The following is a 115,594-nucleotide window of genomic DNA, read 5'->3' on the forward strand; positions in this document are numbered from 1 at the left end:
CCCTGAGCAGTGGGCAGGGGGTCCTTGTCCCCTCCCGGGATTTGGGCCAGAGCGGCCTGTGTGGAGCTATGGGCATGTGCCCCCCCGGCTGTCCTAGCACAGGTCCCTGTGCAGCTGGGGCTGCCCGGAATCACATCCCCTCTCGCTGTCCCTGCTGGTGCCACTGCAGGTGTCCCCACCATGAGTGACACGTCCTTCCCGTCACGGCAGGGTCGCGGAGCTTGGCTCACCCAGCCCAGCACAACCTGAGCTGGGAGGATTGGGTTGCGGCTATAAATACCCCGGTTCGGTCGCGGCATGGAGCCGACAGTGGTGCCTGAGGCGAAGGACAGCGCTGCCACAGGATGGTGAAATCCAACTGGCAGCGAACATAGATGGCAAGAAAGGAGAAGCTGGGAAGGTCTGGAAGAACTTCCCCCATGGGGTGGGTGGTTGGGCGTGATGACAGTCCCACCAGGGACCACAGCCTCTGCAAAATCACCCCTGCTGCTGTTCTTGGGGCACAGATGGTGCCTGATCCTGCATCCCCCAGATGCCTCCATGCCAGGCAGTCTGACCGCAGGGCTTGTGTCCTGAACCAGGGTGGCATCTCCGAGCCTTGGTCTGGGCTCACTTGGTGGCACAGCCTGGGGTGCACCGGGAGACAAAGGGGCTGGCAGCACTCTGGGTGGGAAAGCCTTCTCTGACCTGTGTCCTCTCCCTGCCGGCAGGGAGCGGGCAGCGAGCCGCTTGTCTGGGAGGTGGCGATGCTCTCGCAGGACCTGCCGCGGGCAAGAAGCAGACAACCACCCTGGCAAATTAAAAAAGAAAAAAAAAAAAAAAAAAAAGAGATGAGGAGGAAAAAAACAGAGGTGGGTGAAAGGAGGGTGGGAGTAGGCTGGGGTGACTCTTCGCGGGTGGGGGGGTGGTGCATGGGGTGCCCGGGGGGCTTGCAGGACACCCCGTGTTTGCATCTGCGTGCCAGCAGAGGGGGCCCGGTCACCATGGCCCGTACGCTGTACACCGTGCACCGTACACCCCTACAACCGGGGAGGCTGGCTGCAACCTTCCGGCTGTACCCGCTGCTGTTCGGACACCCAGACAGGCAGAGGGCACACGGGGCGTCTGCCCCGGCTCTGTGTGACCGGGGGATGGGGCCATATGGAGCTTGGTGTGCTTGCTCCCAGCCTGCTCCCTGGGGTGCCCGGGGCTGGGGCTCACCATGCTTTGGGGTTTCTGTAACTCCATGTCGCTTTCGCCGACCCCTGGTCTCACACAGAGTTTTAGTCGTTCTGCACTTGGCATCTCAGGTCTCGGAGCCGACAAGTTTTCTTTCTACGGGGCTGTGCCTAGCACCCGGGCCCACGGTGGTCCATGGTGGCCTGTGGTAGTCCATGGTGGTCCTCGCACTGCACAAGAGCATGGTAGGCACCAAGGGCACAGTTGTGCCCGCCTGCCCTGGGGAGCTTATGCCCATGAGGTTCCCAGCTTCTTTTCCAGGTTCTCATCAGGTGAAACCAACCCCCAGGTCCCCAAAGCTGATGATTGCTTAATTGCTAAAAAATGTTTTTCCACCTCCTGGCGTGCAGCAATGCGAGCTAGCGGGCTGCAGGGTCCTGCCAAGTGCCTTCATCTCTGCACCGAGTGGGGCCAGAAACCTGTCAACCTCGGGAGGCGGCCGTAAAGAGCGCGGCAGGCACCACAAAAGGGTGCTTGCAGCAGGGTCAGCCCCACCGGGGTCTGGTGGAGGAGCCGTGTGGGCACAGCGGGCACAGGGTATGTCACTGGGGCACTCCTGGTGCTGCAGGGGCCCAGCACCTCCAAAGGCCACCCCATCCCAAATGGGAGAGGAACATCTCCAGGTCAGGGAGGCTTTGGCCAGGTGGACACAAGACACATGGGGACAGGCACAGTCAGCAGGGTGACCTTTGCACGTGTGGTCCTCCTGTGCTCCTGCTGTTCGGGAAATCTGAAGGGCTCTGCGTCTGGGTTTGGGGTTTGCGTGCCAACAGCGGAAAAAATGGAGCAGAAGCAAGTGTTTTAAAGGGAAAAATGTGGGTGATGCAGCACCTATGTTGTCCTTCCCAGTTTAGGGCAGGGGCTGTACTAGTGTGTCCACGGGTTCAGCCCTAAGTGCTTGCACCCCTCTGTGCTTCAGACCCATGGCAGAGCCCTGTGAGTGTCCTTGCAGGGCACCAGGACAGGACGTGTCACCCATGTTCCCCCTCAGGCGGATGCTGCTTATGCTGAGCTGGGGCCATCAGCTGCGTTTCTTTCCCCTCCACGTGCTATGGGACGTCCAGGTCAGGTACCAGGTCCTGGTCCCATGTCCAGGTGGTCTCTTCCACCATGAAGCCACCAGCCATCCATGGCTTTTCCTGTAGAGTGTCCCTAAAGCATGGCAGCACCCCAGAGTGCTCCCGTGGTTCCCAGCCAACAGCCCATGATGCGCCAGGGCGATGAGGGGTGCAGCAGGGTCTTATGGCTGGAGCAGGGGATGTGTCTTTCTGATCCCAGGGAGAGGCTGGAGAAGATCTATGGGATCCATCCAGGCCACAGAAAGCCCCAGTGTCTCCTGGGGCTCTCCCTGTCCCTGCATCCCACAGAAGCACGGTGCCCAGGACAGGTCTGGGAGTCCCCAGGGGCTCCCCAGCACTCCCCAAAGCAGTTACATGCCAGGGCTAGCGCCAGTGGCATGGCACTGCTGTGGCAAAGTCCCCTCTGTTGGGGACCTACCCTGGGTGGCTTCTCTATTGTGGGGTGCCCGGACCCCTGACCTCCCCTGTGGCACAGGCCCAACGGGCGTGTGGCACTTTTTTGGCCATCGCGGCTCCCGCGTGGCCCAGGAATGATCTCCCAGCGTTATTTCTGACTCACAGGACAGGAAACATTTTGGGGTTTAAGCCGAGCTGAATAATGTGCTCATTTCCTTGTGCCGTCTACAAAGCACCTGCTCCAGGGGATTTATGGAGTGCTGGCCTCTCGCACTCGCTGCGCGGCTGCCCGCCCGGATGTTTTTATTTTCCCGGGATGGTCAGAAAGTGCCAAGGCCTGTTTTCCTAAACACCCCGCGCCCTCCCGGCACGTTTCCCTCAAGGGGAGCCGGGGCAGAGCCACGGGCAGCAGCGCACCTAAGGTGCCGGGGTGCCAGGGTGGGTGCCAGCACCCTGCCAGGGCTGACGACAGCAGGGATGCGTGGCTAACCCACCAGTGACAAAACCTGGCCTGGCACAGAGCAGCCCCAGCAGGGATAAATGGCCCAGGAGAGTGCCAAAGGGTGATGGAGAGGGATGGAGCACGGGGGCAAGCAAGGGAGGATGAGACCGTGCAAGAGAGGGCAAGAGGGCAAGGGAGCCTGAGGGAACCACAGCATGGGGCTGTCCAGACTGCGGAGCCCTGCTTGCCACCAGCTGTGGGGAGAAGGCAGCCAGCCTGGGGTGGGCAGAGCCCATTCAGCAGCTGGGGACCCACAGACACCATCCCATTAGAGCCCCCGTGCCATGGCTGGGGGCACACAGACACCATCCCACAGCAGACCTCATCCCATGTCTGGGGGCACACAGACACCATCCCACAGCAGACCTTGTCCCACAGCTGGGGACACACAGACACCATCCCATTAGACATCCTGTGCCATGGCTGGGGATGCACAGACACCATGCCACAGCAGACCCTGTCCCACAGCTGGGGAACCGTGGACACCATCCCTCATGAGACCCCATCCCATGGCTGTGGATACACAGACAACATCCTGTCAGAAACCCCATCCCACGGCTGGGGACCTACAGACACCATCCCACAGCAGACCCTATCCCATGGCTGTGGACCCGTGGACACCATCCCACGGCAGACCCTCTCCCACAGCTGGGCAACCATGGACAACAAACCACAGCAGACCCCATCCCACAGCTGGGGACACACAGACACCATCCCATTAGAGACCCCATCCCATGGCTGGGGGCTCACAGACACCATCCCACCTAAGCTTGCAGAGCCCCTGCAAAACACTGCACCCAGCCCATGGGCTGGAAATGGCTGTCCCCTGTGAGAAGGGTTGGGGTGTGGGGGATGAGGCCAGGGACACCCATGGGACATGCAGGGCACGTCAGCATGTCTCCTATCCCACGCTCCTCCAGTGGTACCGAGCTCCTTCCAGCCTGCAGAGTAAGGTGACATCAAGGTTTTCATCATGTCCCTTCTGCTTTGTCCTTTTTCTGGAGCAACAGCCTCATTGCTTTAGTCCTGGTGGGACCAACTCTGATCCCACCCATAGTTCCAGCCTCCGGGATCTGTCCTGTTTGTCTTACCAGCAGCAAAGCTGGAGGAAGGATGGAGTGAGCTGGCTGCCATTCCCTGGGTAGCCCTGTGGCTCTCATGACCTCCCTCCTGGCTCCTGCTTGCCCAACTCTCTCTGACCCTCCTGCTCAGATTTTCCTGGGGTCTGGCTGCCCTGGTGAGCATTGAGCATTCAGGTGAGTGGACAAGGCTCAGAGCTGGCGTCTGCCTTCATGCTGCCTGCACCCTGCCCTCACCCCGACCCGGTGCCCCGGGGGCTCTGTGGCTTGAAGCATCTTCCAGGCACGGGGTGAGAAGAGGTGCCCACATCCCGCAGCCGCCCCAGGGACCAAGGCAGCACTGGGATCCAGCTGGGGAAGCTCAGCCCAGCGATAAGTTGGGGTTGGTTGGGTTTTGGTTTGTTTTCTTGGGTTGGTTTTTTTTTTGCTGTTTAGAGAGAAAATAAAGTGCTTGTGGGGAGCAAGAGCCAAGCTCCCCAGTGCCTAAAACAGCAATCGCAGCACTTCCTCGGATTTATGGTGTTTGCTTTCACAATGCCAGCCGGGATCCTGTTTGCTTCCTGCTCTGCAGCTGCAGTCCCAGCTGAAGACTCAGGAGATTCAGGTTTTATAACACTCCTGGATCCTGATGATGGCAACTCATCCAGCATCGTTTATTATCCCCCTGCCTCCTGTGGGGCTGGGGTGGGCTGTTGTCACCCCATCCCAGCACACACCATCCACAGGGTCCCCTCCTCCGGGACGGTGGGGCTCGAGCAGCAGCTCTGCAGAGGGAGCACCCGACCCTTGCTGGGAGGGGAGGCCAGCAGCGCTGTGCCCTCGGTGGGGCGCAGCGCCCAGCTCTGCACGGGCACAGGCACCATCCCAGAGCCAGGCCAGGCAGGAGCAGCTGTGTCCCACCAGGGGGATGCGGAGACATGGATGTGGCCTTCTACGAGGTCCCGGGATGCTCAAGGGTGGTGACTGCTCCTCACTGGTGTGCCTGGACATGCAGTCAGCCCCTGCTGCTGGCCTCTGCCTGGTCAATCAAAGTGACTGAACTCAGAGCAAGGCGCTTCTCCCAGCCCCTACATCCCATCCTCAGGTCTCAGTTGTCCCCCCGAGATGTAAGCACCAAAACCAGCTGCGCCTTTTCACCCTCCGGGGCAAAACCTCCTCTGGGATGCGCTAGCTAGCACAGCTGGAGAGCGTGCTGACTCCTCCAGCCACAGAATCCCTTGGGTACCCGAGCTGAAGCACTCAAGCACTGAGTCCAAGTCCCACTGCTGCTTTCCAAGCTACAAGCCCCCTCCTGTATGAACCGTACCAAAATGCTCTGGACCCGCCATGGGGGTGCGTGCTGGGGCCAGGTGGGTCCCCAGGGATGGAAAACTGGGGGAAGGAGAGCAGCCAGGAGGGGTAAGACTGGGACTGACGGGCTGTGGGGGACCACCATCCCCATCCCCCAATGCACAGCCACAGCATGGAGGGAGCTTCGCTGCACAGGTCCCTCTGCAACATGCCAAGGGGTGTCCTGACCCCTTTTGCTTCTCTGCATGTACCCAGTGAACAGCTTTGATGAAATACCCAAAAGCCATGAGTGGGCCGGTAACCTTAACTCCCTCTTTGGGAAACCGGAATGGCTACGGAAATCCCAGGAATGCCTCCCTGTGTCCCCAACGGAGCAGGGGCAGTGCCCCTCCTCACAGCCGAGAGATGCTCTCCCCCCAGATTTTCAGCTCCCTTCTGGAAGCCCGGCCAAATCATGCGGGCCTCCCAATGAAACCCGCCGCTTTTGTTTAACATTTGCTGTACTCAGTGATGAAACGATGATGGATTATTTCATTGTGGTTACTAGCATGCCAGACTTCTTTTTCCAAACACACAATAGGAATATTCATTTGCTGCTCCTACGACGAACGCTTTTATCCTCCTTATATAGTAACAACTCTGCACCAAAGGGCGAGTTTCATTTGTCACTGATACACTTCATCCCAGCTCACGGCCCCACGGCTGGCAGGTTATCCATGGGTGACCCAAGCTCCTCTGACTTATTATCAGCCTTTTCCAATGGATCCCACCGTCACTGCCAGCTGGTCATCGCACCCAGAGGGGCACAGCATCTCCCAGGGCGCTGCAGGGTGGGCTGGGGGTAACTCTCCGAGGGAGAGTGGGAATGCAAAGCTGGGGCTGCTCCCTCGGAGGTGAGAGCAGGAGATGCAGGATGGGGATGCGATGGGACAACGAGGGGGCCCGAAGCAGCAGCGTGAAGGGACTGTGCCTTCAAACCCAAAGGTGGTGAATCCAAAGCGGATAAAAGGAAGCCTTTTTTAGTTTTTTTTTTTTTTTCACTCCACGCTTAATTAGGCTGCCACAGGAAAACGCTCAGGCCAAAATTTAGCGGGATTCAAGAAGGGATTGGACATTTATAGGGATAACAAAAATATCCAGCTATAATAGCGGATGCCAACACAAATTCTGGAAGGGATATTAAGCCTCACGCGTCAGGGTGTAAACCTATCCCAAACTCTCAGAAAGTAGGGAGATTAACGCGAGGGCAGATGACCCACATCTGCTACCGCTGCCGCTGCCGCCTCGCTGCCAGAGCCACCGGCTGGACCCTCCCCGCAGCCCCGTTTCCTGCTGCCGGCAGCGCCTCTGAAGAGGGCTGCGAATTTCTCTTGGCACTTCTTCCCTTTGTTTGCAGCTCCCGGGGGCCGTGGGGCTCTGACCTCCTCCACCTCGCCCATCCCCTTGCTTTGCCTGTTGATAACAGCCTTATCGCTTCGTCCCAGAGGCAGCCCCTCTGGGTAAGGGTCTGTGGGGACCACAGCCGTGTCCCACGGGTGGCGTGGCATCTTCCCACGGCTTCTCGCTTCCAGCCAAGCCCTTGGTTTCCTCTCAGGTCACTTGTTGCCCAAACGCACATTCGCCTTACGACTTCACCCCTTCTGTTCCCTGTTTCTGCCGGGGCTGGTCTCCAGCCTCTGAAAGGGGCTGCTCAGCTACGGTGTTTGGTGGGTGCTGCTCGTACACAGGCACGGTCCCGCTGTCACAGACACTGTTCGGATGAGCCCTGGGTCATACCTGATGCAGAGCCTTCCTCACCCACTTTGTGTCAGTGGCAATGGCCGTACTGCTCGTTCTTGGCCCAAAAAACCCCCGCTGTCACCCACAGCCTGTGCGTGGCCACAAGCCTGGCACAGCTGCAGCCCAGGCTGGGGTGAAACTGCCCTGCTGTGGTACCCAGGAGCTGGGTGCGAGCATCTCCATCCCCACCGCGGAGAGTGACACAGCATCCCACAGTGGTTGTTAACAGGACGCCTGTACCGCTGCTGTCCCTGCGAGATAGGATGCTCCCAAAACCTTGGCCACTGTGAAGGATCAGAGATGGCTTAGCATGACCACAGGGAAGCCTGGAGCTCTCCTGGTCGGGGGCCAGGGTATCCCACGCTCACCACTTGCGTGCTCACCATCCTGCCGAGGGCAACCCCACTGGGGTCCTTTGGATCTCCCCTCACTGCGGAGCCTTGTACCCACAGGGGCTTCCAACTGGAGACATTTCTGGAGGGCATGAATCAGCTTTTCACAGCTTGTTAAAAATCTTGATCCTACCTCTTGTTTTCATGCCTTTCAAATCAGGAAATGAGTTTTACAACTTTTCCAGTGGGGCACAGCTGGTGGCCAGGGTCGTAAAGCTGAACTTTATAAATATCTCTTGTCGGGATCAGGGGAAGAGCATTAAAAAGGCAGAGAGAGAGAGAGAGAGAGAAAGAGAAGGGAAAGGAGCAAAGGCAATAGAGAAGCAAGGCAACCTCGGTGAAGAAGCCCAGCTCAACGTCGGCCATGGCCATGCGAGCACAGAAGATGGGGTGTGCTTGGGGTGGGCTTTGCCTCCTGCTCTCCCTCCTCCTCCAGCTGCCGGGCTCCCAGGCCAAATGCTACTTCCAGGCTAAAGGTAAGTGGGGAATGAGCCGGGAAGACGTTGATGGGAAGAGGAGGCCTCGGGTTGCCCCGGGGCGGCGGGGCTCTGCCCTGTATGCCTGCGAAGCGCGGAAGGGACTGTGCTGAGCTCAGGAGTGCGATCGTGGGCCAGTGATGAGTGGAAGGAGCAGTCTATAAACCACAGAACAGCTCCCCAGGGCTCTGGCTGAGAAACAGCTCGCTGGGCCATGAAGAGCTCCTGGCAGAAGCCCGGCTGGGGCCGAGCAGGCAGGACTAGCAAGCAAAGGGAGGAGGGCTGGCCCATCTTTCCTCTGCTGCCTCCTTCCAGGGCTGCAGACATGCTCAAACACCAAGGGGTGCTGAATATGCACTCTCCAGGGAAGCAAGAGCCACTTGGCCTGGGCGACCAGCGGGGCACAGCCAGGAGAGGATGGGTGGGAGCATCACCTGGGTACCCCATACCTGTAGGGTGATGGAGAGGCCACCCAAGTATCTTCTGTACCATGGGGCGGGTGGGAGGTCATTAGGTCCCTCCTGTCTCCTCTTTGGGGACAGAGGGGTGCCAAGGAGGCTCCCACATGCCCTGGCCTGTGGTGGCACGCGCCCTGGCGATGACACCTGAGGCCCGGGTATCCTCATGGCCACCATTTCCTCTGCAGCTCCCTGTGAGTATGATGGGAAGAAGTTCTCCCTCGGGGAGTCGTGGCTGAGCACCAACTGCCTGCTCTGCACCTGCCTGCACCCCATCGGCGTGGGCTGCTGCGAGACGTGAGTGAGGGGCTGAGGGGCGCTGGGGGTGGTGGTGCTGCCCTGCCATGGCACTTCCACGCCCGTAGCGGGGAGGTGGTCACCTGGGTCTGGTGGTTGCAAACGCTGTGGAGAAAATGTCAGAATCCCAGGGGGTTGCGGGGTGACAGGCCTGGGGGGGGACAAGGGGCAGAGGTGGGTGGGAGCCCACCGGGGTGCTGAGGGTGGTGGGGCGAGTTGGGATGACAAAAGCAAGATGCCAGGAGCTGGTGACCCAGCCTGCCCGAGCTGTCCTGGGAGACACCTTGGCAGAGAAGGAAGCCACCCAGCACTGCCAGCAGCCCCCTGGCATGGAACAGGGTGAGCTGACAGCACCGTGTCCTCTCCCGCAGCACCCAGCACCCCATCGACTTCCCCGACTGGTGCGAAGCCCACTACGACTCGCAGACCTGCCAGATCTCGGTGGTGCAGAAGGCCAACCCCAGCCTGCCTTGCGTGAAGAGCATGGAGCACGAGTGGGGCTCGGCCGGCACCCCCGAGCCGCTGAGCAACAAGGTGCTGGGCACGGGGCTGAGCAGATAGAGGCTCCGCAGCACCCTGTGTGTCCCCCCCCTGCATCATCCTCCCTCCTCCAGAGCACACCTCCCGCATGCTCCAGACCTGCCCCATCCCGTAGAGATGTCACTGCTGCCACCTTCAAGGGAAACCACTATCCACACACTATGGTACCGAGCTAACATTCACACCCTAGCGCTGCCATGGCACGGCTTTGCTTCCTCCTTCAGCTTCCTGAACCAAAACGGGGCCTCCTCCCCGTGAGATGCCCTGTGCACCATGGGAAGGCAGATCCTACAGGATCTCTTCCCAGGTGAGCAGGAAACACCCAGCTACTAAAGGGGTACAGGACCAAATTAGCCTGCAGTCTTGTACTCCCGCTTTCAGCTCCAAGCTAAGCAGCTCCCTCCTCCCACCAAGACCCCCATCCCCCTGCACGGCAGCCGTGGAGAGCTCGCTGGGAAGCACCATGGCCCTTCGTGCAGGACCCGTGCATCCTGGCCAGCCCCTTCTCTGCCCTGGAGCATGAAGGGCAACAACCCATCTCTGGAACCACTAACGTCCCTGCTCCTGCAGTTCCCAGGGCCGGAGGGGATTCCTGGCACTGCAGACTGGCCCTGGGCACCACTGCAATGGAGCCAGCCCAGGGTGGGCGGCAGAGCTGGGGGAGCCACTGGAAGATGTCCCCATTGGAGGATCCCATCCCACCTTCAGGGGAGCAGGGAGGGGAGCTGGATGCCCTGCTAGGCTTCAGGGAGCTGAAGCAATCCGCGTGTGCCAGGGTGGAGCCGGTCACCCTGGCAGCCTGCCCCAGCCGGTGCCATGCCTGTGTTGTGCAGAGCCTTGTGTAGATGTTTCTGTTCTTGCAATAAAGATATTAAACAAAGAGGTCTCCAGCCTGTGACTGTCATGCAGGGTGGGCTGCATCCACCATGGGGAAGGGTGTAGGAAAAAGGCTCCTGGGAAAGCCGAGTTCCGCACAATTCAAATGTTTATTAGATTTCCATGCAAAGAGGAAAACTCTTTGAAAGGTTTGGTAGAAATTGGGAGCTGGCTGTTGAGCAGGGAAACCTCCACCCCAGCTCCTGAATGCACAGCACGCATTCACTCCACCTCCTGAAGGATCCCGAGACCAGCAGGATGCCTTCACGTCCAGGAGCGCAGGCAAAGAACAGCCCAGGCGCTCATTTCCTCCCAGTTTTGGATCGTCACTATCATGCTGCCACAGCATGCGTCTGCATCCACGACACCAGCACATCCCGGCAGCGCAGGGCTGGCCTGCCAGGACCTGCCTCCTCCTGGTGAGGGTAGTGGGGGCACTGGGCTTCACACATGGGACACCCCCCAGAGGAGGCAGGACATCTGCCAGGGCAGGAGAGCAGGCTCCAACCCAGACCAGGTGTGCAGCATGCTTCACCTAGAGGCCAGGCCCCCTCTGCTCGTGGGTGTCTCTGTAGGGGCACAGCCTTCACCCAAGGGTGGTACAGGTCTTCTCTGATGGGTTCCCCTCCCCTTTCCCTGGGCTGGGCCTTTCCTTCTTGGAAGTCCCTCATGGGGTAAAGGCACATTAAGCCATTCCCTGGGAGGCAGGTTTATTTTCACTGAGTGCTGGGACTCGCACCCTCACACAGGCAGGAAGGGTCCGGCTCCCAGCCGAGGGCTGCAGCACAAGACACGGCAGCAAGCACGGTGCTCCTCCACCCACAGGTGGAGACTTGCCCAGGGCCCACCTGGGCATCACAGAGGAACCCAAGGGGACACTGGGGTGTGGGCCAGTGGGGTCACGCCAGTGACAGTCCTGGCCACCATTACCACCGGTGGCATACGCCTGCAGCACCACAGGTCCCTACCAGCTCTCTCCACTTCAGATGGTGATGGAGTTGGTGCTGGAGAACTGAGATACGTAGGAAGCCAGGATGGGGTTGGTGGGAAGGACTTTGATGGGCAAGTCCCAGCTGAAGGTGTCCACTTCGATCTGCTCCATCCCAGTCCAGGTGACGGCCTCCGACTGGTTCCCACGAACCAAGCAAGTCCCTGCTGACTCCCCAGAGGTCACAAACTCAAAGTGCAGCCTCCACTTCAGGGACACTGTGGGCAAGAGAGAGGTCAGCAGCCAACACCACAAAGGATGGGGACAGCAGCTGTCTCAGCTCTGTCTGTCCTCGCAAGGAGACATGCAAATAAGCCCACTCATGCAGGCCAGCTCCCTCCCACATGACACAGCCCTGCAGGGTAGTAAAGGCAGGGCTGAGGACATCGAAGGAGGACTGCAGAGACAAGTAGGGGCAGGTCCCTTCCCTGGTGGCCACTAACCGATGTTGGTGGTGAATCCCGGGGTAGAGCTGAGTGGGATGGGTAGGCTGAAGCTGCTCTGGGCTGTGTGCAGGCAGGCCTCCTGATGGCGGGCGTGCGTGCTGAAGGAGCCGGGCTGCCCTCGCCGGCGCTGGAACTCCTCCTGGATGCTCTCCTCTGTCTGCAGGCTCACTGAGAACTGCAGGGCAATCGGCAGGGTGCTCGCCCTCACACAGCCCTGCCCCAAAGACCCGGGGCCTCGCTTTCCCAAATGAGCTCAGAAATGTAGCCCTTCCCCACCTCACACCCTAAGGGGACCTCAGCTAGGTCCCACTAGAAACCGTCCCTAGAAACCCCACAGAAGCCAAATCCCTTCCTGTTTATCCCCCACCTGAACCCCCTGCCTCTTCCACAGTGACCCCAAAGCCGGCACTGACCTGCAGACATGGGATGTCTCCTTCTGAGAAGTTAAAGGTCCCAATGACATCCTCTCCTATCTTATACACAGTTTTAAAGATGCAGAATGTCCCCACCTTCCCACGAGTGTTGCTGATGTTATACAGGTCTGTGGAGCAAGAAGAGTTGCGGAAAGGGTTGCAGCGGGATGAGGCTTTTTTCCATACAGCGCTCTGGGTTAATAACACAGTCCTGCAGACACGCCTGCTGCTTGAGTGTGAAGGACAGGCCCTGAAGGCAGCATTCCCTTTGGGAAACGCCTGCAGTGAGCAAGAGCAAACCACACACTGGCTGCGATATGTCTGGGAGAGGGTCTCTCTGGCTGAGTTAGGAAAAGCCCAAGATTGGCAGGGAGGAGTCCATGGGAAATGCTGACCCAAGCAGGCCCTGACAGTGCTGCTCCACAGCCCCAGTCAGAGCTTTGGCTGGCCAGCGAGAGATTTTTGCAGCAAGCCCTGAGCTGTGCTTCACACCCAGATCAGGACAGCAGGCTCAAGCAGGGAATATGACCTACGCAAGCTGCGTCGGGACGTGGCCACCATGAGCAGTTCTGTTGCCAGGTCTGCCAGCCGTGAGTCTTTCTTCAAGCCCTCCTCCTCCTCCAGGAAGGGGTTTGAGGGCGCAACGGCCTCATCCTGTGGGAACTGGTAGTCCTTGAGCCCTGGGGAGAGAGTGAGAGCGTCAGCAGGGCAGGGTTTAGCCACGCCTGTGTCTGCAGAGAGGGCAGCATGTGGCCTTACCATGCAGCACAAGGACACGGAAGGGTACGCGCAGGAGCTTGATGGGGGAGTTGACACGCTGGCAGCCAATGGTCAGCTTGTACACATATTTTACCGACTGTCCCCGGAAAGAGGGAGGGCCATCTATGGGCAGTGTCTCACAGTACGAATCTGCAAGAAGTACAGAAAAGATTGCTATTCAAGGCCAAATGGAAGCTCCTGGAGCTGTTGCTCATGGGCTCCCTGCACTGAGAGTTAGGACCAGCAGTAGGGCTGAGCTAGGGACAGTGCCTGGTGCTTTCTGCCATCTCATCTTTCCCACAGGAGGCCAAGCACGTCCCCAGCTTCCCTGTACCAGCGCAACTGCTCCTCACATCACATGTGCCGTCATCCAGGCATTGCTTCCAGCACATACAACCACACACACAAATTCTGCCTCAAAAGAATGTGAAAGATGTAAAACCCAGGAACACAAACACATGAGAGCTAAACTTACTCATCACGAGTTCAACCTGAATTTGCCTCTGCGCACTTCCTTCGGACACTGCTTTCATGGTGCAGTCACACACTGTGGTTTCCTCAGGGCTCTGCCCCATGCGGCAGAGAGGTGCCGATCAAGACCTCAGGCCTCTTTTGATATTCGCTTTACACAAACCCCAAACTCAGCAACAAAAATTAGCTTCTTCCTGTGTTTTTCTCTGAAGCACTGTGTCTAAATGACCAAGAAACAATTAAGAGACCTTCCCAACAACCTGTGGCTTATCCCCCTTGACTGCCTGATGACTTAGACCACAAAGCCTCTGACTCTGAGACCTCTGACATGTGAGGGCCTGGCTTTACACCACATTCAGCCCCCTCAAAGCCCCTTGGCCACCACACAAACCCCAACGCTTCTCAACGCAGTGTGAACACTTCTGCAGCTTTCCCAAACCGCACATTGTATAATAAGAAAGGCGCAAACAGCGAACTGTGGAAAGTCTCCACCTCTCTGGCTTGCCCACCGTGACGCAGATACACCCTGCCAAAGGAAGGGCAGCATCCTGCTGTGAAACCACAGATGCTTCCCCATGTCTGGCACATCCTAAACATTGAGGCTTAGATTAAAAGCTAGGGTTACATTTTAAATGTAACTTCTAGATTTAAAATAACAGAACTGGAAGAAAGAAAAAAGCCTGTGCTAGTGCATAGTGTCCACTGGCTGTCACACCTTAAAACACAAGGCTGTCCCACTGGACTGGGCTGCAGACAAAGCTGAGAACTGTCCTAACAGGGAGGAAAATCAGATATTTCCAAGGAAGGAAGCAATCTGCTGTAAACTCCTGTACCAGGCTTAACATGAGTGCTCACAGAGACCTTCTGTGAGCAGTGAGGATAATGAGCAACAGAGACCACCACCACCTGAGGAGGATGCGCCGTTTGCTACCTGGCACAGGAATGCCGAGACTCGGGAAGTCCCAGCTTCCGTGCGTATCCCAGAAGGAAGCACATTCCTAGTGCTACGGATGCCTTCCTTACCCACCTGCTGTACCCTCTGGCTGGGCTCCTGGCCTGTGTCCAGGCTGCTTCCATTTTTGCCCCTCTCTGTGATCTACCAAATATTTAAAGGTATTACAAAACTGGAAAGGAGGCAAAGACAGCCAGAGAAATGACTTGAGGGCTTGAAAAAATGTTTTATGGTGACAAATTTAAAGAGCTCAGTCTGGGCAGTGTGTCAAAGGGATGGGAGGTGAGTCAACTTATAGGCACCACAACAAGGGGAAGATACTGGGGAATAAGCTGGTCGGTAACTGAAAACAAGGCCTTTTATCAAGAGAGAGCCTCACACAACCTCAGCTGTATGTGCCAGCTCTGGCTACGGTTTAATAACATAGTACTTTGCTGAAGGAGAATTAACATTTCTTGGGTTTTTTTTTTTTTGCTTTTCCAAACTGTACAGCAAAACTCAAAACTTCTGAAAAACAGGAAATGAAGAATTAAGATACACACCCACACAGCCTTAACTCTGCCTCCACAGAGCTGGCAGGAGCCCCCAGGAATGATCTGCAAGCGTGCCAGCTGTAGTCTCGCGTAAGAGGAGCAGCACCACAGGCCAACGGGATCGGTGTGAGCAGCCTGGCAGAGCTGGGGCTGTGATACGGGGGTTTCACTGCTAAAAATCCCGTGCCACACACAGCAGCATTGCATGTGACACGCGCAATGGACATGTGCATCACAAAACCAAGGGGAAAGGCTGCAATATTCAAAGTGTAGAAGAGTTCATCTCCTTCATATGTAGCTGCATTCACGCGCAAGGCAGGTGCAGGCTGCTTGCGTGAGTGTCACCCAGTGGCAGAGTGGACAGACACACACACTGCAACATCACTGGAAAGGACAGACTCTCCCTGGCTTAGCTGGGGGCTGATCAACTTCTGCCTCCAAAGCCAGTGGACAAGTCACTGATCTGCTCTCCCAGAGCCTGCCGAGTCTGCTTCAGATGCTCCAAGAAAAAGGGCTTCCCCCTGCTCCCAGGGAACAGATGCTCCAGCCCCACATCTGCCAGCAGTGAGGTGCACAGTAGAATCCAGGTGGGCCTCAGGCCAGCTGAGATTTCTGCCTCCTCCCTGGCACGGCCACTTTCGGAAAGCACAAGGGACTTTTGCTCTGATGTGGCAGTGCCAGTTCCATTCCCCCTCATGCTGCTGTAGTATAGTAAGTAAATAACTAAACATGGTGACACAACAGTCTTTCCAGTTTAGGAGACACAGCCCCATACAGCACTGCCTTACACTGCTAACCACCCAGCCAAGCCAGGCTGGTTTTACCCTGTCTGCTTTTCCCTCCAGTCAGGCCACTCAAAGCCTAAGAAAGGCAGGAGATCCCAGCTTCAAAACCAGCATGCCACAGCCCACTGCTCCTTGGTCTCACTCGCAGCTCTGCTCTCACCTCCCCAGAGCCTGGTGCTCCAGCAGAGTCCTCTCCACCAAAGGCACTGCCTCTCTTCTCCCTTTGCTCTGTGACTTGAGAGATATCCGTCAATCGTTCCCAGCAGATCCCTGGGACAACCCGAGGAAGCTGTCCACACGCAGCCTGCCATGCCTAATGCTACACTGCCGCTGGACCATGGGCCACTGAATGCAAAGAAGGCGCGACACAAACTGAAAGACTGGGTCACACAGCCACCAATCAAGAGACAACAGCACATACTCATATTTTCACAGCTGTCTACTCAGGTAGAAGGAACTGCCTGGAACAACAAAAATGAGTTGCTGCAATTTCCTTGTGAAAAGGACGGTAATTTCTCAAAATAGCAAAAGGGAAAGTAGCAATGAAGGAGAGCTTACAGGGGACCCACTGGAACAACACTGTTTGAGGGCTCTGGAGACACAGAGAGCTTTGAGCAGAGAAGTTGAGAAGTGCTTGCTTTTAGAGCAGGGAAACTAGAACAGGCAGAAGACTCTATGATCTCCAGGACTGCCACAACCTGAAGAGGAAGCATGGACCTTCAGAGGACGCCAGCCTAAATCCCAAGAATACTCCAGTGTGGCTGAAGAAATAAAGGCAAGGAAATGCAGGTGTGTGTAACCATTACTTCAGCTGCAGACAGGTATTTAAAAACGTTTTATGCCTCGCAGCTATGCAACGGACCTGCAGCAAAGGACACGGGCCAGAGGCAGGACTGAGGGACACGTTGCAGTATGTAGTCCTCATACAGTGGAGAACAGACACTGGACAATGCAGTAGTTCCTTAGTACTCATGCTCCCACCAAAGCACCTTGCCTTCCACAAGCACCGGGGTCTCCTGCTTGCAGCACTCAGGTCCACAAACCCAGCTTGGAGAGCGGGGCTCCCCAGAGGCGAGCTCTCTGAGCAGGGGAAAAGACAGGACTCACAGGACTTTGACTCTCCGGGATCCAGTCGCAAGTCACAGAAGAGAATCTTTGGTGGAGTGGACAGGATACACTGACCCCGCTCTCCTGGAAGAGAAGAAGAACCACATGAATGCTGCCTGGCCTCAGGGCCCAGGCCAGACAGGTCTTATCCTTCCAGGTAGGAATGGAGAGGAAAAGGAGTTGAGTAGGAAATAGCTCATGCCCCAGTCAGATCATGAGACATTCACAGAACAGCTGGACAGACAACCCTCAAGTTTCGCTCCAAGGTAGCACCACTTTGACCTCAGTATTAACAATGTCCTGCAGCTGCCGCCACCGGGGAATCACACAACGAAAGCAACATGGACTTCCCGCTCACTGCGACATGTGCTGCTCTCAAGACACACGTTATAGTCTGCTTGACTCCCGCTCGCTGTGCTCTCACCATCCCTACCCAGGGTTACACTCACCTCTGTTGGGGACGAAGACTGTTTCATTCTCTGCCTGCACGTCGTGCTTGCTGCCATCAGAAGGAGGTAGCGCTACCCGGTTCTCGCTGGTGTGAAACTGGCAGTGGATCTGGGCACTGGCCCACGCCAGCATCTCACTGAGAGCAAGGAAGAGCAAACACTCGTGACTGTGCTTTTAGCCTGGATTACAGCAAGCATGAAGTGACATGCAGAGCAGCACTCTGAGGCACCTGCAGTGATAATGCGACCATCAGGGAAGGGGGCAGCAACATATACCTGCAGCCTGGGTTCATCTGCCCTTGTCCATAGCACCCAGCTGCCCCAAGCTCAACACTCCTTGGGGCAGGCAGGTCACAGATGTGCTCCCTCCCCACAGCACCGTCCCCCTCAAGAATATCCACTTCTCGTTGTCTCAGACCAGAGAAGGACACTTCTGTGTCCTTCATAAGGACCTATTTTCTCCTCATGATGCAAGGGTTTAGCTGACGGCTACAGAGGAGGCAAAAGTGTCATTTTGTCCTCACCCTGTAGAGTCACAAGAACTGGTTGCATCCAGCATGAAAAATAGTCTCATGGTTTGGGCTCTGCTACGACCTCAGCTATTCCACAGGGCATTTCCCATGGCATTACTGACACCTTTCAGTTTCCGAAACACTCATCTATTTTATTTCAATAGCGGTCTCGTTAATTTAGCCAGTGTATGGTTGCTCTGGTGTTTTCCAACATCATGATCCAATTAGTAAGCGCTGACACCAGAGTTTTAGGTGGCACAGGGATCTTTTGTGGCACATGAGGATCTCTCAATGTGACACATCAGAGCAGTTAAACTTCTAGACGAACCAGAGAAAAAGGCGTGCTGCATTCATTTCAGCTGACTAATAATGGGCTATTTGATCTTTGCATGTGCTGGCTGCCTTTACCCAAACACGCGTTGCTTACTCTACCCAGTTACCTCTATCCCCACAATTGTAATTCTGTATCTTCCAAAGTACCATCATGGCTTTTTCATAAGGGCCCTAACGTTTTCTGCTGTAAGGCATCTACTACATGGAAACAGAGAAATTGTCTCTTGCTTGGGACACAATGTTTACTAATTTTATATAAGCTTAGCATAAATATAGTACCTTCAAACACCGTATTTTTAACCTTTTTTTTTTTCCAGTATCACCCAATAATATGCCACCGGATTCTTTTCTTTTTTTCAACTGGACACCCAAACAAAATTTGCATGTGCCTTCCTACCAGCAGACCTGGCTTGCCCAGCTGGCAGGGTGCGGAAAGATCCTGCGCTGGTTCTGAGGCCGCTTCCCTTCTCTCTCACCTCTCCCTACAACTCCTGTAGTCCCCATGCGCCGCACCCCACGCAGCCTTTGGGCAGAAGAGCTTTGTTTCTTGTATGCCTGATACACCACAATCAAATTCACTTTCTGCCTTTTACTTACTGCCTGTCAGTTCTGTTCCTGTGCTTGAACTGCATGCCTCTCAGTTCCTCCACCCGCGCCACAGCTTTTGCCAGCCCTGAAAGCTTCTAGTCCCCGACAGGTCTATCTGCCTGTTACAGTGACTGTGCTTTGATCTGGCTCCTGCCTTTACGCAACCCACAGCTTCAATTTCCAAACCACCAATCTACTTGGTGTTGCCACTTGTATGACTATGCCAGGTCTTATCAGTTTGGTCACCTGCCTTTTTATTTTAAAAACTTTTTGTTTTCCAAGAGGCAGTTTTCTACAGACCATGACACACCTGAAGTTCCCAAATGAAGCTCCCGTAACTGTACCGCGAACTTCCAAAACTGCTCTATCTGCTACCTTTGCAGTCTCATGTGTTTCGGAACAGGTAAAACAGCACTGTCACCACATAAGACAAAACTTTGGGAAACTAGATGCTTATGCCACAGCTGAATTTGAAAGCTGAATTCAGCAGGCAAAAGGAACCAGGAAGCTTTCCAGGATGGAAAGCTAAGGAAGGCAATAAACAAAGAAGCTCTACAGTGGTAATACAAGAGCCTGCTTTGCAGCTGCTGAGACTGTAAGCACTGGAAGTGCGTCCACCAAAACAATCACGTGTCAAACGTGTACTGGTGATGAAAAGATGCTGAACCTGACAGGACTGGAAAGGGACGCTTCCCAAGCAGGGCTCAAGTCAAGAAAACACTCTCCACCCCCCCAGACACTCAGACAAGGCCATACACTCAGCGGACATGGAAGCTTTGGGTGACTCCTTATGATGCAGAGTCACCCCCTGTGAGCCAATATAGGAAGCTCCCATCTTCCTATGTTTCCTCAACAACTGTTTTGGGCCCAGTAATGATAAGGGGAGATGCAGCGCTCAATGGCTGGGCCACAGAACATGCTGCCACAGAAGGTCGCCTCTTTCTGACTCTTGGCCCGCCAGCTCCAGAGGCAGGGATCACACTGATATGTCAGTGCGCTGCCGGACAGAGAGAGCCCTTTCCATAAACATAGGAAATAATGACGTTGCCTGGATGTTGCCCTGTGAGACTGTCACCCTGGTGTAACTAGATATCCTGCTTTAACAGCAAGTTTGGCTTCATTTTCTACCAGTAACCCTGTTGCTAAGGGCTCACCTGAGGGGCAGTTAAGTACATCTCTAACTGCATACCTTTTTTCTCGCCTCTTTCTTGGGGGCAGAAAACCAGAATAATTATCTCCGTTTCAGCCCTGAAATAGCAATTGCGCAAAGCACCCTTAAGGGAATACCTTGGGTCGGGAAGTCACCAGGGGCTGAGCTGGCACCATTGCCCCACAACCCAGTCATGACTACATCGGGCTGCTCAGGAGGGAGGAAGGGACTTTCCCTCTGGAGGAACCCTGACAGCTCTACCACATGCACAGAAGGGCCCACCAACACAAGCTGTCGTACCTGCTGGCAGAGGTAGATGAGGCTGATAGGGGGTTGGTGAAGGTGATCACACACTCCAGCACTTCCCCTGCCAGAAAGACAGGCCCACGGCCCAGCTTGGCCAACACCTCGATCATGGCTTAGACAGCCCCGCTTCACACCTGCCAACAACAACAAAAAAAAACAACCAAGAGTGGGCATGGAGATGGGGAAATGGAAAAGCAGCCAGGCTGGGCTCGTGCACAGGGGGGAGGTCAGGGAGAGCCCCAGCTCTAGAGACAGCACATGGATATATACAGGGGCCAGGGACAGCCCTGGCCTTGCACACACAAACGCACAGAGGCCAAGGACTACCCTGGCCTTGCACACACACAAACACGCACACAGGGGCCAGGGACAGCCCTAGCCTTGCACACACAAACATACATACACGCACACAGGGGCCAGGGACAGTCCTGGCCTTGCACACACAAACACAAGACAGACACAGAGATGTGCAGAGGAAACACGCCCAGCCCTGGCCAGCACAGGCACATAACCCCCCCACACACCTCCCGCAGCCCCACACAGACACAACACAGACTGCAGGGGGTGAGGGACGGCCCTGCCGCCCGCAATCCGAGAGGGGAGCTCCAGGGCGGCCCCGACCGCAGACACACAACCGTAAACACCCACCGGAGGGGAGAGGGGAACACAGGACCGCGCACACACCCCCCACGGCCCCACTCGCCACCCCGCACAGGCCCCGCTCGCTGCCCCGCGACACACCGAGCCCAGCTTCCCCTCAGCGGCTCTCCCGGCCTGCTCAGCGCGGCCCGAGCGCGCTCGGCAGCCCTCGGAAACTCTTCGGCAACGCTCGGGAGTCGCTCGGCAACTTTCGGCCAGCGCTCGGTAGCGCTCGGGCGCCGCTCGGCAAAGCTCGGGCATCGCTCAGGAGCTCCGGGCATCGCTCGGGAACTCTCGGAGGGCGTTCGGCAACGCTCGGGCAGCCCTAGGTAGCGCTCGGCAGCGCTCGAGCGACGCTCGGCCGCGCTCGCCCGGGCGCCCTCGGGCTGTCCGGTGGCGGTGGCGGCGGCGGGGCGGGGCGGGGCCCGGACGCCTCTCGGCGGGGGTGCCGTGCCCCGGGGGAGCGGGGCGGGGCGGGGCGGGGCGGGGCGGCGGCGGCGCGCGGTGAAGAGGGCGCGCGCGGGGTGGGGGGCGGTGATGGCGGCGGCGGCGGCGGCGGCGGGTCCGCTGGTGCGGCAGTACGAGGGGGCGGCGAGGGGCCGCGGCGTGGCGGCGGCCGGCTGGCGCGTCTGCCTGGCGCACCGCTTCGAGGAGCCGCGGCAGCCCTACGGCGCCGGCGACGTGCCGCTCCGCGACGTCCTGCGGCACATCGGCCTCGTCTTGCGGTACGGGGACCGGGAGCACACTGCGGGGACGGGGGCGAGGGAGGTGTCCCGGGGTGGGGGGAGCCCCTCAGGAGGCACCGGCCGTGCGCCGGTGCGCGGAGGGCAGAGTACGGCGGGTCACGGAAGGCCCCGCTCTCCGCCCCCGCCTGGCTGGCGCCGGCACCGGGAGCACTGGGGCAGACTGGGTGTAGGGGCAGCACCGGGCGCTCGGGCTCCTCAAAACCGAGGAGGGCTCCGGGGTATCGTTTCGGGGGCGGGGAGGGGGTAGGACCCCCCCCCCCCCCCCGGGGGTCGCTGCTAGTGGCCACCCCAGCTGCATCTTCCCTAGCCAGCGCCGGGTCCTCAGCCCCTGGCCTCAAGGCACCTATGTGCAGATGGAGATTAAGCTCGAGGTTAATGGGGAGGATTTTCGTTTTTTAGCAATGCTGTGGGCTGTAGCAGGTTTGGGAGCTGGGACTTCTCCCGGCTTTGCGTGAGGGTGAGCTGGAAGCAACCAGGAAAATCGCGTGTGGGAAACAGTAGTGTTGTTTTAACCTTTAGCACGGCTGCTTGGGTGCTGGCGGTGTTTGTGTACCCATCGGGCTGAACACTGGAACCCATGACGGTGTCATTTGTTTCCTTGCCTTTTTTTTTTTTATCTCCTGCCTCCATTTTCTTGAGTTTCTTGTTGGTTTTTTTGGTTTTTGTTTTTGTTTTTTTTTTTTTTTTTTTTAAGCCCTGCTCGATGCCCTTGGAGGTTGCAGCTTGCAAAGCTGGTTCCTGCAAAGCCTGATGGAGGGGCAGATAGTGGGCTGCTTCGGGATGCACAGCGTGCCCGTCTGACCTGAGACATCCCGGTGCGAGCCGGGGCATCAGGGAAGGCAGAGAGCGTGGGTTGTGCACGGGAGGTGAAGGCTGCTGGAAAAGCTGCCGTGGCGGGTTGGGGATGAGCTGAGCCTGTGGGAAAGTGTGAAGCTCTGGTGGGGTAAGCAGGGAAGAGAGGTGATCGCCTCTGTGCCGGCTTGGGGGGGACAGTCCTGGCCTGTTCTCAATGGGGCCTTGGCATGGAAGTGGCTTGTCCTAGGGAAAGCAATAAGCTAAAAGTCAAAGTACTGCCTCTCTTCCCTTGCACGAATTTAGGAGGTAATTTGATTGTCATCTCAAAAATACTCATGCAGGGCGAAGCTTCCTTGTAAGGAGGCTCCAGCCTAGAGAGCGGAGGAGAGGAAGGGCCAGGGCGGCGAGAAATACCTGTGTGCATTTGAATTAAAACCTGAGGGCAGCGGTGTTGGCTGACAAAGGGCACCTAATGCAGGGATGCAAGGGAGACTGTCTGCTCCTGGCCTTGGTGGGCACCCATGTGTCGGCCCAGTGGAGGCAGACAGCTGGATGAAACCAGGGTGCTGGTGCTGCAAGAGGAGCCTGGAACTCGCTCCTGGAGCATGGCGTGTGTACCTGGAACTCTGGAGCCCTGCATATTGCCATCCCTTCTCCCAAATGACCTGTGATGAGCAGCAGCCCCTCCCTCAGGGACACCTGTGCCAGGGCTGCTCTCAAAATCTGGCATGGTTTGGTGCACCAAGTACAAAGTCACCTGGTGCAGGTGCTTGCACCTCCCAGGATGGCTGGGAGCGCCTTGGGCTTGCTGCACGTCTTTGGCTGAGAAGGTCTAGGGCCCACAGAAGAGCGAGCACGTCCTGGGTTGACATGGCATCATGTTGAGTTAAACCCCTGGCTGATGGGTGTCCTCTCCTGCAGCCCCAGCGCCTGCTGCAGTTGGTATAGGCTGGGGATGTTGAAAACCCTGGGGTGGGATTTTTGTTCATCGGGGCTGGTCAGGGTAACCCCTTTGTGGGGACACCCTCATTGGTGGGTGCTGGTGGGGCAGGAGAAGAGGGGCAGGGAGGTTCCTGCAGAGGTGGCTGGTGTCCCCTGGGAGTGGGTCACAGCACGGATCCAGAACAGCTGGGTGATGTCCAGACAGGTTTTAATTCTGCTCTAATCTGCGTGATTCTTAGAGGAGCTGGCAGGGGAAGAGTTTGTTGTTGGGGCGGCAAAACAGCTTGGGCAGTGGCTGGCTGTAAATCCCAAACGTCTCCCACTGCGTGCTCCTGGAAAAAGCTGCTTTTTGAAATCACTTGGTCACCTCCTTTTCAACGAGCCGGGATGCCCCACCGGGCTGTGCTGCAGTCGCTCTGCCTGGCCACCTTATTTCCCATCGCCAGAAATCTGCTGGGGAAGCAGCTGGGTTGGTTCCCTGACACTGGCTTTAAAAAAAAAAAAAAAAAAAAATTAAAAAAAAAATCATTTCCTTGAGAGAGAAAGCATGCTGCCAAAACCTCGCCTCTGCAGCGTAAAGCTGGGGCTGTCTCGCCTGGGAGAAGAGCAGTTGCAGCAGATGTAGCTCGGAGATAGCGGCAGGGCCTGATTCAGGGCGGTCGTGCAGGACAGGCTGGTTCTCGTGGTGCCCTGGACCTCTGCGGGCAAAATGTCCTTAAGCAGCCCAATGTGAAGGTGAGTACATAGGAATGGAGAGCAGGCTGTGGTCAGGTCCCGTGAGACTGCAACCTGGAGAATGTCACCCTGAGAGAGATCTGGGGACTTCAGGTATTGGTGAACAAAGGTGAATGTCCAGTGACCACGCAGCCAAAAAGACAAGTGTGGGTTGTTTTTGTTGGGGAGGAGTGTGTAGGACCAGGGGGTGTTGTGGAAGAGCCTCTCCCCCTTGCTGCCCCTGTGAAGCTGGGGGTACATGTCCTGGGGAATTAGTACCCCCGGGTACTAATTGCTCACTCATTGCCCACCACCTGGGCTTCATCCCATGTGCTGCCAGAGCAGGACAAGCTCTGAGCTCCCAGCTAGGGTGGCTTTCTCCTCTCAGCAATACAGCATTGGTGCCTGCAGGTAGCTCAGGGATGATGCCCACCGTGGGGGCTCCCATGCCCCCACCACCTTCCTAGCACCCAGGGCTGTGGAGCCACCAGTTGGGTCTTGCCTGTCTGTTTGCTGGGGGAAGTTCAACAGCTTCTTCTGGTCTGGTAGCTGATTTCCGTATGCTAATTGTCTCCATGTGGAAGATTTAACTTGAGGCGGTTCATTAGCAAAAGCCAGTCTTTTACGAGTGCCGACTGGGAGCCCAGCCCTGCTCCTCTTGCCTGGAGTGGTGCTGGCACACCCAGCTGCAGGTGTGCCCGTTTGGGTGTCTCGATTCCCAGGCCTGTGGGTGAGAAATTATCTGATGGGCCATGCCTGGCTGCACAGCTGGTGTGTGAGTGGAGGTGAATCCTTGGGATCCTGCCAGCTGTAGACAGCTAGTGTCACCTCTTCCAGGGCAAGGCTGCCCCGTGCTGTCTGCCCCTGGGGACGTGGCAGTAGGATGTGGCAGGGCTGAGTGTGACAATGGGGATGTGGAGGTTGGAAGACCAAGGCGCATATCCCCGGAGCAGCATATGGCTTCCCTGCCTCTGCTCCCAGACCTTCCTTAGCAGGATGTGCTCTACCAGGCATGGATGTGGTGGTGGCGGTGATGGTCCTTGTGTGCATTCCTACTTCTCCATGAGCATCTGGGAAAGCCTTCTGCCCTTGCACAACCTGGGAGCGGTGCTCTCGGGTGTTGGGAGTGCTCTGTTTTTCATGCCGTGCCCTTGCAGGCAGCTGCCTGAGCTCTGCCTGCTTGTGTCTGCTGACCGATACATGCTGCAGATGGATGCCAGGGGCTGCCACCCCATGGGCCCTGGTACACGGGTTCCTGTTGTACATCTCTACAAGAGGGGTGGCTACAATGTGTGCTGGTCACGTTGTGTGCGGTGACACTGAAGGGACAGTGACGCCTGCTCCTGTCTTCTTTCATACCTCTCTTTCCTTTGCAGATACTTCAGGTGGTGGTACAAGAAGACCCGCATAGAGAAGAAATCTGCCTTCATTGACCTCTTGTGTGCCGTTCCTCTGCAGCAGATCTATGGTCAGCCTCCAGTTTGAGTGCTGGGGTGGTGCAATCCCCAGTGTGCTGGGTGGGCAGGGATTCGCATGGGGCTGCCAAGGTGCTACAGGGTGGGGAGTGGGTCAAGGAGCTTTTGAGGTGTGGGCAGTGCTGAGGGGACCCTAGACCTGCATGGGGGGAATCCTTGAGCCAGATCCCACCATGGGGAGAAACAGGAGTGCTAATTTCTTGTGTCCTTGCCAGGGTGCCCGCTGGGCGGGATTGGGGGAGGCACCATCACCCGCGGCTGGCGGGGTGAATTTTGCCGCTGGCAGCTGAACCCTGGTCTTTATCACTACGAAACGGTCATCGCCGACCAGGTAGGTGCAGCAGGGTCTGTGAGGGGTGCGAGCGGCACTGCAGCAGCCTGGGCAGTTGGGGCATCTGCTCTTGGGCTCATCTCATCCCCTCCATGTGCTTCTCTCCTCCCCAGTTCACAGTGTGCCTGCGTTGCAAAGGGCAGACGGTTTACCAGCAGGTCTTGTCTGTGGAGAGACCCAGCACTCTGCAGGGCTGGAACTGGGGCTACTGTGGCCACTACGCCTTCTACCATGCCCTGTACCCCCGTGCCTGGACGGTCTATGAGCTCCCAGGGCAAAATGTAGTGCTCACTTGCCGCCAGGTTTCTCCTGTCATCCCCCATGACTATAAGGTAAGGAGGTGATGGCTCCATGCTGGTTGCAGCCTGTCCCATGGGAGCACCGGGCCACACTGCACTGCGGCAGCACAGCTCATATGGAGCAGGTTGTCAGGGATGTGGCAGAGCTGCCTGCATGGGAGGGGGAAGGGATTGGCACAGCAGAGATGGGGCTCTGCTGTGTGATGCTTGGTGTGTCCTGTGTTGGTAGCAGAAGCTTGGAGCTGGTGAGTTTTTGACCCCTGGGCATTGCCTGTGTGTCCAGGGATAATGCACTAGAGGAGCTCCTTGTCCCTCCTGCCCTGCTCAGCATTGCCTGAAGACAACCAGGCTTGCCACTTTGCTAATGTTCTTTTCCCAGCCTGGTCTGTTCTGTCCTAAGACCCTGTCCCTAGTGCCAGGTGTGTAGCAGTGGGACCCTGGAAGGCTTTGCCCCTCCTGGGGCAGTTGGTGCTGGAAGGATTATCCCTTCTTCCTTGTGCTTAGCTCGGGCAGCTGCTTCTTTCCCTTCTGACCTGTACTTTGTGTCTTTGTACTGCTTGTTCCTTGCCTTTGGTTTTGTCCTGTGACCATCCCGGATGCTGTCCACCTGGAATGGCAGGTCCAGAGCTGTGGCCTTACTAGCCGATGGATCCAGTGGTAGCACTTTGGGAAACCCTCAGCTTGTACTTGAGGGTTGGTTTGTCAGCTGGGTGTTCCTGAGAGTGTTTTAGCTGGCTTTTGCCTGCCATCCCCAAGGGATGAGCTGCTTATTAGCTGGTCTTTCCCAGCTGGGCTTTCCCAACATTTCCCTGTGTCTCCACTCAGCAATGCTCACAGGCAGGAGGAACCCCCACAGCAATGCGGAAGCTCGGGATGGCAGCAGAGGATGCCTCGCCGCTCCCGCACGCCGCTCCTGCTCGCTCCCAGCCTGGGGCAAGGGTGGCAGGCTGCGCTGCCGACATGCCTGACCTTCCTCTTACCCCAGCGAGACACGTGAGCCTGTATCAGCCTGTTGAGCAGACAGGCGCTGAGGCACCTGTCTGAGCCTTAAACACTGCTTTCCATCTGCGTATTGCCCGGTGTGGCATTTGCTAGCCCAGGGCTTGTGATCTGAATTTTGTTTTGCCAGCCCCCCAGAATCCCTATGCTGCTGCTCCCCAGCTTGGCAACAGACTCCAAAACTGAGTTGTTCCTGGTGCTCTTCCTCCCGCTGCATCCCACATCATCTCCCCAGCAGCGGGAGAAGCAATGCTCTGATGGCTGACTGTGGAGCTACCGGCACTATACGCAGAATTGTCTGTCTCTGCCAGGACTCCAGTCTGCCAGTGGGAGTGTTCATCTGGGAGGTGGAGAATGGGAGGGACGAGGACGTGGATGTCTCCATCATGTTCAGCCTGCAGAACGGCACAGGAACGAAGGAGGACAGGAGTGGAGGGCACTGGAATGAGCCCTTCGCCTTTGAGAAGGAGGGCGAGCGGGTTGCTGGAGTCCTGCTGCACCACTGCACACGCGTGAACCCCTTCACCTTTGCCATCTCTGCCCGAGAGAAGGTAAAGGGTTGTCACCCGCAGCATGGCTCCTGCAGGGACTGGGGTGTTGTACAGCCCTGCTGAATGTGGGGATGCTGCTTCCAGGCAGGTAAAGGATGGGTGATGGTGGGCTGAGGTCGGCACTGGTCCTCAGCGCTTGCCCCACTGCCGGAGCAGAAGTGGGGCTGTGATTTCCCTGAGGGCACCCTCTTTGGGGGTGGGTGCCAGGAGAGAAGCTATGGGTGAAGCTTGCAGGACAGCAGGTGTGGAGTGAGCATTGCTGGGCAGCAAGCGGGGAGTGAGCGTGGGGTCCCACCATTGTTGGGGGGTGGGAGGGTAGGTGGGCATCCACCCCTCAAAAGTACCACCCCCGATGATGCTCTTCCCTTCCCCAGGCTGGCACAGGAGTCACCCACCTCACGGCATTCAATCCCGCGGGATCAGGTAGAGAGGTGTGGCAGGACCTCCTGCAGGACGGCAGGCTGGATTCCCCTGCCGGTGAGTCCCTCTGTCCTACGTGGGACGGGTGGATGGGGGAGCAGGTGTAACTGGTGGCCACGCTGGTCATGGGCCACAGAGCACCCAAGCAAGGGTGGATTTCCCTTCCTCCGGCCACCTCAGTGCCGTTGCAAAAAAGCTCTCAGTGATGCTCTGGCTCATTCCCAGCTTTAGGCTGTATCTAAATTTTCCACTGCTTGTCACACTATCCTCACTGTGCTTCTCCAAAAGCTGTTCACACCACTTGGGGCTGTTCTCGGTTATATTAGTTGAACAAGCCAGTACCTTGTTAGTCTGTGTAGTGTTGTGCGCTAAGTTGAGACTTCTGCTGAGTGGGCAGGGTGATGCCCAGCCACTGTCCCTGGGTTCCCATTGCCAGACCTGCAAGCTGGGCCCTGTCAGATTTATTCTGGTGGGCCTTTAGCAGTCTTTGGGGCTTGGTGCTGCCATCACTTGCTGTCCTCTTGTTACTACATCCCTTCCCTGGAGGTCTCTGGTATTCCAGTGATCCTTCTGCATCATCCTCTGTTGTCTGCTTGTTCCCTTGGCAGAAGCCTTGAAGCAGGGTGGCATCTCCCAGCCCTTGGTGCCAACCTTTTATTGTGATAAAAGGCGACCATTTGCCTAATGTCTCTGCCAGCCTTTCAACAAGGATGATGCTGACAAACTAATGATGCTGGTACTGGGCCATTGCTACATTTCTTGAAGCTTAAATTATGTAAATCGTTTACATAAATATTTCCGGAAAACTAAGTTTCCTGCCTAGATGCACTCAGAGCTCTCCAGGCTATTGGGATGTGGTTTTCCTTTGTGCATGCCAGGCATTATCATAGTCAAGATCTGTGCTGCTGTTTAAAATTGTTGCTCTAATGAGTTTACCTGGTACACATGTCAGAACCAGCGTATAATTATCCAGCCGCCTCAGGGCTTTTCTTAAATATGGGTGCAGTCCAAGCATCCTGCAAAAAGCTGGAAATGATGACTGTCACTAGAAAGTCACAGTGTCTCTGAGTGCGGTGCAGTTACAAAGTCATGGGGTGCTCCTTTCCACTTGTGCCAGGTGGCTTTTCCTGCCTGATTTGTTCTTCTGCTTTGATGACTGACTTTTTTTTTTTTAACCCCTCCGCCCACAGCAGGTATTTTTTCCTGCTTGCAAAAAGCAGTTACTCACGTGCGATAATGTCATCCCTTACAACCTGGAGGGTACATCCTCAAGGGTTGTAAGGGGGCTGGGTCATGCCTGAATAGTCTTGTCGCACTTGGGGTGTGTGGGAGCATCAGTCACACCCCTCCATAGGACTTCCTTGGTCACTTGTGAATATTATTTTTATCTTTTTTTTTGTCCCGGCAGGTAAAAGCAGCCCGACAGAGAAGGGGGAGGTGACGGCGGCGGCAGTGTGTGCCAGCTGCAGGGTGCCTGCCCACGGGCACAGGACACTGGAGCTAGCCCTGGCTTGGGACATGCCCCGCATTCACTTTGGGTCCAAGGAGAAGCTGCACCTCAGGTGGGTGGGTTGTCTCTAGTGGGGCTTCCCTCATGTCCCCAAAGCCCCCTTCTCCCTACCTCCAGGCTTGAATGTTGCCTGGGGAGCCTTGTCCCACCCGTTCCCTGCGGCCACAGCCCTGCCAACACATGAAGAGAGACCCTCTCCCCAGCCCCCCTGCTCCTCGACACCCTTGCACTAGGTCCAGCCGCTCTCCCATGGCCGGGTGGGCTTTGCAGCCAGAGCCCGCAGCGTACTCACCAAACCCGCCCCCCTCGGCAGGCGGTACACCCGGTTTTTTGGTAGCGGAGGCGATGCAGCTCCTGCCTTGTCCCATCACGCCCTGACACACTATGAGGAGTGGGAAAAGAAGATCGAAGAGTGGCAGAAGCCCATCCTGGAGAACAGGTAGGGTCGTTGGGAACACCTTCCCGGTGGCCTCCTGGGGCTGGTCGGAGCAGGAGCATCACCACCTCGGCTGCTGTGGTTGAGGTTCCCCTCTTGCCTGCAGCCAGCTGCCTTCCTGGTACAAGTCGGCCCTCTTCAATGAGCTGTACTTCATGACGGATGGGGGGACCATCTGGGTAGAGCTGCCCCCGGACTGCTGTGCTGAGGACCTGCAGGGGCCGGCGGGGGCTGGCCTCTCCCACCTCCTCCCTGTCCTGCGGGAGTACGGAAGGTTTGCTTATTTGGAAGGTAACTTGCAGGGACGTCGTGGATAGTCCCAACTCAGCCCCTTCCCTTTGCTGTCACCAGGTGTTTTTAACCTGTGGTGGGGATGGTTTTCATGCCCTGATGGGTAGGGAGCAAAACCCCTTGCAGGACCAAGCCCTGTAGGATATGGCATGAGGTCTTCTCCAGACCCTTGGATAACATATGTAGAAAAAAATAAAACCCCACTTCTAACGGGAGCCCCTGCCTCTACTGGGAAAGAGCCCACCCTCTTCGGCCATGTGGGAGGGAGGACCTGCCTGTCCTTTGCCCTCCCTGTGGCAGGTCTCCCATCCCTCACCATCTCCCTGGTCCTTCCAGGCCAGGAATACCGGATGTACAACACCTACGATGTCCATTTCTACGCCTCCTTTGCCCTCGTCATGCTGTGGCCAAAGCTGCAGATCAGCCTGCAGTATGACATTGGTGAGTAACCCAGCAGACCCTGGCTTGATGCCTGCTGATGTCTTCACCTAGGGAAGGGATGGAGGATTTGGGACAGCATCTGCTACATAAATCTGTGCCATGGAGCCAGCATCCCTCTCTGACTCCTCTGCTGGGACCAGGACTTGCAAATCCCCAAAGCTGCTGCCTCTCAGCATCTCTCTGCCCAGCACTGGGATGCCTTCTTGCCGCACTGGGGGTGCACAGCTGGCTCTGCCTGCCCTGGGGTAGTCCCTTGCTCCTACCAGCTCTCTCCATGCCCCTTGCAGAGGAGAAGCATTGGAGCTCCTTGCAGACCATGTTACTTTAGGTGGGCTTGGAGGCTGCTCGGTGGTAGCCTGATCGGTGACGGAGCACAGTGCTTTGCTGGGCTGCAGCAGGGCTGAGCCCACTGGGCTTCCCTCCCAGCCCTGGGTGCTGCCACCACCTTGCTTAAGCAGGTGGTGACAGTTGCATCTGCCTTGCTGAGGGGAGCCTGCGAACAGCCTGGTGTCCCCTCAGGCCCTTTGCAGAGGGCTGTGATCAGGACCGGTGGCCCTGCCTGTGCCTGTTCTTGGAGCTTGCTGCTGCAGTGCCTGCTGCCTTTCTAATGTCTCTTGTTCTGTGTCCTCTCCAGCTGTCACTGTGCTGAATGAGGATGTCCAGCCCCGGCAGTACTTGATGTGTGGTCAGACAGCCCAGGTGAAGCTGAAGAACGTGGTGCCTCATGATATTGGGGACCCAGGTGAGGGGTCTAGAGGGCAGAGGGGGTGCAGGGCTGCTCACACGGCTTTCTCAGGGTAGTTAACTCCCAAGCTGTGGCAGAACATCCCATCTGGGAATGAAAAGCTTGGATGGTTTGGGGTGGATGAAGACCATGATGCATGGAGCTTGTACAGGGGAGGCAGGTGGAAGCAGAGCAGTAGCTCTGCTTGTACTCTGCCCTGGTGAGGCCCCACCTCAAGTGCTGTGTCCAGTTTTGGGCCGCTTGCTACAAGAAGGACATCAAGGCACTGGAGCGTGTCCAGAGAAGGGCAACGAAGCTGGTGAGGGCTCTGGAGCACAAGTCTTATGAGGAGCAGCTGAGGGAGCTGGGGTTGTTCAGCCTGGAGAAAAGGAGGCTGAGGGGAGACCTTATCGCTCTCTGCAACTGCCTGAAAGGAGGGTGTAGCGAGGTGGGGGTCGGTCTCTTCTCCCAAGTAACAAGTGATAGGACAAGAGGAAATGGCCTCAAGTTGTGCCAGGGGAGGTTTACATTGAATATTAGGAAAAGTTTTTACCCTGAAAGGGTTATCAAGCATTGGAACAGGCTGCCCAGGGAAGTAGCGGAATCGTCATTCCTGGAGGTATTTAACAGACCAGGAGATGTAGCGCTTAGAGACATGGTTTAGTGATGGTTTTTGTCAGTGTTAGGTTGATGGTGGGACTCGATGATCTGAAAGGTCCCTTCCAACCTAGGCAATTCTGTGAAGCATAGTGGGAAGGCTGCTCTCACTAGAGGTGGCACAGGGTGCAACAAATGGATTTAGTGCTGTTTGATCATGGCACCCTCGGGACCTTCCCCCTGGGCGGGAGAGGGGACGTTTGTTGCTGTCTGCCTTGCTGCATCCACTCTGTCCTTGCTCAGATGACGAGCCGTGGCAGCGTGTCAATGCCTACCTGATGCATGACACAGCCGACTGGAAGGACCTCAACCTGAAGTTTGTGCTGCAGGTGTACCGCGACTACTGCCTGACCCACGACTCCCTGTACTTGCGGGACATGTGGCCAGTCTGCCAGGTACTGGGAGGACACCAGACAGTGGGCCGTTCCTCCCTTCACGCTTCCCTTGGGAGCTGTGCGACATCCCAAGAGGATGGATGCTCCCAAGCAGAGCATGAGGGGCAGCCAGGATGGAGAGGCTGTGTGACCGTCTTCTGCCTCTCCCACAGGCTGTGATGGAGTCGGAGCTGAAGTTTGATATGGATAACGATGGGCTCATCGAAAATGGGGGCTTTGCTGACCAGACATACGATGCGTGGGTGGTAAATGGAGCCAGGTGAGCAAGAGAGGCAGGTGGGGGTTGGAGATGGGAATTGTGGTTGGTGGATGGGCACAGGGCTCCATGCAACCCGTGGGGTGTCACGCATTGCTGACACTGCTCTCCTTTTGCTCCGTCAGCGCATACTGTGGCGGGCTGTGGCTGGCAGCTGTCTGCACCATGTGCAAGATGGCAGAGGTGCTCGGGGATGCTGAGATCCAGCAGAAATACACAGACATCCTCAGCAAGGGCAAGGAGGCGTTTGAGAGGATGCTCTGGAACGGTGGGTGCTCCCTGGTGGGGAGCCACACTTGGCTGGCCATGTGTCTCTTTGGGAGGGGGACAGCTTCTCTTTGGGTCATGGAGCCTTGCAGGGGATGGGGAAGGAGGGGAGATGCCGTCCCTCCAAGCGGAGGGGAAGGCGCGAGTGCCAGGGAGGGAACAGAAATGATATGGTGGTTTGGGAAAGGAAAGAGAGGAGAACCTTCTGGAAAAAGCTGCCATGCTCCTGCTTAATGGAGTGGAGAGTGGCGACAGCACATGTGAGCTAGGGTTCTAAACTACGGATTTTAAACTGTGTCCTGCCTTTTTTTTTTTTCTCTAGGAAAATACTACAACTATGACAGCAGTGGGAGCGACACCTCCGTCAGCATCATGTCAGACCAGTGTGCCGGGCAGTGGTTTCTTGGGGCTTGTGGTCTGGACCAAGGGGAGTTTGAGGTAAGAGAAGGGCCAGCCTGGTGTAGGGTGGGGTGAGACAGGACCTGCACCTGGAGGAGAGCAGCAGGGCTGGCATGTGGTATGGCTTAAGCGTTAGGGGCTGGTGCGGGGTGCAACCTGCCTCAAACCAAAATCCGCTCATGGAGAGGCTATGCGGCAAGGGTGTGTAACCATGGTCAGCTCTGGTACACTTGGAGGAAGGTCTCACTGGGTTTTGCTCTTGGCAAGGTGCTATTTATTTAAAAAAGGGAGCAAAAAAGCGTATGAAACTTTCCATGTGTTATTTGCTGCCTAGTTGAAAGTCCTAAATGAATATCCGGGGGAACTGAAGGCTTATTTGGGGGCCTAGAGACTGTTGCTCTTCAGTTGCAAGAGAAGAGTTGGCTGAAGACTCACTCCTTTTGTCTGATGGGATGGTGAGAGCAGCTGCTGGTGGTGCAATACCTGGAACAGAGCTGGGAAGTGGAGAGACATCGTATGGATTATTTATGACCCATAGGCAGTTGTCAGAGCAAAGCTCTCTGTGGTGGCGATGGACAGGCAAATGCTTTGTGTGACTGAAGGAAGGAATGGCTCTTTGCTGCGTGAGGGTGATGGACCATCTTGCTGCCACTTGATACCAGAGGGGACCTTCAGGTGACCTTTCCCAGGAGCAGCTTGTACTAAACACCTCAGACTTTTTTTGCTGAAAGTGGCAGTCTGCTGGCTGGTGAGCTTTGAGCTCACTGGAGGTAGGACTGGTGAACTCCTTTTCTCTTCTGTTACTATGACCCTGGAGGGTTTGTGGTTTGGTTTTTTTGTTTGTTTTTTTTTTTCCCCTGTATTTTGATCCCTTGCCTGGCTGGCAGCACTCCTGTTTGTAACCTCATTAACGCACTCCTGCTGCGCACACAGCTCAGTAATGAAATGCAAAATAGAAAAAGCTTGTGACCCCAGTCCTGAAGAAACTCTGCCCTGAAACCTTCTGCCAGAGACGGCTACCTCACACCACCCCTCTGCTGACTCCTCTTGCCTAACAGCGCTGGGGCTTATCTGCAGAGCCACACTGGGAAAAATGACTGTGTCAGATGCTCGGCTTTAGTGTAGATAAGAGATCTGCTGCCTTTTCTTTGAGTCTACAGAAGCTGTCTGGTTGGACTGCCCAGCCTACCTTGGCAAGCTCCTGTCTGGTGTCATCACACCTCCCACTTCCCCTGGCTCTGGTGGCCCCAGGCTGGCAAGAAAGGTCTGGCACGTCATCCCTGGGCTGTGCTGATGAGCTGGCAGCTGCCTGGCTTTTCCCTTTCTTGCAAGTAGATGTCATCATTGCTCCATGAAATTGTTCCTGATCTTGGTCACCCTGCAAAAGTTCTTGTTATGGCTTTCTTACCATTAGGTGGGTGTGGGACGGAGACCAGCCAGCCCTCCCCTTGCAACATCACTGGGTCTTGAGCTTTTGCTTTTCCTACCACAGCAGTGACTTCTGCTGCACTGACACTTCCTAGATTCATTGCCAATAATGAAAGCACAGCAAAAGCTTTATTTACGTTCAGCTGTATACAGAGGCTTCTCTACTTAATGCAGCCCTCGCTGCGTTGCTGCTTTACTGCATTTTGTTTGGCTGGCAGGTGTTTTCATGCTCAGATGGGTTTGGTTGGGCTTGGAGTTTTTTGTTTGTGGGATTTCTTTTTTCTTTTTCTGTTTTTTCTTTTTTTGGCAAGAGCTTACTCCAGCATGATAATTCAGTCTGTTCTCAAAACTGTTTTGAGCTCTTGACCTTGGTTTGTTGAAGAACACTTTTGGTTTTTCTTTTTTTCCCCCCTCCTTTTATTGCATGGGAAAGGTTTTTACTTCCTCCTGGTGTTTTTCTGAAATGGCTGTTTATCTGGTGTTGGTTTGACCTCAGATGGCAACAAAGAACCAGGTGGCTGCTGTCTCCAATTCCCCCCTCTGCTAGGAAGAATTGGAAGGAAAAGGCAAAACTCATGGGTTGAGATAGAGGCAGTTTAACAGAACAGCAAACAGAACAAGAAAACAATAACACAGATAGAGGAATGCACAAACACCATTGCGGTACCACAGCCCACTCCCAAGCACTTCACACCCCCTCCCCTGGCAGCTCCCAGATGGGACAGAGACTGGATGGAGACTGGGCATGCGGAGCCTGGGGAGAATTAACTCTATCCCTGCCAGAACCAGGATATTATCCACCCTTCATTCCATACCATCTATGTCATGCCCAGATCTTACAAGCTGCAATGAACTGCCACCACTTTCCCCTGTCTTATAGATATGTATGTACATATCTATAAGACACATATATATATATGTATGTACATATATATTCATACAGATATAATGCCCTTAGTCTGTGGGCTATCCCTCCAAAATGTTCATTGAGTTCATTTAATCCATGGCTTTGGGCTCCATCTGTCAGAACAGTCTCTCAGGGCAGGTGAGATGCTGTGTGGTGCTGGACTGTTGCATGCTGTATTTTCGGAGCTTGCAGCGGGTGTACCTGGTGCGGCCCATGCCCACGGTCCATGGGCTGAAGGTGTAGATCTCAAGGAAGTTGCTCGGCGCCAGCTGCTGAGGTCAGTTCTGATCCCATCACTGCTGTGTTTTACTTGGTTTTTCATCAAAGTCCATCTGCCCTTAACTTGGGTGATTCTTGCTGTAGTACAACTGATAGCAATTATAGTTACGAGGACATACAGTGTCAGGGTTATTTAGCAATTATCATCACATGATTTGATCCGTTGGCTATTCTCATCCAAAATCAGATCCCCATGAGGTACACATCGGACCTCCCCATCCTTCCGCATCACCCACCAAGTGCACCCAGGTTCCTTGGGCAAAAGCAATCCCACGGATGGGTTTGCCTTTGCCTGGGGCAGGACTAACCCAGACTGTCTTCCCTAGCATATTCTTCATGTGCACTACGGGGACTTTATCCCCTTCTACAGTACGTGGAAGTTTTGATTTGGGCAGGGCCAGCTCGATTGGTAGATCCCTTGGTGTTAACTAGCCAGGTAGCTTTTGCTGAATGTGTGTCACAGTGTTTTAAAGTCCCACCACCCATTGCTCTCAGTGTACTTTTTAACAGTCCATTGTATCGTTCTATCTTCCCAGAGGCTGGTGCGTGATAGGGGATGTGATGTACCCACTTGATACCATGCTCTTTGGCCCAGGTGTCTATGAGGCTGTTTCAGAAATGAGTCCCGTTGTCCGACTCAGTTCTCTCTGGGGTGCCATGTCGCCACAGGACTTGTTTTTCAAGGCCCAGGATAGTGTTCCGGGCAGTGGCATGGGGCACAGGGTATGTTTCCAGCCATCCGGTGGTTGCTTCCACCATTGTGAGCATGTGGCGCTTGCCTTGACGGGTTTGTGGGGGTGTGATATAATCAATCTGCCAGGCCTCCCCATATTTATATTTCAGCCATCGTCCTCCATACCAAAGAGGCTTTAACAGCTTGGCTTGCTTGATTGCACTGCATATCTCACCTTCATGGATGACCTGTGCAATAGCGTCCACAGTCAAGTCCACCCCTCGGTCACGAGCCCATCTATATGTCTCATCTCTCCCTTGATGGCCTGAGGAGTCATGGGCCCACTGAGCTATGAATAGTTCACCCTTATGTTGCCAGTCCAGATCCACCTGAGCCACTGCAATCCTAGCAGCCCGATCCACCTGCTGGTTGTTCTGATGTTCCTCAGTGGCCCGATTCTTGGGTACGTGGGCATTTACGTGACCAGATTCTCTATCTAGGCAGCAATATCTTGCCACAGTTCGGCAGCTCAGATGGGTTTGCCACTGCGCTGCCAGTTGCCCTGCTTCCATTGCTGTAGCCACCCCCACAGAGCATTTGCCACCATCCATGAACCAGTATATTGATAAAGCGCTGGCTGTTTTTCTCACTTGGCAATGTCCAAAGCCAGCTTGAATGGCTTTCACCTCTGCAAACTGGCTTGATTCACCTTGTCCTTCACTGGCTTCTGCAACATATCATGTAGGACTCCACACAGCAGCCTTCCACTTTCGATGCTTTCCCACAATCTGGCAGGACCCATCAGTGAGCAGGGCAGATTTCTTCTCATTTTCTGGCAGTTTATTATATTGTGGGGCCTCTTCCATATGTGTCACTTCCTCCTCTGGTGACATTCCAAGTTCCTGGGCGACTGGGGTTTCCCATTCGAGTTCACTGTGTGATCAGTGTAATCCACTTGCTCCATGTAGCATCAGTTGCATGATGTGTGGTGGGATCCAGCCCAGCACCGGCAGTCGAGGTGCTAAGAGGAGCTGTGCTTCTGTACCAACCACTTCCGAAGCAGCTCGAACCCCTTCATATGCTGCCAATATCTCCTTTTCTGTTGGACTATAGTGGGCTTCGGATCCTTTGTATCCCCGACTCCAAAACCCTAGGGGTCGACCTCGAGTCTCCCCTGGTGCTTTCTGCCAGAGGCTCCAGGTGGGACCATTCTCCCTGGCTGTGGTGTAGAGCACATTTTTAACATCTTGTCCTGCCCAGACTGGCCCCAGGGCCACTGCATGGACTATTTCCTGCTTGATTTGTTCAAAAGCTGCTTGTTGCTCAGGACCCCATTTAAAATCGTTCTTCTTCCAGGTTACTTGATACAGAGCGTTTACAGTTAGACTGTAATCTGGGATATGCATTCTCCAAAAACCCACAGTGCTTGTGTATCCTTTTTACTAGTTGGTGGAGACATAGCTGCTATTTTGTTGATCATATCCATTGGGATCTGATGGCGTCCATCTTACCATTTTATTCCTAAAAACTGTATCTCCTGTGCAGGTCCCTTGACCTTGCTTCTTTTTATGGCAAAACCAGCTTTCAGAAAGGATTTGAACTGTTTTATTCCCTTTCTCAAAAACTTCTTCTGCGGTGTTTCCCCGTACAATGATATCATCAATGCATTGCAGACGTTCCGGAGCTTCACCGTGTTCCAGTGCAGTCTGGATCAGTCCATGGCCAATGGTGGGGCTGTGTTTCCACCCGTGGGGCAGTCAATTCCAGGTGTACTGGATGCCCCTCCAAGTGAAAGCAAACTGTAGCTTGCACTTTGCTGCCAAAGGGATTGAGAAGAATGCATTCGCTATATCAATCGTGGCATACCACTTGGCTGCCTTGGACTCCAGTTCATACTGCAGTTCTAGCATGTCCGGCACAGCAGCACTCAGTGGTGGTGTGACTTCATTCAGGCCACGATAGCCTACAGTTAGCCTCCACTCTCCATTAGATTTTTTGCACCGGCCATATGGGACTGTTAAAGGGTGAGCGAGTCTTGCTGATCACTCCTGGAACCTCTAGTTGATGAACGAGCTTGTGGATAGGAATCAGAATCTCGGTAAGGGCAATATTGCTGCTGATGCACCGTTGTGGTAGCAATCGGGCATCTGTTGTTCTTCAACCTTCAACAACCCCACAACAGAAGGGTCCTCTGAGAGACCAGGCAAGGTAGACAACTGTTTAACTTCCTCCATCTCCAAGGCAGCTATGCCAAAGGCCCACCAGTACCCTTTTGGGTCCTTAAAATACCCTCTCCTGAGGTAATCTATACCAAGGATGCATGGAGCCTCTGGGCCAGTCACAATGGGATGCTTTTGCCACTCATTCCCAGTTAGGCTCACTTCTGCCTCCGGTACAGTCAACTCTTGGGATCCCCCTGTCACCCCAGAAATACAAATGGGTTCTGCCCCTCTATAGCTTGATGGTATTAGAGTGCACTGTGCACCCGTGTCCACTAGAGCCTTATACTCCTGTGGGTCTGATGTGCCAGGCCATCGAATCCACACCGTCCAATAAACCCGGTTGTCCCTTTCCTCCACCTGGCCGGAGGCAGGGCCCCCCTAATACTGGTCATAGTATCCGTTACTCACTTCTTGCAGAAATGACTTGGAAGTTCCTTCAAGAGGATCAGAAGCAAGATCAGGCCTTCTGCTCTGGAAACTGGGGCGGCACTTTTCCTGGAGGGATCCCCTTTTGTTGTTGTCCTTCCTTGCAACTCCTGTACCTGTGTCCGCAGGGTTGAAGTAGGTTGTCCATCCCACTTCCTCATGTCCTCCCTGTGGTCACGCAGGTAGAACCACAGGGTGCCTCGTGGTGTGTACCCTCTGTACTCGCTCTCTTGAGTGGGGAAATGCCTGCTTCTAATAGCTGAGATGCTGGCCCGCACAGGTGGGGAGTAGGACATATTCTTTTCAAGTTGGTGGACTTTCTGGGACAGTTTCTCTACAGTTGAGATGAGTGGCGAAGAGAGACTTGCTTCATATCGCCAGAGCCGGCCAGCCGCCTCATCCACCATTGGTCCCTCTTCACCTTTCCATTACTGCCAGTGAGTTGGCATATGATGATGGTGTGCTCCATACAAACTTCTGCCACATAGGCCCTTGTGTATTGGACCTCATCGGGGTCTGTGGGTAACTGTGTGTTGCCCAGGTCATAGTAAATCATCTCCTGCACAGCTAATTCTCTCAGGTACAGGATACCTCTTTCCATGGTAGCCCACTTGCTTGGGTGACATACAACATCTTCACTGAAGGAGTACCTCTCCCTCACGCCTGACAGGAGTCGTTTCCAGAGGCTGAGGGCTTGGGTCTTCTTTCCAATTGCCTTGTCAATACCGCCTTCCCTAGACAGGGATCCCAGCTGCCTGGCCTCCCTACCCTCTAATTCCAGGCTACTGGCCCCGTTATCCCAGCACCGGAGCAGCCAGGTGACAATGTGCTCGCCTGAAAGTCGGCTGAAATCTTTTCTTGTATCCTGCAGCTCACTTGAGGGGTGTGGGTGACTATCTCTGGCTCTGCCTTGGCCTCTTGTGCTCGTGATGGCCCTGGTTCATCGTCATCCCTTACTAAGCCAACTGATTTCTTCATGTGCTGCTTCTTCTCTATGGGGGCAACTGGCACGGGTTGGTTCCCTGGTTCAGACACGGTGTCTGTCGCAGGGATTGGAGTAGCTGCAGTGACTGCCGCAGGGGTTGCAGTACCCGCAGTGCCTGTCGGTCTGGTTTACATGTCTTTCCGCTGAGGGTGCTGCGTAACACTGAGCAGTGCCTGGGAGATACTGGCCAGGGCCCAGCACAGTGCGGTGAGTTGTGCCTCTCTAGCATAGCCACAGCATTTTCCCTTCGGATATTCTACTACTCTATCAGGGTCCTGTAATTGTTCAGGGGTGAAGTCCCAGACCATGGGAGGTGAGAAGTTCTCTAGGTACCTGCCCATGCTCTCCCACATGCCGTGCCACCCCTGACTATCCAGCCTCGGGGCAGAGCTCTGGGCGGTAGTCTTAAATGGTTGTTTAACCCAAAGCAAGGTCTGGAACACATTCAGGAGACATAACACTAGGAACGTGCTGGTTTGAGCATCCCAAAGATATTCAGAATCCTCAAAAGCTGTCGTACCTGGCCTGAATGAGAAAAGGGAGGCAAAAGAGCTGGGGAAAGTGTGTCGTCCCCCCCCGCCTTTTCCCCCACAGACTGGGTGTAATTATTAATAAGTTCTGAGAGACAGTGCCCAATGTACGGGCAGGACAGCAACACCACATAAACACCCCAAAATAACCGTCTGAACAGTGATGTTATCATATCATAAGGTGATATCACACAGGACAGCAAAATGATAACCCTGATCCTTCTCCCAGAGGTGATAAAGAGCAGCGTGGGGAGTACATAAGCCGTATAGGAATTTACATAATACAGCCATGAGAACAAACTGAGCAAGGTGGTGACCAGCGACTATTTACCTAAGATAATAAATGCACACAACAAACTCGTTTTTACAAGCTCTACTTGCATTTTGTCGTTATCTCAACCCTTCAAGCCCCACATGGGGCACCAAAAAGGACTGTTGTGGTTTGGCCTCAGACAGCAACAAAGAACCACGTGCTGCTCTCTCAAACTCCCTCCAGCCTGGGGAAGAATCGGAAGAAAAAGGCAGAACTCGTGGGTTGAGACAGGGGCAGTTTAACAGAACAGCAAAGGGAACAAGAAAACAAAAACACCGATAGAGGGATGTACAAACACGATGACGGTACCATTATTGACTTCCTGGGAATCTTTAACTTTCACTTGGGATAAAAGTTTCAAATTTCTCCTACCAGATGCAGAACACCTTCAGACATCTTGTGCATCTCAGTCTGACCTCTTCATCCCCAGGTGCCCCTTCTCTCATCTCAAATTACCTTTGGTACAGGCCACAAACTATTGCATCACCACCTGATTACAAAATTGGAAGGATTAAAGTCCTTTGGAAATCACTCAAAACTAAGTGTTGTTTTTGGGTTTCCCCTGAGCTGAGGCTGATTTTTTTTTCTTTTTCTTTCCCCAAGATTCCCAGCATTTACCCAAACAAACTTACTAGTATCCACAACATTCACCTTGCATCACCACCTGGTTACAAAATTGCAAGTTTTAAAGTCCTTTGGAAATCACTCAAAACTGAGCCTTGTTTCATTTTTGCCCTGAGCTGAAGCTGATTTTTTTTTTTTTCTTTTCACAAGATTCCCAGCATTTACGGAAACAAACCTACCGGTATCCACAACACTCACTTTGCAGCTGCAGGATGTATTCCGATGTCATCAGACTGACTTTGACGTAATCTTTCCCTTTGGCAGGAAGATACCTCCAGCCTGATCCCAGACCACCCTTTGGCCACTTCTGGCCAGCGTCCCGTCTCTTGTAGGCCTTGCAATGCCTCTGGTAGCTGGTGCAAATGGGCCGAGAGAACAGCACGGCGCTTTTACCAGAAGAAAGTCTGGGCCTCAGATACCTGTTAGCCTGAGAAACGAGCAGTGGTGAACATAAACCAAGACGAGGATGGTGGCGTTGGCCAGGTCTCCAAAGCAAACTGCCAAGAGATGTGGGGGGTTGGGCCAGTGACTGAAGGTGAAGCACACTAGCTGGGTGAGCTGTCAGCCTCCCTAGGAGGAAGGTGCAATGAGTTTCCCCTGTTTTCTGTTGAGCAACTGCTTTAGCTGTGTTATTTTGTTTTGTTTTGGTTTTGTTTTTGTCCCTTCGGGGAAAGAGGCTTTTTAACTTCCTCTTGTTATTTTCCTGCAGTGGCTATTTGCCTAGCGAGCACTGTTGACCTCTTCCAAATGGAAGATTTAACCCTGCTCCCTGCAGACCCAGCCTGAGGGGTCTGTGTGACGTGAGGGCTCTCTCTCTCTCTCTCTACGCAGGTTTTCCCCAAGAGTCATGTTGTCAGTGCGCTCAAGACCATCTTTGAGAAGAATGTCATGAGCTTTGCTGGTGGCACCATGGGAGCGGTGAATGGCATGACACCCGACGGGGTGCCGGACACCTCCAGCGTGCAGTCCAACGAGGTGTGGATCGGTGTGGTCTACGCCTTGGCTGCCACCATGATCCAGGAGGTGAGTGGTGCTGCTGCACCCCTTGGCACGTGCCGTCTCCTTGCCACTCTGTGGATGGGCTGATGGTTGTCTTCCCTCTGCCGCAGGGCCTGGTGGAGGAAGGCTTCCATACAGCGGAAGGCTGCTACCGGACAGTTTGGGAACGGCTGGGAATGGCTTTCCAGACACCAGAGGCCTACAGGGAGAAGAAAGTCTACCGCTCGCTGGCTTACATGCGGCCCCTTAGCATCTGGAGCATGCAGCTGGCCTTGGAGCGCAGAGCCGGCCGGTCACCAGTACCCCCGCAGCCCCCCCAGGTCCCCATCCAACCTTGAGCCTGGTGGCAGTGAGCAGGGCAGCGGGTGCACCATGGGGATGGGGAGAGCGGGGGCCTCAGCTGGTGGGCAGGGACCCTTCCCTCCCCCTCTTTGATAATACTCACATTGCTGTTTTCCTTCCCTACCTCCACTACACGCCCTTCACCTCAGGGGGCTTCCAGCCACCGATACTAATCATGAGGGGGGACCAGAGATGTGGGTGTCTCCTCTCAGGGAGGAGCAGGGTGGGGTAAAAGAGGTGCTGCTGGAGCCTGTGCCTCCCCTTCCCCATCGCTCAGGGCTTGCACAGCCTGCAGGACCCCCAGCCATCCTCCACTGGAGCTGGTACCTTGCCCAGGAGCACAGGAGACCTCTCTCCTGCAGTCAGCAGTCTGGGTAAGGTGGGAGCTGGCCTGCAGGGCCAAAAAAAAAACCAAACCCGTGTGGGTGTATGTGTGTGTGAGGACATTGGACTGGTGCACGCAGGCACATGGATGCTGTAGTTGTCCCTCTCTTGTGTGACATTGCAAACGCAGACTGGCTCTGCCCCAAGGTGCCAGCCCCAGGAGAGCCTGTGGCAGATACAATCCCCAGGGGAGCCCCGGCTCCCCAGCCCGTGACAATCGGAGCCCAAGCAGCATGTCCTGGTCTGGTACCGTGGCACCCCTCCCTGCTGGCGCCGGAGGCGGGTGGTGGAGCACATTTTAGGGGATGAATCATTTTAAGTTCTTAATAAAGTTGTCTAGCTGTCACTCCTTCTTTCTGCGTGTCTTCTTTGCCACAGGGGCAAGGTGGAGGAAGGAGCCCCTGTTGCTCCCCATTTTCTTCCTCCTCTGCCATGGGGGGCTGGGGATGCAGGGTGGGTGAGCCCTAGTCGCAGACTGGCTCTTGTGGGGTTTTGCTAAGGGGAAAAAGATGTGCCTCCCCCCAGGAGGGACGTGCCCCTTGCTCTCTCTCCTCTCCCACCTGCAAGGTGAGGGGAAGGCAAGGAGCCTAGCATTCCTCCTGAAAATGCCCCCGTGGGGAGCAGCAGTGCCCCAGCGCTGGCATTGATGAAGCGGGGCTGGGCATCTTGCTTCTTTTTCCTTGTTTTTCTGCCAGCATGCTGTTTGAAGGCTGCACCTGCCTGGTTTTGAAGGGGGTGGGAGGGCACCCAAGGTCTTTTTTCTCAAAAGCCAACTCTTAATCCGTAAGTGTTGTCAGGGCTGGAGTGGGAAGCAGCCTGTCCTCCCCGTGGGGACCATCCCCAGCTCTTCCTTGCCCTGGGAGATGGTGCAGGCAGAGCATTGCTGCGGTGGCCCAGTGCTGCCAGTGGGTGATAAATGACCTTTTCTTTGCTCCCCAGGGGAGAGTTCCCGCATCCGCCTGGGCAGAGGAATAATGTTATCCGGGAAAGGCAGGTTGTCCCGGATGTGGCCCCCACGGGCCAGCCGATGTTGTCCTCCCACGGCAGAGCCCCTGGGTGGCGGAGAGGGACCGAGATGCTCTCCGTTAGGGCCACTGTGGCAAGGTTGGAGGGGGACAGGGGTGCAAGGACACTGGCAATGGCTCACCTGGGCTGCCCGCCTGCGCTTGTGACATCCCAGCCCAGCTGGCAAAGGACAAAAGCAGATGCTGAAGCCAGCACGGCTTCTGACTGGGCTGGGTTTTATTGCTGTGACCCGTCAGCATTGCTCCTTTACCCCAGGCAGTAGGTGCCCACAGAGTTTCTTTCAAAGCTTGGGCCATTTGGTCTGTATCAAGGAATATTTCTGCTCTTTCCTCTTCTTTTGACTGTATCGCCTCAATAAAACTCGTATCTGTCAGGCTCAGCTTTCAGCAGCTTCCACATGGGCACCGCTGCGGGCTGGGAGGACAACCCTTGGTTACAGATGAGATTTTCTCTAGTATTTGCCTGTACTACTGTTTTTCGAGGCTGACTCAATCCCAGCTTGAGCAGCAAGTTTAACGATTCATTAACCCTTTCTTATTGTTAATTAACCCTTTCTTGACCCCTGGCATACGTGGGTTTAAACCACAGCCCTGCCAACTTTTAACTTCTTGAGCACTTTCTACTTTGGACTTCTTCCCTGCTGGCCCGTTCCCCCTTCCCCATTCCCGGCTGTGCCAGGGCTCAGGCATGGCACGTCAGGATTTAGCCATGGTAATGATTGCCAGCCCTGAGCCGCTTCACTGGCTGCCCTTTGGAGGGTGCAAACCCCACGGAGACAGCCCTGCACTTTTGCTTGTTTTATGGAGGTGGTGGAGGCCCCATCACCGGAGACATTCAAGGCCAGGCTGGATGAGGCTCTGAGCGACCTGATCTAGTTAAAGATGTCCCTGCTCGCTGCAGGGGGGTTGGACTAGGTGACCTTTAAAGGTCCCTTCCAACCCAACACATTCCATGATTCTATGATTTTATTTTGCTTGTTGTCCCATCCCTGGAGGTGTTCAAGGCCAGGCTGGATGGGCCTTTGAGCAATCTGGTCCAGTGGGACGTGTCCCTGCCCATGGCAGGGGGTTGGAACAAGATGAACTTTAAGGTCCCTTCTAACCAAGAACATTCTGTGATTCTATGATTTTTGACTCGGCTGAGGCTGGTCAGCAAATCCACCTCCTTGAGCACCAAGCTGATCCCAGCACCTACAAGATAAGTCGCTGGGCTAGGGGTTGTTATACATAGGAAAGATAGAGGTTATGGGCAGATAGCACCAATATTGTTTGTGTGATGCTAAAATAAACATGCAGCTACGAATGAGCTGTGGGTTGCCATGAGTAGTGGTGCCAGTGTGGAGGCCTTGTGTTGCCCACCCCCATGTCCACGAGTGTCCGTGAGGTCCCTGAGGGAGCTCCCTGAACCAAGGTGATGGCAAGGGGGTGACAGCTGCCCCTCTTGCCCCCTGCAACTTTCCCAGACTGACCGTGCTTGTTATCACACACCGCCGCCGCACTCCAAGCGGCGCCTGCCTGCTGAAAAACCAGACAAAGCAAACAGCAGCTATATGGGAAAACAAACCTTGCCCTGCAATTAATTTCTAAGACAGAGGGAAGCAAATACCCAGGGCATGAATTCCCTGTGGGCAGCCAGCTCACTGCGGGCAGAGATGTGAGAGAGATGTGGGGCTCCCGCAGAGAAGATACGGGGGCGTTGAGATGGCGGCAGTAGCAACGCGGCGCTCCCCAGCCTGGGTAATGATTAATTTTACTGTTGGAGAGAAACTGGGGCTCAAATGTGAGATTAAAGGGAAACGAAATTCGGGAAGCATTTCTGAGATGTTGCCAAGAATTGCCTTGTCTCCCTTTTAAGAAAAGAAGCATTTTCCGGTACGTGGGTCTCCATGAGCTCTTGCTGTCATGACTGGGGCAATTAAAACACATGTATTTTAGGAGACTGCCTTGAAAATCACTGAGGAATGGGGGAGAAAATATGGTGTGAACCAAGCCACTTCAGCATCCCCAGACAGCAACAACTATAATGTAAGAGGAATTACATAAACCGTACTTAAAGTTACCTAAGAATCCCTACGTAAATACGATTTTTGTCAGTATTAAAATGTGATGTCCAAGACATTCGGGGAATGTTTGGTTTTTTGTAAATGAAATAGTTTCCTTCCAACAAAAGCCAGCTTGTAAAAACAGCAGCAAACCTTCCTGCCAGCCCTGGTGAGAGGAGACCTAGTGCTTTGTAGTCAGATCTGCGGCTGCTTCAGTACCCGGCGGGGAAGGGGGATAAATCAGAGCCCTGGAATGAGCCTGGTGCTGGGTGGGTTTGCATGAGGATGCTTGGTGAGGGGGAGCGGGGTGAGGCTGTGTGCTGCAGGTGCATTGGGGTTCACGCTCCTTGGAACCCCTGTGTGCCCCTGGGCACAGCGGTGGGGTGGCAAACCGAGGGCGGAAGGGACAACATCCCCTGAGAGGGGTTTTCCCTGGTTGAGCAATCTGTCCTGGCAGCCACTGACCTGCCGGAGCCAGGGCTGGCCTGAGAGGTGCCAAGGAAGTATGAGCAAGGAGGAAGGTTTTCGGTAGGCACTTCTGTGAATCGCTGCCGGGAACTGCAAGTTCAGAAACACCCAGATTGCACAAGCCCCTGGCTGGAGCTCCCACCGTCCACCCTGGCAGCAATAAAAAGGCGAGGGAGCAGGCACATCGGCAGAGCCCGTCGAGGAGCGCATCCCCAGGTACGCCGGCTGCCTGCCCGCTGCAGAGATGGTGCAAGCGACTCCCTTCCTCCTGATGCTCAGCCTGGCCCTGGTGGCTCCTGGCTTCTCTGCGAGAAAGGTAAGGGCAGGGCTGGGATGAAGAGGGTGGGCAGGGGGGCTGCAGCTACCGGGGGTGCCCGGAGCCACCCTGCCCGCTCCTGCACTGTGCGCTGACACCAATGCTGTGTCCCCTCCACTCAGCAGTGTGTGCTGAGCGGGCGTTGGGTCAACGACCTGGGCTCCAACATGACCATCGGGGCTGTGAACGGAAAAGGCGATTTCACTGGCAGCTACCACACGGCCGTGACTGCCACGAGAAATGAGATCCAGCTGTCACCGCTGCAGGGGTCACAGCATCGCACAAACAACAAGGGCCAGCCCACCTTTGGGTTCACAGTCAATTGGAGCTTTTCAGGTGCTTCTCCTTTCCCAGCCTCCCCGTGGTGTCCCCAGAGCTCCCTCTCCCCTGCCTCTGGTGTCCCCAGACCTCCCCTGCCCTCCCCTCTGGTGTCCCTGATGCTATTCTGCCCTCCCCTGTGATGTCCCTCATGATCCTCTACTTTCCTCATCAGGGTTCCTGATGTTCCCCCATCCCCAGTGCTGTCTCCCGTCCCCTGTTGTTTTCCCTGATGCTCTCCCATCCTTGGTCCCAGAGCTCCTTGGCTGCTGTCACCTCCCAGTCCCAGGGAACAGAGGATGGGCTGGGGGATGAAGCCCACTGGTGTTTCCCCATCTCTATGTGAGACGTCCATCTCTCTGACCCCTCCTGCCCACCTTACCTGTCACTGCTGTGCCTCTGGAGGGTAGCCGGGGTCTACTCTCCCCTGCCTGGGGCGGGCTTCAGGGCCACGGCTCAGCACTGATCTGCCACCCCGGCCATGCTCCCTTCCACCTCCCACCCTGTCCCTGCAGACTCCGTCACCGTCTTCACGGGCCAGTGCTTCGTGGATGAGAATGGAAAGGAGGTTTTGAAGACCATGTGGCTCCTGCGGTCCCGTGTGGACAACATCAATGACGACTGGAAAGCCACCAGGTGAGCCCCCTGTCCCTGCCCCGCTCAGGTCCCCTGCGCATCCCTGGGGGGTTAGGGGCGTCTCCCATCCTGCGGTGCTCAGTGTCCGGCAGACCTGCAGCCAGTGTTGGGGTGACCAAGGATGAGGGACTCATGCACGACCTCCCCGGGGGGCACAACAAGGTGCAAATGCTGCTGGGGGGTGGGATGGGGCTGGCTGGGCATTCGGCACCAGGAGGGTGCGTTTGCCCTGTGCAAGGGTGCATTTCCCACCCTCACGTCTCCTCCCTCTGTGTCCCCGCAGGGTCGGCATCAACATCTTCACCCGCCTGCCCTCCTCGCAGAAGGAGTGATGGTGGCAGCAACAGGGTTCCTGGGCCAGCAGCAGCACTGGGCATTGCCGCGGTGTGGTGCCCCCCCCTGCCCCACCACCTGGTTCTCCCAATAAAGCTTTGCCACAAACACCCACCAGGCTCCTGTCATGTCATGACTCAGTGCCCATATTCCCTCGACACCCCCTCCGTGGCATCCCATGGCCTCTCCTGTCGCCCTCCCCGAGGCTTGGTGTGCGTCCCTTGCCGTGACCCTCCGCCGCAGCCCCCACCACCCTGCCATGCTCCCACAGGAGGGGAAGCAGGACCTCGCTCAGTCCACCGCGGTGGGCAGTGGCCCGTTTCCCACCGGGGTGGTTTTTGGCAGGAGGCCCGGCGTGGGCGGCCGCTGCCTGGCCTCAGCCCCCTCCGCTATAAAAGGGGCCGAGCGGGCACAAGGCACAGCCACCGCCGCCGCCATGGGGAGCCTCAGCTGCTGCCTCCTGCTCGCCATGGCCCTGCTCACCCCCTGTGCGGCTGCCGCCAGGAAGGTAAGGGCAGCCTGGGGACAGTGCCTGGCTGGGGGGGCTACCTGCTCCTGCCATGCCATGCTGTGCCATGCCATGCTGTCCCCAGGGTGCAGGGTGACTGGATGAGGGGCTGCATGCCCTGGCCGTGCCGTGCCATGCCATGGCATGCCGTGCTGTGCTGTGCCACGCTGTGCTTTGTCACAGGGTGTTGTGCTGTGCTGTGCTGTGCCGTGCCGTGCTGTGCCACGCTGTGCTGTGCTGTTCCGTGCCATGCCGTGTTGTGCCATGCCGTGCCACTCCTGAGGCACAGTGTGCATGGCTGAGGGGGTTGCATGCTTCCACTGTGCCATACCATGCTGTGTAGCACCATGCCGTGCTGTGCCATGCCATGCTGTGCCATGCTGTGCTGTGCTGTTCCATGCTACGCCGTGCTGTGCTGTGCCATGCCGTGCCATGCCGTGCCATGCCACTCCTGAGGCACAGTGTGCATGGCTGAGGGGGTTGCATGCTTCCACTGTGCCATACCATGCTGTGTAGCACCATGCCGTGCTGTGCCATGCCGTGCTGTGCCACGCTGTGCTGTGCTGTTCCGTGCCGTGCCGTGCCGTGCCGTGCCACCCCTGAGGCACAGTGTGCATGGCTGAGGGGGTTGCATGCTTCCACTGTGCCGTGCCATGCTGTGCCGTCCCCGCACACAGTGTTCGTGCCCGAGGAGCGGTGTGCTCCTGCTGTGCCACCCCAGGGCACAGGGTGTGTGGCCAAGGGGGCTACCAGCTCCGGCTGTGCTGTCCCTGGGGTAGTGTTGGTCACCCGCCTCTGGTACAGGGGTTACCCGGCATCTCCCAGTTCCGCCCTGTGCTGCCACAGGAGGGAGAGGTGCTGGCCCAGCTGGTGCCCATGCCACCAGTGCCAGCTGCCGTGCGAAGGGGCCGTGCCAGCTTGAGATACAGGAGGCATGTGTCCCACTGCCCAGGCAAGCTGGAGAGGGGGGCCATGGCTCGGCATTGCCTAAGGTGCCAGCAAAGCCCCCCGGTCCCCAGTGTGACCTGCAGGGCCTGTGGAGGAATGAGCTGGGCTCCAACATGACCCTCTCAGCCCTGGATGCATCCGGGACCTTCTCGGGCTCCTACCACACCGCTGTGGCAGCCACCAACAAGCAGATCCTGGTGTCACCCCTGCAAGGGGCCCAGCAGCACTCCAGTGACAAGGGGCAGCCCACCTTTGGCTTCACCGTGCAGTGGCAGTTCGCAGGTACAGGGGTACCCAGCACAGCATCCCGGGACAGCCGGCCATCCCCGGCCCAGGCTGGCAGTGGGGTGTCCCCTGGCTGGTCCCCCACACCCCCCGTGGCACCAAGAAACCCTGGCTGTGGCCACGGACAGGACACATGCACTCGCTCCGGCCATGGCATGTGATGTCTGTCTGGGGTGGGTGGCCAGGGTGTCTGTCTGTCTGGGAGATGTGTTGGGGGTGTCCCTCTGCCTGTCCAAGGGAAGTGGCAGGGGTGGTGCCCATCTATCTGTCCAGACGATACTGAGGTGACCCATCTGGGCAATGTGGCAGGCAGGTCCATCTCTCTGTCCAGGATATGGGGCAGGGGGTGTCTGTCTGTCTGCCGGGATCAGGTGGCCCAAGTTCCCGTGACTGAAGCCACCGGCTCTGAGCCCCCTGTGCCCTCCTTGAACCCCGCCAGACTCCATGACTGCTTTTGTGGGCCAGTGCTTTGTGGACCGCCGTGGGAAGGAGACACTGGAGACCACGTGGCTCCTGCGGGAAGAGGTCCCATCCCGCAGGGATGTCTGGAAAGCCACCAGGTGAGCCCTGAACCTGCCCTCCCACCACCGCCTTCTCTCCCCTTCTGCTGACAAGGCTTCCCCACAGGGTTGGCACCTCCATCTTCACGCGCATCAAGTGATGGGGTGGGGCGAGGACTGGAGCTTCCTGCACCCTGCTGTCCCACCTGCATGCCTGAGGATCTCCGCTGCCCTGTATCCAGGCTGGGCTCCCACCTGCTCCCAGCATCCTGGCCAGGAAGCACACCCTTGCCCTGTCCTACTTCCTCCCAGTGCCCCCCAGCAGCCTGCTGGTGGGGAACCTTCCCAAAACTTCTTGCCCCTGCACATGGAGCTGAATAAACCTTTATCTGCCTGTCAGAGAGCCGTGCCCCACATGTCCCTGGGGTGCAAGAAGCCACTCTGTGGCCGTGGGCAGGTTGAGGTGGGGGGCAGGCAGTGGCTGGTGTTTGAAGGGGCTGGGAGGGCTGGGGGACAAAGCGGGTACAGCAGCTGGGTAATCATAGAATCGTAGAATGTTGTAGGATGGAAGGGAACTTAAATCATAGAATCATAGAATGTGTTGGGTTGGAAGGGACCTTAAAGCTCATCTAGTTCCAACCCGCCTGCCCTGGGCAGGGACACCTCCCACTAGACCAGGCTGCTCAAAGCCCCATCTAACCTCATCTTGAAGACCTCCAGGGATGGGGCATCCACAGCTTCCCTGGGCAACCTGTTCCAGTGCCTCACCAACCTCACAGTAAAGAATTTCTTCCTAATATCTAATCTAAGTCTACCCTGTTCCAGTTTGAAACCATTACTCCTCATCCTATCACTACATGCTCTTGTATACAGTCCCTCTTCAGCTTTCTTACAGGCCCCCTTCAGGTACTGGAAAGCTGCTGCAAGGTGTTCTTTTCTCCAGGCTGAACAACCCCAGCTCTCTCAGCCTGTCCTTATAGCAGTGATGCTCTAACCCTCTGATCATCTTTGTGGCCCTCCTCTGGACTTGCTACAACAGGTCCGTGTCCTTCTTATGTTGGGGGGTCCAGAGCTGGACGCAGTACTCCATGTGGGGTCTCACCAGAGCGGAGTAGAGGGGCAGAATCACCTCCCTCGCTTCCGGCTGCTCTCAAGCCATTTTCCGCCCAGTCTGTATTGTCGCTTGGGATTGCCCCAACCCAGGTGTAGGACCTTGCACTTGGCCTTGCTGAACTTTGTGAGGTTCGCACAGGCCCACCTCTCAAGCCTGTCCAGGTCCCTCTGGATGGCGTCCCTTCCCTCCAGTGTATTGGCTGCTCCACACAGCTTGGTGTCATCAGCAAACTTACTGAGAATGCACTAAATCCCAACATCCATGTCGCCAACAAAGATGTTAAATAGTACCAGTCCTAGTACCAAACCTGAGGAATGCCACTCACCACTGGTCGTCACTTGGGCACCAAGCTGTTGACCACAGCTCTTTGAGTGCAGCCATCCAGCCAGTTCCTTATCCACTGAGTGGTCCATCTGCCAAATCCACATCTTTCCAATTTAGAGACAAGGATGTTGTGCAGGACAGTGTCAAACGCTTTGCTCAAGTCCGGGTAGATGCTGTCTGTTTCTGTTCCCTTATCCACCAACGCTGTAACCCTGTCACAGAAGGCCACCAAATTTGTCAGGCATGGTTTCCCCTTAATGAAGCCATGTTGGCTGTTGCCTTATTTTCCATGTGCCTTTGCAGAGTTTCCAGGAGGATCTGCTCCATGATTTTGTCAGGCACAGAGGTGATACTGGCTGGCCTGTAGTTCCCTGGGTCTTCCTTTTTTCCCTTTTTAAAAATAGGGGTTATGTTTCCCCTTTTCCAGTCACTGGGAACTTCACCAGACTGACACAATTTCTCAAATATGATGGATAGTGGCTTAGCACCTTCATCTGCCGGTTCCCTCAGGACCCGCAGATGAATCCCATCAGGTCCCATGGACTCGTGTGCCTTTAGGCTCCTCAGCTGGTCTCAAACCTGGTCTTCTCCTACAGTGGGTGGTACTTCATTCTCACAAACTCTGCCTTTTTCTTCTGTAACTTCCCACTTCCCAGATATGGCCTTGGGCTCTGGCAGGTGCGTTCTTGCCCGTGCACCCATTTGGGGCACCCACAGGGGCCATGGGGTGAGCGTCCCCAGGCAGCATCCCTGGCATGAAGCAGCGGGATGTCCCATGTCCGGGGGTCAGGGTGAAGGCTGCATGCAGGCAAGCCAGCACACCCGCCTGGCCTCAGCCTGCACCTGTGCACCCCACTCTGCTCCATCTTCCTGTTAAACTGCATTTCCAGCTACTCTCTGGGTGGGGGGTTTGTTCCTGGGTGCACATATGGGACAGGGCTAGGTGCCAGCCCCCACAGAGGGGACAATGGTCAGGAGCTGGGAGCCTGGGCTGTTGGGATGGTCCAAAGTCCAGGCTCCATATTGGACGGACCAGGGGAGAAACCTGGGGCTCCAGGGACAGCTACTGTACAAACTGTGTGGCGAAGGCCAGATACTGGAGGGATCCGTGCTGTATATTTGTACATTTGCGTGTATTTCCCACTACCTGGCTGTCACCCCATCAGCCAGAGGGTGGAACAAGATAAGACTCCTTTCGGATGCTCACACGCACATGACAATGTCACCTGTACATTAAACATTATTTTGTCAGCTCATTAAGAAAGAAAAAAAAACACACACATGAAACAAAGGCCTAGTACACTTTGCACAGACTCATCTAAGACATGAACTCACTAATTCATCACTTCAGCAACTTCCGAAGTTTCTAACTCATAAATTCCCTAATCGGTAATGCACAGCTCCTAATGCGGGTGTCCCTGCGCACCTCGGGGAGGAGCTATGCGGGCAGGGAGAGGCACAAAGGGATGGAAGGAGGATGCTGCGTAGGGGCTGCAGGGCTGCCGGGGGAAGAAGCTGTTGGATGGGGCAGGGACTTTGGGGCAGTGAGCACAGAGTGCCCCAGGAAAGTTTCAGGGCCTGTCCACCATCCTCTTCCTCTTGCAGTGTGCCCACCTTTCCCCAGCCTTCCTCAGCTTCTGCTCCATTCCCTCCTTCCCTGTTGGGCTCTGGGGCTGCTCTCACCCCCAACAGCTCCAGGAGAGTGCACGGACCAGAGCCTATCCAGGGTATGCCTGCACCAGCCAAGGTCAACTGATCGATATACCTGGTCATTCATCTTTTGATCAAAAGCCACTCTTGCATCTTCATCCTCATCCCTGCATCCTCAACACATCTGCAATCTCATCCTCAACGCCAACCTCCTCATCCTTATCCCTGCATCTTCATCCTCACCCCTGCATCCTCCTCCTCACACCTGCAATCTTTTCCTCACCCCCACACTCTCATCCTCACCCCTGCATCTTCATCCTTACCCCTGCACCCTCATCCTCACCCCTGCCTTCTCCACACAGCCCCTCAGCACAGCCCTGTTACACACTGACATCCTTGGCACTGCCCTGACTACCCTGGGCTTGTTCTCATGCTCCCCAAATGCTTGCTGTGGCTGTCACCAGCAGCATGAGGGAGTTCCCAAATGCTTCTCCAAATGGTCTGTGAGATTGAAGCCTCCGGACCCCAGCAGGGGTGGGAGGATGAGGCTGGGAGACCTGGTGGGGAGAGCCCACCAAGGGACACGGGGCGACCACGAACCATGCGGGACCCCCAGGGAGTCAGTTGTCATTTTTGTCCTTTCATCACCCCGATGTCTGCAAATTCCCTGTCTGTTGGGGTCCCCTGAGAAGGCAGCCCATGGGACAGGAGATGATGTACGCAGCCTGTTTCCTGAACAGGGGAACAGAAAGAGAAAGCAAAAGTGTTTCCAGGAAGCCAGCACTGTAGCGTCACTGCCACCGCCCCTCAAGCTGCATTTGTTTGCTGCTCCAAACATCCCCCATCCTGGCCCACTACCCACGGGGCTCTGTCTTGATGCTTCAGCTGTCCTGCTCCCCTGCAGCAACAGCCCAACATGGCCTCATCCTGCCTTCACGTTCATTGGCCTTTTACTCTCACTCTGCTCCTGCCCCAGGACCCCGCTCTGGCCTGCAATGTGCTGAGGTTTTCCTGTTGCTCTTAGGGCAGGTTTGTTTCCTCTGTCTGCCAAATCCCTGGGGCCACTGCAGATCACCAGCCGTCCCTGCACACATAACCTTGCCCTGCCCTCATGACTCCCCGTCCTTCTGTCCTTCCCCTGCAGTGACCAGGGGGCAGTTTGGGGTGCAGGCGTTCCTGTAGGGCTGAGGTGAAGCCCAGGTACAGCCCTCAGCCAGGTGACAGTGGGACCTGGGCCAGGGACTCCCAGGCTGGGCTATGTCAGTGGGGAGCCCCAGTCAGCCCTGCCTACTTCCCCAGCCCCATGCCTGTGCCCACCCCCATCCCTGTCGACAACCCTATCTCTGTCTCCATCCCGGTCCCCATCTCCACCCTCTGTCCATCCCCGTCCCCATCCCTGTCCCCATCCTCGTCCCATCCCTGTACTCCTCCCTGTGCCCATCCCTATGCCCATCTCTGTCACCTCCGCCCTGTCCCCAACCTCATCTCTGCCACCGTCCCTCCCGCCTGTGCCACCCGCGACTTTCCGGGAAGGAAGCGCTGGGTCGGTCCGAGCCGCGCTATAAAGGGTAGAGCAGCCCCGGCGCGGCGAGATTCCGTTTCGCCGCAGCCGCCCGATGAGCCACCGCCTCCTCACCGCCCTCGCCTTGCCCGCCGGGGCTGCGCTGGCCGCGGCGGCGGCTGGGAGCCAGGTGGGGAGCGGGGACACGCGTGGGGGTGCCGGGGTCTGGGGAGGGACACGCGTGGGAGACCCACTCCCGCAGGGTATCGCCGGCAGCAGGGGGACTCCCTGCCCGAGGAGGGGGGACGCTGACGGGAATTCCTGGCGAGGGAGGTGCTACGAGGCGGGTAGGATGCTCCGGGGTTGTCCATGACCCCGGGAGGGATGTGCATGAGGATCCCTTCCCCGGCGCAGGGGGGATCCCCGCCGGGGGACCTGCAGAGGAATTGGGGCAGTGGTAACCTGGGGTCCCTGTCCCAGTGGGTGGCTTGCCCCTGCCCGCGGAGGTGCAGTGTGGGACAGGACAGTGCCTGGAGCTGGAGCCGGAGCCTTGCAGGTGGAATTCTGCAGGGGTCTGGCTGTGCAGGAGCCCACCATGAACCTGAGGGCTCTGCCCATCCCCGTGGGCTCCCCACTCGTGCCACACACTGGTGCCGAGCACAGCACACATCCCCACATGCACAGGCAGACGCGTCCTGGGGTCGCACAACTCACCTGGCAGGGCTGAAGCAGGGGTCCTGCCTGTGTTCCTACTTGTCTGGGGCTCCTGCCTTTAGCTCCCACCTTGTCTTTTCACCTCTCCCCTTCTGCTCAGCCTACCCCAGCTTTTGGCACTCCTGACACGGCTGAGATGTCATTCATTTTATAAATCATGTCTTTTAAAAAAAGGTGCCTGGGCACTCGCCGGGCTCTGGAGACACCCTGCTGTGACGCTGCCTATAGCTTGCCCCTGTGTTTTCTTTCTTTTCCAAGTTCCTCTGCCAAGCATCCGAGATCCCCAAGGGGGAAGAGGACAGTGCAAAGGAGGCAAAGGTGACCAACACCAAGTGGGGGCTGAGTCACAAGCAGAAACGCCCTGCAAGGAATGGCAAGGTGAGTGCCAGCACCCTGTGGTCATCAGGGAGGCACCAGCAGGGGTCTCAGCCCATGGGACAGGGGTAGGGGCTGTGTGCAGGCAGCCCCTGGGGACATTTCTGCTCATCTCCCAGCAGTGTGACCTGACCGGCTGGTGGGAGAACGAGCTGGGCTCCAAGATGCATGTGGATGCAGTCGACAGCCAAGGCAACTTCACCGGCGAGTACCACACTGCTGTGTCAAGCGCCCAGAAACCCATCGAGCCATCCCCCCTCCTTGGCTCCCAGCACTTGGATGAGGACGGGCAGTGCACCTTCGGCTTCACCGTCAACTGGAAGTTTTCTGGTCAGTAGCTGCAGTGGCAGCCGTGCCTGGATGGGGTGGTGGGATGGGGAGGGGAGATGAGGCTCCCAGTGCCCACTGCAATCACTCTCTCCCCTCTCCTGCCCCAGTCGGTCCTTCCCTGATCTCTCCCCACTCAGGATGGTGTCTGCAGACAGCGAGACACCTCCTGAAACCCTGTTCAGGTTAGGCAGCATCGAGAGTTGCTTTGACAGCAACTCTGCCATGGAGCATTTCCCTGCAACCATCAGGACCCATTTGGGCTCCATGAGCATTAAACCCCTTGTCCCAAAAGCAGCCGAGGTCCCGCTGGGACGCTAACAGCCACCACTCCCCTAGACTCCACAGCTGTCTTCGCGGGCCAGGGCTTTGCTGGGGACGGTGGGGAGGAGGTCCTGCAGTCCATCTGGCTGCTGCGGGAGAAGGTCGACTCCCTGCCCAGCGACTGGAAAGCCACCAGGTGAGCCATGGGACACGTGGCCTGGTTGGGAACCCTGCTCCACTGCCGGCCGGGCACCGATGGGCTGCTTCTTCCCCACAGGACTGGTCACAACATCTTCACTCGGACGGGCTGAAAGGACGGTGGAGAAGCCTCTCGCTTCAGTTGGGGTTGGGAGACCAGGGGACCCATCTGCATGTACCAGCATCAGGGCTTGGTGAAGATAGTCTAAAAAGCTAAATAAAGTTGTTTGCCTTTAAATCCAACTTTGTGTAGTCTGTGGATGTGTCCTGGGAAAGGTGGGCTAAAGCACTGTGGTGGGTGCAGAATGAAACTCTCACTCCATTACCCCAAGAAGAGACTGGCCCCAAGAAAGCCCCTTTTCCAACCTAAATCACAGAATCACAGAATTGTAGGGGTTGGAAGGGACCTCTGGACATCATCTAGTCCAACCCCCTGCAAAAGCAGGGTCACCCAGAGCAGGTTGCACAGGAACGTGTCCAGGTGGGTTTTGAATGTCTCCAGAGTTGGAGACTCCACCACCTCTCTGGGCAGCCTGTTCCAGGGCTCTGCCACCCTCAAAGGAAAGAAGTTCCTCCTCATGTTTAGGTGGAACTTCCTATGCTCAAGTTTGTGTCCATTACCTCTTGTCCTGTCCCCGGGCACCACTGAAAAGAGCCTGGCCCCATCCTCCTGACACCCACCCTTTAAGTATTTATAAGCGTTGATAAGGTCACCCCTCAGTCGCCTTTTTTCCAGACTGAAGAGACACAAGTCCCTCAGCCTTTCTTCATAAGAGAGGTGTTCCAATCCCCTAATCCTCTTCGTGGCTCTTTGCTGCACCCCCTCCAGCAGTTCCCTGTCGCTCTTGAACTGAGGAGCCCAGAACTGGACACAGTACTCCAGCTGTGGCCTCACCAGGGCAGAGGAGAGGGGGAGGATGACCTCCCTCGACCTGCTGGCCACACTCTTCTTGATGCACCCCAGGATGCCATTGCCTTCTTGGCCACAAGGGCACATTACTAGCTCACGGCCATCCTGTTGTCCACCAGGACTCCCAGGTCTCTTTCCACAGAGCTGCTCTCCAGCAGGTCAGCCCCCAACCTCTACTGGTGCAGGGGGTTATTCCTCCCCAGCTGCAGCACCCTACAATTGTCCTTATTGAATTTCATAAGGTTCCTCTCTTCCCAACTCTCCAGCCTGTCCAGGTCTCGCTGAATGGCGGCACAGCCTTCTGGTGTGTCGGCCACCCCTCCCCCCCCAGCTTTGTGTCATCAGCAAACTTGCTGACAGTGCACTAAATGGGTTGGTGCATCCCCAAAGTCATCCTCTGACACCGGGCACAGGTCAGCACTAGCTCTTCCCTGCTCAGTGCCAGGCCAGCGTGGTGGCAGGGTAAGATGGGGGATGCTTCTGAACCCCAAAAAGCTAGGTGAGAGCCCCTGGGCTCTGAGGAAGCCCTCACAGAGGATGGTGCAGGGTCTCGTCTATGCCTGTATTCCTGTGCTCCATACTTGCAGTACAGCACGGGTAGCTGCAGCACACCGAGTCCCAGAACTCTTCTTAGGGAAATGTGTGTGATTTACTGGAAAGGGGACGTCCAGCAAACCCAGTGCCAAACGCCTGCCTGCTGGGCTGTGTGACTGTAATGAGCAGGGGAGGTGCTGCCTGAGTCACCCCTCCCAGCTGAAATGATTTCCAGGAAAATCAGCTCCGGGTCTGAACCTGAAACTTGACCCTCGTGCTGTGTCCAGTCTCAAAATAAAGCCAGGCGGTGCTGCACACCCCGCGCCGCACCTCGCCTGGGATTTGGGCAGCCTAAAGGCAGGAGGGGGCTTGTGGGGATGCCACCTCCCACTGCTCCCCTAGTTTTCCTGCCATGAATGCCATGGGAGAGCTCTGCTAACAGCGTCCGTGGGTTTAGCAAGTTTTCTACTGCCTCTGTGTTTTAGCTGGTCTTGTTGCAGACTTGCATGCAGTTTGCTTTTCATGTTTTTTCTCTCTTCAGTCCATCTTCTGCTTCTGCAGCGATGCTGCCCTTTCTTTCTCTGTGCCTCCCTGGAATTTCTCCAGCTTTTTCAGTTGCCTTACAGCCTTTCTGAGCAGAATGCCTTTGCACCAGCCCGCTGCTACAATGTCCTTTGGTCTGTGTAGCCTTTTACCGGCAATAGAGGAACCTGAGAATTAGGAAAGAGGGCAGCAGGGGGCTGGTCTCACCCCCAGCTGTGGCCAGCTCTGAGGTGGGGGGGGTCCCACTAAGCCTGCAGCCTTACTGCATGCATTCCGCTGACTTCATTATTGCCTTCATGTCAGCATCTCCCCGAGGGAGGGCTCCCCAGAGGCTGTGCAGCAGTCCTGGGGTGCTCCGGCAAGGTGGCCGTGCTGACCACGCTTTGAGCACTCTGCAAACCCTCGCAGGCAGCCACAGTACCAATGAGAAATGCAGCGGGCATGGGCCAGCAGGGCTGTTTGCAAGGGCAGTCCTTATATCAGGGCAATCAGCAAGGCCATGACACATCCAGCATCTCGGGTTTTGGAGTGGCGGGTGATAGCATACAGCGTGCCGGGGTGCCTGCAGGTGTCTGGAGGGGGTCTGTGGCTGAGGATGCTTCCCTGTGGGTGTTGGGCATTCATCAGCACTGCATTTTATCCAGCTTCAAGACCTGCCCATAGCGCTCATGTCTGCTCTGCCTCTCTGAGCCACAAACCCGTTGCTATTTGCCTCCTTCCAGCTCGGGCTCATCGGCACAGCAGACATGAGACAGCAGAGACCCCTTCAGCCCTGCTGCGGCCCTCCCTCTGGGAGGACAACCAGCCATTGCCACTGCATGGTAAGCCTTGGTCATGGTCATTCATGCACCGTGAACACCTTCAGAGGCATGGGGAGCTGGGGAAGGCGGGAGGCACCTTGCAGTCACAGGCAGCGTTGTCGCTGCTGCCGTGTCTATGTTGTGCAGGAGGTAGTGCATCAGTTGAAAACAGAAAAACTAACTTATTGGGATCTTGGCATCAGGTAATGCTCACGTGGGGCATCAGCCGGTCACTCTCTGGATGGAGAAAGGGTCTTCATTGCAGGGGTCCTTGCAGCAGCACCTCCATTGGGCTCAGGTGAGACTCCCCAGACTGCTCCCTGCTCAGCTCTCGTCTGGCTGTTGGCCATGTGCTAGAGTACGCATGACCCATTGCCACTGCTTATCTCAGCTACATGGGAAACAGCACTTACAGGTCTTAATCACATGCAGAACGCTGTCCTAGATGACCATTTCTGTGGGGACTTCCTGCTGACTGTTTACAAATGTCTCAACACCGAACATCACAGTGCCTAGCGTTTGTCTCAATCCAGCTGTTGTTCCACCCAAGCAGGTGGAGCCAGGGACTCACCCAGAAACTCCACAGCTGGTTGCTCTGGGTATGTGCACGGGCACAGGCTGGTTCCCAGCAACACTGCAGAGATGACAAAAAAAAAAAAATTTGATTTTAAAGCCTATAGCTTCACTTATAAATGAAGTCTCATAGTTCTGTCCCCTCTGCCACTTCTGCTTGGTCGTTACTCCTGACAGCCCCCTGGTGGGAACTGCACACCCTGCTCTGGTCCTCTGCGTCTCCCCTTGGCCCAGCTCTGGCTGCAGCCTTGCTGAGTGCAGACTGTCATCCTGGGAGGGTGGAGGATCGCCTTAGGTCCCCAGCCCTTTCTGGTGCTGGCTTGGAGCTGGGGCACTCTCCCAGAGGTGACCTGCCTCCCCAACCCATGGCTGAGCTCATCGCACTTGGCAGAACATCCCCTTGGGTGGATGGGGGACCTGTGACTTGTCTAGCTTCCCCTCTGAGGTTCCTGGGGATGTCCACTGCTGCCACCCTGCCTGCACCTAGGCTGTGCCATAGCACCAACACTGAGTCCCCTCCACTCCCGTGCATGCTAAGCGGGTGCTGGATCAATGACCTGGGCTCCAAGATGACCACCAGGGCTGTGAATGGAAAAGGCAATGTCACCATCTTCTACTACATGACCATGATGCTCACAAGGAATGAGATCAGGCTGTCACTGCTGCAGGGGTCCCAGCACTGCATGAATCATAAGAGCCAACCTACATTCAGCTTTACCATCAATTGGAGCTTTTCAGGAGCTTCAGGAACTTCTCCTTTCCCAGCCTCCCTGTGGTGTCCCCAGAGCTCCCCCATCCCCAACACCAGAGCTGCATGGCTGGTGACACCTCCCAGTCCCCACTGCTGGCTCTTGTCCAGGCAGGTCCTGCCCAGGATGAGGTGGGGCAGAGCTGGACGCAGGCTCAGCCAGGCTCATCCCCCCTGCCCTACGTATCCCAACTCCCTTCTAGTGTCATGTCCGCAGTCCCAGCAGGACAAGAGGCTGGGGAGGGAGACATCCCCCACCCGCAAGCAGCCTTCCCCACTCACAAACTGGCAAGCTGTCTGCCTGAGAGGGAAACCCCCATCGCAGCTCCTTCTCCCATCTCCTACCCCTTCACGGGCCACAGACCACCACCACCTCCATGGGCCAGCGCTTTGCGGTCAAGGACAGGAAGGAAACACAGAGGACCATGCAAGATGAGGTTGGCAGCCTCAAGGATGACTGGAAAGCCAGTGGGTGAGCCCTGGGCAGAGTAGGGCTGCAGGGCACTTCTCCGTCCCTGCTCTGTGCTGGGGCTGCACCCATGGGTGCAGCATGGAGACCCTGGGGGGAGCTGAGCCCTGGGCATGGGTGCTGGGAGCCAGCTGGGCAGCAGGCAAGGGAGAGTGGTGCAGGGACCACAAGAGCTTTTGGAGGAAGTCCATGGGATGGGAGCTGAAGGTAGCTACTATAATTCTGCAATTAAAACCAAAGTGCAATTTGCACATGGGCATCACCACATCCCGCTTCCCGGGAAGAGGAGAGTGGCCCTCCTGCTGTCTTCAAGCCTGCGGCAGATGTGTCTCTGGAGGATGCTTGAAGCAGATTCTCATCCCCTGTGCAGGGCAGGGGCCAGAGAGATCCCTCCTGAACTGGACACAGCCAGGTGCCAGCTCTGCTGTCCCCTGCAGCATCAGCACTGACATGTTCACCCGGACACGTAGCCAGCTGTACCCTGCCCAGCCTCAAAGCACCACGCATGTGGCACCACCTCCCACGGGGTCTGTGCATGGAAGCACCGTGCACAGGGCATCCCCTCCACAGGGACAAGCAAATTTTACTATCTACATATCTTCCAGAAAAGCCCTTCTGCAATGAGAAGTGGGATTAATTCTGCAGTGCCCAAGAGCTCCCGCTGCAGCGACAGCCACAGCTCCCAGACCCAGGGAAAAAACAGCACAGGCAGAATAACAGCTTAGAAACAGCAGCAGAAACTTGTTAACGCAGGAGGGGACTGCCATGAGGACGAACTCCCGTGGGCAGACACACCACCCTTCAGTGCAGTGGAGAAGAGCTGGTCGGGCTGTGCTTGCTGCAACACCATGTTTGGATGGCAGCACTGGGACGGTGGCAGTGCCAGGCTGCGGCCACCCCGAGGACTCCGTTGTGGAGCAAGGAAAGGGCTGGCAGAGCCTCTTGGATCGTGGATGTCCAAATCGTCCCTGCGCCCCCACTTCTCTGCTCAGCCGTGCTCATCCCCACGTTCCTCCAGCACTGCCCAGGTCACACAGACCTCCTCACCTCGCCTATCCTGTCCCGGGCACCCTGCCACCCAGTCACCCACCCCACAGCTGCCAGCCCGGTGCCTGTGGGGCTCCGGTTACAGCCCTATAAAAGGGGCTTGGGGTGTGGGGCTGGGAGGGAGCCGTGCCGGGCACTTCTCATCCCCACAGCCATGGGAAGCAGCACTTTCGCCCTGGTCCTTGCCCTGGCCCTGGTGGCATGCGTCACCCCTGCGGAGAGGAAGGTACAGGGATGGGTAGGGATGGGGACGTGGCAGATGTGGCACTGGGATACAGTGTGAGCAGCCCAGGGGATCCCCTCTTAAATGCCATCTTAGGCTGGGACAAACAGGAGAGTTTTCCAAGCCCCTAGTCCAGGCAACAGGCAAGGTGTCTGTGGGTTACCCCCAGCCTCAGAGTCACCATCTCCACAAAGCTTTGCTCCCACAGGGGCACCATGCATGGGGCTTCCTGCAGGGTCTGTGCCCTGGGGTACCTTGCATGGGGTATCCCTTCCCACGGGGTCTCTGCCTGGGGGTACGGTGCACAGGGCATCCCCTCCCATGGGATCTATGCCCAGGACACTCTGCATGGGGCATCCCCCCCCCTACAGAGTCCATGCCCAGTCGTACCAGGCACAGGCATCCCCTCCTAGGGGATCTGTTCCCAGGGCAGCATGCACAGGGCATCCTTTCCCATGGGATCTGTGCCCGGGGGTACCACGTGCAGGGCATTCCCTTCCCCTGGGCTCTGTGCCCAGGGCCCCCGTGCACACCGCTGGGCTGGGACATGCTGTCCAGGCTGCACGAGACGCTCAGCAGCTGGCAGCACCTGGGGGAGCATTTCACCAAAGTGGGGACAAGGGGAGCTGTGCTCCACTGTCACACTCGCAGCAGGGCTCGTGGCTCTGGCCGTGGGGCGGTGGGAGGGATGGGGTCACCCTCTGCACCACGGGCAGGAGCAGAGGGCCCATGGCCGTGTCCCTTCAGTGCCAGCTCAGTGGGCTGTGGAAGAACGAGCAGGACTCGCTGATGGAGATTTCAGCAGTGAGGGACGACGGGGTCTTCCAGGGGAAATACCTCACGCAGGTCACCCTCGCCGGCGTCTGCGCCCGCGCCTCCCCCCTGACGGGCGCCCAGCAGCAGCCTGGCGAGGGGGGCTGGCCCACCTTTGCCTTCACCGTGCGCTGGGATAAGTTTTCCAGTAAGTGCTGGGACACCCAGGGTCAGCCCCACGGGGGCACTGGGAGCCACACAGGTAGTCAGCAGGATTTTTCCTCTGCTGTAAGTTCTGATGGGTGATGCTTTGGTGCAGCTGAGCAGAGGGAGGCAACCGTGTCTGCCCGGCCGTGGGGCTAATGGGCAGCGCTGGGCTCTTGCGAGGCAGCCCCTTCTCACCCAGAGTCTTTGCAGCCATCCCTGTTGGGCAGCCCCAGGTGCCCATGGTGGGTCCGGACCCTGTTAGCATCCAGAGGATGCGGTGCTGCAGAGCCTGGCTCACCCAGGGGAGCTGCTGGGGAAGGGCAGGACCCCCCCCAGCGTGGGTTGGGTGGGCATGTGGATGTTGGAGCGGAAACACGCTGTGGCCGGGAGGACCTCGGGGAAGGGGAGGCAGCCAGCAAGTGCTGGTGCATCCCCTTTGAACACCCCAGCAAGCTCTTTCCCCAGATGCCACCGCCGCCTTCGCGGGGCAGTGCTTCGTGGACACAGGCGGGAAGGAGACGCTGACAACCATGTGGCTGCTGCGCGAAGCCGTCGGGTCCCTGGAGGAGGACTGGAAAGCCACAAGGTAGTGGGGGGACATGGGGAACAGCGATGCCACAGAGGGGCCCTTCCCGGGACCCCTGAGGACAAGCATCCCCCTGCGTGACGGGACCAGCCCTGGGAACCCCACAGCGTGGGTTTGCAGCCAGGATGCCAATGCCTCCTGGCTAGGGGTTTGCCCTGGCCAGGGGCATCCAGCAGCTGCTCAGGGCAATTTGGGGGGCATTTAGGGACAGTCCCCAGTAGGTTGTGTCTGCAGGTCATCCCACAGGAATTCTCTGCTTCCCACAGGGTGGGCAGAAACGTCTTCATACGCAAACGCACCCCAAAAAGAAAGATCCTGCCCAGCTTGTCCCCATCCTGTGAGGACGCAGCTTCATCTGCCCCATGATGGCGTCCTCCGGCTGCAGCATGGACCCCCAGGGCAAACAAAACCAGCTTCTCACATATAAAAAAATAAAAGTATTGTCAGCTGTGGTCATCATTTTTTAAAAACCGCCTCCGCTCCCACTTTGAGGCAGCTTCTGTCCCCATGGGTACCCCTGCAGAGGTTAGGACTCACCACTGCCCTTCCCCAAGGACAGCTGGATCCCCCCCCGATTATCCCCATCCAGCTACCCAGCTTATTGCCCACCTCATCCTAACACTAACTTCCACCCTGCACCATCACTCCCCACCTGCCTGCTGGTGGCAGACGTGGAGTCAGCATCCTGAATCCAGCCACTTTTCTTGTGGTGCCTTCATACCCATCTCTGCTAGATGCCTTTCCAGCGCCAGGACTCCCGGTAGGGTTGGGTGATGGCGGTAACAGTATCGGTAGATGTGAGGTGTCAGTAAAGCGCTTCCTTCGTGCTGCATGTCGCCTGAAGTAAAATATGCAGAGTTAAAGCCCCCATCCCATCATATCCCATTGCATCCCATTCCATCCCACTCTATCCCCATCCCACCCCATCCCATCCAATCCCATCCCATCCCCCTGGGTTACAACCAGGGATTTTACCCTTCTCTGCCGCTGCATTTCAGCAATGCCACTCTATCTGTCTCTGTGGACACCTGCCAACCTTAGTCAGCTCTTTCGACACAACGTTTTTGGCAGGTCCATGGGTAAAGATAAAGCCTCTTGCAGCAGCGTTACAAATATAACACAGCCCTGGGGATGCCAGCACACTGGCCGTACAAGTCCATTGGGCCTGGCCCAGCCCCAGTGAGTGTGCACGCTGCCGTGACATGGGGTGGTGGCTGCCACCTCCCTGGCACCTCAAACAGGGCAGCTTGTCCCTGCCAAACAGGGCAGAAAGGCAGGGGCTGGTGTCAGGCCAAAAGGATGGAGTGTGGCATCCAGGTCAAGAACAAGAGATCCCCTGGGGTGGATTTCTCAGACCCCTGTGATACGCCCACGTGTTTGGGACTGTAAAAGGCAACAAGGAGGACTGATGTGTCAGGAGGGGGGTGGTTTTCACTCGTCCCAGCCTTTGGGGCCATCTGGACCAGAAGGAGAGGTGCTGAGGAGCATCAGCATCGGGGTCCTGAGGCGCGCTGGGACTTGTGGTGGGCACTGAGCCAGTGCCACCCCAGGGTGTGAGTCCACCACCCCCATTATGCACACCACAGCCTGCTGCCATCCAGTGCCCCAGACATTGCTGTCCTGGGGACGGTATGTGTTTATGCAGCTGAATCTCACCCTAATTTTCAGTTGCCCACAGCCCCGTGCCTGCTCCCGGCACTGCAGCGAGCAGAGAAGCAGCTCAGGAATGCTGAGACAGTGCACGCTCTGTTTTGTACATCCAAAGCCCTTAAGAGCAGCAAATGTGAGGAAGAGGTGGAAATATAAGGCTGGCTAGCATGCTGGGTGTGCGAACGCAGTCCCTTGGACCCCAGTGCCCCTCCACGATTACTTCTTCCTCTAGCCCTTGTAAAAGCAAAAGCAGTAAAATTAGCAGCTCTTATACGGAAGATGCTAAAGCAGGAGGCAGGGTAAGCCTTCCCTCCTGTGCAGCGCCACAGCTTGCCCCTGCCCGGGATGCCCTGGTACCACCTGGGTGACACCCTGGCACCACCTGGGTGACAGACACCCTGGCCAGGCAGTGGCACCAGCAGAGCTGGGAGCGGTTAAATGTTTAAACAGGTAATAATTTACACAGGAGGCAAGTTCTACGGAAGGTAGTTGTTGCTTTCCAGGCTGCTGTAAGTGCCTTAAAAACATCCCGCACCCCCGCCTCTCTGCTCAGCCGTGTTCATCCCCACGTTCCTCCAGCACTGCCCAGGTCACACAGACCTCCTGTCCTGTCCCGGGCACCCTGCCACCTGGTCACCCACCCCACAGCTGCCAGCCCAGTGCCTGTGGGGCTCCGGTTACAGCCCTATAAAGGGGCTTGGGGTGTGGGGCTGGGAGGGAGCCGTGCCGGGCACTTCTCATCCCCACAGCCATGGGAAGCAGCACTTTCGCCCTGGTCCTCGCCCTGGCCCTGGTGGCGTGTGTCACCCCTGCGGAGAGGAAGGTACAGGGATGGGTGGTGATGGGGACGTGGCGCTGGCACCCTGCTGGACCCCAAAGGCTGCTGCTGGGGCTGCGGTGCTCAGCAAGGGAGCTGGTGGGACCAACACTACACAGCGCTGAGGGAAGCTGCGGAGAGGCTGGGAGGGAGGGATGGCTCTTGCAAGGAACCCATCCAAAGACCAGCAAACAGAGACATGCACCAGAGAACCCCGTTTCCCACCAAGTGTGCAGGGAAAGCAGCATGTCCTCTCCTTTAACACGGGGAGGACCCGCTGTCCCACAGGCGACAGCAGCAAACAGCCCAGAGCAGCGGTTGGACTGAAGGCAATCGGTGCCATGGGTGCGATGCTCATGCCGAGGTGGTGATGCCGGTGGCACCAGCTTCACACAGGGTCTGTGGTGCATCCCCCACTGCTATGGCCATCCCCGGGCAGGGCCAGGGTGGTGGGGCAGGAGCAGGATTCCCCCCATACCTGGCTGGGCACCCCAAGTCACTACACTGGCCTTGCAGTGCCTCCTCTCCGGGTCCTGGCGGAGCGACACCGGCTGCCGGATGGTCGTGTCCGTCCTCGGCGAGGATGGCAGCTTCTCTGGTTCCTACCTGCCGGGGCCTGCCGTTGGTGACTACGAAATCCTCACCTCCCCACTGGAGGGGTCCCAGCAGGACGCAGGGCTGGCCCCACAGCCCATCTTCTCCTTCACTGTGCGCTGGCGGCTCCAAGGTAGGCAGGAGGGGACCGTCACCCTGCAGCAGGGTGCAGGGGTTGGGTTCCTGCCCTGCCACCCCAGCTCATGTCACCTTGGACTATTCCAGACTCAGAGACCGCCCGGACAACTGTCTTCCTGGGCCAGTGCTATGTGGGCACCAATGGGGAGGAGACCCTGCACTCTCTGTGGCTCCTGCGAGAAGCTGCCGAGAGCCCCACCGAGGACTGGAAAGCCACTCGGTGAGTGCCGGCTCACAGCCACCACTGTGCCAAGCTTTCCTGCACCCCAGGCTGGAGAAGGCAGAAACACCACAGGATGAGGCATGGTGGGACTGGGAGGGTGAGATGGGTTTGTCACCGGTGAGGAGCGGGGGCTAAGGAGCATCCCTTGACCTGGCCAGCTCCTGCATCCCGGGTGTGCCCCAGGGTGGGTGACCCCAGGACAACATCTAGCCCCATCCAGACACACCCCCCGCCAAGGACTCTCCTTGCACTCTGCCCAGCAGGGAGAGAGCAGGACATGATGCCAGTACCTGGTGCAGCCTCTGCCAGGGGGTGCTGGAGCCCTGGACATCCCTCTCAGCACCCAGTGAGGCAGTGGGGGACACGGTGCCTCCCCTTGTGTTTCCCCTCTGTCCCACCAGCACAGTGTAAGTGACCCTGGCTGGGTGAACCACAGTGATGTGGACTTTCCTGCAGGATTGGAACCAGCATTTTCACACGGATAAAATAACAGCAAGCGGGAGAATCCAGGAGGCCCAGGACGGCAAGGAGATGGCGCTTCCCCCAGCCAGGCTCTGCCCGTGCGGACGCGCTGCATTCCAGCAGCTCTCGGCCCACAGGTTCATGCTTTCCCATGGCCAGCGTGAGGGCTGGGCACCAGCTGCAAAATAAAGGGTTTCTGTGGGGATGCAGGGCTTGGCTCTGGTTTCTGCCCTGCCCCAAACCCGTGGGGTTTCTCTTGCCCCACAGCCACCTCCCCATGGGGAGACTTCATGCAGCATCGCCAAGGGCAGCACAGTCCCTGGGGATGGGGGCTGTTCCATGTCCCCTCCCTGGAAGCGTGCAGGAACCTGCAAACCTACTGCTCTGCTGTGGGTAACCTATTCCTTGGGGTCCCTCACAAACATCCCCAGGGGGTGCGGGGTAACCTGGGCCGTGTCTGGGCGGCGGGAGGAGGTACGTCCTTGGTGGGACTTTGACGGCAGCATGTCCCAGGGCTGCAGGGCAGGCTGCAGGCAGCTCGCCCTCCCCCAGCGAGCGGAGCGGAGGAAGTTTCTCAGGCACCCGAATGGACATGGTGGCTGCAAATGGCTTTTGCAGAGCCGGCAGCCTCCCGTTCCCAGCCCCGGCGGATGCGGTGCAGCGGCCGGCTGCCAGCCCCCCTCCCGCCCCAGCCAACGGGGAAAGATCCCACACAGCCTGTCCCAAGAGAAACGCCTCAGCGCGGCTGTGTCCCCTGAGCGATGCGTACCCAGCGGGTCTCCAGACAAGCCTCAGCTACATGGTGCAGGGCCAGGGAAAGGACACATTTGGCATCGACTGGGTTTTTTTCGGGCATCCCAGCCCAACCTCTCCGCTTTCTGCTTCAGGCACCTTGACAAAGTCCTCCCAACATGACCGGCTCCATGCTGGTCCCCCAACATGCTGAACCACAAGGACCAGCAGCCCCAAGGTTGAGGTGCCCCGTTTTGGGAGCTGGGGGAAGGCAGTGGCTCCATTGCTGTATTTACAGTTGCTTTTTCACCCCGGTGCTCAGATTCCTGCCAGTTTTTCCATTTCCACCAGTATCCAGCAGCTGGTGCTAGTGCATAAAAATAGGATGGATGTTGACACAAGGGTTTAGGTTTCCTTTGAAAAGGAGTGTCTGTCTCACTTTTGCTACTGACTGAAATTCCCACCTCTCCCAGAAATCCTGACTCCTTTTAAAAAAAAGCAAAACCTAATTCTTTTAAAGCCATGAGCAGGAGTTGTTTTGTACCGGCCACACAGCCCAGGCCCTCTGTGGCAACAGGAGGCAAATTTCATTTCATGCTTTCATAACTTTCAGTATGTCGCTATGGCGTAAAGGAGATGGCACTACTGACATTCAGGGAGTCACCAAGTGAAAAAGAGGCTTTCCACTTGGCAACACCCACACGGGACTTATCGAGGGCTGAGCAGAATATTTTGCCCTGAAAGGCTCATGTTTCTGGTCCGTCAGTGTGCTCCCACGCTGCTGATGCCGGCACCTGCCGGGACATGCGTAGGATACGGGTCAACCTTGAGAATTACAGAGGGAACACATCGGGGAGGGCAAGCAAGGCCCGTAACGCCGACCTGAGCCATGTGTCCATGCGAGCAGTACTGATGCACACCGCCTGCCCTCCGGTCCCCGCAGCCCGCAAGGGAAATGGATGTCATGGGGGTCTGCAGCAAGGAGGAGGTGGCAGAAATACCAGGTTCCTCCTGCTCCCCTGCCTGATGGAAACAAGGTGTGAGCCTCCTCGGCCAAAGGACTCATTCCAGGCATTTTTATCATCGCCACCCTTTAACCTAAGGCATGAGGCCGGGGCTGGGCTTCCTTCCTCTCGCCGGCTCAGAGCTGACCGCTGTGGGACCGACACGAGAACAGAGAAAGCGACGAAAAATAGCAGCCCCAGGGCAGCACCGGCTGTGACCGCAGAGCAGCTGTCCCTAAAACCACCAGCGCACAGACGTCCCCAGTGCAGTATGGGGACCAGCTCCAGGCTCTGTGATATCCCAGCCTCTGACGCAAGCTTTACACACGGCAGGGCAGCGCTGGCTGGGGCAGGAGCGTGCGTGCGGCTGTGTTTGGGCTCACCTGGCTCCATGCCCGCTCCCCCAGGGCTACCTCCCCTCCTGACATTTGGCCAAGCAAGCCAGACCGCTGTGGAGCATGGAGGTGGCTCCACCGCCCCTGGCCAAACACCAGCTCCGGTGGCTGCTCTCTGCTCTGCTGGCGGCACCACCATGTTTTATTTCGGGTGACTCACACAATATTGATTAGCCTGGGCCAGGGACTCCCGGTGACATCAGTGGCATTACACACCCTGCCCTTGAACTGCAAAGAAACAAAACAAAAGCGAGGACAGGGTCCGAGATCTTCCTGTCCTGTCCTGGGGAATAAGGTCCAGTGGTTCCCTGGGGATGCTCCCAGGCTGCCTGCCCTGGCGAGGGCAGAGCTGCGACCTGACCCTGTTACGAGAGTGCTGCTGCCCGTCCGGAGACGGCTGAGCCACCCCTTGCCTGTCTCCCCTCTCCGGGCAGAGGCACGACCTTCAATTTCAAACGTCCTTCACCTGCACAGCCACCCTTCCCTTCGCGGGTGGTTTGAGAATGCGGTTCTGCCCCATCCCACTGCCTTGCTGGGCTCCTGCACCCCCAAACCCCACGCTGGGCTCTGCAGCTTGAGCTCAGGGTCTGCAAGTGGTCTCGGTGATCCCAACCCTGATTTAGCAACCACCGGGCAGGCAGGGCCCTCCCTGCAGCCCCCGGCGAGGGGAAGGGGGCTGTTGTACCACACTGGCTCTGCTGCACTTCCTGCGATTGTGCAGCTCCCCGTTACGAAAGCGGCGGTGGAGGCAGACACCGGTTCCTCGTGCTTCCTACCGGGGAAGCTGCGTGCCGGGGGCTCAGGGGCGAGCAGGTCACACCTGGGCCTGGGGCGGTCGCAACATCCACTTGTCTCCCAAAGTGGTTCAAGAGCTTTTTCGCACACTTTGAAGGGGTGCAAACTTGCACCATGTCTCAACCGGCCTTTCTGCGCAGCCACAGCCACAGGAAGGGAAGGCGGCAGGCGATCCCCTTCGCTAGGCAGAGTGATCACCCCCACCTCCCTTGGGTTCCTCCCACAACACTCCCAGCCCCTGGTGCAACCCCTAGCCTCCATCCAGCAGCCCAGCCCCTCACCGAAACAACCACAGAGGACACAGTTGCACATCGCTAGTATTTATTCATACCTTAATGATAAGGAACTTACTATTATCCTGATCTAGTTGAAGATGTCCCTGCTCATGGCAGGAGGGTTGGACTAGACAACCTTTAAAGGTCCCTCCCAAACCAAACCATTCTATATGATTACATGAAATGTCCTGAAGTAGGATAAGGAGAGATGCTCAACAGGTACCACTAAGTTGCACTCTGGGAAAGACACTGCTCACCGGCTCAAAGCCATTCTGCTCAGCCCTGGGGAGCAACCAGGGCCAGCTGACTGCATGACAGGCCAGTGCAGCAAAGCTTGGGCACATGAGGGAGGACACAGCTTCGAAAATGTCCTGTGGCCAGCAGAGGCTTCAGAAGAGCAGGCAGCTCTCCTGCTCTCTGCTCCACACCCCCTCAGCAGTCTGGTTCGAGGCATGCCTTCCACACCAAGGCCCAGACGCCCCACTCTCAGGACTGTGGGAGATGAAAGGCTCAGCCCCTAGTGAAGGGAAACGGCACACATGGCTCAGGAAGGACTCCACACTACCTTCTCTTGCCAGGCCAGGAGCTGTGCCTGTGGCTCAAAAGACAGCAGGAACAGGCAAAAGGGAGGGTCTGTCGCAATGGCAGGACCACTCCCTCTAAGGGCACTGAAGGTTAGCTTGCTATCACACCTAGAAATCAGGCGAGACTGCAGCATTAAGGGTAAGACACAAGGGAGAGATCCTTGTGGCTACCAGACACAGTAAGAAGGGCAGGACCCAGCCTGTTGACCTTCAATCATGCAGGGAAGAAGTAGGACAGAGGCCTCCATCACCAGCCGCATCCAGTCAGACCAAGTACAGGCACCTCAGGCCTGACTGCCTTCATCCTCCATGCCACAGGCCATCCCCGCAAGCCATGGGATGCACCCTGCACTGCAAGCCATGTCAACAGCCATAGCAAAGTTCCCAGAGCTTCCTACCCCATCTCAGATAGACAGAGTGCAGCTACAGATACACAGAACAGAGCGTCAGAACAGGTCAACTCTAAAACCATTCCTCCCTGGTAAACCCTCTGAGCTGTCAGCGATCGGGAGAGTATTCAGAAGAATCTGCTTTGATAGATTATCTGTTAATGCGGTACTGCTTGCCCCTGCCTGGCTGGGTGCCTGCTGTCACCCCCAGGCGGCGGCGGTCACGTTTCATCAGCAAGGTGCTGCTGGATGGTAACGCTGGCAGAGTGACACTCTGCCTCTTGGGTTTACACACCGCTGGCACCTCTGACTGCAAAGGGTCGCTCTGTGAGCCCTGCTCCAGAGGCTGGGGAGGGCCCAGCTCAGAGAGCTCTGACACTGGAAGGTCGGAGGATGAGTTGCTGTTGAAATAGGATCTGGGATCGCGGTTGGGCAGACTCTGGTCCTCTTCCCATGACTGATGGAGGCTGCCCAACAGCGAGCAGTCCACAGGCTCTGGGCTGAACCCCTCCACCACAGCGTCCTTCTGCACATCAGCTGTTGAGATCTCACGGATCTGCTGCGACAGCACTGCAAGAGAGGTAGAGCCAGCCCTGTCATTCCCAGCCTCTCACCCTCCTGTTCTGAGCACGGGCCACCACAGAGCCCGTGAGAGGTGAACAAACTGTTCCAACTAGGGCTGCCTCCTCCCAGGGGACGGGACGCTGCACAGCTGCCAGGCACAAGCTCAGCTTGTGCTCCAAGAGGGACTGGATCCCTCCAATTCTGGTAAAGTCCCTGGCCCAGGACCTTGCCCCAAGGTGGGGCTCTGCAACAGGTTTGAGGAAGAGCCCAGAGCTGGGGTGAGAGAGCAAAGCCAAACCTAGCGGTCACCCCAGGCAAGGGGCTACTGGGTTGGAGGCACCCCAGAGTTCAGGCTGTCTCTGAGGAAGGTGCTCTGCCTCAGAGGGGCTTCACCTGTAGGCACACCTCAGCCCCCAGGCACTCACTTCTGAGCTCCGGCTGTGGCTCTCTTCTCCCAGTTGAGCAGGAACTGGGGGAAAGAACGAGGCAGGACAGAAGCATGACCTGGAAACAGAAAGAAGATCAATAAAGGACATAGATAGCATCACCAGCAGCAATAAACTCCTCTCGTAAACTTATAAGCACAGCAGAGACCCCTTCACAGACACTGGGGCTGAAGTCACTTACCATGGTGCAGGTTCTTGTTGTGGTGGTTCTTGTGGTGGACCGTCTCACCAAGGCCTGCAGTTTCTGCAACTCCTTGAGCAGTGACCTGCAAGAGAGCAGGCAATGCATGTTAATGCAGCGGCTGAACCAAGAGCTGCATGCTCCCCTCGTCCCTCTTTACAGCCAGTAACAGACCACGATCCCAAGAAGAGGAAGAGCCTTCCCCACCACATCTCCTGCCATGTCCAACAATGAGAACTTACATGTTCTGCTTCTCCAGCAGATGCACCTTCTTCCGCAGCTTGTGATTCTGAGCTGTGCAGACTGCCAACCTTTCCAGGAAAGATGAGCAGCACAGGGGAAGAACAGAAATGTTTTGTTAGTCAAACGCAGGGACTTCACCAGAGTCTCTCCTCAGGTAATCAGCCACCACCTCTGGGTGTCTGGGGGAGAAAAAATTGCTCCTGGAGTCTATCTGGCACCACCTGAAGCAAACCTCAGAGAGCAACATCTCACTCCAGGTTTGGGGAGGGGTGAGCCTTGCCCAGCACCACAAAGAATCATCAGACTAATGCCTAAGGATGCTCGCTCCTAGCGGCACACCAACCTTGCAGATCCACGACATCAGGCTGTATGGCAAACTAGCCTGACCTGGAGAACATGCTGGACCTCGCAGGCCAGCACCTGACTTGAACAGAGCAAGCTCTGAGGCATCTCCAAGTACAAGAGAGCAGGGCAGGCTCTGCCCTGAGCTTCTGAGCCCCCTGAGGAGAGCTGCTGCCTCACACGGTCAGCCTCACTTTTCTGCCCAGGGTAGCAAGACCCCATCAGTGGCACAGTACAGCTGCTTGTGACTAGTACCCCCTGCTCCCGCCCCCTGGCAATGTTGTTAGCACAACTAATACCATTGTATGAGGTTAGCACCCATTCCCTGTGACCCAGCAGGTCACATGTTCATTCCCTTTCCCTCATTATCAGGCCTTGAAGGTCCTGTCCACCAAGTAGACAAAACAAACAGATTTCTTCTTCCCCTCCCTACCAGCCTCAAGGTTCCTGGGCACCAGGCCAGTTAACTCCTTCCTTACCAGCCTTGAAGGTCCTAGGCACCTGGCCAGCCCAGTGCTTTTGACGACCCTGTCACAGAGCAGGAAAGCGTAACAGCACTCAGAGCACTGTCCATAAAATGAAGCAGTTACAAGTCCTAAGGGAGAACTTGGACTGGAGCTGCTGCTGTAGAGTGAGATTCGGTACCCCCATGGCCAGGGACACCTCCACCATCATCTGCTTCTTCCCAGGTCTGAGGGGGTGACTCATATTCTTTTATATCACTTTCAAGTCAAGATTATGATCACTATATTGATACAGCAAACCATGTATTAAGATCTGACCCAATCTGCAGAGGGTCCAGGTCCAAGTTAAGTTGTATTAGGATTGAGGTGATTAGAAACTGTAAGTTATATTATAAATTCTGTATTATGCTGCTTATAGATCGTACTACATTGCTTGTAGAAATTTTGTGCCATTCCAACCATAAATTCTGTGCTATACTAATCATAGTATGTTACAAAAACAAAGCTTTAAGTGAAACTGTGATTTAGTGCCATCATCATTCTGCCAAGGGTCCCTAAAAGAACCTGTCTGTCCCTTCAGTGTTGGGTGACACTACCCTGTGCCCGTACCTGTTTTCCAGGCCATCCATGTAGATCTTCTTCCTGCGACGACTATCCTGGGCTGACTGCTTGTTCCGGATCTTCCGACGCACTTTCTTCGGAAGGCACTCTTCAGCCTGCAAGAATCATTCCTCATTAGCAGCAACACCAGGGCGTTGGCAATCCAGCCCTCACAAACCCTGCATACATCCCAGCGCTCAGCCCACGGGCTTTTGTCCTCTGTCCCTCACACACCACTGACCAAACTGCAGGAACTGCAAGGCAAACTCTGGCCTGCTGATGAGGCCAGCAGCTTCCCCTGTGTAGCAAAAGTGAGGCATACCTAAGGGAGATGAAAAGCACACAGCTCACAAACTGCTAGGCAAGTAGGGAAAAATAGGTTGGAGGTACTTGTGGTGTAACTGCCTCCTGCAGTCATGAGTGAGGAGACTGACCTGACAGCAGCCAGGTCTCTTTGCTCTTCGTTATCTACCTGATTAGCAATGTAGGGGCTGCTGTGCATGTGGACACCACCCAGGCCTCAAAAGGAGGAAAAGGACAGCAAGCCCTGCCACACGCTGCCCCGAACACAGCACCTGGGCACCAGTGCTCTCATCAAGGCACCATCCTGTGTTGTCAAACCCCTCCTCTGGCTGAAGCATTCAAGTGGTCCAACTCTGTTTGGGAGTCACAGGGTTTAGTGAGGACTCACTTTGTTCATTGGCCCACCGGTTGGCAATGAAACACTTTCTTTCTCCATGAGCTGCCTCTCCTCTTCTTTCAGGACCAGCTCTGGGAAGTTGGACTATAAAACAGCAAAAGTATACCCGCTGAGAATGCACAGTAAAGGCAGTCCACCCCAGGGCAGAGAGGATGTAGAGAAAGCACACAGAACCGAGATCAAGCTGTCCTAAAACAGCATCATGCTTTCCTCAGAAATATCCCTGCAGGAGCCAAGCCAGGAGAGAAGGGGACATTTGACCAGAAGCAAAGGCTGGGACACACACGCACATGGCTGCCAGTACCTGCACGATGGCTCCAGGCACAAGCTGGGGTCCGGCATCCACAGCAATAGCAATGGGGAAAGTGAAGCTCTCTTCCAGTGCCTTGCTTGTGCCTTCCAAACCCATCCATGTCTCTGGGGAAGGAAAAGAGAGTCGAGCACTGGGCCTCAGTGCGGCACCTGACCCGTCAGCTTTGAGTAGCATGAAACCACAATTTTACAGCAGCAGAAAACCACTAAATTCTGCTCTCTCCATTACTGCCTGGCATACATCCAAAAAAAAAAAAACCCCAAGGTGGGACTGCTTTTCTGCTTGTACCCAGGACAGAAAGAGCCCAAGCACATAACCTACCAAGGTCAATGGAAAAATGTCTTTCTGCCGTGTCAGACCTCATACTTTCCAGCACAGACCAATCTTGATGGAGGTGATAGTTGTGATCAACCTGCACAATGTCTGAGCTCCGAGGGCTGCTGACAACATCACTGCCGGGGCTATGCGACAGATGCTGACCCTCAGAAATGCCGCTGTCGTTACCAGCAGGCAAATAACCTTGCACTATGCCTGGTTCTTCTTCAAAGGGGCTCAGCAGGGAGCTGATGAAGTCATCCACCTCCTTGTCCAGGAGCTGTGGAGAAAAAGCTTTTACTGAGCAGGGAGACAAACCTCCTGAACCACAACCCAGCAGCGATTCTCCTCAAAGAACTCACCTCAAGCTCTGGCACGCCCCAGTCTTCCAGCAGAGAGTTATTCTCCCTTAGAATGTCAGGGCAGGGAGCATCGTCCTTCAGAATGAAGTCAAGCAGGTCCGCATCTGCCAGGGCAGACAGTTCCTCTGTGCACGACATCTAAGCAGGACACCCCAAGTGAGCACAGGCGTGGGGGGAGACAGCAGCAGTCCTTCAAGATGTCCCTCAGCCCCTACAGACAAATCTCCCTGTGCAATGGCAACAGCTGCCAGGGGCCTGCAGTGACAACTAGGCCACAAGTACTTCCTGAACAAGGCTATCATACCAGCATTGGTGGCCTCACCAGGCTACTAGAATCCAGCTACAGGAGCTGCAGGAAGGAGAGGGAAAGTGGAAGGACCCCAGACTTTCTGCCGTGGAGACCATGCAAGATCCTGCAATTCCACTGAAGCCCGAAGGTGCTGTACCCCCAGCATGCGGCCAGCGGGGCCAGACTCCTGTCACAGGCGAATTATTATGAGAAGTTATTGTCATGGGTTTAACTAAAAGGGGGTTTATTAATGACTAAATGATAATCAAATGATAATTGATCGACGATTGAATGAAAATGAAATGGTAAACAAATGGTGACTAAGCGATGATCGAATGTCAAAGAGTGATTTGACAATGATTTAAATGATGATTTAAACAATAATTTAGGCAGTGGTCAAACACTCTACGACTCACTACACTTCTAATAATTAAGCTATAACTGGATATCTATAAACGCCACTAACATACAATATACTTTTAGGCGAAATGTAAAAGGCCACTTATCTTGCAGTGGCTATCAGGCGCTGGGTAAAGAGTCTCTCAGCCTCGAGGAATAACCTTGAGAGACATCCCTGCCCAATGGGAGATCACGGCTGTGCATCCTGCTGCCATACAGGCTGGGGGAGGCTGCAGGCATTTATAGCACAAAGTGATGGACTTATCGTCAACCCCCCCTTGATGTCCTTGCCAGTGGCATCTGTGGCTGGTTTATTTTCATTTTTCTCTAGTCCCAGCTCGGGCTGGCGGTGTTATCTCCTGATATGATACAGCCTAGGCTCCTCGTTCCCCGAGGACAAGCAGCCTGGCAAGGTCCTGAGGGCTTGCTGACCCGGACCAGGCCTGCTGGTGGGTGATGGCTGAACCAAAGCACTGCTCACCCAGACAGAGCCGGGGCAGCCCTTGCACCCCCACCCCAGCACCGCTGAGCTTTCATATCTAGCTGGCACGTGTCACAGTCCAAAAAAAAAAAATAAAAGACACCCTTCTCCCCCTAAAAAATCCCCAAACCCCAATCCAAGCAAAAAGAGAACGGGGGGGAAACCGGGCCCAGCCCCGACACGCCGCGCCCGCTGCTCCCACGGACACCCAGAACACTCCATCTGGGCAGCGTGTGCCGGGCAGGCAGCGAGAGGAGAAGGAGAGGGGACAGCGGCTTGACAAGGACCTTCCCCCCCCCCGCAACCGGGACACACACCCGACGATGGCCACGAAGCCCCCCACAGCCCCAACTATGAGTGCGGGCACGGCGCGCCGCGAACTGTGGCGGCCGGGCAGCACAGCCCGAGGCCCAACCGCCCCCGTGGTCCGGTGTGTGTGTGGGTGTGTGTGGGTGTGTGGGTGCCCCCGTCTCGCCCCGCCATTCCCTCACCTCAGCGCAACGCTGCCGCCGGAGCCGACGAACCTGCCGCTTCTACCTTACCCGCCTCCCGTCAGACCTCGCGCGTTCGCCGGCCCCTCCCCTCCGAGGAGGAGTCACGTGGCACCGCCCATTGGCCGGGGGCGAGGGCGCGCGGCGCCGGCGGGGGGCGGGGGATGGGGTGAGGGGGTGCGTGGCGGGTGGCGAGCGGCGCGTAGCCGCGGGCGAGTAGCCGGGATGCGGCGGCGGGGGGGCGGGACATGGGGGGAACGGGACACTGGGGGACCGGGACGGGACACCGGGCGGAGGGCAGCCGTGCCGTGCCGTGCCGTGCCGCGCCGCCCGGTGGCGCGGCGTGTTCCGTGGCGCATGCGCGGCGGGGGGCGCTGGGGCGGGAAGCGGGCGGTGCCGCCCCGCTCCGCTCAGCACCGCACAGCCTCGGCGGGGCTGCCGCGCTGCTCCTGGCTGCGCACAGGTACGGGGGAGACACGGAAGGGCGGCTCGATAACCGGGGAGGTGGGGCCCAGGGATTGGCAGTGCCCTGGATCCCGGGGGACTGCCGGAAACGGATGTACCGGGGGGAGCCCGCCCCGTTTACGGGGGGGAAGGGGGGGGGGGGGGGTCGTGTCCCGGTTACCGGGGCCTGCCTGCACCCACTGGGGCGGTGACCCGGGGGCTGCCGGGGCTCAGTCACGCCTTGGCCCGGTTTTGGGGCGCGCCCCATCGCCCCCCCGGTGGGGGGGAGGGGGCGCACGGGCGGGGCCTGGCCCCGCTGATTCCGGTCCTGCCCCGAAATAGCCGCAGGCCTCGGCCCGAAGTCTCCGGGGACCGAGCGGGAGAGGCCTGGGTGCGGACACGGTGGGGTGGGGGCACGAAGATTTACCGCCTCCCCCGCCCCTTCCTTTCCCGTGCCGTACGCGAGTGGGAAGGGTGTCTCTTGTCCTGCGGCGCGGTTTTGGGTGGGGACGCCGGAGGACGCGCTCCCCACGTCGCAACCGGGGAACATCACACCCCCGGAGTCCCCCGGGCGTGGGGGGGGGGGGACGGGACACGACACAACACACGCGTCCCCCCGGAGCTCCCCGCTAACCCGGGAGGGGGCGCTGGGCTGGGGGGAAGGGGGGTACGTGGGCGCTGTGTGGGGCAGAGCAGACCCCCCCCCCCCCGTCCCACCCCCGTCGGGGGACAGCCGTCTTCCCCGGCACGGCGGGAGCAGCAGACCGGGCGGGGGAAGCCCTGCCCCATCCTCTGCCCGCTCCCGGCCCCGTTCTGTCCCCGCTCCCGGCCGGATCCTGCCCGGGCCCCTGCGAGTTCCCCGGCCCTTTGAATCTGCCGGCAGGATGTCTACATGCTTCTGCCGTGGCTTCATCGCTGGCTGTTAGACCCATATTTGGTAGCAATAATTGTTTACTCCCTTCTCCTCTCCCCCAACCCCCCCCCCCCCGCCTCAACCGCCCCGAGCCTCGCTTGCTAAGAAGGGGAGGGGACATATTTTTGGGATCTTTAGCTGTGCCCGGAGAGCCCACTGGTAAAGGGATGGAAAACTCTCCTGCAGACCATGGGGTGAAACACACACCACCCCCTCCAAGGGCTAACGGTGGTGTGTGGTGAGCATTGGCCAAGCGCGCAGCTTGCTCGCCGAACGGCAGCCGCAGGGGTTCGGTGCATCCCGAAGTGGCACGTCCCGGCAGGCTGGGGGAAGGGGAGTGGGAAGGCTGAGGAAGAGCGAACGGGGACGCCCTCCTTTCCGGAGCTGAGCTTTGACAACTGCTGGGTGGAGAAATGTCCCCCAAAACCCTGCCACACTCTCCTCTCGCTTTCCACTTTCTCCCTGGCCGGTGGCAGGCTAGTTGCTTGCCCTCGCAAAGCATGGAGGCTTGAACGGGGCACCTGGTGGTCTCTGGATGCTGTGAGAGCCCCCCCCCCGCACCCTAAGTGCTTTTTTTGGGGTGCTATGCCAGGGGGCCAGCTCGCCAAGGGTGCAGGAGAGGCTGCAGATGGAGTCCTGCGCCTGCTGGTGCCCATGCCTGCCTTGCTGGTGGGCAGGCGGGGGGTGCTGCCGTCTGTGCCCCCCTGCCTTTGGAGGTGAAGAGGTGCCCAGCAGGAGCGGAAAGGCCTGGGGGTGCGTGGGAAATCCCGGCAGTTGATGGCCGGAGTTCCTTCACCTCGGTGTGGGTGAGCATCACCCATGCCCTGCCCGTTTCCCATGCCAGGCTGGGCTGCCCTCCCTGCGGCGGCCAGAGGATGCCCCTGCCCCATCTGTGGGGATCAGCTCTGGGGCTGGGGCTGGCCTCAACAGCTCACACTCCCCAGGAGCAAGCTGGGCCTCGGCTGGAAGAAACCATCTTCCCGTCTGATGCGGACGTGCAGCTGAGAAAGAGGAACCGGGCTGAATGGGCTCGGCAGTGTGTCACGGGGCTAAGCCACCCATGCCTCCAGTGCCGGACAGAGATGCGTGTACTGGTCCCATACTGGAGAACCCGGCCACAGCCAGGTCTGGCTTCTTACCACGTTAATTTTTGACCTTGGTTCATTGTGCTGTTGCGCAGACACTGATGTGCAGGCAAAGCCACTGCTCGCAGGCATGGCAGTGGCCTGGTACCCGCCTGGCTGCGCCTGCGGAAAACCCCGGCAGTGGGGCGGTTTGCAGCTGATAAAGCTTCCTGCAGCCAGCTCCCAGCCTGCGGGAGGGGAAGCGGCGGGGGCTGTCCGGAGTGGGGCCTTTCCCACATTTGACATTGCCGTAAAAGAAAAACAAACAAAACAAAAAAAAAAACAACAAAAAAAAAAACAAATCCAAACCTCATCCAGAGTCTCCCTTAGAAAGAGCGTGTTAAAAAAAGGCTAAAATTGTTGCGTTTGAAGGTTTGCAGCTTGTTCTGGAAACTTGCCGTCAGTGCGCCAGTAGGCTGCTATTGAATTTTGGTTGATTTTTTATTTATTTTTTTTTAAAAAAAAAAAAAAGATATAAAACCTCCTCTGTAACCATTCTTGCAGCGCTAAACTCAGCCGGTACAAATATAGCAGTTACGTCACGTGACGGAAAACTCTCTCTCAGTGGTCCCCGTAATGACGCGGTGGTTCCTTGGGCCAGCGCGGCCCTGCCTGTGGCCACCCCTGCCTTTGAGCAGTGCGCGGAGACCTCCGCCGCCACCACCACCATGATGGTTTTGCACAACCGGTGAGATGGAGGCAGGCGGGAAGGCTCCCCAGCGGAGGGTGGGACCCCATCAAGAAACCCCCTCCCCCCACCCTACCCCATTTTGTGATCGTCAAAGAGTTGCACGCAGCTTGCTATAAAATGCAGAAGTGTGTTAATGTGGCTGCCGGCGAGCCAGCTTGCTGCTCCGCTGCATTATCTGAGCCTTTGCATACTGACAACCGATTGCGAACGGGATTTGCTTTGCTCTGGAGGCGAGCCAGCGCAGAAATTTGGTGTGTGTTCATCGAGACTTGGTTTGTTTGGAGTCTTTTTGTTGTTGTTTTTTGGGTTTGTTTTTTTTCCATTCCAGTGGGACAGCTTGAATTTCGCTGTCGTTTTCCTTTATTTTTCTGGTTTCCAGCTCCAGGCTCCCACGCTGTCTCATCCTCTATGTCTCGTCCGGCTTTTCCTTCCCCACGTGGTACCCGGGGGGGAGAGGTCTGCCAGGGCCGAGCCCTGCCTTCGTGCCGTCGCAGGAGGCGGTAGATCTGCTAAACCCCCTGTGATTAATTGCCACGTTTGCTGACAAGTCTCGCCAGGGTTTGAGGAGGTGTGCTCCTTACGCAGCAGAGAGCGTTTCTGCTTCAGACATTGATGTCAGCAAAGTTCAGCTGCTGGAGCCTGAATTGTTTCCGTAGAATATGGGAAGTAGAATGAACCCATCTGCCTTTTCCTCTGAGCATTTCCTTGATGTCATGAGCGCCTTCCCAGCTCAGCTCTGTCTTTTTTGTAACGCAGTGGGAAGGCTTGAGCAGTCGTCATCCTCCTGCGTGGTCTTGGAAAGCACAGTGGCCCCCATGAAGCGTGGGCCAAGGGGTGCCTGCGGCGCAGCGCCTGGGTTTGGGTGGCTTTGGGAGAGCAAGAGAAATGGCCGGGCACGGCCTGGCTCCTCTCGGTTCCTCTCTGCCGTCCAGCGTCCTCCCCTCCCCTTCCTCCGTGGTCTCTGACCTTGTCCTGGCGGTGGCACGTTCTCCTCTTCCTGCAGAGGGACAGAAGGCAGCTTTATGCTCAACATGAGAATATTTTTAGATACCGAGTTAGATGGCCTGGTGACCGCAGCAGCCAGCCCTGCCTATGAAATACTTGGAAAGCCCTTTCCACGGCAGGGTGTTCCTTGTCCCTTCGGCTCTGCAGCTTGGCTGATGTTTCCGGATAGATGGCAACGGCACAGGCGGGTGCCTCTGCCGCCTCCTTCCCGCTGCCGCCGGGCTCCCTTCACTCTGGACCCAAAATGCATTTCATTCCTCATAGGCAGAGCCAGTGGGGGCCGCGGGCCTCTGCAGAAACATTGCCGAACGGCTCAGGAATGTGGAGCTGGAGCTGCTCCATGTGCTGGCGGAGGCGGCACGCTCCTCCATCCCTGCCTCCCACCCCGCGCGCCACCAGCAGTGGCTTCATGGCTCTGCAGGAGCAGGACCCCTGCCCTCCCACTTGCTCCCAGCCAAAATGGAATGCAGGAGCTTTTTATCCATGGCAGACCCTGCCCCTAGCCCGCTCAGGGCTGTGGTTGGGAGCAGCTCATGTCAGTGTACCCCCTTCTCTGGGTGACAGGAGCAGGCAGCGTGTCACAGCACTCTCCGTGTGCCACTGCCATGCGAGGGAGGCTGCCAGCCAGTCTTGCCCGAGAACCTTCCCAGGCCAGGCTGAGGTTGCATGTGGCCGGTAACTTTTCCCTGACAGCCATAATAGGAGGCCTGGTTAGGAGATAATCAATCTGAAAGAGAACAAGCAGATGTGGTGCATCCTGCCGGTGCTTTTGCCTCCTCCCACCGGCTGGGGTTTAAGGACGAGGCTGGCTGGGTCGAGGCAGAGCGGGGGAGTCCTTCCCCATGAGCAGGCTCCTGGAGAGAGGGCAAGGCACGTCTCTGCTGGAGAGCAGCGGGTTGGGGCCAGCCGGGGACTGGGAATGCTGAGGAGGGCAGGGAGCAGTGGGGCAGGGCGAAGGACCCGTCGCAGGGACCCCGAGGCGTGTGGCAACTTGGGAAAGCACAGAAAGCCGCTGCACAGCGGATAAACCCAAGGGAAAGGGCTCTTACAAGCTCGTAGGCAAGCAAGCGGGGGGCTTATTTACAGCTTCCTTTTACTGCTGTTGTTTCTTTCTGGTCTTACTCTGCTGTAAGAATATCGCAGTTCTAATTAGGTATTATTAAACCTGGTGTCTTGGAGCTCTGTTAAGAGGTGCTTGTTCTGAAGCTGATCTACACCATCCCTTGAGCTGGAAGCTGATCCTTCAAGCTGACCCCAGCTTGGGGCCTGTTTCAGATGGCATGGTGCGGCTCTCGTCTGCCCTTGCAGGGAGACCCACAGTGGCTAGTCCCTTGCCCTCCTGCGCATCGTCCTGTGCACGGGTTCCCTGGGTTTGTGCAGCAGCTGCTGCCATAGACCCTGATCTCTGAGCACCGACTCGGTGCGAGTTTGGTGCCGGGTGCCCTTATCTCACCTCCTGCAGCAGCTCCGGGCTTTTCCGTCCCTCTGTGCTTGGGTTGCCGGCTCAGCACTGTCCAGTGGCGACGTGGGGGGCCCTGATAGCCGGGGCAGAGCCCTGCCAGCTCCGCGTCAAAGCTTGGTTTTCCTCTTGTGGCTTCTGTGTCACGGCAAGTTTAATTATAACCCCTTCCGTCGCATTCTCCTGACTTATCTTGCGTGCTCCCCCATGCTTGTTTCCTGCTGGCTGGCAGCATCTCTGCCGGGTACCAGCTGCTGTCGCTCCTGCAGGCGAGTAAAATCGTCTTTGGGACCCTGGGACGAGGAGACCAGGGTCCCAATGCTGGCCGGAGACCCCGTGGTCAGCACGGGGCTGGAAAGTGGGACTCCCTCGCAGGCTCGCCAGCACGAGGGGCAGCTGGGATCCAGTTTTCGGGGAGCAGAGGTGTTGCCGGAGGGGAGGAGGAGGAGGAAGCACCCGCGTTACTGGAGGGGCCAGCAGTCAGGGCTGATCCATCTGTCTCCTCCGACAGGTGACGCAGGAGTGGGGACAGCCCAGCCGCCACCATGGTTGCCCTCTCGCTGAAGATCAGCATTGGCAATGTGGTGAAGACGATGCAGTTTGAGCCCTCCACCATGGTGTACGACGCCTGCCGGATGATCCGCGAGCGGGTGCCTGAGGCCCAGATGGGACAGCGTAAGTCCACAGTGGGGCTGGCTGCCGTGCTGGGACCACCCCGGCTTAGCTCCTGGCATGTCACTGGTGTCCCTTTCGTCCCTCTAGTCCCCCTGGTCGTCTGGGCTTTCCCAGAGCAGTGGTGGGATGGGGGCAGCAAGGTCCAAGTCCCCCTGCCCAGTTAAGGTGAGGGCTGAGCTCCTTGGGCTCTGTCCTCAACATCCCAAGCAATTTGGGGGGCTGGGGGGGGTAGGAGAACACATTTGAAAGTGAAATAACTCATTGAGCTCTGTAAGCCTGCTGCCCTTTCTCTCTCTGCTTCTTTCTCCTACTTGCATCCATCACCACTAGCCAGGACTAGGTGGGTTTAAACAGTTGCAGGGGTCATAGTGAGCGTTAATAAACCATATAAGTTAATGTTTCCTTTCTTGGGGGTTATACAGTCCTCCGTCGGGTCTTTACCCCCCCCGGCAGCTCTCTGCCAGGCCTGTGCTGGTGCTCTGTTACCTTGCTAAGCATTCTCAGCTCTAATTTCTCCATGCTGCTGCTGCCAGGCTCAAAATTAACCTTATGGCTCATGAGCTCATGATGTGACTCACACCCACGCGGGCATGGCCTGTCCCCGGCATGGATGGGGGGTGGACCAGAGCACTGGGACATCGTCTTGTGGGCTCTCCTGGGTCCCTGGCCGCCTCCGAAAGTGGCTGTGCCACAGGGGAGAGGCAGCAAACAGGAGGTCAGGAGTCGTGGGAAGGAGGAGGGGGGAGCGCAGCGACATCTGGGAGCAGCAAATTCCTGGAGGATGGAAGGAAATGCCTTCTCGGTCGTGCCCAGCTGGCCAGCGGTCCGGCGGCGAGACCAGGGCTTTCGGTTTCAGAGAGGGACTGGATGTTTGTGTGGATGCGGGGCTGTAGCCTTGTTGGAGGGAGCGTTGCATTTCCTGCTCCTGGGCGTGAGCCAGCCTGCTTGTAAAGGGAAAAAAAAAAAAAGAGGCAAGGAGAAAGCCTTAAAGGGAACTGCTTATTCCTGAGTTCCTTTTCAGTTGCTCACAGCTTTTCTTTTCCTATCTGTTCTCTGCAGCTCTTGTTTCTCTTTGCTCTCCTTACCAGTGGCGCTCAGGGGTCCCTTTTTGAGCTTCCCTGGGTTTTTTTTGTCGCCTTCGGGCTGGGGGGAACTTGGGTGTAGGTTTCCACCTCTGCTCTCGCTCCATCTCAGGAAGCGCCTCTCCCCGCCCAGGCTACGGATCTGGGACAAGCTGCTCAATTTTCAGTGCTTTAGAGTTATCCTCTTGGAATTTGCTGTGAAAACAGCTTTTTTTGTTTGGTTGGTTTTTTTGGAGTTTGGGTTTTGGGGTTTTTTTGGGTTTTTTTGGTTTTTTTTAACTTAAAAATAAAATGGCAAACCTCTGTGACTTTTCTGCTCCCTGTTTAGTAGGATCCTAACAGCAGCGTTAGGCAGGCAGGAGTGGGGCGGCTCAGGAATTTGTCCCTCCCCGTGGAGAGCTGCCAAGGAGGTGACGCGTTATAAACTTAGCCAGCCAAGACAGCCTGCGGCGCGGGGTTCTTGAAAGGTGGAGAAGGACCGTTCCCAGGGCAAAGCCAGGCGTGGTCCTGGCCTCTTGCAGCATGAAAACAGGGCTATCCCTGAGGCTCTGAGCTGAGGTGCCGCTGCCCAGGCTCAGCAGCAGCATTTTCCCTGGGTATCCCTGTCCCGAAGGAGCGGGATTTGTTGAACAGCACTTATTCACCACTTCTGAGACCTTGTAAGCCTTGATCCCATACTCCTTCAGCCTCCTTCTTCTGAAATGAGAGGCTCCCAGCTCCTTTAGTCCTTCGTACTAAAGCTCCGTTATTTAACTTGCCTCTCTGTCTATCTGTTCAAACTCTGCTGTGTCCTTCTGGGGAGGTGCAGACCACACCGCCTCAGAGTGCTCAAAGTGTGCATCAGCCTAGGTTTTATAGACCGGCTCCCAGCACCCTTCCTGGTGATCCCCAGCATTTTATTACCTTGCTTTCACCGCTGCTACACATTGCGCTGGAGGTTTCAGAGAGCCGTCAGCCACAGCTCCAAGCTCTTCCTTCTGTTGTGACTATCAGTTCCAAGTTCAGCATTGCGTGGGCATGCTTCAGATCATTTTTTTTTCCGTAGATAACTGTGGTGAAACATGTATCTCAAAGCTTGCTTGACAGCTTTGTTGCCTGCCCACTCGTTAGGTTTAGGGCCCCAGCGTTCACAGTGCTGCTGTGCTTCATGTGCTGGGCTGCACCGATGCGCTTCCCTGGGCACAGGCTGGCATTTGGTGGCTCTCCGGCTCAGGATTACCCTGGCAGAGACTTTTGCCTGTTTTTCAGCCAATGATTTTGGGCTGTTCCTCTCGGATGAAGACCCAAAGAAAGGGATCTGGCTGGAGGCTGGGAAGGCTCTGGACTACTACATGCTTCGCAATGGGGTAAGCATCTATCCCGCATACTTCCAGTTGGTACCTGCCTTGGCTCCGCAGTCGGATGTGCCTGCGGCGAGGAGGTGCTGCAGGTGCTTGTCCTGCTGCCTTGCATCCTGCCTGGGTGTACCCCATGTCCCCCCCTCCATTGCTCCCGGGGGACGGGAGCTGTCGGTGCGGTGGTGGGATGCGGGCACCCCACGCTGGTGCCGCTGCTGGGAGCCGTGCTCCGCTGTGCCCACAGGACACCATGGAGTACAAGAAGAAGCAGCGACCCCTGAAGATCCGCATGCTGGATGGGACAGTGAAAACTGTGATGGTGGATGACTCCAAAACTGTCACGGACATGCTCATGACAATCTGTGCCCGGATTGGTGAGAGGAGGGGGCAGCAAGACCGGGGAGGAAAGGAGGTGGGGAGAGATGGCAGCATCTGGTGGGGGGGGTACCAAGGGAGCAGTAGCAGGCATGGCCAAGGAGTACGTCATGCTGGGGAGGGGACACTGCACCCCTGCATCGCTCCAGGCTCTGTATTTGGCAGCAATGTGCTGAGCTCAGATCTCTGCGCTCATGCAGGCATCACCAACTACGATGAGTACTCGCTTGTTCGGGAGATTATGGAAGAGAAGAAGGAGGAAGTTACCGGCACCATCAAGAAGGACAAGACCCTGCTGCGAGATGAGAAAAAGATGGAGAAGCTCAAGCAGAAGTTGCACACAGATGATGAGTGTAGGTGCCTGCATGTGCTGGGGATGGGATCAGCCCATGCCGAGGGGAGCCGGGTCCCCTGCAAGGGGAAAAACTGATGCAGGGGAGCGGAGGTGACGGTGGAGAGCGCTGTGACAAGGGGATACGTGTCCATGCTCCCTGGAATCTCTTGCCTGGAGGTCCAGGGCAGAGGGTTGAGATCTGGGATGCTCCAGATGGAGCATCTGCCTGGATGCCCGTTCCTACTCATGCCCTGGCATTGCCTGCAGTGAATTGGCTGGACCATGGCCGGACCCTGCGTGAGCAAGGCATCGACGACAACGAAACGCTGCTGCTGCGGCGCAAGTTCTTCTACTCTGACCAGAACGTTGACTCGCGAGATCCTGTGCAGCTCAACCTGCTCTACGTGCAGGTACAGCTCCCCAGAGCACCTGGCTCCCCTTGCTAGCCCCTTGCCAGGGCTGGCGTCTGAGGTTTTGGCCAGGGGCCACCACGGGGGGCACTTCAGGATGCCCAGTTATCTCCTGGGTAAGAGGCAGTGCTTGCAATCCCGGCCCTGCCCTCTGCGTACTCTGGTGCTCCGCAGGGGATCCCACGTCTCCTCTGCCTGCTGGGAGCCATCCTGAAGTCCTGCTGCCATTCCTCTCACAGGCATGGTGATGGTCCCTGTAAAGGACAGCCTGCCCCTTGATCCTCCTCTTTTTTCATGGCCACTTCTTTTCTGTCCAGAAAACGGGTCCTTCGCGGTGTGGAGGGGAGCGGTGGCAGGGCTACATGGCTACCCAGCCTACTGGCAGTGTCTTCTCTTTCCATGCAGGCTCGCGACGACATCCTTAACGGTTCCCACCCTGTCTCCTTTGACAAAGCCTGCGAGTTTGCCGGCTACCAGTGCCAGATCCAGTTCGGGCCACACAATGAACAGAAGCACAAGCCAGGCTTTCTGGAGTGAGTGTCCTGGGGAGCCCCAGGTAGCTCGAGCAGCTTGGCAGCCCCCAGCACCGTGCTGGCACACAGGGCTTGGGGACGCAAATGTCTCTGGAGTGACCCTTCTCCTCGCTGCGACACAGTACCCAAGCATGGAGGTCCACTCCAGCTGCAATGGGTGCCAGCCCACCGTCCTGCTCCTTCTGGCACCCCACAGGACATACAGCCAGCTCTGGTGGTGGGGGGGACCCCAGCCCACTCTACAGTCTCCCTTGATGCCACTGATGAGGGGCTGCATCCTCAGCACCTCCACCCTACCCTCAGCAGGGCAGCTTCCATTACTGCAGCAACCTCTCCCACATCCTTCCTGCTCCCAAAAACTCCCAGCCCGTGCTCTGGCAGGGGTTTTTTCGGGGTTGGTCCTCTTAGTAGTCAAAGACAAACACTGGCTTCGGGCTAACAGCTGGCTTGGCTGTCTTTTGGCAGACTCAAGGATTTCCTGCCCAAGGAGTACATCAAGCAGAAAGGGGAGCGCAAGATCTTCATGGTACGTGCAGGGGGGATTGTTGAGACCTGGTCTTCTTGTTCCTCCTTGCCAAAGGTTGAGGCTGCTCTTGTCTCTGGAGGCAACACGTGGCAGCTTGGTGGGTGAGAAACAGGAGCAGGAAGCTGTAGGTGGGCACACAAGGCAGCTCCTGAGGTCCCAGAGGTCAGAGGGATGCTGCAGCAGGGGCAGGGGATGCCGGTGGGGTGAGGAGAGCCTGGAAAGGCTGTGACAGGGCGATGGTGGCACAGCAAGGGGACCATGGTGCTAACGTGCTGTTCTGTTTTTGCTGTTGCAGGCCCACAAGAACTGTGGGAACATGAGTGAAATTGAGGCCAAAGTTCGCTATGTGAAACTTGCCCGATCCCTGAAGACCTATGGGGTCTCCTTTTTCCTGGTCAAGGTAAAGCAGCAGCTCCCCTGGCCAAAACTCCCCTTCTCCAGCATCTCTCCATCTGTTAAGTCTCCACCTAGCTGCTGCCCCTCAAACCACATTGCTCCAATTTTGCCTGCATCCCCTCTGTTTTTCTGTCTTTCTATCTGTCTGTCGTTCTTGGCTTTCCCTGTGTGCTGCCCACTTCTTGCTTTTTTCCTGTCCTTTTCAAGCCCCGTGTCATGGTTGTCACCACCTGAAAGTGTGACCTTGGAGGTGTTTGGTAGCCGAGGGAGGCTTTAAAGGTCTCTGCCTGGATGCATCCATCCTGGGGGCAGCCCACAACCTTTTTGTTGTGGCCCGCAGGAGAAGATGAAGGGGAAGAACAAGCTGGTGCCGCGGCTGCTGGGGATCACCAAGGAGTGCGTGATGCGCGTGGATGAGAAGACCAAGGAAGTGATTCAGGAGTGGAGCCTGACCAACATCAAGCGTTGGGCAGCCTCACCCAAGAGCTTCACCCTGGTAGGGACCAGCCCTGGTCCTCCACCCCGCTCCCCGATGATGCCCCCGTGGGGGGCTGCTCTTATGCCAGCCCCTCTCTTGGGTGTTGTCCCATGGTGGGACAGCCTTGCCCTCCTCTGGTGCCTCTCCTGGCTCTTGTTTCGGAGGCCGGCGCTTGGGTGCTTAGCGCATACCAGAGGGGCTCAGGGTGGCCGTCAGTGCCCTGCTCCGGTGCTACCCTGTGACGTGCCGTTGCAGGATTTTGGAGATTACCAGGATGGTTACTACTCCGTGCAGACGACGGAAGGGGAGCAGATCGCCCAGCTGATTGCCGGCTACATTGACATCATCCTTAAAAAGGTGAGAATGTGGCTGGGAAGGGTAGATGGGTGCTGATATAACTGGCTCCTCTCCAGAGAGGGGTGCAGGGTTGCCCCTTCCAGCTGCCTCCAGACAGCTGTTGGCACATGGTGCTGCTGGGGGGACCCTGTGGCCCCAGTATGGTGCCTGGGCTGCAGGAATACGAAAAGGCTGGGAGGCATGCGCTGGCTTGACATGTTTTCTCTTTCCCTCTGCAGAAAAAGAGCAAAGACCATTTTGGACTGGAGGGGGATGAGGAGTCCACCATGCTGGAAGACTCTGTGTCTCCAAAGAAGTAAGCCCTCTAGGACAAGTTAGCTGCCAACCAGAAGTTGAATGGAGAGCGGGTTCCAGCCAAGCTTGCGAGGAAGAACCTGCCAGTCCTTTGGCAGCAGCACTCCCACAGACCCTGGTGCTGGGGCCGTGGGCATCCCCTGACCTGGTGTTTCCCCCCATTTCAGGTCAACCGTCTTGCAGCAGCAGTTTAACCGTGTAGGCAAGGCGGAGCTGGGCTCGGTGGCCCTGCCAGCCATCATGCGGACAGGGGCTGGAGGGCCAGAAAACTTCCAGGTGGGCACGATGCCGCAGCCTCAACTGCAAATCACCAGTGGCCAGATGCACCGAGGGCACATGCCTCCCCTGGTAAGCTCTCCCCATGTCCACCATAGGGCACAAACTCTGAAAGGTGCCCATCGGGCTTGGGTAGACCCATCCATTTGGGCCTGTGGCCAGGCGTTGGCTTGCTGAAAAGGGCAGGGGCTCTGTGCCACTGGCCTCATGGGCTTGCTGGCCTGGCTGAGCTGGCATCCTCCCGCATCCACTGCAAACTTGAGCTACACCCTGGCATTTTCCCCTGGCCAGTGGCCTCAGCCTCTCCTTCAGGTTGAGATGCCCAGAGCTGCTGTGCCTGGCCAGTGCCATCAGTGCTGTGGTTTGCAGCAGACATCTGTGCCTGGAAAAGGCCATGAGGAGGCTATTTTCATTTCTCCCTGGCTCAGCCTGCTGTGAGGCTTGATGTGAAAGCCGTGTGGAGTCCCACTGCATCTGCTGCCCTCTGCCCAAGAGGTGGTTAACCAGTGGGAGGTGGCAGAGGGGAGACTCTTTTTGCTAGGTGCGCCCCACTTTGTGCAGGTGCCCGCCTAGATCGCTGCCGTCAGCAGCACGTTACACCACATTGCAGGCGGGTGCGTGAGCCAAATATTTAAGCCTAGATTTCAAGCCCCTGCCGTACCTTAATCTGTCCCTGTGTTGCAGACTTCAGCCCAGCAAGCTCTGACTGGTACCATCAACTCCAGCATGCAGGCTGTGCATGCAGCCCAGGCCACGCTGGATGACTTCGAGACCTTGCCGCCCCTCGGGCAGGATGCTGTGAGTGCTGCGTGAAGAGGGGCTGCTGGGGGGGACCTCAGTGGAGGTTTTTGTCTGGGCTGGGTGAGTCTGGATGTGCTCACAGGAGAGGTGTCAGCACTGGGTAGATGTGCTGCCTGCAATGAGGTGGGGTTGCATCCAGCTCTGGGGGCAGGAGCAGGGAGGATTCTTGATCAGGATGGGCTGTGGTCACGGCTCTTCCTTGTCTCCTCTCTCCTGCATCTCTCTGTATGAGCACGGGTGCAGCTCCACACCACCTCCACCACCATCCCCTGACCCTTTTCTCCCTATTTCAGGCATCCAAAGCTTGGCGCAAAAACAAGATGGATGAGTCAAAACATGAGATCCACTCCCAAGTGGATGCTATCACTGCCGGCACAGCCTCTGTGGTCAACCTCACTGCAGGTACGCAGAGGGGTGGAGAAGAGAAATGACCCACCTCAGGAGAAGGCTTGGTCTCTCTTGTCGGGCTGAAGGTCACATCTCCTGCCCTTCATCAGGAGGACCCAGCTTGCCCCAGCTAGAGCCAAATCGGCCCCGACTGCTTCTAATGTGCCTGTAGAGCCAGCTGTGCCCTTGCAGCTTGGCCTGCCTTTAGATGCCCCAGCATCCCTGCCTGTGCCCAGCCCAGTCCTTCTTCCCAGTCCTTGGCTGACCTGCCGTCCTCTGAACTAGGAGAGTGTTGTCCGGTCCCTGCCATAGCTCCAGGCATGGCTGTAGCACCGTGCAGCTCTCCTGCCCAAACTCGGCTGATGCGACCACCTTTCAGGCTTAGAAGCCAGGGGGTCTTTTCTCTCGCTCCCAGGAAGGGGTGACAGGAGCAGGGGTGCTCCTCAAGCATTACTGGAAGTACGTCCCGTCCTGACTTACCTCCTCCCTGTGCAGGAGATCCAGCGGACACGGACTACACCGCCGTGGGCTGTGCCGTCACCACCATCTCTTCCAACCTGACGGAGATGTCCAAGGGCGTGAAGCTGCTGGCCGCGCTGATGGAGGATGAGGGAGGGAATGGGCGGCAGCTTCTGCAGGCGGCCAAGAACCTGGCAAGCGCCGTCTCGGACCTGCTGAAAACGGCACAGCCTGCCAGTGCTGAGGTGGGAGGCAGGAGGGGCCGTGGGGCCAAGAGGAGGGTGGAAGCCAAGGGGAACAGTCTGGTGAGTTTTTAGGGCTTAACTCATGGAAGTTGGTGTTGCTTTTGCCTCGTTCCTTACAGCCTCGCCAGAATCTCCTGCAGGCGGCCGGCCTCGTGGGCCAGACCAGCGGGGAACTGCTGCAGCAGATTGGGGAGAGCGACACCGACCCCCGGTTCCAGGTGAGTCCACCCGGCGGCACCCAAGGACACCCTCTCCCTAAAACCGTCAGCCTTTGCACAGGACCTGGCAGGAGGGCTCCGGGCTGAAGCTTGGCCAGTGCCCGGGGGTGACTTTGCCGAGGGAGGAGACAGGCCATTGCCCATCTCTGTCCCTAGAGCCACGGTCATGTAACACCTCTTATCTTGTGGATTCCCGTGTAGATCCCAGAAAGCCGGCGTGCTTGGATCCTGCCTGCCTCTGACCCAAAGACGGTAAAAGGGAGCTGTAGGCATGGCTCGGTGGTCCTTGCCCTCTCCGATGTGAGGGGTGCTCCTCTGGTGACAATCAGCTGAACTCTTTGGAGAAGGGCTCTTCTCAAAAATCTGCTTTTCTGGTGATCAGTTCTCAGAAGTCCATGCACTCGGGTCGCCACTCAGGCGAGCGCTGCCCTAGGAGTCCTCCCTCGGCTCCTGCCTGCCGTTCCTTGCCTGTGGGAGCTGCCTGCCTGCCCCCGTCAGAGACCCAGGGTGGTTGGAGCCCTGTGGGGGAGTTTCCTTTGGCTGAGCTGACTTCCAGCTGGCTTGTTTTCCCATGACTGCTCCTTCCAGCACAAGGGAGGTAGCAGGCCGTGCTGGGGAGGAAGGATCCAGCCGTAGTGTAGATCAAAACAGACTCCAGAAAGAAGGGGTTTCTGTTCACAGAGTCATGCAGCCTCAACACGAGCAGAAAATCCTGGACAGAGAGGCAAAGGGAGCAGAAAAGCTACCACCGTGGCAGGGGCCGTGCGTGGCCAGGCAGCAGCACCAGGACAGGGCAGCCCCAAGGGGCAGATTTAAGGCCTGGAAGACAATTTGCACACTCGCAGCAGGATGCTGTGCCCTGGCAGCTGCCAGACCCGAGTGTATCTGCTTCCCTCCTTGGGCTCGGGTGCTGCAGTCGGGGGACTCTGGAGCTGGGTGCATGCGCTCTCCGGTCTCTCCTCCTGTCTGGAAAGGTGGCGGATTGCAGCGGGGGTAGTCTTGGCTTGCAGGAGGCAAGGGGAGGCTTCTGGCTTAGTAGCTGGTGGTTTAGTTGTTGCCTGGTTTCCTGTCTTTTAGCCCTCTTTCCGATAGCCCTGGGAATGACAGCAGAGATGTAGCTCGTCGCTCATGAGCTAGAAAATAGCTGTCATGCCTGCAGTACAGGTGATCGGTGTGGGCAGCGTCTCTCACTCGCCTCTTGCTGGTGGGGTGAGCCCGTGGGCAGGCAGCTGCTGCCAGCATGGCCGTGCCGTGGCCACCTTGCACCCGCTGTTTGGCCGGAGGTGTTTGTCATTTTTTTGCCATTTGGCTGTGCACCCCCTGCGGGCAGTGCCAGCAGTGCCTCGCAGCAGGTTGTCACTGTGGGTACGGTCGGGGACTCGGCATGGGTTGTTGCCTGGGGAGCGGGCGGTCAGCAGGTCGTGAGTGTTGCGGTGATGCTGGGTGTTGGCGTTGGTGGCGGTGCCACGCTGCAGGCTGTGGCTCAAGGCCAGGTTACAGCCTCACCGCCAGCTGTAGCACACAGCAGAGGTGGAGTCAAGGTGTTGCCAGCCACTCCACGTGTTCCTGCTACCAGTGCTGGGCCAGAGTGGATGAAAGGCCCCCAGAGAGCTCACGTTTCCCCACTGAATATTTCACGAGAGCCCTGTGGGCGGCTGCTGATGCTCCTGCTGCCTGTCCTCCGCGCTGACCCTCTCCGTCCCCCCCAGGACATGCTCATGCAGCTGGCGAAGGCGGTGGCCAGTGCTGCCGCCGCCCTGGTGCTCAAAGCCAAGAATGTGGCTCAGAAAACAGAGGACTCGGCGCTGCAGACACAGGTGATCGCCGCCGCCACCCAGTGCGCCCTCTCCACCTCCCAGCTGGTGGCCTGCACCAAGGTAAGCAGCAAGGTTAACCCTCATCTCGGCGTGGCTGCAAGCGTCACCCGGCTTCTGGCAGCTCCACAATGTGTAGGTGTGCCAGGGCCACATGTCCTCAGGTGGGACATTAAGGGTCTGGCACCAGAAGTGTGGGCTGCCTCAAGCTGGGGTCCCTGCCACTGCGCCCGACTGCTGAATATCCTCTTTGGAAGAGCAGAAACTGGGGACAGCTGTCCCTGCACAGCTCCTACAAGGAGCCCACCATGTTCACTGCCCAGCCTTTTTCCTCCCCTCCAGGTTGTGGCTCCCACAATCAGCTCCCCGGTCTGCCAGGAGCAGCTGATCGAGGCAGGCAAGTTGGTGGCCAAGTCAGCGGAAGGCTGCGTGGAGGCCTCCAAGGCAGCCACCAATGATGACCAGCTCCTGAAGCAGGTGGGGGTGGCAGCCACGGCTGTCACCCAGGCCCTAAACGACCTGCTGCAACACATCAAGCAGCACGCCTTGGGCGGGCAGCCCATCGGGCGCTACGACCAGGCCACCGACACCATCCTCAATGTCACCGAGAACATATTCAGCTCTATGGGTGATGCTGGTGAGAGCGGCTGATGACACCTGGGGTGGAGCACGGTGGATGGGAAGGTATCAGTGAGCCCATGGGGCTTGCTAACAGGCCACCTTTCCTTTCTGTCCCAGGGGAAATGGTGCGGCAGGCTCGTATTCTAGCCCAGGCCACCTCTGACCTCGTCAATGCCATCAAAGCCGACGCGGAGGGAGAGACGGACCTGGAGAACTCACGCAAGCTACTGAGCGCAGCCAAGATCCTGGCTGATGCCACTGCCAAGATGGTGGAGGCCGCAAAGGTCAGTGGCGTGGGGGAGAATGGACACTGGCTTTGGCCCCCAGCCCCATCCAACACCATCGGCTCGGTGCTGTGAAGGGGGTGAGCAGACCTTGGGTGGCGGAGCAGTTCCCAGGGCAAGGTCCTGCACCGAGCTGAGGACCTGTGCAATGGAGTGGGGCTCCTCCTGGAGCTGTGGGTGGCAGCAGAGGAGCTGTTAGCTCTTCTGCAGCCGAGCTCTCCCAGAGAGGCTTTGGGCATCTCCCCGGCACCGCAGGCAGCCAGGCTGCCTGGGGGTGCTCCCCAATGTCAGGCCAAAGCACAGCTGCTGCTTCAGGGGGACAAGGGACCCAGTGGTCCCTGCGAGGTGTGATGGGTTTCCTCTTTCTCCAGGGAGCCGCAGCCCACCCAGACAGCGAGGAGCAGCAGCAGCGGCTGCGTGAGGCGGCAGAGGGGCTCCGCATGGCAACCAACGCCGCAGCCCAGAATGCCATCAAGAAGAAGCTTGTGCACAAGCTGGAGGTGAGACGCTGGACCAGGGGGCCATGGAGAGCAAGCAGGCATGGTCAGCAAGCGAGACCCATGCAGGGAGCTCCTGCATCCCTGCACTTTGCAGAGGGATAAAGTCCTTTTGATGTACAGTGTCCGTCCTGCATCCTGCAGAGACCTCCCCATTGCTCCTTTTCCTTTCCTCGTGCACACTGTGTCACTTTGGGATGCTGGGCGCTGAGGGTGCTGGGGATGCTCTGGTGTCACAGGCAGGGGCAAGGGAGGGGAAGTTCAGGGGGAGCTGTGCCGTGGTGTGTGGCGGGGGGGTGCAGGGCAGACTGCTGGTGCTAACCTGTGCCTCCCCCTGCCAGCATGCAGCCAAGCAAGCTGCCGCCTCCGCCACCCAGACCATCGCCGCTGCGCAGCATGCTGCGTCCTCCAACAAGAACCCTGCCGCGCAGCAGCAGCTGGTGCAGAGCTGCAAGGTAAGAGCCCAGGCCTGATCTTGGTGTCTCCTGCACCGCTTCTCCCCATCCCTTTTCCCGTCTGCTGCGCCGGGGTTCCATGCTCGGCTGCAGCAGGCAGGCAGGACCTTGGGGTCCTCACACAGCTCCCCCAGGAGCTGATCTTTTGGTTGCTGGTCCTGGATTAGGCCCATCTCCTCCCAGCCAAGCCTCTCCAGTGACCCTTCTCTCTGGCAGGTGGTGGCAGAGCAGATCCCGATGCTGGTGCAGGGCGTACGAGGAAGCCAGTCCCAGCCGGACAGCCCCAGCGCCCAGCTGGCTCTCATTGCTGCCAGCCAGAACTTCCTGCAGGTACCCACATTGTCTGGAGCCTCCCACTCCAGCTCCGGCCCCATCATTACAGCTTTCATACTGTGCGTGGCCCTCCTAAGAAACCTACTGCAGGCGGGCAGCAGAGAGGTGCTGCGTGTTTGTCCCCTTCTCATGGCTTTTTCTTTTGGCCTGTCAGCCTGGTGGGAAGATGGTAGCTGCAGCCAAGGCCACCGTCCCCACCATCACGGACCAAGCCTCCGCGATGCAGCTCAGCCAGTGTGCCAAGAACTTAGCTGCGGCTCTGGCTGAGCTCCGCACAGCCGCCCAGAAGGTGAGAGGCTGGGTACCATCCTGCGGCAGGACCCCAGCTGTGCAGAGCCGGTGGGGATGGACCGGTGACAGGTCGTGGTCTCTGCTGTGGCAGGGTAGGCTCGATGGTTGACCCACTCACCTTCCGTTCCTCCCCATTGCAGGCTCAGGAGGCATGTGGACCCCTGGAGATAGACTCCGCGCTGGGTCTGGTGCAGAGCCTGGAGAGGGACTTGCAGGAAGCCAAGGCAGCTGCCCGCGATGGCAAGCTGAAGCCTCTGCCGGGAGAGACGGTGAGGGCACAAGGAAGGGGTGATGCGGGGTGGGTGCTGGGGTGGTGGGGGAGTCATGGGGGTGGAGGCTGGCGGTACAGCCCACCAGCATGTCCCTGCTCATCCCTCCGTAGATGGAGAAGTGTGCCCAGGACCTGGGGAACAGCACGAAAGCTGTCAGCTCTGCCATTGCTCACCTCCTGGGAGAAGTGGCCCAGGGCAATGAGAACTACACAGGTACTGGCCTCCACGCTGGGGCTGGGAGAGGGGAGGGAGCCATGCCAGCAGCCACTGACGTCTCCATATCCCCCAGGGATCGCTGCCCGAGAGGTGGCCCAAGCCCTGCGCTCGCTTAGCCAGGCTGCCCGTGGTGTGGCGGCCAGCACTCCCGATCCCCAGGCACAGAGCGCCATGCTGGAGTGCGCCAGCGATGTCATGGATAAAGCCAACAACCTCATCGAGGAGGCGCGGAAAGCAGTGGCCAAGCCCGGTGACCCAGAGAGCCAGCAGCGCCTGGCCCAGGTAGGGGGAGCGGGGACGCCAGTGCCCCCCACCAGCCTGTGGGAAGGGCATGGGGCTGGCCAGGGGGATGGTGACCACTCTTTGCTTCTCCACAGGTGGCCAAGGCGGTGTCACAGGCCCTGAGCCGCTGTGTCAACTGCCTGCCAGGGCAGCGGGACGTGGATGCTGCCATCCGCATGGTGGGAGAGGCCAGCAAGAGGCTGCTCGCGGATTCGGTGAGCTGAGCAGGGGCGGGAGGGGAAGGGGGAAACCTTGTAGGGATGCAACTTGTCCATCCACAATAGGCTCCTCTGTAGCGTATCCCCAAGCATGTGCCAGATCTTCATCCTCCGTCTCCATCCTAGCTGCCTCTCCTAACCCTTCTCCCTTCCACCAGTTCCCTCCCAGCACCAAGAGCTTCCAGGAGGCGCAGAGCCAGCTGAACCAGGCAGCCGCGGGGCTCAACCAGTCTGCCAATGAGCTGGTGCAGGCATCCCGTGGCACCCCTCAGGACTTGGCCAAGTCCTCCGGCAAATTTGGACAGGACTTCAATGAGTTCCTGCAGGCAGGAGTGGAGATGGCCAGCCAGTCCCCGGTGAGAGCAAGCACCCATTGGGGGATCCTGGGTATGGTGAGAGGTTTGGGGAGCCTAGGAGGGCGGCAGACCGCAGGCAGGGTGGCTGGGCAGCGGTGGTTGGGTGGCTGTGGCCAACACAGCTGGTGAGATGGGGTCTGGGACTGTGCAGAAGTGCCGCATCAGGGAGAAAGTGGCTTGGGTTAGTTCAGCAAGTGTCGCTGCCGTATCCCTGCTGTTGGCAGGCGAGTTAGCGGAAGGGAGTCGGCTCAGCTTGAAAAACCAGCAGAGAAGACCCGGGGTGGGCGTGGAGTTTGGAAACCTGCGGCAGGTAACTGTACTTGGCTCCTTGCAGAATAAGGAAGACCAGGCACAGGTGGTGTCGAACTTGAAGAGCATCTCCATGTCCTCCAGCAAGCTGCTGCTGGCTGCAAAGGCGCTGTCTGCCGACCCCGCAGCCCCCAACCTCAAGAATCAGCTGGCGGCAGCGGCACGGTAGGAGGACCTGCGCCCTGTGAGCTGCTTTCTGCAGCAGTGGGGCCGGGTGGCAGAGCTGGTGCTGATCCATGGGCCTTTCTTCCTTGTCCCCGGCAGGGCTGTGACAGACAGCATTAACCAGCTGATCACCATGTGCACGCAGCAGGCGCCGGGCCAGAAAGAGTGCGACAATGCCCTGCGGGAGCTGGAGGTGAGAAGCCACATCTTGATGAGGCAGTGGAGGGGCTGAGATGTCTGGGTGCTGAGGTGTGGTGGGGAGGGGGGAGCTGCACCCCACTGCGAGGGGCAGGAGGGAGCAAAGAGGAGGTGCAAGCAGAGGGCTTGGACCCTTCCCTTGGATGTGACACCTGTGTCCCTCCAGACCGTGAAGGAGCTGCTGGAGAACCCCACCCAGACCGTCAACGACATGTCCTACTTCAACTGCCTTGACAGTGTTATGGAGAACTCCAAGGTGAGCCCTGAGCTGGAGGTGGACGTTTGGGGGAGGATAGGGAGGTTTGGGAATGATGTGGGGGAAAAACGAAAGGTGTTTCCACCCCTGTTGATGAAGCACAGTGAGCTCTGAGCCTGGGAGCATGGAGCAGGAATGGGAGCTTGTCTCTAACAGGTGCATGGTGTGTCCTGCAGGTGCTGGGCGAGTCCATGGCTGGCATCTCCCAGAACGCCAAGAACAGCAAACTGCCCGAGTTTGGTGACTCCATTAGTGCCGCCTCCAAAGCGCTTTGCGGGCTGACGGAGGCAGCTGCCCAGGTGAGAAATGCTCAGTCCCAGCCCCAGCCATTACCCCTGGTGCATAGTTGCCGTACACACCTCTCCCCTGCCCCTCAAAGCCTGGCCCCATGGTATGGTGCTGCCAGCCTCCTCCAGAGCCCATGCCTGCTCTGAGCCTCTCCCCTGCGCATGAGCTCTCACCGCCTCTCTTGTGCTCCCAGGCTGCCTACCTCGTGGGGGTCTCGGACCCCAACAGCCAGGCTGGACAGCAGGGCTTGGTAGACCCCACTCAGTTTGCCAGAGCTAACCAAGCTATCCAGATGGCCTGCCAGAACCTGGTGGACCCTGCCTGCACCCAGTCCCAGGTGAGTATGAGCTGGGGCACCATTACAGGCATTTTCTTGCACAAAAGGCAGTGTGAAGTTATTTGGAAGAGCTGTGTCCCAAGAGTTGGCCAAGATTATGGCTTGTGTCTCATCAAGCCCCATCAGCTGTACCAGGAACCAGCTGGCACCTTTGCTGCAATGGTGACAGTGTCCAGATGGGGGGCTGTATGGGTGTGCAGGACCTTGGCGATCCTGTTTGGATCCCAAGAGGGGTTCTGTCCTCACTGGTGCCCCATGTGGGACTGGCAGGAAAGGAGAGCTGTGGGGATGGGGAGTCATGATGGATCCTGCCTCACCGTGCTCTTCCCCGCAGGTGCTGTCAGCAGCCACCATTGTGGCAAAGCACACCTCAGCCCTGTGCAACACGTGCCGCCTGGCCTCCTCCCGCACTGCCAACCCTGTGGCCAAGCGCCAGTTTGTCCAGTCAGCCAAGGAGGTGGCCAACAGCACAGCCAACCTGGTGAAGACCATCAAGGTGCGGTCTCCCTGCCGGGGCTCTGTGGTGGGATGGGATTTGGGGCATGGTGGGGGTCAGATGACTGCTCTGGTCTCTCCACACCAGGCCCTGGATGGCGAGTTCAATGAGGAGAACCGAGAGCGGTGCCGTGCCGCCACTGCCCCTCTCATAGAGGCTGTGGATAACCTGACTGCCTTCGCCTCCAACCCGGAGTTTGCTACCGTTCCTGCGCAGATCAGCCCAGAGGTGGGACGCTGCAGGGGCAGGGAGGCTGTGGCCTGGCTGTGATGGGGGCTGCCAAAGGGTGAGGAGGAGCTGTGCCTCCTCCTGAACTTGGGACGTAGCCCCAGTGTGGGGCTGGTGCCTTGGGAGGGTGTGATGGGAAGGTGGTGGCAAGCCCTGGGCTTCGAGGGCCTGCTCCAAGGTGAGGGTCATGGGAGGGGGGTAACTTCTCAGGCGCAGTCTGTCACATGCATCACCGCCAATCCATCGCCTCCTCACACAGGGGCGCAGAGCCATGGAGCCTATCGTCACTTCGGCCAAGACCATGCTGGAGAGCTCTGCTGGCCTCATCCAGACTGCCCGCTCTCTGGCCGTCAACCCCAAGGACCCGCCGCAGTGGTCAGTGCTGGCCGGCCACTCTCGCACTGTCTCGGACTCCATTAAGAAGTTGATCACCAACATGAGGTGAGGCGAGTCCTGCCTGCTCGGCCATGGCCTTGTTCCTGCTGGCAGGTACCCTTGTTCTGAGCGAGCATCCCTGGGGATGCTTTGACTCATCTTCTCGGCCACTGCTGGCAAGGGGAGGCAAGGGATGGGAGAAAAGATGTTGTCCCCATTGTCCTGTGCAGGAGCTGCTCCTCGAGCCCTGGCATGGGTTGATGGGAACCCATGCCAGTGTGCGGGGACTTTATGACCCTGGGTTGCCCCAAAGCCTGAGATATGAGTCCTGTCCCTTACCATCACCAGCTGAAGTGTGGGGGTGAAGGGATGGTGGAGCATCTGCCAGCACTGGGCTGATCCATCTTGTCACACAGGGACAAAGCCCCAGGACAGCGGGAATGTGATGAGGCCATCGAAGTCCTGAACAGATGCATGCGGGAGGTGGACCAGGCCTCCCTTGCTGCCATCAGCCAGCAGCTGGCCCCCCGAGAAGATATCTCCCAGGAGGTGGGTTGGGGACGCGCTGCTGCAAGCTGAACGAGGGTGGCGTCCTTCCCCCTGTCTCCCAGCAACTCATGGTCACCCCAGCCCTGCTGCAGCCTCACACAACACCCTCTCTTTGCAACAGGCTTTGCACAACCAGATGATCACGGCTGTCCAGGAGATCAGCAACCTGATTGAGCCCGTGGCCAGCGCGGCACGGGCTGAGGCCTCGCAGCTGGGGCACAAGGTAATGTGGGGATGGGGAGCTGCTGCTGAGGTGTTCAGTGAATGTGGAGGACTCACGCAGAAGGAGAGGTGCGAGACAGCCAGGGCTGGAAGCTGCTGGTGCTGATGATGCTCTTCCCTAGGTGTCCCAGATGGCTCAGTACTTTGAGCCGCTCATTATGGCGGCTATTGGTGCTGCCTCCAAAACGCCCAACCACCAGCAGCAGATGAATCTCCTGGACCAGACCAAAACGCTGGCCGAGTCCGCCCTGCAGATGCTGTACACAGCTAAGGAGGCTGGTGGAAACCCCAAGGTGAGCAGGAGGGCCATGTGTCCGTGGTGTGCTCCCCTTCACGTGTGGGTGCCGTGTGGTGCATGCGGGGTAATTGTGCAGCATCCCTGTCAGGATGTCTGCCTTACCACAGTCTTTCCTGTCCTTGCAGCAAGCTGCCCACACCCAGGAGGCTCTGGAGGAGGCCGTGCAGATGATGAAGGAAGCGGTGGAGGACCTGACCACCACCCTTAACGAAGCAGCCAGTGCTGCAGGTGTTGTGGGGGGCATGGTGGACTCCATCACCCAGGCTATCAACCAGGTGAGTGGAGCGTGGAGTGCACCTGGCCAGGGCTGGGGATGAGGGAGAGGAAAACTCGGAGTCAAACCCTACAAGGTCTCTGGGCTGGGGCTGGAGTCAGGGTCTCCGTATGGTCTCTTGCAGCTGGACGAGGGGCCAATGGGTGAGCCAGAGGGGACCTTTGTGGATTACCAGACCACGATGGTGAAGACAGCCAAGGCCATCGCAGTGACTGTACAGGAGATGGTGGGTGCAAGCAAGCCTGTCACCGCAGAAAGCGCTGCCTGCCACCCAAGTGGGGCGACCGCCCTCCTTGTTTGCCCATCCCAGTGTAGGGCCCCTCCAACCTCCTGCTCTTCTTCCATCGGCAGGTCACCAAATCTACCACCAACCCAGACGAGCTGGGCATACTGGCCAACCAACTCACCAATGACTACGGGCAGCTGGCGCAAGAGGCCAAGCCGGCTGCGCTCACCGCTGAGAACGAGGAGGTGCGAGCGTGGCAGGGAGCGCCGGAGTGTGCTGCGGGGCAGAGCAGGGTCTGCTGGAGTGTGAGAGCAGAGGACAGGGGTGCTCAAACCTCCCATCGGAGCTGGAGGCAGGCAGCATTCACACCTGCCCTGCAACACAGTGTGGAAACATGGAGCAAAGCCATGTTTCCTTTTTCCCGCTGCTGAGTGGATGGATTGGGAGAGAGGAGCTGGGTGTGGGTGGCTGGTGTTTCCCGGTGGGTATCATGGATGCGGGGCTTAGTTCTCTGCTGGCTCTCTCACACGTATGTTCCTCTCCAGATCGGCTCCCACATCAAGCGCCGGGTGCAGGAGCTGGGTCATGGCTGCGCCGCCCTGGTCACCAAGGCTGGAGCCCTGCAGTGCAGCCCCAGTGATGCCTACACCAAGAAGGAGCTGATAGAGAGTGCGCGCAAGGTTTCTGAGAAGGTAAGCGGTCCAGAGAGAAGGGTGATGGCATGGCAAGATGGGAGGGATGCCGGATTGAGCCATATGCCCTTGAGCCACCACGCCAGGTTCTCCCCTGGTCCTGTTGGTCTCTCAGCCATGCTCACCTTGCCCAGCTGACAGGGTGGAGGATGGATCCCCCTCTCCAGGCGCCATAACAGCAGCTGGTGCTGTGATGGGTGAGTGTGATGCCCAGGTGCTGCCTGATGATGTGCCGATGATGGCCTGCCGGGGGACACAGATCCACACACTGGCGGCAGCCCAGGGCTTTCCAGATCAGCTCTTGTGGTGGTGGGCGTAGTGTTTGCTGCGTCTTCAGCCAAGCCTGCAGTTCATGCTCGGTGACCAATCTCCCCTTCATCTTTCTCTGGTGTGGTGGAAAGCGTCCTGTCCATCAGTCAATCTAAAGAACATGCTTCTGAATTAACAGATGAAAACATGGCTAAAAAACTCTAGTCGATAAGGTGGCAATAGAGCAGCAAGACTTGTAAGCAGAACACTTGTTCATAGTGCCTGGCACATTCCTGCACTGCAGGTCCTTCCGCTCCATGATTGCTTTCCCTCAGGAAACTTGTTCTCCTATGAGTGCTTGCCCAAGTACAGAAATTGAGTTTAGCAGCTAAAGAAGGAATGAGCTGCGATGTTCTGATGCCCGTCATGTAAACGTTATTAATTTGGAAACTAGCAGAGTCAGATATCTCCTGGACCCCCAAATACAGTAGGTACAGGGACAAGATAAATAAATTGAAGCTAAGAAGGGGTGTCCAGACCATGTGATTCCGAATTCCCCTCCTTGATGTGAAGCAGTTCCATGCTGAGAGGTGTCAGAGGATGCTTGTGGTGGGAGCTGCCTGAACTTGCTGTGCTCCTCGGTCACCCTCCTTGTACCCCGCAGGTGTCTCACGTGCTGGCAGCCCTGCAGGCCGGGAACCGCGGGACACAAGCCTGCATCACAGCAGCCAGCGCCGTCTCTGGCATCATTGCGGACCTCGACACCACCATCATGTTTGCCACGGCAGGAACGCTCAACCGGGAGAACTCGGAGACCTTCGCTGACCACAGGTATCAGGGCACCTCATCCAGCCTCTGCTTAGCCAGAGATGTGGGGGATCAGGCTGTGTCCCTTGGTCTCCCATCTTTCTGAGGTGTGGACCAGCCCCAAGGAGAGCTGCAAGTTCAGGTCACACCAGTTCTGTTTCCCCTTCAAGTTTGTACATACAAAAGGCAGGGTCCACAGTCTCTCTACATCCCAATGACCGTGTGTGTGTGTAGAGGGTTACGTCGTACCTGACTCCCTTCTTCTCCCCAGGGAGGGGATCTTGAAGACAGCCAAGGCACTGGTGGAGGACACCAAGGTCCTGGTTCAGAATGCCACGGCCAGCCAGGAGAAGCTAGCCCAGGCTGCCCAGTCCTCTGTGTCCACCATCACCCGCCTGGCGGAGGTGGTGAAGCTGGGTGCTGCCAGCCTGGGATCTGAAGACCCAGAGACTCAGGTAGGATGGGCTGTGTAGGGTGAACAGGAGCGGTTCATAGCTTGCTTGAAGGGGTTGAAGGTTACAGGTGTCGTGTGGTGCTCTGGGCTGGATCCTGCATGTTGTGGAGAAGGGTGGGTGGGCTGTGGCTGGTGCTGGCTGCGTTTTTGCTGGGCTGGATGCCCTGGGTGACCAGATTTCTCCCAGCCTGAGTGTGATGGTAGCCAAGCCATTGCCCTGGTCTTGCTCTCCCCAGGTGGTCCTGATCAATGCTGTGAAGGATGTGGCCAAGGCACTCGGAGACCTGATCGGTGCCACCAAGGCAGCCGCCGGCAAAGCTGGGGATGACCCTGCTGTCTACCAGCTGAAGAACTCTGCCAAGGTCTGACTGGGTGTGATGGGAAGGAGGGAATGGGGCAGGGGAGGCTGGAGAAAGAGCATGGGGGGCTTCTCTGCCTCTCTGGGAGCAGAAGGACAACTGGTGGGCGATCAGAGCAAGAGGAGAGGAAAGGGCACGTAAAAGGTGGGGCACAGCATGCAGAAGAGGCATTGGTGGGAGAACGAGATGGGGTGGTGTGAGTGAAGTATGGGAATGAGACCATTTTGGACCAAACCATGAGGGAGGGACAAGTGCTGGCAGCAGCGCAGAGCTTGCGTGGGGCTTCACCTGTCTCTGTTCCCTTCCACAGGTGATGGTGACAAATGTCACTTCCTTGCTGAAGACAGTGAAGGCCGTTGAGGACGAGGCCACGAAGGGGACACGGGCACTGGAGGCCACGATAGAACACATACGCCAAGAGCTGGCGGTGAGTACAGCTGCACTGCTGCAACTGCCATCCCTCCCAGTGGCTGCCCCACACCTCACCGCCACCTCTCGCCTCACAGGTCTTCTCCTCCCCGGTGCCTCCTGCCAAGGTCTCCACCCCGGAGGACTTCATCCGTATGACGAAAGGCATCACGATGGCCACGGCCAAAGCGGTGGCCGCTGGCAACTCGTGTCGGCAGGAGGACGTCATCGCCACGGCCAACCTGAGCCGCCGTGCCATCGCGGATATGCTGCGCGCCTGCAAGGTGGGGCAGGCAGGGGATGTGGGTCTAGCACGGGTTTGTGGGTGCCGGTGGGGATGGTGCTGGATGTGAATTGGGGCTTCCCTGTCTCCCGGGTTTCAGGAAGCCGCCTACCACCCAGAGGTGAGCGGGGACGTGCGTCAGCGGGCACTGCGCTTTGGCAAGGAGTGTGCCGATGGCTACCTGGAGCTGCTGGAGCATGTGCTGGTGGTGAGTGTCCCTGCCGCGGTTCCCGGGGTGGGCAGAGGTTGCCCATGGATGCCAGGGTGCTCCCCAATTCCCCAAGGTCCTGTGGGCTCTACACCTCCCACTGAGGTCTTTGCACGGCCCCCTTCACTGCCAGTGCTGGCACAGCGTGTGGCTGAGCCCCTGCCGTGGAAGCAGATGTCAGAGAGATGAACAGGCTCTGAAGAAAGGTATTTGGCTAACAACAGGCAGAGATTAACTGGCTGTAAACAGATGGAGGCTGGAAATTCAACAACACGGGGGCAAAGTCCTGAAGCAGCTTGCAGTAAAAGCGGTGGGAGTGAGAGACTTCAGGCAGTGTGAAAACAGAGCTTGTTAAGCTCGCAGCAGAGTGGGAGACAGGCAGTGCCCACGGCAGCAGAGGTGATAACTGCGAGCGCCAGCTGCACCCTTCTGATCCAGTCTTCCTCTGGCTGAGTCCTCCTGAGGACTTCAGCTGGCCACTTTAGTTGGCTATCCTACAAGAAGAGTGTAGTTTTACAAGAAGCAAATTAGTAGAGCAGTAGAGAGGATAGAGTGAGGTCCTTCCAGCGGTTTGCATTCTCGGCGGGATGGCAAAGGTGGAGTCAAGGGCACTGGAGAGGTGCACAGAACCCAGCCAGCGGAGCTGCGGGAGCCCTTGAACTGGAGTTAGTACAAAGACTGAGGGCGAGTCAGCTCTGTGGAGCTCGGACTGCGGTTTCCTGCAGGGAGAAGCCCCTTTGGGCAGAGGGTAACCAGCGCTGGAAGCACACAGAGGGAGTGGGCAGGACTTGATGGCCAGAAATTGAAGCTGGGTGGGAGAGAAGTCAAAGGGTGGTTTTATCCTAAGGTGGTAACCGCTGGGGTATGGTTCCAAGGGAAGCAGTGAGTTCTCCGTCCTCTGCACCTAGATCAAATGTCTGGAAGATGCTTTAGCCACACATAAGTCATGGCAGCCAAGGCTGAGGAGAAATTCTCTGGCTGACCTGTTGTTAGCAGATGATTGGGCTAATGACTTAGTGTGGCAGTGCCGGTGTTGTCCCAACGAGGGGTCGTTTACCCAGTGTGCAGATGCCAGTATACACACAGGGTGGAGGTTTTACCTTTTTATTTCATTTCTGCAGAGTTGGGTGCTACGTGGTAATGCACAAAGCTAGCACAGAGGCCTAAAAACTCTTACGAATATTTATACGGTCCAAAACGCAGAAATGCACACTCTTAATTAGAAATATTGGTTAGTACCTTAACAATTTCTATCGGTTAGTACCGTCTCTCGCTTTCATTTAAAGGTGCAAGGTCCTTTAACTGATGTGCCCATGCTCCAGCACTGTAGGGGTGTAGTCCAATTCAGTCTCCAGTTGAGTTTGTGGTTTCGATCTCCCACTGCCACTTTTACCCTTCCTCCAGTAACTGCAAATTTTTGTTGACTTTATGCCTTATCCAGCAGCTCGCTGGTTTTGGTGCCTCCTGTGGTGGGATGTTCCTTATTATCAGCCTTCTTCAAGGGTGTATTCATTAGTAAGACATTTATTGTTTATACCAAGTGTCTGGTCTCACAGGGCCTTGTGACCTTTTTTACAGCATTCTTACTTTCTTACTTACTTTACAGCATTCTACATTCTTACTTAATGACAGATTCTACCTTCTAAAATATGTTTTACCTTTTTAAAAGTACATTCTGCCTTCTTAAAGTACATCACCAGAGGTCAGCCTACGTGCAGGAGCGTGCTATTCCACTGTATTTTGGGTGTAACCATCCAGCTGCAGTGCCATGTCTCTTCAGTATCATACCTTGGTTCATCTCTTGAAATGTTCACTGGAGGTGCACCTTAGCAAGCTCATAGCCTCCAGGGTGCCTTCAGCTCCAGGGAGAGACCATTTAGCAGTTTCAAACACATTGTCAGAGCAGATAGCAGACTCAATAATGTGGCATTTAGTCTGGATGCGCTTAGGAGGTCAAACCAGCCATCGCTGTGTGCCATGAGCTGGGGGGTCTGAGCCACGTGCAGCTCTGATGACTTTGCTGGGATGGCCCCGCACAAGCCCAGGATAAAGCCATGAGCGCCCCCCACACACACACGCACACACAGCCTCTGCAGGAGTCTGGTCTGCGAAGGCAGGAACAACGCACATGGGTCACGTTTATCGGAGGGCAGCAGGAAGGAGGTAGGGGAATGGGAGGGGAGATGGCGGATGCGGTGCTGCCTCACTCCCCAGCGGCAGCAGGTCCATTGCTGTATGTTGGGTCCCCACGGGAAGCAGTGCCTTGCACGGAGCGTGAACAAGCGTGTTCAGGGTTTGAGAAAGAGGGTTATTTGGGATGGAAGACGTGGCTGCCGGCAGAGGAGTGGGAAAGCCTGCATATTTCACTGGGGAGGGGAAGGAATTTGAACCTCCACAGGCACTTGGGGTTTGGTAACGGTAGGACTCTCCCTCCAAAAGCAGCGAGATCTGGTGGCTGAAAACTGCAGTGAAGCCATTTGGGGTGGGGAGAAATAAGGTGTAAAGCGGGGGCGAGGAGGCAAGCGGCTCCGTGGCTGCTCTGGGTGTAGGTGTCTCCTCTGGCCGTGGGAGCCTCATCCAGGAGCCCCAGCTGAAGTATGAGCTAACGATGGCGGCACGGCTCCCCACCCGGGACCTCTGATCCTTCGTTCCCACCTCTCCTCTTGGCTGCCCTTCACCCCTCACCGGAGAGCACCCACGTCCTCCTGCCCCACCCCGTGCCCCCCAGCACCCACGTGTTCTGGCCCGGGCGTTCACTGCTTTCTTCTCTCTCTTCTCCCTCCCTCTCTGTCAGCCGGTGAGTAAGGTGACGTTGGGGTGCCTGCTGGTGTCTAACCTCAGCATGAGCCTCGCTCACGGCGTGTCTGTGTGCCCAGCCCAGTGCTGGGGTGGCACTTGCGTGTGTCCGCAGAGACCGCCGGGGTCCGTGTGTGTGTGCGTGTACTCACACCCGCTCTAGCTGACGGGCAGCTCTGCCGCCTGTGTGGTGCAGGTCAGGCCAGCGGTGAGCTCTGCTTGTGCGTACGGCCCCTGTGTGTGCGCACACGTGTGTGCTGTGGTGTGTGCATGTGTCCTCCCCCACCCCAGTGAAGGACCCTCATGGCTCTGCCTGACACCTTCTCCCAGCAGCGCCAGCTCTCCTGGGCTGGGACCTGGCTCCAGGGTTCGCGCCCTTTGCCCAGCTTGTGTTTGCAGACAAGTCTCCAAAACAGGGGACAGCAAGAGGGAAATGCTTCTGGAGCTCGAAATGCTTTGTAGCAGGGTAAGACAACCTGGAGGGGGTAGCTGCTGAGTGCAGGAAGGCTTGCGCTGAGGGTCTTGTGTCTGCAAGATGCCCCAGAAGCTGTGGATGCAGAAGGGCTAATAAGGGGAAGCTCATCCCATCCTCGAGCAAGAGGAGACCAGCCAGGGTCACTTGAGAAAGCACCACAGGCAACACCTGATGTGTACCCATGTCGGGGGGGAGCTGGGGGATCCCACCTTCCTTCCCTGGGGAGCGCACCCTGAACAGACCTATGAGGTCCCCCTTTCCTAGGTGCTTACATCTGCTCCTTTCCCACAGATCTTGCAGAAGCCGACTCACGAGCTGAAGCAGCAGCTGGCAGGCTACTCCAAGCGCGTGGCCAGCTCTGTCACCGAGCTCATCCAGGCAGCCGAGGCCATGAAAGGTAAGGAAAGGTCCTGCTCTACGGGGCAGGACCAAGGGCTGGGATTAGGGTGGAAGGGCTTAGCAGCTGATGGAGGAGGTAGGGTGAGGCAGAAATGAGGCCGCACGCAAGGTTTAACCTGGCTCGCTTCCTGGTTTTTCTAGGGACGGAGTGGGTTGACCCAGAAGACCCCACTGTCATCGCTGAGAACGAGCTGCTGGGGGCAGCAGCTGCCATTGAGGCTGCAGCCAAGAAGCTGGAGCAGCTGAAACCGAGAGCCAAACCCAAGGTAGGTGGTGCTGAGCCTTGGCTGACCCCTGTGCTCAGCTTGGGGTGGGCTGGGGCTCTCCTGCCTGTGCTTCAGCCAGGTCTGAAGCCCCATCTGACAGCCGGTCCCTCTTACTGCACTCCCACATCCCCAGCTGGACCTTCCTTGGGCAGCCCACGCCCTCCTGCACCTCACAGCCCTTAATCCAGCTTTATATGTGCCCCCCCACACCCTCCAGCCCCCTGTGGCCATCATCCTGCTCTGCTCCATCTGTCCCAGCACCCCTGCCTGGGACTCACACCCTGCTCTTGCCCACAGCAAGCAGACGAGAGCCTGAACTTCGAGGAGCAGATCCTGGAAGCTGCCAAATCCATTGCTGCAGCCACAAGTGCCCTGGTGAAGGCAGCCTCAGCGGCCCAGCGAGAATTAGTGGCCCAAGGAAAGGTAAGTCTGCAAGAGGGGAAGAAATAAGAACACGTAGGGCTGTGGTGGGTTCTCCCTTCTCCTGGGTCTGCTTGGACCCCTCATGCCCCATGGCAAGGGGTGCCTGGGGTGGTGAGCCTCACCCCTCCTCTTCTTCCTCACAGGTGGGCGCCATCCCCGCCAACGCAGTGGATGATGGACAATGGTCCCAGGGACTCATTTCAGCTGTGAGTATCAAGGTCATGCTCAGGGGATGGGGGGAGGGATCCCTCCTCTTTGCTCCTGCTGCAAAGAGGAGGATGCTCTGCCCGTGCACTTCTCCTCAGTGGAAGAAGCAGCCATGCTTCTTGCTCCCTCTCCCACCAGCTGACACATGGCGTGGAAGCTGGTTGTCACCATCCCATGCCCCACAACCTCCTTGGGGGATTGGTCGGGGGGGGCTCCCATACCCCCACTGACAGCCTCTCTCTCTGCAGGCGCGCATGGTGGCTGCTGCCACCAACAACCTGTGCGAAGCCGCCAATGCAGCGGTGCAGGGCCATGCCAGCGAAGAGAAGCTCATCTCGTCTGCCAAGCAGGTGGCTGCCTCCACGGCGCAGCTCCTGGTGGCCTGCAAGGTGAAGGCTGACCACGATTCGGAGGCCATGAAGCGGCTCCAGGTGAGTCCCAGGATGCCCCTGCAGCCCCAGATGTCTCCTCCCAGCTGCTGGAGGTGTGGGTGGAAGTGGGGTGGGGGCTCATGGGTGCTGCCCAGGTCTCAAGCTCCCTGCCTGCGTGCCTTCAGCAGGGAGCTCATTGGAACACAGGCTCCACGTCACTTGGACTTCACTGCTAATTGCGTGCCACGCGTGTGAGTGATGCTGGGCTGTGGAGCCCAGCGGTGTTCAGGGATGATGAACTGGCACAGGAATGCCTGAAATGCGTTTGCTGCATCACTGGCATTCGAGACATTAATGTTTGGGGGACACGTTAGGGAGCACCCTTAATCCTCAGAGGCCATGGCACACAAGAGGTTAATGTCCATGCATTGTGGGGGTTAACATGGGGTCCCAGCACCGGTCCCTCGGGGAGGGTCAGCAGGACTGCCCCCCAGTCACTGCCCCACGGCTCAGACAGGAGCCAGAGCCCGGCTGGGAGCAGCAGCGCCTGAAATGGTCATGAGCGGGTGGCAAGGCAGCGAGCCATGTAAAGGAATCCCTGCCTGCAGCTCCCAGCGTGCCTGGCTGCCTGTCCTGCCTGCCAGCCTGGATGTGGGCAGGGGTTCTTTGACACCCCCCCAAGCAGCACTCGTATGCAGGGGCTGTGACTTAACGCTGCCGTTCCCCCCTTTCCTGCTGCAGGCCGCTGGCAATGCGGTAAAGAGAGCGTCGGACAATCTGGTGAAGGCAGCGCAGAAGGCAGCTGCCTTCCAGGACCATGACGAAACGGTGGTGGTGAAGGAGAAGATGGTCGGGGGAATTGCACAGGTGAGGAGCAGGGCTGCTCTGGTGGGGCAGGGGAGGCTCTGGCTGCCTGTGTGTCTCTCAGGAGCCGGTCCCACCACCCACCAGTACAGGGCATGTCTTGAGAGAGCCTTACAAAAGCCCTATCCCACCCAGTGCCAATTAAACACTGTGGCTACACCCTCTTCCTGCCATATGTATAGCACTGGGCATAGCCAGTGATGGTGCACGCTCCCCGGAGCGTGATGCCCTGGCTTCTCCTTGGTACTACTCAACACCATCCCTGCGTCCGTGACACGTGTGAAGGGCAGAGCATCAAGTAATGGGGGAGAGCTGCCCAGTATGAGGTGACACACGTCCCAGCGCTGCCTCCTGACCACGGGCTCGCAGCTGAGACCCTCTACAGGGCGCGTGGGGCTGAGCCCCAGGAGCCGTGCTACCCCCTGTTAACTCTGGAGGACTGTGGTCCCACTGCAGGGACAGCACACAGCCCTCGTGCCCGTGGCCACACCAACCCAGGGAGGCTGTGGCTGTGGTGGGGGGAAGCAGCAGCCAGAGAGCATCCCTCTCGGAGGCAGCCGTGACCCTAGGGCTCTCTCCCGGCAGATCATCGCCGCCCAGGAGGAGATGCTACGCAAGGAGCGGGAGCTGGAGGAGGCGCGGAAGAAGCTGGCCATGATCCGGCAGCAGCAGTACAAGTTCCTGCCCTCGGAGCTGCGGGACGAGGAGCAGAACTGAGCCCCGCGCCCTCCCGCCGCTCACCGCACAGACTGCCGCCTGCCCGCCCGCTCCTATTTAAGATGATCCGCCTCAAGCGAAGGGCTGCCTGGGCTAGACCAGAGCTCTGCCCGCACCCAGAGCGACGGGACTAACCCAGCTGCTGCTCCATGCCGGTGCCGCACCAGCAACTCCGCTTTGCCGCCCAGCCCACCTTCCCACACGCACCCAGGGCACAGCCAGAGCGTCCGGAGGGACCCGGCTGGGCTGGCAGCCGGGGCTGCACCGGCTTAGGGCTCACCCGCCAGCCCCAGGGTGCGGGGCTGGAGAGCTCTCAACTATAAGGGGATATTTCTGTGTGCCTTTGTCCTTCTCACTCGTGCTCCTTTCTTCTCTCTCCTCTGCACGGGCTTGCCCTCTGCTGTGCAGTCAGGTACAGGGAGTAGCATGGTCCCTCGCTGACCTCTCTCACAGAGCCGCCTTTCACCTCCAATGCCTTATTGCTGGCTGAATCCTCCTCCTCCTCCTCCTCCTCCTCCTCTTCCTCCTCCTCCTCCACAGCTTCTCTGGGAGGCACTGAGCCCCGCCCCCCCCCCCCCCATGAGCATCTTCTTCAGCCTGGGCCCCTCTGGGGAGCAGCAGGGCTGGAAGCCACAGTGCCTCTGCTCAGCATGGGGGGGTGCGCGATGGGTTCACCGCCCGAGCTGCTCTTTGCCTTCCCGCGGGGATGCCCTCTGCCCATGGCCCCAGCCAGCTCTGCCCTCCTCCTCCTTCCCAAGTGCCTGCATCGTTTTCCAAGATCTGCAGTATTTTTGTAACTTTTCCATTTCTCTAATATCGAGCCTGCAGCTTTTGAAGTTCATTTATTACCCCCTCCCCTCCCAGCTCATGCCCCAGCTCACTAACACCCAGCTCTTGCCGGGGTCCCGCAGCCCAGCATTCCACCCCTCCTCGGCTCTGGGACCCCCATTCCCTCCCCCTTTGCACTTGCTGAGGCTTCTTTCACTATTTTGATACTTTAAGCATCCCTTATTAAACATTGAAGGAAACCAGCTCCCCCTGAAGCTCCAGGGTGGGGTGGGGGATGCCGATGTCTGCTTGGAAAGATGCATTCATCAATAAAATCTGGTTTTCCTGCTTTCTTGATGCCTGGGTATCAACGGGACCCCTGCCCCGGGAGGGAGGGGTGGTGGGCAGGGGGGCCACTGGTGCTTGCCCTCACAGCAGAGGCCGGGGGGAAGTGCAGCACGGCTGCTTATACAGCATGGAAAATATTTGAGGCACGTCCAGCCCCAGGCACTCAGCAGGCCAGACCCCCGCTGCCAGCCATGTGCCGGCCCTCACAGGTGCTGCTGGGGGCCACTGCTGCGGGAGGGGACCGGGGGGGGGATTTTGTTGCTGGGGGATTTGGGCTTTGGAGTGGGAGGGGGATGTGGAGGGGCAGCTGGGCTCCTGGCCCCATTCCTACTGCCAGCCAAAAATACCGCTGGTTAGGGTGCTATGGGGGTGCAGGTGAAGGGACCCTCCAGGTCACTGGTGGCCCACCGGTGGGGAAGCGGCAGCCCTTGGCGTGCTGTGGGTCTGGGAATGTGGCCGGAGCCCTCACGGCTGCTGGTGCTGAGCTCACCCCCCAAAATAGCCCCCCGGGGCCGACCTGCGCAGGCAGCAGCTGCCCCAAGCGTGTCCCCACCTGTTCCCACCCTGTCACTCAGCAGGGGTTCAGGGGGCCCGAGCGGCAGCGGGACGGGTGGGGATGCTACGGGGTGGAGCGGGGACGCGGGGTGAGCTGGCACGTGTCCCCTGCTTCCAGGACGCGTCCCCAGCAGCGTGAGCTACAAGCATCACGAGCGGCGAGGGCAGCATCCCACAGCATCCTGGCAGTGACCCCCTGTCCCCTT

At 57.4% G+C, this 115,594-nt stretch overlaps 10 protein-coding genes across 18 annotated transcripts; 8 read left to right on the forward strand and 2 right to left on the reverse strand.

Moving 5' to 3' along the window:
• The first annotated feature begins 8,099 nt into the window (after positions 1-8,099).
• Positions 8,100-9,527, forward strand: MSMP (microseminoprotein, prostate associated). The gene is made up of 3 exons (XM_074568902.1): positions 8,100-8,211; positions 8,858-8,966; positions 9,338-9,527. The coding sequence occupies exons 1-3, from the start codon at positions 8,100-8,102 to the stop codon at positions 9,525-9,527; spliced, it is 411 nt and encodes a 136-aa protein (XP_074425003.1).
• A 947-nt stretch (positions 9,528-10,474) lies between these two features.
• Positions 10,475-21,016, reverse strand: RGP1 (RGP1 homolog, RAB6A GEF complex partner 1). 2 transcript variants are annotated; one of them, XM_074569364.1, is made up of 9 exons: positions 20,916-21,016; positions 20,169-20,308; positions 17,286-17,422; positions 16,837-16,920; positions 12,989-13,138; positions 12,763-12,909; positions 12,230-12,357; positions 11,814-11,991; positions 10,475-11,588 (listed from the first exon to the last, which is right to left on the reverse strand). In XM_074569364.1, exons 2-9 carry the CDS (start codon positions 20,282-20,284, stop codon positions 11,365-11,367), a joined length of 1,164 nt encoding a protein of 387 aa, XP_074425465.1. In that variant the 5' UTR covers positions 20,285-20,308; positions 20,916-21,016; the 3' UTR covers positions 10,475-11,364. The 2 variants fall into 2 exon arrangements, with proteins under 2 accessions (XP_074425465.1, XP_074425467.1); XM_074569366.1 differs by having other exon boundaries at positions 20,823-20,941.
• A 329-nt stretch (positions 21,017-21,345) lies between these two features.
• On the forward strand, positions 21,346-43,919 carry GBA2 (glucosylceramidase beta 2). Its single transcript, XM_074569363.1, has 17 exons — positions 21,346-21,538; positions 25,387-25,478; positions 25,701-25,816; positions 25,930-26,148; positions 27,426-27,665; positions 28,040-28,142; positions 29,494-29,647; positions 29,909-30,034; positions 30,138-30,322; positions 30,659-30,763; positions 31,398-31,505; positions 32,388-32,539; positions 32,692-32,798; positions 32,921-33,063; positions 33,385-33,500; positions 42,680-42,871; positions 42,958-43,919. The coding sequence occupies exons 1-17, from the start codon at positions 21,351-21,353 to the stop codon at positions 43,183-43,185; spliced, it is 2,574 nt and encodes an 857-aa protein (XP_074425464.1). The 5' UTR covers positions 21,346-21,350; the 3' UTR covers positions 43,186-43,919.
• Positions 43,920-47,286: 3,367 nt separating this feature from the next.
• LOC141735904 (avidin-like) lies at positions 47,287-48,821 on the forward strand. 2 transcript variants are annotated; one of them, XM_074569367.1, is made up of 4 exons: positions 47,287-47,424; positions 47,547-47,760; positions 48,258-48,378; positions 48,662-48,821. In XM_074569367.1, exons 1-4 carry the CDS (start codon positions 47,353-47,355, stop codon positions 48,708-48,710), a joined length of 456 nt encoding a protein of 151 aa, XP_074425468.1. In that variant the 5' UTR covers positions 47,287-47,352; the 3' UTR covers positions 48,711-48,821. The 2 variants fall into 2 exon arrangements, with proteins under 2 accessions (XP_074425468.1, XP_074425469.1); XM_074569368.1 differs by having other exon boundaries at positions 47,550-47,760.
• Positions 48,822-49,122: 301 nt separating this feature from the next.
• On the forward strand, positions 49,123-51,320 carry LOC141736173 (avidin-like). Of its 2 annotated transcripts, XM_074569960.1 has the most exons (4): positions 49,123-49,219; positions 50,239-50,449; positions 50,892-51,012; positions 51,080-51,320. In XM_074569960.1, exons 1-4 carry the CDS (start codon positions 49,148-49,150, stop codon positions 51,111-51,113), a joined length of 438 nt encoding a protein of 145 aa, XP_074426061.1. In that variant the 5' UTR covers positions 49,123-49,147; the 3' UTR covers positions 51,114-51,320. The 2 variants fall into 2 exon arrangements, with proteins under 2 accessions (XP_074426061.1, XP_074426060.1); XM_074569959.1 differs by lacking the exons at positions 50,892-51,012; positions 51,080-51,320 and having other exon boundaries at positions 50,239-50,650.
• Positions 51,321-55,594: 4,274 nt separating this feature from the next.
• LOC141735929 (avidin-like) lies at positions 55,595-57,660 on the forward strand. Of its 3 annotated transcripts, none has more exons than XM_074569414.1 (5): positions 55,595-55,731; positions 56,514-56,633; positions 56,750-56,960; positions 57,297-57,417; positions 57,499-57,660. In XM_074569414.1, the coding sequence occupies exons 1-5, from the start codon at positions 55,657-55,659 to the stop codon at positions 57,530-57,532; spliced, it is 561 nt and encodes a 186-aa protein (XP_074425515.1). In that variant the 5' UTR covers positions 55,595-55,656; the 3' UTR covers positions 57,533-57,660. The 3 variants fall into 3 exon arrangements, with proteins under 3 accessions (XP_074425515.1, XP_074425517.1, XP_074425518.1); XM_074569416.1 differs by having other exon boundaries at positions 56,753-56,960; positions 57,499-57,652; XM_074569417.1 differs by lacking the exon at positions 57,297-57,417 and having other exon boundaries at positions 57,499-57,652.
• A 5,505-nt stretch (positions 57,661-63,165) lies between these two features.
• LOC141735930 (avidin-like) lies at positions 63,166-65,266 on the forward strand. Its single transcript, XM_074569418.1, has 4 exons — positions 63,166-63,269; positions 64,014-64,227; positions 64,692-64,812; positions 65,079-65,266. The coding sequence occupies exons 1-4, from the start codon at positions 63,198-63,200 to the stop codon at positions 65,176-65,178; spliced, it is 507 nt and encodes a 168-aa protein (XP_074425519.1). The 5' UTR covers positions 63,166-63,197; the 3' UTR covers positions 65,179-65,266.
• Positions 65,267-67,180: 1,914 nt separating this feature from the next.
• On the forward strand, positions 67,181-68,901 carry LOC141736226 (avidin-like). Its single transcript, XM_074570116.1, has 4 exons — positions 67,181-67,285; positions 67,796-68,006; positions 68,099-68,231; positions 68,691-68,901. The coding sequence occupies exons 1-4, from the start codon at positions 67,214-67,216 to the stop codon at positions 68,722-68,724; spliced, it is 450 nt and encodes a 149-aa protein (XP_074426217.1). The 5' UTR covers positions 67,181-67,213; the 3' UTR covers positions 68,725-68,901.
• Positions 68,902-71,921: 3,020 nt separating this feature from the next.
• Positions 71,922-79,400, reverse strand: CREB3 (cAMP responsive element binding protein 3). Its single transcript, XM_074568833.1, has 10 exons — positions 79,061-79,400; positions 77,401-77,538; positions 77,045-77,318; positions 76,715-76,827; positions 76,402-76,494; positions 75,720-75,826; positions 74,304-74,372; positions 74,062-74,146; positions 73,860-73,938; positions 71,922-73,440 (listed from the first exon to the last, which is right to left on the reverse strand). The coding sequence occupies exons 2-10, from the start codon at positions 77,536-77,538 to the stop codon at positions 73,022-73,024; spliced, it is 1,377 nt and encodes a 458-aa protein (XP_074424934.1). The 5' UTR covers positions 79,061-79,400; the 3' UTR covers positions 71,922-73,021.
• Positions 79,401-79,419: 19 nt separating this feature from the next.
• Positions 79,420-114,837, forward strand: TLN1 (talin 1). Of its 4 annotated transcripts, none has more exons than XM_074568829.1 (58): positions 79,422-79,523; positions 85,208-85,371; positions 87,702-87,799; positions 88,035-88,164; positions 88,366-88,518; positions 88,767-88,909; positions 89,315-89,442; positions 89,908-89,968; positions 90,264-90,368; positions 90,705-90,860; positions 91,098-91,199; positions 91,418-91,494; positions 91,661-91,841; positions 92,454-92,567; positions 92,864-92,972; positions 93,453-93,661; positions 93,781-93,879; positions 94,081-94,131; positions 95,589-95,756; positions 96,036-96,330; positions 96,432-96,598; positions 96,970-97,098; positions 97,437-97,550; positions 97,767-97,880; positions 98,038-98,172; positions 98,315-98,443; positions 98,557-98,659; positions 98,736-98,944; positions 99,040-99,159; positions 99,321-99,518; positions 99,853-99,992; positions 100,092-100,185; positions 100,357-100,446; positions 100,623-100,745; positions 100,928-101,071; positions 101,406-101,567; positions 101,655-101,795; positions 102,055-102,236; positions 102,587-102,719; positions 102,841-102,942; positions 103,064-103,234; positions 103,365-103,514; positions 103,638-103,739; positions 103,865-103,984; positions 104,285-104,431; positions 105,345-105,511; positions 105,759-105,942; positions 106,178-106,303; positions 106,611-106,727; positions 106,807-106,992; positions 107,092-107,199; positions 110,762-110,867; positions 111,011-111,135; positions 111,433-111,558; positions 111,702-111,764; positions 112,014-112,196; positions 112,878-113,003; positions 113,586-114,837. In XM_074568829.1, the coding sequence occupies exons 2-58, from the start codon at positions 85,242-85,244 to the stop codon at positions 113,715-113,717; spliced, it is 7,677 nt and encodes a 2,558-aa protein (XP_074424930.1). In that variant the 5' UTR covers positions 79,422-79,523; positions 85,208-85,241; the 3' UTR covers positions 113,718-114,837. The 4 variants fall into 4 exon arrangements, with proteins under 4 accessions (XP_074424933.1, XP_074424930.1, XP_074424932.1 ...); XM_074568831.1 differs by lacking the exon at positions 79,422-79,523 and adding an exon at positions 81,525-81,542; XM_074568830.1 differs by lacking the exon at positions 79,422-79,523 and adding an exon at positions 84,956-85,119.
• The last annotated feature ends 757 nt before the right edge of the window (positions 114,838-115,594 follow it).

The sequence above is a fragment of the Larus michahellis genome, chromosome Z (genome assembly GCF_964199755.1).
Source record: "Larus michahellis chromosome Z, bLarMic1.1, whole genome shotgun sequence".
Classification (NCBI taxonomy): domain Eukaryota; kingdom Metazoa; phylum Chordata; class Aves; order Charadriiformes; family Laridae; genus Larus; species Larus michahellis.

Bases quoted from the DNA above. Each gene is read 5' to 3' on its own strand.
- MSMP (XM_074568902.1), top strand. From the start codon at position 8,100: ATGGCCATGCGAGCACAGAAGATGGGGTGTGCTTGGGGTGGGCTTTGC. The intron at 8,212-8,857 runs GTAAGTGGGGAA...TTTCCTCTGCAG, and splicing joins ATGCTACTTCCAGGCTAAAG to CTCCCTGTGAGTATGATGGG. The intron at 8,967-9,337 runs GTGAGTGAGGGG...CCTCTCCCGCAG, and splicing joins GGCGTGGGCTGCTGCGAGAC to CACCCAGCACCCCATCGACT.
- TLN1 (XM_074568829.1), top strand. From the start codon at position 85,242: ATGGTTGCCCTCTCGCTGAAGATCAGCATTGGCAATGTGGTGAAGACG. The intron at 92,568-92,863 runs GTGAGTGCTGCG...TCCCTATTTCAG, and splicing joins CGCCCCTCGGGCAGGATGCT to GCATCCAAAGCTTGGCGCAA. The intron at 111,559-111,701 runs GTAAGTCTGCAA...TCTTCCTCACAG, and splicing joins AATTAGTGGCCCAAGGAAAG to GTGGGCGCCATCCCCGCCAA.
- LOC141736226 (XM_074570116.1), top strand. From the start codon at position 67,214: ATGGGAAGCAGCACTTTCGCCCTGGTCCTCGCCCTGGCCCTGGTGGCG. The intron at 67,286-67,795 runs GTACAGGGATGG...CTGGCCTTGCAG, and splicing joins TCACCCCTGCGGAGAGGAAG to TGCCTCCTCTCCGGGTCCTG. The intron at 68,232-68,690 runs GTGAGTGCCGGC...ACTTTCCTGCAG, and splicing joins GAGGACTGGAAAGCCACTCG to GATTGGAACCAGCATTTTCA.
- RGP1 (XM_074569364.1), bottom strand. From the start codon at position 20,284: ATGATCGAGGTGTTGGCCAAGCTGGGCCGTGGGCCTGTCTTTCTGGCA. The intron at 13,139-16,836 runs GTGAGTCCTGTC...TACTTCTTGCAG, and splicing joins TCCCGGAGAGTCAAAGTCCT to ATTCGTACTGTGAGACACTG. The intron at 11,992-12,229 runs GTCAGTGCCGGC...ATTGCCCTGCAG, and splicing joins GAGACATCCCATGTCTGCAG to TTCTCAGTGAGCCTGCAGAC.
- LOC141735930 (XM_074569418.1), top strand. From the start codon at position 63,198: ATGGGAAGCAGCACTTTCGCCCTGGTCCTTGCCCTGGCCCTGGTGGCA. The intron at 63,270-64,013 runs GTACAGGGATGG...GTGTCCCTTCAG, and splicing joins TCACCCCTGCGGAGAGGAAG to TGCCAGCTCAGTGGGCTGTG. The intron at 64,813-65,078 runs GTAGTGGGGGGA...TGCTTCCCACAG, and splicing joins GAGGACTGGAAAGCCACAAG to GGTGGGCAGAAACGTCTTCA.
- GBA2 (XM_074569363.1), top strand. From the start codon at position 21,351: ATGGCGGCGGCGGCGGCGGCGGCGGGTCCGCTGGTGCGGCAGTACGAG. The intron at 27,666-28,039 runs GTAAAGGGTTGT...TCCCTTCCCCAG, and splicing joins CCATCTCTGCCCGAGAGAAG to GCTGGCACAGGAGTCACCCA. The intron at 29,648-29,908 runs GTGGGTGGGTTG...CCCCCTCGGCAG, and splicing joins AAGGAGAAGCTGCACCTCAG to GCGGTACACCCGGTTTTTTG.
- LOC141736173 (XM_074569959.1), top strand. From the start codon at position 49,148: ATGGGGAGCCTCAGCTGCTGCCTCCTGCTCGCCATGGCCCTGCTCACC. The intron at 49,220-50,238 runs GTAAGGGCAGCC...CCCGGTCCCCAG, and splicing joins GTGCGGCTGCCGCCAGGAAG to TGTGACCTGCAGGGCCTGTG.
- LOC141735904 (XM_074569367.1), top strand. From the start codon at position 47,353: ATGGTGCAAGCGACTCCCTTCCTCCTGATGCTCAGCCTGGCCCTGGTG. The intron at 47,425-47,546 runs GTAAGGGCAGGG...CCCTCCACTCAG, and splicing joins CTGGCTTCTCTGCGAGAAAG to CAGTGTGTGCTGAGCGGGCG. The intron at 48,379-48,661 runs GTGAGCCCCCTG...GTGTCCCCGCAG, and splicing joins GACGACTGGAAAGCCACCAG to GGTCGGCATCAACATCTTCA.
- LOC141735929 (XM_074569414.1), top strand. From the start codon at position 55,657: ATGAGCCACCGCCTCCTCACCGCCCTCGCCTTGCCCGCCGGGGCTGCG. The intron at 55,732-56,513 runs GTGGGGAGCGGG...TTCTTTTCCAAG, and splicing joins CGGCGGCGGCTGGGAGCCAG to TTCCTCTGCCAAGCATCCGA. The intron at 56,634-56,749 runs GTGAGTGCCAGC...CTCATCTCCCAG, and splicing joins GCCCTGCAAGGAATGGCAAG to CAGTGTGACCTGACCGGCTG.
- CREB3 (XM_074568833.1), bottom strand. From the start codon at position 77,538: ATGTCGTGCACAGAGGAACTGTCTGCCCTGGCAGATGCGGACCTGCTT. The intron at 76,495-76,714 runs GTACTGGCAGCC...GCTGTTTTATAG, and splicing joins TGCCTGGAGCCATCGTGCAG to TCCAACTTCCCAGAGCTGGT. The intron at 74,147-74,303 runs GTAAGTTCTCAT...GCTCTCTTGCAG, and splicing joins CTGCTGGAGAAGCAGAACAT to GTCACTGCTCAAGGAGTTGC.